The following is a 144,179-nucleotide window of genomic DNA, read 5'->3' on the forward strand; positions in this document are numbered from 1 at the left end:
GCAGTAGGGGCGGTAGTGGTGCTCACAAGAGAATAGGAGGAATAAGTGGTGGTGGTGGCAGTAGGGGCAGTAGTGGTGCTTGATATGTGCATAAGAGAATAGGAGGAATATGTGGAACAAGAAAGGAGGTCGCCTGAAAAAGCTTGCTTAAATGCTCACTCGAAAAGCTCGCTTCTTGCCCTTCCCTGAACAGATCACTGGAAGGGACTTTAAAGACCATGTCAACAAGATCATGCTTCATATATAAGTTTGCCTCCATTAACATTTTCTCAACTATTTCCTCTTTCCAAGAACTAGGCACAATACAATGAGAAGATAAGTGTCAATAAACAATGGCAGTTTTATTAGCAACCAAGCCTCATTCTTTAGGATACCCTAGCTTGAGCCCCACCAACCACTTCATCATTACTTCTTCAATGTCGACTGGATTATCCACATTAAGAGCCTTCTTAGGTCTCTCGATCTTGTCACATTCTTCTCACCGAGGCTAAAATGCCCTTCTATACTATATTGTATTAAAAAAAAACAAAAAATGAAAAAATGAAGAGAGAAAAGTATGCACACACAAACACAACATTGCATCTAGGGATCCTTAAGCTAGGTATACTTGATGGGGCCTTGTGGCTCCATCCCTAAACCCCTAGCCCCACTTCCTATTTTCCCTTCTAAGCTTAGGGCACATCAAGGGTGGACACACTTAGGGAACCTCGACTCACCTATGGTTAGGTGTATCTCCCATAGTTACTTGCATAAGTTATTCCAATCATTTCCAATCTCTCATGAATATAGTGACAATACAAGAAGCACGACAACAAGCAAGTTATTCGGGCATCACTCAATGCTGCAATCCTATTGAGCATTGTATAATCTCTATTCATTTAAAAGAATCATTGTCAATATCCATGAATGTGAGCCCCATTAGCCACATAGTACTTCGAGGTTTCTCTCATGATGTCTCATTGACTTCTAACACTTCCCATCACCTACCCATCAACAATTGGTGCTCTACTTCATTGACAATCAACAAAGTGAAAGCCATCATATTGTTTTCTAACTATGTAATAACCTATGTAAGCATGTGCATTCACATAATAATTGCACCATAACCTATACACGGATTGGGTCCTCAAGTGCGAAACAACAATCTAGCTTTTGCCTTGAGTTTGACATACCTCTCAATCCATACATACATCTTGTGTACATAAACAAACTAGCACTCCCTAGAGAGAGAGCGCGAGAAGTTTTTCCTTGTAGGTACAAGCAAATGGAGTGGCTTGCAACTTCTACCTCAAGCCAACATCCTTTGTGGTGTCTAACTTCAACTAGTCCAAATAGCCACCAACCAAGAGATCCTAAATTCATGACTTGCATTCATTCCATACTACCACTTTTTGCTTGGCATCCAAAGCGCAAGTTAACTTCAATTCCCATAATGATCTTCTAAAACCTTCAACATCCAAATCAAGCTATAGCGACAACCACTACTCTTCTCATAATGATTCCATAGTCGTCTCTAATATTCTTTATTTCTAGTGCAAGCTAAAGCATGCTACTTCCGAGTGCCATAGGATTGACACTCATCTAGGAGGGGGTTAATGTTAAATGTAGGATGGAAGGTAGCTAGATAACAAAACAACTAAAGGCATGGGATAGTTAAGCAAATAAGCAAAACCAAAAAAATAAAAGAGATGTGCAAATCAAGCGAATATTGTGAGGTATATAATTTCTATCAAAGCACACAATTATATAATTAATTGTAATATTATTTTAAAATGTGGTGTAGCACCTGTGCAAGTTGTAATATTTTTCATCGGTAGAAAGATCCATAGCTTGGCAAGGGTATGGGCACTAGCTTTCATTCACTTTCATAATTGTTGGTGTAATCTAATATGTATGTGTAAACTAAGGAAGACCAGGCAAGAGCCAAATAGGAGAGATGGGCACCCAAAACTCCAAACCCTATTTATAAAACCAAAAAGTGAATGGATAAACTTATTATTGTGGTGTGTAACCTTGAGAGCATGCTTCTTCTTCTTGATTTTAGTATATCCACTTGTGCTCCATCTTGAGAGTGAGGGACTTGAGAGGTGAAGCTCATTCCTTGTGCGTGGTCTTCTCTTCTTCCCCTTCTCGGGTGAGAGCTGAATTGGAGGAGAGGTTGGATTGCTTCTGTTTTTCTTTGCATTTGCTCTTATGGATTGGGTGCTTGTGGATTAGGTTGGAAGCTATGGAGTAGCGGATGCGAATTAGGTACCATTGCATGGATTGTGGAGCCACCGTCAAGCCTTCGCTTCATCGCGTTAGGGAGAAGGTAAGGTGGTGAGTTCACTACACTCTCTTCGGCTTGTTCATTCTTGCTTTCATGTGGTTTGGGAAAAAAATGGATAAATTGATGAGTTTGGAGGATGTGTAGGCTATGTGAGAGGTAGCCATTGCCAAATTGGACAAAGTCCTTGAAACAATGTGTTTGGCCAATTGAATGAAGTGCTTGAAATAATGCGTTTCGACAAGTTAGGTGGGCAAGCTTGTGAAAGTTGTGACAATCCCTTGTAATGTTACATAGCACCTCCCAATCAAGCGATGCTTTCTTCCACCATCTAAGAAAGGTGATTTGTGGGAGATCCATGAGCAAAGCTTTTGATGATTTTTCCTTCATTGCATTTTGTCCTCCTTCTCGCCCCTCATTGTCATGCTATTTTTTAATGAAGGATCCCTCCTTCACAAGCCAGTAATCAAGCTGAGAAAAATTTTTCAGTTTATGACTTTGGAATGCTCGGCTAGGCATTAGAAAGGGAGATGGCTCGTCTTAGAGTTTTGCCAACATGGGTGGATTACGGTGACGCTTTACTGATGCTTACCTCCTACTTTTTGGGGCTGCCCAAAAGACCTGGGCACGCTTCTAGACTTTGCTTTTAGGTTTTACTTCCGATCAAATGCTCAGATGAGACTGGGCCCGTTCGTTGCTGAGCAACAGCTGCCATGGCGTCCCACGCAGGTCTACAAAGCAACGCGGGCGAAGACATGGTGTCATTGCACGTTACGCACTCCAACCTCAAGCACCATTCTGGCCAACTCCGCTTCAGCCTTCACGTATGCGTTCGTCTCTTCGTCCCAGAAAGTAATGACAGTGAAAATAAGCACCGATTAGAAAACATTCGTTGACATAGAGCCTGAAACGAGCATTGTTGAATTACTAACTTCTCATCATAGCAAAAGATGCTTTGTTATCACCATCACGAAGAGCTGGCGAATGCTTTAGAAGGGGGGACGGGGAAGAGGCATTTTATTGTTCAACTATGTGAGACTTGTGGTCCTGCCACATCTCATTACAAAAAGATGCGTAATTATCGTCATCGCAAAGAGCTGACGAATGCTTTAGAAAGGGTGGGGGATTTTAGAAACATTTCTCTGCTCGACTACGTCTGACTGGTGATCCTGGTACATGTTAGGATTGATTGATTGCAGATTGAGATAGTTGATACTGGAATTTCATTCCTGGCAGTTTTTTCCCTACAAAAAAGAGGTTACTATTTGAAACAATGACAATGAGAGAGGACTCTAATCCATTTGAAATAACGAGAATGAGAGAACTTTAATCAAGTGTACGGACCTCTGGGCCTGCAGAGACATTTGTATATTTTGCATATGAGGGCCCAAATCGATGCATCCCTTGCTTCAAGCATCTAAACCTTCTAGATGCACCTAACTACAATCCCTGCAGTGATCTCGTTTGTGATACTAGCAGTCTCAGAAACCATCATCCATTGGGATGTTGGCAGTCTCAGAAAAGAACGACCCTACATGTAAAGAGCAATTTCACAAGCTTTGATGCTTGTAAATTGAGTCACATGCTGAGTAATGCTGGTCTCCAAGGCTGGAGGGAAAGGACTGCCGACTGTGTTAGCATTAGTGCGTTTCATCTGTTTTATGGTTTCTATTTGGGCGTTTGGAAGGGGCTGGCTCAGTTGTCTCGGGTCTTGTTCCTTGGCCCAATTATAGTTGTCTTCCCTCCCCTCTCCAATGTTCGTTGCACATCTACATCTTGCGGGGGGCAGGCCAGAGAGAGAGAGAGAGAGCTAGCTTTTGTATCTCTTTCTCATGTGGTATAAAAACGACCAAGCACTTGGTTTTGGTGCACGTGTTTCTGCTGTTCCCGCTGTCTCTGATTTGTTACAGGCTGTGTTTACTGGACTTGGGGCTGAGAAAATCTGTGCTTAGCTGCTGGCCATCGTCATGGGTGCTGGGCGACCTTGCTGTACATGACATATTAATCTGCTGTTTGCTACAAACAGTCATCTCACTGCTCCAAGACCTGTGTTCTTCAGCTCCATCTGCCGTTTTTCTTACCTACAGCACGTTCACCCTTGTGTTTGCCTTTTCCAGCTGTCACAAGCTCTTCCACAGCCATTGTCTCTTGCTTCTTACATGTCAACCTGGGTCTTCAGCTGCCTTTTGACTTTGACATTTCATCCTTGCTCGACTTGCATTTCTCAGCCTGTGATATTCTTGATCATAATATATTTGTTTAAGAGAGGGTTCATGTGTTGGTATTCACTACACCTCTCTTTGCTTTATTTGTATCTCTCGACTGTGTGGATCTCTTTGCTTAAAATATTGAACCTTTGATTTAATTCAGCTTATTGACCATAAGTGCCCTATGTACTCTCTCATACCCTTTTTTAGTTCTCTTTTCCTTTCATCATTCAATGGCTCTTACATATTCCAACGCTGATGGTAAGCTCAATGGCCTAGCTAACTTACTTGGAGTGGCGTTATGAAAGCCTAGTTCGCGCAATAGCAGCGATGGTACCTTGTTTTGAGATCAACTCATTTCCTCAACAACCATCTTATCTTCCATTTGTTTGGGACAAAGACAATTTTCAAGAAGTCGGATAGAGATGATGCCAAAGCATATTGACTGTACCTTGAAGAAAGTCCTATTGGTGGGCACCTCTTGTGGCACATGTTTTGAGGTATGTGCAAAGCTTTAACTTATAAGGGTCCATTGACCGTGTGGGCTACTAGCCTTTATGGTTAGCTTGAGACCATGTGGTTCAAGTTAGTCGACACCATTCAATAATTCATCTTTGAGTGACCCAAATTCATCATATGATTTGCAACATGCAATGAGTTCTACTTGAAGCTCATTTGGTGGGAATTGTTCTCTGCAAGCTATCTCTTAAGTACAATTGTGTGGCAAATATCTTACAATTTCAGATGTCATGTTTTGACTCTTGAGTCAGTTTCTAGTATATGATCTCAATATTATTAGAGCATGAGTCTATACTCATGCTTCAAGGGAGCTGACCATTTGGTTTGGCAGCATCCATGATCAAGTATTCATAGTTTTAGAGGGGAGTGACAAGAAGAAGAAGAAGAAGAAGAAGAAGGGGTGATGATGTAAGAGTGTACAACAAAAGAGAATCATGAACACAAAGAGGAAAGAGAAGAGAGAGAAAAAGAGAGAAGAGAATGAAGCGATAAACCTACATTAAAAGGTTGAATCCAATGGTAGACTAATTAGTCCTTGCATGCAGCCCAAGGTGTTAGTGAGGGCATTGGATTAGGCTTATGACAATGATAGCACAAGAGACTAAGGAGGATTGAAGATAGAGTGTGCCAAACTTGCAAGAAGATAATGTTATTTGCCACATATGGGAGGAGGCTATAAATAGCCAACTAATGCCAAAATTGACCAAATGAAAATCAGATGGCCCTAAAAGTAATGCAATCAGCTTGTAAAAAATTGGCTGATTAATTGCTATAGATCACAAAAATGCTAGCACAAATGTTTGGCAAGTCAACCCCAACTCTAGTCTCTGGTCAATAAATAGGTTGTGTAGCCATTGAAAAAGAAACGTAGCACGTTTGGGACCAATGTGATAACACCCTAAACATGTTGTAAAATAGATGCACATTGAAATAATGGGCTGAAACAGTTAGAGCTCATATGTCGCTATCAAACTTTGATGGAGCTCATAACTAGGAGATGACAAATTGACTAAATGTAGAGATGACAAATTGACAAAATATAGGCTAACAAAGGCTACTTCTTTAGTTAGAAGGGTATCCTCGGAAGGACTGCAAGAAGCTATCTCCCGAGTATGACGGTGTGGTGAATGCCTTACAATCTTAGATGTGATTGACTTGACAATCGAGTCAATCTCTAGCATATGACCTCAATGTTATTGGAGCATAACTCTATACTTAGTTGAGAAGGAAGGTTGCCATCTAAGTTTGTCAATATCCATGATTGAGCATTCTTTGTTTTAGAGAGCAATGATATGAAGAAGTAGAAGGGGAAATGTAGCTTCTTTGGTAAGAAGAGGTATCTACGAAAGGATTGTAAGAAGCTGGTGACATTGCAAAAGTAAAAGCAAATGAAGGTCAAGCACCCTTTGATTTTGATTGTTTGGCCAAGGGCGCAATGACCATAGAATGGGTCTTTTCACCCTAGTTAGTGCTGTTATCCTTAAGAAACTCTAGTCTAAAGAGTGAACCTTGGAACCAATCTTTCTCCTTAGATAGAATGGTAAATAACCTGATTAAGCACTAATTACAAGGATAAAATTCACATAAACTAAAAATACACACTTTACCACTTTAATCTTGGACATTGGACACCTTATTGGCCCCAAAATTGGCGTCCCTTGTGGTATTTCTTTATTTTATATTGCAAATGCAAAAAGTATAATCGAGATCCATTGACTTCCTCCACTAATCCAAGTGCTACTTGCTCTAAAAATTAACTAGCAAGCCTCCAAACCAATTTGCCCCTTGGTTTAGTCTTCATCTTGCTCCTTGAATAACAAATTCAGTCCCAAATTTGATATTGGTTGGTTGGTCTCTTGTATCTTCTTGAAATTCCTCAATTTCAGTTGTTGGAATTTAAGTCCTAGCCCCTCAATTTTGAGCATGCATCCCGAAGTGGTTGTTAGACTCTAATTTCTGTTGTAAATTAGGGTTTACAATGGAGATTTTCAAATATCTTCACTTTTGATGACTCAAATGGTTGGATTTGGTGGGATAACTTGAGAGATGACTGGGGGATGAGATAGAATGTTGTAGAGAGAAAGATTATAGAGTTTCTTTGTGAGAGATGTTGAAAAAACTGCTGCCACCTTGTTCAAACAGCCATGGAAGTTGTCACTTACAACTTAGGACCACTAGAAAGATAATTGTTCCCTTTTGTATGTTGTCCCTTGCACTAGAAGAACCTTGGGCTATTGTCACTTGCTTTTGGAGGGCTCCAAACTGCTGTCACATGCTGTAGGACCGATCCCTGGTGGCTACAAATCACATTAGTAGTCTCTCCTTACTCTTTAATAGTCTCCTCCTCTCTCACAATGGCTAGAATATACTTCCACTAGTTCTTGAAAACGTTTTTTCCACTTGTATGGGCAAGTTTTACCAAGTGGCAGTCTTCTAATCTCATTTTTCAGCATTATCTAGTTAATTAAATTATTTTTTAAAATATTAATTCTGAAAATTAATTTAATAATGATAAAAAATTAGTTCCAATAGCTAATTTTAGTACTTATTGACCTTTAGATTGGCACTAATTAATTTATTAATGCCTAGTTTCTAATGCCACTACTAACATTAGTGACCAATAAATTGGTCTAGGCCTAAATCTGACATTGGGTACCACCTAGTACTTTTGAGACATAATTTATTACAACTTTTGCTTTGCGCACCGATTGATATCTCGAGGTCTTGGGTCCCACATCGTGAAACAATTAACTTGCACCTCGCATGTGTAAGTCACATGAACACATTTGATTAACTTTTAATCAAATGCTAGGCAAAGCAATAAAATTTCATGTCCTTGTGACAAATGTGGTGGGTGGTGGAGGTGGAGCTTATGATCTCATTCATATTTAGATGTGGTGGACCTAGAGTGTGACCTTCTATATGTATCAATGCAGTTTGATAGTTTAGCCTTTGAGTTGGTTTGCCTTTGAGATTCATGATGAGTGGCTAAATAGAGAGTAATGTTTGTCCCTGGTTTCATCTTGTATGAGAGGATCCCTTTTACGGTTTGATGGAAGGCGGGGTATCCATGGCCATGATGCATTTTCCATGGAGTTGGTTTATGATAGGTATTGTGATTTAGCTATTTTTACTCTTTGTGATTAGAGCTTGTTACGATCATCATTTGACATGAGTTGTTTTTTTGAGGCACCTTAGTGGTGGCTTGATTACCCACTGCTTGGGTATTCATGGCTTCTTCCATGTGTCATTATCTATGTACAATGCTGGATATGGTACATGTCTTTGATAGATCATTGCTTTGATATGGGGGTCCAAGCTGAAAGCTAACTTAAAAGGGATCATTTAAGTAGCAACTTTGTAGGTCTTTTGATATAAGTGCAAGAGGCGGATGGCAACTTCGTATCCTAGTTTTTTCTATGGGTTTCTAGTAGCTTGGTCAAAATTCTAAAAGGGTTTTGTTGGTAGATTGTGCAAAACCATTTTGTTGAGAGATAATTGTTGTGGATTTGTCAGTTCATGTGTGAGTTTGTGCTTGTATTTGTGGGTTTGCTTGTATTTTTCCAGATGTGATGTGGCTATTAACAGCCATGTTTGCTACGCACTGTTATCTCTTGCTTGTGAGGCACAGTTTGAGTCAAATAGGGACATTAGGAGCTCTGATATGTGCTTTGATGAAGGAGGTAGCTTATTCTAGAGCAATGCATATCTTCTTCTAGTCGAGTTTTGTGTGCATTTCTTACATTTCCAGTTAGTTTCCAGCTCTTGCTAGTGCTTGCCTGCTTGCCATTGGACAACCTAGGATGCCATGCCATTGTTTGCGGAATTTTTCTATGCAGTCAGACTGCATTTATTGCAGCGCCAACATATTATTCAGCAGGTTGGCCATATTTAGAGCTATTTATGGTAGGTCGGCTAGATTTGGAGGCATTCAACTATTTTATAGCTGACCCTCCTCACTTTGACACTAATCTTTTGCCAGGTGCTTTGTTGGTTTCTGCAGTTTCCTCCATCTTCGGCATGGACAACAGTTTGGATGATCTCCGTTTTTTGTCTCCGTCACCGTCTCCACCATAGTCAGGGTCACCATCACTGTCGCCGATGTTATTGCTATCATCATTTCAGCTTGATTCGATACCCTCACTGATGCATTGTGCTATGTGCAGGGATTGATCAATCCTTTTCTTTGTATTCAACATTTTATTTAGTTAGTGCAGAATTTTTTCTTCATCTCTTGTTGTCTCTCTCTCTTTTTCTCTCCGAGTTCATGGTTCTTTTGTTGCGCACTCTCACATGGTATCAGAGCTCCTAATATCCTCGTTTGACTCAAACTAAGACTCACAGGCAAGACATGACCACACATGACACACATGATTTCTAATACCCTCTCTTAGATATTGGATGTGGTGGAAGGCCAAAGAAGATGCGGATCCAAGGAAGGTAGGAGTCTATTGCTACACCCATTCCCACTTGAAGGACAGATATGGCCGACATGTATATTGTGGGGGATCATGTGGTTTGTGATGATTCAAACACCACCATCTTGTCTCTCTTTCCTGCTATATGCTTTTGGGGTTTCCAATACCCGATTGGCATTGATGGCATCTCTTGAGTAGGTGCAAGTCCAACCCTCTCTATCGGCATCCGATAAGTTGGATAGGATGAATTATTCTCTATGGTCATGCTGCATAGAGTGTGTTCGCGACGATTGTGACCTTTGGGATTTTGTTATTTTCCATATATCTTGACCTACTGTCACGATGATGTGATTGCGGATTCGACAGGTTAATGGGATTGGTCGAATGCCAAAGCCCGCTCTTTTCTCTTTTTGAGTTGTAGAGATTTTATGCTCGTGCATGTTGGACATATCCACACCATTGTAGAGCTTTGAAGGAGATTGGCATCTCTATTTTGGGTCTAGACATTTGGGCATCAATTATCAATTCTCTCTTCAGTTGAAGCTACGACAGCTTTGTGTTGCTGATTCCCCTATGCTGAGGGATCACATGTATGGGGTAGAGGAGCTTTGGGATGAGCTTTCATTCCTTGGTACAACCATTTCGAGAGGGCCTAGCTGTGACACTTCTCTCACATCTTTCGTCATCGACCTATGATGTGCTCTACACTAGTCTTCTCACTTCTTGTAGCCGGGAGACTCACTTGGGAGGAGCTAGTCCCATTGGTGCTTGAGCAAGATGTGCATCACAGTGAGAGTTTCTTGCAGACCCTTTGCATGTGGTTGTGCCTTATCTCTAGGTAGAGGACATGCCAAGTAGAAGATAGGGAAGAGGAAGAAGTTGGAGTCATCTTCCGACTTTGATATAGATTTTATGGGGAAGTGTAGAGGATATTCCATGTGTCTTCATTGTAGGAAGGCCTCACACCCTGAGAAGTGTTGGAAGAAGCACCCTCACCTTTGTCCAGGAGTGAAGGATGGAACATCACTCGGGCCTTCTTCTATCTCTACACCAGTTGTTACCCATGAGTCTGTGCTCCTTCATAAACATGTCTTGGAGGAGCCGTCTTTAGTGGTCGACTTGTCTTTAGAGCACCCTTGACTCATAGATAGTGATGCTTCGAGCCATATGACTCCTCAAGGTTCTATGCTATAGGATCTTCGTCCATGTAAGGGTTTAGATACTCTTGGTGATGTTTGTTTGTTTCCTATTACTAGTGTTGACACTTTGTCGTTATTGCCCAATTGTTCCTCTAGCTCCATCTTGGGAGTCCTCCATGTTTCAGATTTGGGCTTTTCCACTCCTCTTTGTTTATGGCATGTGAAACTAGCCTTCCTCCTTAGATAGGGTGGTAAATAACCTAATTTAGCACTAATAACAAGCAACATAAAATTTACATAAACTGAAAATGCACACTTTATCACTTTAATTTGGGACATTGGACACCCTATCCGAGGAGGAAGGTTGGTTTCATGTTTACATTGCTAGGGTTATTAAGGTAAATTGTGCATTTCAATTTATGTTTATTTGCTGTAATTAAGTGCTTAATCAGGGAATTACCACCCTTTCCAAGAAGGAAGGCTGGTTTCATGGTTCCATTGTTAGGATACCATCAATTTCCTCGAATTGGTGGGCTTGAGGCACTTGATTGAAGGTTAGAAGCTTTGTTCTAGTGCTGAAATTGTATTCAGCTAAGCATTACAGCAAGAAGGTCTTTAAATAGTGAGATGGGATAAAGCAGGGATGCTGCCTGTGAATCTGAAAATGCACAAAGTGTTGGGGAAAATGTAATCCCTAATCTTGGACAAGGCGTGCAGCATGGACAACAAGCTGATAATGTTGGTTTATACCAAAATATGGGCCCTTTTAGGCCTTCAGAAGTTGATGACCAGCAAGAGCAAGAGGAATTTGATGACCATTTTAAAGATCAGTTGATGACAGCAGCTAAAATGTTCATGTAATTGGCAAATTATCCTCACTTCATGCACTTTTTTGTTAAAAGATGACGTACCAGTGAGACAATAGGGTTGGCGGGGAGGAACACGGAGTGAACTTGGCAAACATGGAGAAGATGGAGTGAATGTGATACAAGGGACCAAGGGTGCCATAGCACAAGGAAGATGATGAGAACAGCCACGAACCATGAACCGCAATGTCCTCCTGAAGGGGTGTGAGGGTAGTGGAAAGACTGGAGAGAAGAGGCGACGGACTGAATGAATCAGCTGTGAGTAATAAATGAGAGAGTGCCCTATAAATAGGCACAGTTTGTCTAGGATGGCGCCCCTTTTTGGAACTGCAAACCCTAAACGCAAAATGCAAAAACGCAAAAACGCAAATTGCGGATGAAGGGTGAAGGGTTTCTCAACATATAGTAAAGGTAAGAAGAGGAAATCGTCTTCAAGGGGTTTAGGATAGCAAGATGCATCGAAGAAAGAGCCATTTCAGCACCATGACGTTCCAAACGTGGGTAGTGAGCATAAGCAAATGATGCTAGTGGCGCAATTGATGCATAGCAAGGCCAACTTGGAAGTGACAATTCAATGCTTTTTGGACAGTAGGGCATGCACGCAATGATGGGGCAGCCATGATACTTTGGTGGTGGCACTAGTGTCCATGCTATGGTGGGTTAGGGACCACATATGAAGATGTGTTACACAACTTTATATGATATGTAGCAACCAATGCGTGGTGTGGAAGGCCCAATGTATCCGGGTATGGATGGTAATATGCATAAACCCATGTGTAACAATGTTGGCATGATCCTGGGGCACAAAGTGGCAAGTTTGGCGATGCATATATGCGGCCCGTTGTGTTTGGGACTCATGTTATTAATGTTGTTCTTGAAATGCTTTGTATAGTGTTGGTCATGAGGAAAAATGCTACTAGTAATGCATGCAATGTATGGAAAAATATATCTTGGTATGATTGGTAGTTGCAATGGTCCAAACTATGCAAACAAGAATGTTTCCTAATGCATCTGGTGCTCCTAGCATGTTAGGTACACATGAGGGGCTAGTCCACTGGATGCAATGTTGCATATTAGTTAAGTTGGAATTGCAGCAATGTGAAAGTATAAAGCATCACAATTCTTAAGGGGAAGAAAGGCCTACAACCTAGTGGAGGCTTGAGGCAAGTAAAGCTAGAGGTAAAGCTTCCACATGCTTCTTGGTGAAGCTTCAGCATTGTTTCACTAATTGATGCAAAATGGATGGAAGAGGATGACTTGGCAAACCATCCTAAGTTGTTGTAGCTTTACCTAGATGTCTATTTGTTAGAGCCACTCATTTAGGTTTAGCAGAGCAGAGTTTCGGAGTATTGCCGTGATGCTCAAGGGGGAGGTAGCACTTCCACTCCACTAGTTGTGAATAACTCTTGTATATAGTGGATCTCGGATGTATTCAATATGCTTCCAAGGTATTGTATTAATAGTATGTTTGCCATGAGGTCACTACTCAGTGTACTAGTCACTATGAGATGTATACAGATGGGTACAAGTTTCTCGGGCACTAAAACTATACTTTTGCATCAGTTTATGATAAGTTTAGCATGAGTTTTAACCTTAGTTTTGAGACAATTTTAAAAAAAAGTTTCAACTTAATTTTTAATCAATTTGAGAACCGTTTATGGTCACTTTTGGGAGTGTTTTTGCAACCAGTTTGTGATCAGTTTGGGATCACATTTGCAGTAGTCTATGATAAGTTCTCAAATCAAGAAGCGATCAACTTATGATAAGATTATGCTCGGTTTTCAATGGTTTACAGCTGGCTCCATGGATAGTAACATGTGAATAAATGCCATTGAGAGTTTTGGATTGTGTTGAAAATATTCTTTTCTATGGTTGATAGTCAAAACAGTTGAGAAACATGAGTTATGGATGCATCCAATGAGTTTCTAACAACAGTTTTGGATAGATTTTCAGTTTTATGTTATGTATATACTAGCTGGAAATTTTCTATAGATTTGGAGCATGTGACATGGTTGGACAATAGTGGCTAATGTTGTGACTATGATGCCTTATGGAAATTCTAGTGTAGTATGCTTTTCTTTTGGCACAATGCAGTGCAAGTAAGAACAATTGTAGGGATTTCAAGGGGGAAGGAGGTTTGCTATGGGGATTCATCCCCCCTCCCAAACTTGCAACAAAAGCTTTGGTGGAGGTGGATCCACTTGCAACCTCTTTGGCGTGCTCGTCATGCTCCAAAACAAGCGGCGCAAGCTCCTCCCATAGAAGCTTCTCATGGATCCTTGATGTAAGAAGGCTGGTGTAGAAAATATCAAAGTGGGGAGATGGCAACTGAGTTAAAAGAATCATAGTTATATTCTCTGAAGAGATCAGCTTGTCTCCAACGTGTTGATATGATCCTTCATGGAAAGAGAATCATTAGCAGCGAGTATCCATAATTTCTTCTAGAGAGTAGTCCGGTGGGCAAATGTCTTCTAATGGTACAAAGACGCAAGCTTTTTTCACACATTTGCTGCTTCTTGCAACCTATGCACATGCAGGATAGAATCCTATAAGCTCATAAAGAGGGGCAAGCTCCTCCCATAAAAGCTTCTCATGGGTCCTCGATATAAGAAGGTTGGTGTAGAAGATATCAAACTGGGGAGATGGCAACTAAGTCAAAAGAATCATAGTCACATTCTTTGAAGAGATTAGCTTGTCTCCAATGTGTTGATATGATCCTTCATGGAAAGAGAATCATCAGTAGTGAGCATCCGTAATTTCTTCTAGAGAGTAATCCGGTGAGCAAATGCCTTCTAATGGTACAAAGAAGCAAGCTTTTTCCACACTTATGCTACTTCTTGCAACCTATGCACATGCACTAGGGTAGAATCCTGTAAGCTCATAAAGAGGAAAGATTGGGCTCTAGAGTTGAGCCGATTCCATAAGGCTGCATGATTCATTGATGATCCAATGGTGGGATCCTTCAATGGACGGGGAATAGGATGAGTAACAAACTCCCAAAGATAGAAGATATCGAGGATACACTCCATCTCACACGACCAAAGCGAGCAGTTTGAACCATCAAGCTGGTCCTCTTTGGGTAAAGAAGGGAGTACAGGCACTTCAATAGAGGGTGCTAAGATCTTTGGGTAAAGAAATTTGCGTTTTGGTGGTAGAGTCCTAAAACAGGAGGAAATCCGCTATAGGATGCTAAGATCTTGATGTAGAAGGTCCGCTTGAGGGTGAAAAGCTGTTGTTGGTGTTAGCAGTCATGTTTGTCATGCCTTGTCATCTCCTGCCTGTGAGCCTCAGTCTGAGTCAGACGAGGACATTAGGAGCTCTGACATGTCTGTCATGTGTTATGATGGGGGAGGCTAGTCACTCTTGATTGGCTGTCTTAGGATGTGTATTTCTTTTTGGCCTCTTTTAGTGGGCAGGCATTGGCTGCCCGGCCACTTTTTGGTCACTATTGTGGGGCGCCCATTTTAGGGCATTTTTAGGGTTTGCGCCCATTTTAGGGTTTACGCCCATTTTAGGGTTAGGGTTAGGGTTTGCCCTTTTGCCTATTTATTGGCAGCCCCCCTCCCCACTTGGTCACTTGTCTTCTTGCAGATTCCAACACTCCTTCTCCCCCGTGGTGGTGCTGCCATCATCATCAGCCTGATCTGGTGCCCTCACTGACGCTGTGGGCTGCGTGCAGGGACTGATCAGTCCATTTCAGTGTATTCAGCGTTCATTTCAGTCAGTGCAGATTTCTCTTTTTTATTTTCTGCTTTCTCTCTCTCTCTCCCTCCGTGTTCGTATTTCCTCTTCCGCAGTGCACTCTCACTTGGTATCAGAGCCGAAGGAGAGTACACGGAGCTGAGTTTTACGCAGGAGAACACCCACAACCTTGCGTTTGCTGGTCAAGACGTCTCCAACAGCTGAGGCGTCACCTTGTGCACCATCTCCTTGATCAAGGCGGCCTGTTTTGGTGTCACATATTTGCGTTTGCTGCTGGCGCCTTCTCCAGTGGCTGCCACGTCATCACCCACCTCTTCCTGCTTGCGTTTTCAGCCTGGGCGGCCCTCCTCTAGTTGGGCGACACTCTTTCAGCCTGCGCCTTGCTGTTCTGGCTGTTGTTCCATCTTCAGGTGGCTCTTTTCCTGCTGGCGACCTATTCCCAGGCTGCGTTTTGAGGCAGGAGGCTGTTTTTCTGTGGTGATTGCATCGTTAGCATTTGCGTTTGACATCATCCTTGCGTTCTGTGCAAGGCGGCCAGCTCAGGAGCCTCTGGTGTTTGTGTTTCGGCACCGGCAACCTTCCCTTGTTGTGTTTTGGTGTTTGCAGATATCGAAGATGTCTTCTCATCAGTTTACGGGCTTTGATGACTCAGATGACGAGCTTTTGTCTCGACACTCATCTGAACGGAGGCGTGATTTCTATCACGAGGACCGTCATCCGGAGTCTATTCCTCTTTCCTGTCCCCCTTCTATTCATGTATCTCGGCGATCCCCTTCCAGTGGGCCGAAGATGCAGCCTTTGGTACCCCCTATACAGGTACCCGTACTTCCTCAGCTACCCAAAGAGGACCGGTTGGATGGCTCCAACTTTTCTCTATGGTCCTGCACGATGGAGTGTATCTTGGACTCCTTTGATCTTTGGGAGCTTGTTTCTGTTCCTATTCCCCGGCCTCAGGTGGATCCCGCAGATGGGACATCTACGGATCGTGCAGCCTTATGGGATCGGCTTAGTTCTAGAGCCAGATCTTTCCTCTTTCTGAGTTTGCAAGATTCTGTCCTTGTTCATGTTCACAGGTTGAAAACTGCAGCAGACGTGTGGAGAAAGCTCGCGTCTCTCTATCAATAGAAGACGTTTGCCCACCGGATATCTCTCGAAAAGAAGTTGCGGATGCTCGCTATTGATGATAGTCCTTCCATGAAGGACCACATCAACAGATTACAGGATATGAGGGATGAGCTTGCATCCCTCGGTCGGACGATATCTTCTGAAAACATGGCTATGATTCTTTTGACTCAGTTGCCATCGCCTCGGTTTGATGTCTTCTACACCAGCCTTCTTACATCGAGGACCCGTGAGAAGCTTCTATGGGAGGAGCTATCCCCGCTTATCTTGGAGCATGACGAGCGACTCAGAAAGGTCAGTGCTAGTGGATCCGACTCCACTAGAGCCTTTGTTGCAGGTTCGGGAGGACAGAAGAAGAAGAAGACGAAGTCAAAGGCTAAGAGGAAGGACAGTTCTTCAGGCTCTGACTCAGATTCAGAGAGACCGAAGTGCCCACACTGTGGGAAAGGGACACATCCCGAGGAGAAATGCTGGAAGAAGTACCCTCACCTTCGTCCGGGAGCGAAAGGTGGATCTACATCGGAGCCTTCTTCTACCTCTACACCAGCTGTTACCCATGAGTCAGTGTTCCTTCATATCCATGCTTTGGAGGAGGATCCTTCTTCCGTGGCTGCAGTGTCTTCTGCGCAGCCTTGGTTAGTGGACAGTGGTGCTTCGAGTCATATGACTCCCAGAGGTGATTTGTTACAGGATCTCCGTCCATCAGAGGGTTCAGTCACTGTTGGTGACATTTTATCGGTGCCTATTAGTGGTGTTGGCACATTGCCTTTGTTTACCAACCGACCTTCGAGCTCCTTTTCCCAAGCCCTACATGTTCCGGATTTGGGCCTTCCCCTCCTCTCAGTTTATGGCCTTACGAGGCTTGGCACACGAGTGATCTTCACCGAGCATGCCATTGTTATTGAGGATTCTTTTACAGGAGCTGTCTTATCTACAGGTTGGCAGGAGAGCGGGCTTTACAGGCTCCATTCCCCTTCTTTGATGCAAGGTCCTCCGAGGCAGTCTATTGCTACACCCGTTTCCGCTTGTGCACCTTCTATTCCACAGGTTCCTTCCCATCCCCCACCTTCTCCTCCGGTGGTTCCCTCGTACCCCCCATCCCTTTCAGAGGGGGACGATCTCGGTGATGCGGCTGTGGATTCCCTGGCCCCTAGTGTTTTAGAGGGGGATTCCCAGGATCGTGAGGAGCTCCTTCAGCAGCAGTCTACATCGACGGACTTCATCGACATTGGCATTCCTCTTGCCACCCCAGGATCTATTTCTTCCTTGGCCTTCAGCCACATCCAGGATCTGAGAGGGGGTGTTAGCAGTCATGTTTGTCATGCCTTGTCATCTCTTGCCTGTGAGCCTCAGTCTGAGTCAGACGAGGACATTAGGAGCTCTGACATGTCTGTCATGTGTTATGATGGGGGAGGCTAGTCACTCTTGATTGGCTGTCTTAGGATGTGTATTTCTTTTTGGCCTCTTTTAGTGGGCAGCCACTGGCTGCCCGGCCACTTTTTGGTCACTGTTGTGGGGCGCCCATTTTAGGGCATTTTTAGGGTTTGCGCCCATTTTAGGGTTTGCGCCCATTTTAGGGTTAGGGTTAGGGTTTGCCCTTTTGCCTATTTATTGGCAGTCCCCCTCCCCACTTGGTCACTTGTCTTCTTGCAGATTCCGACACTCCTCCCCCGTGGTGGTGCTGCCATCATCATCAGCCTGATCTGGTGCCCTCACTGACGCTGTGGGCTGCGTGCAGGGACTGATCAGTCCATTTCAGTGTATTCAGCATTCATTTCAGTCAGTGCAGATTTCTCTTCCTTATTTTCTGCTTTCTCTATCTCTCTCCCTCCGTGTTCGTATTTCCTCTTCCGCAGCGCACTCTCACTGTTGGCGCATAGAAGGATGCAAAAAGCACAAAACACTGATCAAGTTGTTGTTGCCTACTTTAGAAAGGTTGCGTTTGATAGGAGAATGATTGTCGCTTGTCTAGGAAAGTGTTGTTAAGTAGGGGTTGATTAAGACAGATTGATGGAAATGAGAGACAAGATGATTGAGAAGCAGAAAGTGTTGTTCTTTATTCATGCTATGTGCCTTATATGGGCTCTATGCAAAGCATATGCTTAAAAGAGATGCTCCACCTGGAATATCTTCAACTGTCCCAGCACTTCTCAAGCATCTTTGGCTTCACTCACCACATCAAGGTATATTATGCTAAAATGTAGCCAGTCCTGCATATGTGCTTACATGGAAACTGTATGGGTAAATGGCTTTAACTAATAGCCATTAACTAGCCTCTCATTCCTACAGAGATAATTGCTCATGTAGCTGTGACAACTAAAGCTCTAAATGGCATATTGAGAGCTGTACGCCAAATATGACAAGCATGGGATTGTGTTTAGGCTGGCCTGTTGCATTCTGTGTTTGTACCATAGGCAGGACAGCTTTTCTATATGTTTGGCAGATCAGTGTACTGACTACTTGTTTATCTTTTGTGTTGATATGACAGTTTTTGAAGAACAGTCTATGTAGAGATTGATAGTAATATCTCATCGAAACGATACTGACTTGTGTTTGTTGCATCTTGGGGAACAGAGCTCAATAGAAGCAGTGAAGGAGAAACTGAGCAGGAACTCTGGTACAGCAGTGGGAGCAATGCTACTACAACTCTATGATGAAGGTGATCAGAAAATCTGTGATATGACAGACAACAGCAGACCTCTGGGCTTCTATTCCCCTGTGGATGGGTATAATTGATTTTCCCTAAGATGTTCCTCCATGAAGTTTCTACCATATGATTTTTCTCAATGATGTGTGGGCACTTTGAGATTTTGATTCTGATACCAAATATATTGAACTGAGTACTTTCCAGGTTTCGAATTCACATAGTGGATCTTGACCCTGCATCATTTACTGCAAGTGGTTGGCTAGAAGATACTTCTCTTGTTGAAAAGTATACAATAACTGATGAAGATTATGACAAGCGAACTGGTAGGTAGTCATGTATTCTTTTAGTAATGCATGAAGGTAACAAAATGGTGCTTTTCTTATTCTGGGCTAAAATCTTACATGAATAAATGTGCTGATGCTTAAATGGATATTCCACTTTCTATGGTCAGTTTTTGGCCTGTAAGGCCAAAATATCAACAGAAAACTGAAACGACAAACGTGAAGTCAATTGTGCACTTTTCATGTATCAAATGAAAAATGTTGATCGAGTTCCTCACTCACGAATGCATTGATGCAATTGAGAATACTATTATGATGCTCTTAAAATTAAGCAAACTTGATTTGTCCATGCAATTTTAGACATAAACATGCCAACCTAAAACAATCCACCCTCCATAGTGACTTATTACAAAGAGCCCCTGGTTAATTCATGAAGTGGCAGAATATTGTTACTAAAACATGTGATGACAAGTGCGAGGTCAATTGTGCACTTTTTATGTATCCAGTGAGAAAAGCTGATTGAGTTTCTTTAGAATATCTATTTGCCTCACTTACAAATGCGTTGATGCATTTGAGAATACTGTTGTAATGCTCTTAAAATTAAACAAACTTGATTCCTGTATGCAACTTTACATTAAACATGTGAGCCTAAAACAATCCATCTGCCATAGTGACTTATTACAAAGAGTCCCTCATTAATTGATGAAGTGGCAGAATATTGTTACTAGAACATGTGAACACTTGAGTTTTTGTATTAAGTGGAAAGAGAATATCTAATATATGGATAATAGAAAAAGTAAATGAACTTGGGTGTGTAATGGGGTGGTATAGTCCTCTTGTGACATCGTACTTTTGAAAACAAGTTTATTTCTTGAAGAACTATATGTCTGATATTTATAAAATAAAATAGAGGATAGTGATATTGATGGCCCTTTAAGTATAGAAGATAGTGATATTGATGGTCCATTAAGTATAGAAGAATGTATAGTTAATTGTTAAATATACTTCGATAATCTAGCTTTTGTCAGAGATCATAGCCTGTCTGGTAGGGCAGTACCAGCTACAGCAGTCGGACCAGCAGCAGTCGGACCTGCTGCACAGTCGGACTGCCACGTGGCAGTCCGACTGCCTGCAGCCGATTTATTCAGGCTGCGCCCTATTTTCTGGCGCCCCATTCCAGGCAGTTTTTCGACTATTTATAGTCGACGTTTCCAGCAGTCTGGCCACTATTCTCTGTCGCAGATTACAGACCGGTGCCGTGCAGATCTCTGTCTCTGTTCACAGATTTCAGACAGCAGACAGTGCAGACTGCAGCAGACTTCGAGGTGGACAGCAGGTCGCATCGTCGAGGTGGAGACACGCAGTCCAGCGCATTGCGCCCGTGTATATCTTTGTATTCAGCATTCTTTATACAGCAGATCTTCAGTGTACACTGTCTCTTTCTCTCCCCTCTCTCTCTGCGTTCTCTCTCTCTCAGTCCTACGCTTCCGCACCGCTGCACTCTGACATGGTATCAGAGCAGTGTTTGAGGGCTGACTGAGCGCAGAATCAACCTGAAGAGGAATTTCCATCGCGACACAAATTTGCGTTTTTTTGCGTTTAAGGGCAGACAGGAGGGCTGCGCCTTGGAACAAGGCTGAAACGAGTGTGGGCGCACAGGAAAGGAGTACAGGTGGTGGATTTGCTGCTGTTTTCTGCTGTTTGACGCGGAGAAAGTTTGAGTTTTCGACCTAAAAGTGCAGGTTTTGCTTTTTCATCGCCTCCGGCGGGTGAAGGAGCTTTGGGACGCGGAAGAGCCTTAGCAGGCTGAGTTTACTCAGTCAGAGGGGGCTGCTTTTGCGTTTGAGAAGGCATTGCAGGTGAAGATGTCTACAGAGATGGACTTGGAGTTCCAGGCGATTATGGACCGGAAGGTGCCTGTCCTACCGGCTCTTCCTACAGATCAGAAGCTCGACGGCGACAACTACCGCATATGGCGCGTTATGATGTTGGCCATTCTGGAGTCCTATGATTTGGCGGAGTTGGTACAGGAAGATATTGACCGGCCTTCGGTAAGAGATGAGTCCAAACTCTCTTCCGATGCTCGTGCGGAGTTGGCCAGGGCCCAGTCTCATTGGGACAAACTGAATGCCAAGATTCGATCATTTCTCTTTCTATCATGCACTACAGCCGTGATCGCTCACATCGAGCACTTGACGGTGGCTCGTGAGATATGGCTGGAGCTTGATCAAATGTACAATCGGATGACCCTGATGAAGAGGGTTTCTTTGGAGGTACAGATGCGGACCTTGTCCGTCAATAAGTCTTCTTCGCTAAGGGAACACATTAACAAGCTAAGGCAGCTACAGATGCAGGTTCAGAATGCGGGGAAGCCAATTTCCTCCGAAGACATGGCGATCACACTTTTGTCCCAGTTGCCGCCACGATTCGGTACATTTTACTCTGCCCTTATTGCTTCGGGGCGAGAGTCTACTCTTCGGTGGGAGGAGTTGGTTCCTATGGTCTTGGACCAAGAGGAACAGCTAAAGGGACAGAATGCTTCCAAGACGGAGGCGTTGACATGTCGAGCCTCTCAGAAGAAGGGGAAGGACCAAAAGAAGAAGAAGGGGGATAACAAGTCCAAGAAGGACAAGGAGAAGGACAAGGACAAAGACTCCACATGCCATATTTGTGGAAAGACTGGCCATTGGAAGAAGGATTGCCCTGACAAAGACTCGAAGGACACCAAGAAGAAGGAAACCAAGGATTCTGGAGCGGTGGCTGCACCCTCATCAGCTGCATTTCTACATTTAGTTGTCATTGAGGACGCTTCACCGAATGCTTCTGATGCTGCGATGGCGGCTTCCCAATCTCGAGAGTGGATTATTGATAGTGGTGCCTCACGGCACATGACTCCTTCATCAGATGGTGTTGCCCAGCTGCGACCTTCGCGTGGGCAGGTTCTCATTGGAGACAGCTCTTCAGTTTCTATTGCAGGTCGGGGTAAGATGTAGCTTATTCCGGATGGACGAGGTGGCACCCATACCTCAGAGGTTTTGCATGTACCAGGATTGGGGTACCATCTCCTTTCAGTCCATAAGATTTGCTTCCTTGGTCTTTTGGTGGAGTTTGACAGTTCTACTGTGCGAGTCCTTGATCGTGAATCGAGGAAGGTTCTATCATCTGGATATGAGGAGAACGGCATTTACAAACTGAAGTCTTCCACTGCCCTCTCTACTCTTCTTCTTACCTCACAGTCACAGTCTGAATTATGGCATGCTAGGTTTGGACACCTGAACTATGACTATCTTCGGAGGGCGTCACGCGGACAGCTTGTTCGAGGGTTGCCGGATATAGTGGTGAGCCAGCAGCCATGTGTCTCCTGCATACGGGGGAAGCAGCATAGAGATGCCATTCCCCACACCGCTTCGCGGCGGTCTACTTCACCGATGGAGTTAGTATCTACGGATCTATGTGGCCCTATGAGGAATGAGTCCCTGCGTGGGAGCTCGTACTTCATGCTGATCGTGGATGACTATAGCAGGATGACATGGGCCTACTTTTTGGCACTAAAATCAGAAGCTTTCTCGCACTTCAAGGATTGGCTTCTCTTTGAGGAGAACCGATCAGGCCGGAAGTTGAAGACCTTGCGATCCGACAAGGGAGGTGAATTTGTCTCTAATGAATTTTCTCGGTTTTGTGCAGATAGAGGAATTCACCAGGAGTTTGCCAATACGAATACTCCACAAGAAAATGGTATTCTCGAACGGAAGAACCGCAGTGTGATCGAGATGGCGCGCACCATGATGGAGCACCGACAGACCCCCCAGGTTCTGTGGGCCGAGGCTGTGGCTACTGCAGTCCACATCCTTAACTGATCTCCTACTTCGGCCGTGGAAGGGATGACTCCATTTGAGGCGTATTTTGGGTCGAAGCCAGATGTTTCTTACTTTCGGGTCTTTGGGTGTGATGCCTATGTTCACATTTCCAAAGCTCACCGTGACAAATTCGAAGCGGCTTCCCGCAAACAGGTATTTGTTGGCTACAGCTCCCAGTCCCAAGGCTACCGACTGTATGATCCCGTCAAGCGGGATGTATATACTAGCCGTGATGTGCGGTTTGTGGAGGTTCCGGGTTCTTCAACGGGCGAGGAGCATCCCGTTCTTGGAGATCCAGGGGAGAGTTTGGCTCCTTCTACAGTTCCACTGGAGCCTGTGCCGTTTGATTATGATTTTGTTTCTGACACAGAGTCTACTATTCCACCGGATCCTTCTGAGGAGTTACCACCGGTGGACATTTCAGAGTCTTCTACTGATGGAGAACGACGAGGGGAGGTTCGGCCTCCTCCTCGCTGGGCCCGTGACACACTCCGTGATTCAGGGATCGAGGGGGTTCCTGAGGAGTGGGGACCGCAGGATGGTCCGCGGCGGTCACGGAGGCACCAGGCGCATTCTTCGGAGCTTGTTTGCTCCAATTATTGTTTGATGTCCCGAGTTATGCAGGATCGAGAGCCCACCTCTGTGAAGGAGGCTTTACAGTCCGCCCCATGGAAGAAAGCTATGGAAGCTGAGTTGGAGGCTATTGAGAGGAATGGCACTTGGTCACTTGTGCCACGCCCCCCGAAGAAGAAGGTGATTGGAGTCAAGTGGGTCTTCAAGACCAAATATCTCAGTGATGGTACTTTGGATAAGCACAAGGCTCGCCTTGTTGCTAAGGGTTTTGCCCAGCGCCCAGGGATTGACTGTCATGACACCTTTGCCCCTATAGCTCGTATGGCAACCATTAGAGCTGTTCTTGCTTTGGCTGGCCATAGGAGATGGCCTGTTTATCAGCTGGATGTGAAGTCGGCCTTCTTGAATGGTGATTTGAAGGAGGAGATCTACGTTGAGCAGCCTCCTGGTTTTGGTTCTTCAGATGGGAAAGTCTACAGGTTGAAGAAGGTCCTGTATGGCCTCAAGCAGGCCCCGCGAGCTTGGAACGAGAAGATTGATTCGTTCCTCCAAACTCAGTTGGGATATCGGCGGTCCAAGGCCGATCCGCAGCTGTATGTTCACACTTCCGGGGAAGGTTGTGTGCTGTTTGTATTATATGTTGATGATTTGATTGTCACAGGTGATGATGCACAGCAGGTCCAGGAGACAAAGTCAGCTTTACATCGGACGTTCGAGATGACGGATTTGGGGCTACTCCATTTCTTTTTAGGACATGAGATTTATCAGTCTCAGAGGGGGATCTTTCTCTCCCAACAGAGATATGTACAGGAGCTCTTGGTGACTTTTGAGATGGAAGATTGTCGTGCCCTCTCTACTCCTATGGATCCGAACTGGAAGGCCACTTCCCACTCAGCTTCTCCTTTGGCGGATGCTTCCCGCTATCGACAGTTGATAGGGTCTTTGATTTGGCTTCTCAACACCAGGGTTGATCTATGTTTTGCTGTTGGGCTCTTGGCAGGGTTCATGAGTGAACCTAAGACGGTGCATTGGCAGGCTGCTCAGAGGATACTTCGGTATCTGAGGGGGACGTCTGATTTGGGGATTCATTACCCCGCAGGGACAGATGGGTCAGATCTTGTACTTGCAGGTTGGAGCGACTCGGATTGGGCTGGTGACGTGGACCATAGGCGGTCTACAACAGGTTACTGCTTTACTTTGGGTGCAGGTGTTATTTCATGGAGTAGCAAGAAGCAGCCCACGGTAGCCCTTTCGTCTACGGAGGCGGAGTATCGGGCCGCGTCTTCCACCACATGCGAGGTTGTGTGGCTTCGGAGATTGTTGGAGGAGCTTGGGTGCCCCCAGACTCGTCCTACATTGTTGCGATGTGACAATGAGAGTTGCATTGCCTTGGCGAGGAACCCTGTTTTTCATGCCCGGATGAAGCACATTGAGATCCAGTACCACTTCATCCGAGAAAAGCTTTTGGATGAGACCATCACTGTGGAGTATTGCAAGACGGAGGATAATCTTGCGGATTTGTTTACGAAGGCGCTTCCTCAGGCTCTACTTCGGCAACATTCCAGATCCCTCAGGCTTCTGCCTTGTCCAGGCTCTGAGAGGGGGTGTCAGAGATCATAGCCTGTCTGGTAGGACAGTACCAGCTACAGCAGTCGGACCAGCAGCAGTCGGACCTGCTGCACAGTCGGACTGTGCAGTCGGACTGCCACGTGGCAGTCCGACTGCCTGCAGCCGATTTATTCAGGCTGCGCCCTATTTTCTGGCGCCCCATTCCAGGCAGTTTTTCGACTATTTATAGTCGACGTTTCCAGCAGTCTGGCCACTATTCTCTGTCGCAGATTACAGACCGGTGCCGTGCAGATCTCTGTCTCTGTTCACAGATTTCAGACAGCAGACAGTGCAGACTGCAGCAGACTTCGAGGTGGACAGCAGGTCGCATCGTTGAGGTGGAGACACGCAGTCCAGCACATTGCGCCCGTGTATATCTTTGTATTCAGCATTCTTTATACAGCAGATCTTCAGTGTACACTGTCTCTTTCTTTTTTTTCGTAAACACTGTCTCTTTCTCTCCCTTCTCTCTCTGCGTTCTCTCTCTCTCAGTCCTACGCTTCCGCACCGCTGCACTCTGACAGCTTTATGATTCTTTCATGTTGTTTATGTAGAGACACGAAGGCAAAAAGACATTGTATCATTATCATCAATTCGTTCTTTGAGTTTTGGAGTTCATTCATTGCTATGGTTTGTTGTTTATTCATTTAAATCCATCGCAAACCTTATCATTTCGTTATATGGTATCAAAGTAGAGAATATAGGTTGCGGGACAAACAAGACTATGTCAACTCAAATTCCTTCATTCTACTCCGTCGTGACACTCAAGATTCTTCCCCTCCTACCATCCATTGAAGTTGGCCACATTTCGATGCTATGGTTTCTTCCCCGCAAGTTGTAGCACAGACCATTGGGTGCACTTATTGCAGAAAGACAAGTCATTCTGCCTTATATTATCATTATTGGCCATTCCTCCCCATACTATTGAAGTATGTCTTCTCAATAGCCCTTGTGTCAATTCACCATTTTGGGTGGCAATGGTCATTTTGCATGGGCTATTAGAGTGGTATGCTCAAGGCAATAGGATGCCTACAATGCGCACTAAGTGCTTTAGAGCACCCAAAGTCCATGAGGCCTCACAAGGCAATAAGTCTTGCTTGACCCCCCACAAAACCTATTTTCATGTTCAGTGGCTTCCATGCCCTCAACTTTGTAGTTTGCTCCATGGAGTAGCAGTGATTGCTTTGTAGTAGCATGGGATGGCCATTTTTTGGCTTCTTGTCCTAGTCCCATCCCGTCCTTACGTTCTTCTAGTTCGATCCCCATGTTAATCCCCTCTCATGGTGACAAGGATGACAATTCATGTCCCCAAGACCCATTCCATGTCACTATGGGACTGTTTGCTACCTTTAGCTTTTTAATGTGCTCCATCAAAAGACAAAGGTTGTTGTCTACTTGTGATTGCGTAGGAGTTGCATAATCCCACTTCCCCATATGATTCCATGGGTATAGATTCCACCAAGTGCATTGAGGAGATCATATGTGATACCTCTCCCTTTTCTATTCAGCATTGGAAGGCCACCTATAGTACTTGCTCGGAGGATTGTGCTTTACTCCTTGCATAGCTGCACTTCTCATGGATGCCTTCTTTGTCTCTCTTGCTAGATATTCCTTCTTCTATCATTCATGAGTTTCTGGATCCCCTATCTCCTTTCAAGGGGGATTTAGAGAGAGATTCTAGCAAGGTCACGATCCATTGCAGTCATTCATTGGAGGATTGCTATCCCCTTTGCTCCCTCCACATGTGGACATCTGCATGCTTTGGTGAAGAGCCTAAGCCTTCTTCATCTATCCTTTTCTACATCGACACTTAGGATTTACAAGTTCTTGTGAAGAAAATACCCTAACACAGAAACACAAGTAACACCGTACGACAAAGCACAGACTGATAGAAGAACACAGTTAGGGTTAGGGTAACTCAGAGACAATGAGCACAGAGAGTGAATGAAATGATATGACTATTGAATATACAATGCTCATGCAATAAACACACTATGCAATGAATGAACAGTGTTCCTTGAACTCGTGTATTGCAATGATCAGGGTAGGGGTAATGAGCTAGAGAGTGTGTCGTACTCCGAACGGATCCCGAATCGTAGCAAGGCAGCCTTTGGATGTCAAACACTAGCAAACGCAGCCAAGGAAGGTTGGATCTGATGTAGATGGCAGTGCAAGAGAGAGAACGACTAAAAACGCAAGTGAGGAGAGAGAAAATAGTGAATGTAGATGGAAGGAGAGAGAAAACAACAAATGTAGGCTAGGAGGAGAGAGAAAACAGCAGTGATAGGCTGAGGAGATGAAGGCAACAGTTGGAGGAGAGAGAAAATTTGCAGGGCGGTAGAGTTGGGGTCTGTAAATGCAGCAGTATGTTGATGTGGCAGCTTGTACGAGAGTTGGATGATAGATAGCAGCAGTTGCCTGGCTGGAGGAAGCAGCAAACTCATGATGGAGAGCTGGAAACAAGCTCCAAACGAGTGAAGATTGCAATGGATAGCTTGGACTGCGATGTCCTTTGCGAACGAGGTGTGGGCAGGAGCTGAAAACACCTAAAACTTGCAAAAACGAGATTAGGGCTGAATGGAGGGCATCATACATATTTATAGAAAGTTTGGGTCTTCCCAAGTGGGTTTGTGCTTATGGGATACAGACACTCTCTAGGAACGCATCTTTAAAAAAAAAAAACAAGGTTCTGTCTTAATTTAGCATGTTTTGTGGCTGTTTAAGTGAAGCTAATGCATTTTTAGCTCAACACCCCCTCTCAGACCCAACAACGTTGCCATGAGAAGTAGGCCAACCAAGCCCTTTTTAAAAAAATCTTTTATCCCAAGGCGTCCCATCCCAAAGCAGCCAGAGTAAGGGAGCACAAGTGATCATCGTAGAGAGGCTAGGGCATCGATCAAAGGGTACATATTGGTTGCCTAGTGGCCTACCAAGTCGTACAAAGGCGGATGGAATCAGCTACGGACCTTTTTTTTAGGGCTTTGTAGTTTTGATAGATTGAACATTAAATGAGGGTTTCAAATTAGTTTTCGTCCTATTGAGTATCCCTGTCCCAAACGTGAGAGTGATAAGGGATGGTTAAATCCAATACCTTTACAAAACAAGCAGACTATCTCTACAATTACTAGGCGTTGATGAAGAAGAAAAATGGCTAGGGTGTGGGTGACACAAATATAGCAAAGATGTGAAGCAATCAAGATAAGCAAAGCAAGCAAGCAAGCTAGGGAGAATTGCCTTGGAGACTGCCATGTGTAATGCCACGAATATGGTGGATTCAAAGTCGACTACTTCAAAAGACCAAAAACAGATAAATATGCACAGACACATGTTTACATGAACAGAATGTCAATGTATGGGGTAATCCAAAGGGAGATGCAAGATGTTATGCTCACACAAAATGCAATGCAACGGTGCCACTTGGACAGTGCCCTTGCAAGGGAATTGTTTATTTGCCCAAGTGCCCTTTTACAATCATGTCATCCTGACAGTGCAGATGAAGTTACAAATGTCTATAAATACAATACAAAAGAATAAATGAATGAGTGAATGTCTAAAAATAGTAAGCATCATCATTGTTACTATCAAGAGAAGTAGCCGTCCCCTGTCAAACTGGAATGGAAAGCAAGAGCGAAGCACCCTCTCTCTATCAATGTGAAGTAGGGGATGGTGTACCCAAGCTGATTCTGGGTAGAAGATATTGAAGAACTGACCGGTTGACCGCTTTGGTCAAAATGTTTGTAGAATTATCTGATGAAGGCACAAACTCTAGACAGATAGTGCTAGCTCAACTTGCTCTTTGGAAAAGTGAAAGTGGACTCCCATACGTTGCGTCTATGGTATGATGATCGGATTGCCTGTAAGGGCAATGGCGCTTTGGTTGTCACAATCGACAATGGTGGGAGAGTCACAAGGGAAGTGACACATTGCCAGTAAGCTCCTCAGGTAGATGACCTCGATGGTGCCTTCGAAGAAAGCCCTATACTCAGCCTCGGCCGTGGAAGCCGCCATCGTCTCTTGCTTATGACAGCTAGACCAAGAAATGGGAGCTATGCCTAAGGTGAAGAGAGCCACAATGGGAACGCCGGGTGTCAGGATCTCTTGCCCAATCAAAATCAGTGTATCCTTGTAAACATAAACCAAAACCATAAGTGAGGGCATAAGAAAAAGTATACTGTATATAACACAACACATAAAGACATGCAATCTAATGTGACATCTTAGGTGTTGTGAAATATTGAGTGAGAATGCTGATCGAGTAAGCTAAGTCTGGCCTAGTATGAATTAACAAAAAAGTTACCCTACAATAGATCTATAGGTATGCGCATCAAAGGGCTGACCTAGGGTATGCTTGGACAAGTGGACAATAGGATTGAGAGGCGTGGCCACTGGCCACGTCTAATCCATAGTGAAGTGTTCCATGAGCTGAAGTTCACACTTTTGTCGTGACATGAAAATACATCCCCTAGGTTGAACTACCTCCATTCCCAAGAAGTAAGACAATAAACGAGGTTTGTCATCTCAAGGCTCCTAACGATCACCTTGTTCGTTTGAGAATCGAGTCGAACAAACAGTAGGCTTTCGCTTTGGAGCAATATCTGACAAAGATAAGGAGATCAGCTCGAGGAGTGAGCTTTTCTATTTTATCATCAGGCGTGTGTGTATGCACGACACCCGAATACCTTGAAGTGGACTATGATAGGTTGAACTTCAGAGAAGGCCTTGTATGACATCTTTTGAGGAAGAGCCGCAGTTAGGCACCGGTTGAGGATGTACATGGTAGTTTTAGTAGCCTCAACCCAAAGGTGCTCAGGGAGATTTACTTTGAACAGCATAGAGTGCGCCATTTCTATGACTATCCGGTTCCTACACCCTACGACTCCATTCTGAGAGGGGGAGTTGGTGGAGGTGAGCTGGTGAGAGATGCATGCTGCTATAGAAGTTCGGAAAACTCGTGCGAGGTGAATTCACCACCGCTATTACTCCTCATGTAACCAACAGGATGACCCGTTTGGTTATGAACCAGTAGCACCCAAGTAGAGAAATATGTGAAATCATTGGACTTATGTTTGAGCAAGTACACCCACATTTATCTCGAATGATCATCCACTATCAAAAAGAAATATAGCGCGCCGTTCAAGGTGGTAATGGATGTTGACCCATAAAGATCAACGGGAATCAATCTAAGAGGTGTCTCAGCTCTATGTGTAGATTGTTGAGAAAATGGGATATAGTGTTGCTTCCCGAGTTGACATGCTTTACAGACATCTCGAGCTAGCTTCAGGCAAGAAAGGCCCTCAACCATATCATTGCGAGACAACTCATAAAGAGAGTCATAACCAAGATGCCCTAGGTGAAAATGCCAAAGACGCTCATTGTTTGTAGACTCCCGAGACATGGCTAATGCCTGGAAGTGATGTAACATGGAGTCCTCGGCTGTCGGATCGGAAAGAAAATGGGTCATGTGGTATAGGCCATTAGGCTGTGCCTCACTGCAAGCAATCACTAAACCGGTCTGAGAGTCAAGGACCTTAACTATAGCTGTTGTAAAGAAAACTGCTCGCCCCAACCGGCAAAGCTACTTAACAGATAATAAGCTCACCCCAAGCTGAGAGACATGGTATACATTGTCCAACAAAGCTAGATGCAGACCTTTGTTAGTGGCAAAACTGATGCAACCTTGTGTTTGGATCTTGACCGACCTTCCCTTGTTGCCCCTTATGAGAATGAGCAACAAGAGCTCCCTTTGAGGGATTATTCATATGAAACTGATCGAACAACCATGCATAGCGCAATAGTTGACACCTAAATTCATAGAATGTGGGTAAATTAGGCAGAGAAACTACTTGTTGCACAATATTGAAGTATTTATGCGGTAGCTTGTTAAGGAACAATGTGACATGATTGTCTGAAGACTTAGGTGTCCTTGTAGTGGAGAATTCGGCAATGAGACGCTGATACTCAACCAACTTGACTTTTAGGTCGTCCTGGTCAGAGATTTTGAAGTTCTGAAGCTCATGGTTAAGATTTATTCGATGGGTTCTATCTCGAGCTGCATAGCGGTCAGTTAAGTGTGCCCATCGCTCTGATGCTAATGGGGATGATATTATCTATGCATTGCCTTACATTTTCAAAGTTAATAAGAGTCAGTCAAGTGTGCCCATCGCTCTGACGCTAATGGGGATGATATTATCTATGCATTGCCTTACATTTTCAAAGTTAATAAGAGCGTGGAGTAATGCCTCTCTCTCCATCTTGAGAGGCAAGCAATAGGTCAGTTGTGACCAAGTGAGGCAGGTGATAGGTCGTTTTGACTAGGCTGACCAGTCAAGGTAGTCAATAGGTCAGTTTTTGACTAGGCAAACCAAATGTGAGCAGGCAATAGGTCAAGCGTGAGCGGGCGACAACTTTTTTGGCCTGCGACAGTCAATTGCAGGAAGGTGATGGCCTGGTGGAGACCACATGATAGCACACAAAATGCACGGCAGGTCAACAACTTCATGTTTCGGCAGGTTTTTTTTTGTTAGATCTTTTATTGATTTCTGCAACATGCAGTTCCCCTTCTCACTGATGGGGGTGCGCACGTGTAAGCATAGCTCTCACATTTGTGCCCAAGAATTTGGGGGTTTTCCCAAATTTGATGCTGTTCATGCATAATAGTGACATTGGACCCAGAAATTGCAAACATTGTGCACATTGGCCTTAAAAATTTTGGGGCTTTTCATGTATCGGTGAAATTTTGCTCAGTTGAGCCGAATTTGCTAACATTGGTGCACATTTGGATCCGAGAAATTTCGGGCTTTTGCAAAATTTTACTAAATTTACTTGTTTTATACTCTCGAGAACATGTATTAATGCAATTGGGGCAGATTGGTCAGTGAAATTCTGGGGCTTTTGCTGAAATTTGTGAATTTTGGCAAAATTGATGTGTGAAATCACATTGGGACATTGTTGAGGCAATCTTGGTGCTGTAAGCTGTGAAATTCGAGTTCATAATCTCCCACTTGTGAGATTTTGAAGAAATTGCAGAGAATTTTGCTGTTTTTTGTGTATCAGAAGTGCTTTTGGGCACATATGTATGCAGTACACATGTTAGGCAGCTCCTATTAAGTTGATGTATATTCATGGTGCAGCAGTCTTAGTGATCATTTGCAGATTTGGGATTGTTGCAAATGTTTTTTTGGTGATATTGCTGAAGTGGGAGTCACCTTGCAGTGGTGTATGCATGGAATGTATGCTGAAATCTCAATTAGTTGATGAAAGTCATTCTTTCTACTGTTGTACATATATTTGGATCAAATCTGGCTCTTATTTCCTGAAATTTTGGGCTGAAATTAGCTGAATATTCAGCCTGTTATTTACTATCATAAAATACAGCATTGGTGCTTGGCACTTTGCTGAATAATGGCCACTGATGCTTCTAGTAGCAGTGACACTAAATCCCTTCTTGAAATCAAGAGATTTGATGGCATTGGCTTTGATGCGTCGAAGGACAGGATGCAAGGCATTTTGTTTCTCAAGGACTGTGATGATATTCTCTTGGAAACCAAGCCTACAACTATGATAGATGAGGATCGAGTTAGACTCAACAGGAAGGCCATTGCATACATTAAAATGGGTGTGTTTGATGATGTACTTACAGACATTAAGCGTCTTGATACGGCTTATGCCATATGGAAAAAGTTAATGGAAACTTATGAAAACACAAAACTAGTGAATCAAGTGCATCTCATGTGCAAGCTTGTGAACATGGAGTTGGATGAGTCTAAGCTAGCATCTAAGCATTCGAGTGGTTTCACAGGGATTTTGAGTCAGTTGTAGAACTCTCGTTTGTAGTCCTTCAATGATAAATTGAAGGGTATTTTGTTGTTTATGACTTTGCCTAATAGTTAGGAGTCTTTGGTTGTTTCACTAAGCAACAACCCTGCTTTAACCTTTGATGGTGTTAGGGGCTCTATTCTTAATGAGGAGATCAGAAGAAAGTCCAATGGAGAATGTAGTGGTTCAGCCTATCATCTTAGAGGCAGGTCAGAAAAGGGGGGTAATGCAAGAAATAAAGGAAAAAGCAGGAGTAAAAGCAAGGGTAAACAATAGGATGTTACTTGCTATTAGTGTGGGCGTAAAGGGCATAAAAAGCCTGATTGTCAGTACTACAAGAAAGAAAGAAATAGTAAGAAAAGAAAAAGAAGGATGATAAGAAAGATGATGACAGCCTTTAAATGAAGTTGCAAAGGAAAATGTTGCATCTAGTGTGGTCATTGAAGAGCTCTTTGACACTGGAGAAATACTTGCTATAACCTCATGCAATAATGTAGATGTTATGGTAGCAGCAAGTGATATGCACATCACCAAAAGGGAGGTGATTGATGCCTTAGTCTCAGCTCATGATGGGTTGTCCTAATCATGGATAGTGGACAACGGTGCCTCTTTTCATGTTACTCCCTCTTTGGAGTCATTTTTTGAATACATTGCAGGTTGCCTAGGTAAGGTTTACTTGGGCAACAATTATGCATGTGAGATAGAGGGTATAGGTACCATTCACTTGGCCCTTGAAAACGGCCAGGAGTTGATTTTACAAGATGTCAAATATGTACCTGGCATAAAGAAAAGCCTATTGTCAGTTGGATAGCTTGATGCAAGAGGATGTTTTACTACCTTTGGTGGTGGATCTTGAAAGGTCCACAAGGGTTCTATGCTGATTGTTACTCGGTAAGTTTTTGGTTGTGGTTGAAGTTCATTCACACATGGAACTTTGGCACAAAAGACTTGGCCATAGGAGGCAAAAAGGCTTTCAGGTTCTCTCCTCTTTAGGAAGATTTGATGTAAAAGGCTCTGGTCTTGACTTTTGTAATGATCGCATATATGGAAAGCATGTGAAGTCTCCTTATTACTTTGGTGCTGTTAAGAAGTTCAGTGCTCTTGATTTAGTACACTCTGATGTGTGCACTATGCCTATTAATTCACATGGGGGTGCACGGTACTTTGTCACTTTTATTGATGATTTCAGTAGAAAGTCATGGGTGTATGTGTTAAAGAGGAAATGTTGGATGCCTTTAAATGGTTTCATGCTTTTGTTACTACACAGAAAGGGCTTAAGTTAAAAGCTATCAGAATGGATAATGAGGGCAAGTACGTTTTTAATGAGTTTAAAAGTTTTGTGAGATGCATGGCATTAAGAGGGAGTTGACAGCCCCTTATAATCCTGCATCAAATGGTGTGGCTGAAAGATATAATCACACACTTTGTGAGAGAGTCAGATGCATGCTGTCCATAGCTAATCTCCCGGAGTAGTTTTGGGGAGAGGCTCCTAAAACAACAGTTTATGTATGCAACCCCTCTTCCAATCGTGCATTGGAAAATGGTATTCTTGAAGAGGTTTGGTTTGGGAAACCTGCTTCATATGACCATTTGCGTGTCTTTGGTTGTGATGCCTCTGTGCATGTTCCTGTAAATCACATGACTAAACTAGACATGAAATCCATAAAGGGCATCTTCATGGGAGAGATGGGTTATAGAGTTTGGCTTCCTTAGGATAGGAAGATAGTACATAGCTGAGATGTAGTTTTTAATGAGGCAAAATTGCTGAAAAATGCTACACAGGGTGACCTTGACAAAAGAAGGTCAAATTTCAGCATGAACAGCCAGCCTTTCAGGAGTCATTAGCTGAATTTTTTGTTTTCTTTGATATTGAAAATGAGCAGCAACCTATTGTGCTACAGCCAAAGATAATGGACAACAAATAGATGCACAAAATGGAATAGGATAGCAAGGAGAACATGCTGAAGACAGGTTACAGTAGCAAGAAAATGCTGAAAATCAGCCACTAGGTGATGGTGTGCATATGCATGAGGATGTAGGCCCATTGCCTAACAATACAGATCATTGGGTAAGAAGGTCTACATGTGTTAGAAGGTAGCCACAGAGGTTTCAGCTATCTTTGGGTTGCATTTTATTGACTGATGAAGATGAGCCTCTGACATTTAGAGAGGTATAGACATACAAGAGAAAGTGGAAGCTTGCTATGCAGGAAGAGATGAAGTCTTTGTATGCGAATAATATATGGGAGCTTGTACCTTCGCCCAAGTATAGGAAAGCTATCCCTAACAAATGGGTTTACAAGGTGAAATGTATTAATGGGAAGCCCAAGTACAAGGCACGTTTGGTTGCTAAGGGCTATACACAAAAGGAAGACAAACTTCCAAGAAGTTTTTTCACTAGTGGTGAAGATGACTACGCTCTGCGTTCTGTTTGCTCTCATTGCATCCTTGGATTTAACGTTGGATTAGATGGATGTGAAGATTGCTTTTCTTCATGGTGACATGGATGAAGAGTTGTATATGAAACGACCCGAAGGTTTTGCTATTCCAGGGAAAGAGCATTTGGTTTGTAAGCTGAGACACATCTTATATTGGCTGAAACAAGCCCCTAGACAGTGGTATAAAAAGTTTGATACCTTCATACTCAGCCATGGATTTAAACGCAGTCATGCAGATAACTGCTTATACAATAAAAAGGCTAATGATGGAAGCCTTATTGTGTTGGTCTTATATGTGGATGACATGCTGATTGTAGGACAACATAAGAGTACTTTGAATGTTCTCAAAAGGCATCTAAGTTTAGCCTTCTCGATAAAAGACTTGGGGGCAGCTCAACACATTTGGGGCATGCCCATGAAAAAAGAAAGAGGGCAGCACTTGATGTTTCTCTCATAGGACAAGTTCATCAGCAAAGTACTTGATAGATTTAGTATGGCTGATGCTAAGCCTCTTGGTGTGCCCTTTACCGCCACATACAAAGTTTAGAAAAGCTGATTGCCCAAAGGATGATGCAAATGCTAGTGCTAGGAAGGACATACCTTGTGCATTAGCTTGTGGTTCTTTGATGTATGACATGGTTGCAACTCGCCTTGACATTGCTCATGCAGTGGGAGTTGCTAGTAGATTCATGTCTAACCCTGGTAAGCTACATTGGGAAGTAGTGAAATGTATTTTTAAGAAGTGTATATGCTATGGAAAGGGTACACTAGAGTTGCAGGGATTTTGTGACTCGGACATGGGAGAAGATCTTGACACTAGAAAATCTACTAGTGGGTATGTCTCTACTTTGGCTGGTGGGGTTATTTCTTGGTATTCAAGGTTGTAGAAAATTGTGGCATTGAGTACTAGAGAGACTGAATATATCTCAGCCATAGAATCTTCTAAGGAAGCTATTTGGCTTGGCTTTCTGGTCAATGATTTTGCTTTCTCTTCACGTACTCCAGTGCTTGGATGTGATAGCCATGGTGCTGTATGTTTGGCTAAGAATTGCATGTTTCATACACGTCCTAAACACAAAGATGTTCGGTGCCACTTCATTTGATAGGTCTTGGATGATGGTCTTGTCACATTGACTAGGTGAAAACCCAAGATAACTTTGCAGATGTTCTCAATAAGAGTCTTCCAAGAACTTACCATGAGCATTGCATTCGATTAGTGGGAGTTGGCTAGCTTAAATGTACCACTTTGGGCCTTTAAGTGGGAGGTTGTTGGGTGTAAAGTCCCTTCGAGTCTAAAGTCCCTTAATCTTTGTGTGTATAAACTTATACAGGTGTGGTCACACTCTTTTTTGTACCCTAACATATAAATACATTTTATTCTTTGTGTATCGTGACTTGTTGGTACACTCATTTTAGGATTCTCTCACTCTCACTCTCAACACTATTCCTGCTCCATTTTTGTCTCGCATTCCATTGCGCACTCACCCCAACACCATCAAAGTCAAGGCTTGCACTAACCTTTAATTTGTCATTCTTTAACACTAATTTTGCTCCTTAAAAACAACCCTAAAAAGCTTTCTTTATGTTAAATGGCTTTATTTGTGCATAGTAGGACAAATGCTGAAAATCCCTACAAAAGGACATGTTGTGGGCTTCCAACACACACTCGGATCACTTGTCTCCATCAGCCCTCCTTCTCTCAAGTGTCTAGTGGATGCTATCTATTGTAGCTATTGCTTATTGTGGAGCCGCTAGGAGTTGCCGTCCACATTGTTGGAGCCACAAGGAGTCTCCATCTCTTTAGGAGTCATTGTCACGAGGATGTGAAATTTTGATGCTTTGCCTAGCATTTGATTAAATATTAATCAAAAGTGCAAATGTAAGTGCACATGTGATGTGCTAGTTAATTTTCTTACAATGACTAGTCAAAGACCCTAAGAAGCGTGTGGGTGTCAAAGGCAACGGTTGTAACAAGTAACGTTCGTGAGGTACTGGGTGGTGCATGGTGACAGAGTTTGGTCTAATAGATTTTATTAGTGAGTAATGTTAGTGGTGACATTAGGAACTAGGTATTAATTAATTAATTAATTAATGCTAGTTCAAGGGCTAATAAACACTCAAGAATACTTGGATGAAAAATTGGCTAGGCCAATTTACCTTTTTTATTGTTGGTTGGTAAAATCATTTTTTTGAGGAAGAATTAATAATTAAATTAAATTTCAATATTCTTATAAGACTGCCACTTGGCAAAACTGGCCCACGCAAGTGAGAAAAACCTATTAGAGGCTATTGGAGCCTCATTCTAGAGTTGTGGATGTTGGGAGGGGAAGAGAGAGAGAGCTGTTGCTACAATTTTCCATTGGTGATCACCCTAGCCATTGGAGGCTATCAAACAGCTGCTCTTGGCTGATTAGGAGGCCATTGGAGGCAGCTGACAGCTCTTATAGGCTGTCTACAGGCAGATGACAGCAATTTTGGGGCCCACAAGGGCAAGCGTTGATGGTGGGCTGTAGTCAATCAGCCATTGACAGCAGGGCAGCATTGAATTTCAGCCGATTTTGGTGTTGACAAACTGAAATTTCTCTCTCTCCAGGTTCCTTTGCATTCTCTCAGCCAATTCATAGCTTCTCTCAAGATCTCAGCCAAATTCAATCCCAAGAGGGCGCAATTGATGAATTTCTGCTCCTAAACCTTATTCATAGCACAAATTAGGTTTTACTAGCTACCTTGGCAAGAGTACTCAAAATTTAGGGGATAGTACTTGAAATACGGCAGCTGAAATTCGGGTGTTTCAGAAAATTTCAGTTTGGGGCAGAATCTGTTATCCAAGGATCAGCCATTCTCAAGCAAACAAAGGGGCAAATTGGTTTGAAGGGTTGCTGGTTGCTAGGGAAGATTGAAGGAGATTAGGTTGGATCTCACTGTACTTTCACCTTTAGTGATACAAGTTGAAGAAATATTGCAAGGGTTGCTAGTTTTGGGGCCAATTGTGTGTCTAATGTTCGAGATTGATTGGTAACATTTGTAATTTAGTTCATATAAATTTATTGTTTGCTGTAATTAGTGTATAATCAGGTCATTACCACCCTTCCCCAAAAGCAAGGTGGGTTTCAGTCATAGTATGTGCTTTTGCTGTTGATGCTTGTGTTGGCTGACGCCCAACCCTTCTAGAGTAGGTGCATGTCTGCCTTTTGGTTTTGCTGCCTTGGGGGTCTCTTCTTCTTTATGAGCTGCTGCAGAGGACTTCGTTTCACTGCCTTTACTGCTATCACATTCATTGAGTATCTTCTTTGACATCCCCTTGCCTAGAGGACTGTGTTTGACTCTCTGCACAGATGCACGTTTTCAGAGGCGTTGCATCCTCTTTTAATTGGGGTTGTGCAATCATCTTGAGCCACTCCTTCAACAATAGAGTTCTTGGCTCTCCTGTGAGTTGCAGACTCCAGTCCTACAGATAGGGACACATGAGGCCATTGGATCATCATTTGATTTTCTTTCATCATCGATTCATTCTCTAAGTTTCAGCTAGTGGTTGGTATACACTATTGTCTCCATGTCAAATCCTACCATGTCTTTACCTTGCTTTTAATATTCAATAAAGTCTTCTTTTGTTGGGAAATGACACCCTGTCTTATGACCTGTGTGCTCGTTCTTTGGCTCAAATTGGCTTCAAATGGTATATTGACTTTATTTGTTTGATGTCGTCCTTTGCATTATTTTTCCTTTTCTTTTATTTCAGATCTTATCTATGCTTTCTCACTACCAGTGGTTATTGTTTTTGAGATCTTAATTTGTTCTTGTTTTATTGCTGTTTGCATTGTTACCAGATACATTTAGAAAGTTTAAAGAGAAGAAGTTTGCTGAAGATCCTCTCTGGAATCAACTTAAGGTTTGCTTCACAAGCTTGATTGAAACATCTCAGGTTCTAGGCAGATGAAGTGCAGCTGGACCAGGAATGTGACTAAATTTGGTCTATTTCCTAAAATTTAATTTGGTTTATTTCTTGAAATTTATGACTACTAACACACATCTTCAGATAACAGGAAGAATCTTAGGGCATTGGCTCATATCATGTTATAAAACGTAAAAGAGCGATGTTAGCTCATACAGAAAATAACTCACTTTGGAGGTCTACTTCCTTGTCTGAAAGGCCTACAAACTAGTTTATGCTTATCACGAGAAACTTTTTGTCAGCCCAAACTTACTGTGACATTGAAGGCTAGGAGTTTCTCTTGCTTCATTAACATCTGATTATATGCTTGTTTATCCCTGTTGCAGATATGATTTTATGTAGACAATTTGATCTTATTTGTAGGAACGGGTCTATTCATATTGCATGGAGACCTAGCTGTGCACGTTGGGCTTCAACTCTCCCTCTTCATATATTCTTAGCTCATGAGTATGTACCAGAATTTGTTAACACTCGTACTTCTTCAAAGAGCCTTTTCAAACCGACAAACATAGAGAATAAATCTTACTTTGAAAGTCAACGATGAACCATGTGAGCTACAAGATTTCTCTGCAATAGAGACAAGAATAGGGACAAAGCCTCACTGTTAGAGATCCAAAATGCCCTCATGCAACACAAAAATCCATTAGAACTGATCAAAAGCCAAGTGTGGATTTCTTTCAAGCTTGTACTTTGAATGATTGTAGAAATAGTAATCTTCTTGATCCAATTTTTCCTTTCTTTTCAACTTACATCTTCTCAAGAGGTATTCAATCCCCATATTATGTTTGTCTCCTCCCCCTTATGTTTTATCTATGTTTTGTTCTTTATTTCCTCATTGGTTGTGGGTTTGCTAGGCTTTCATGCTAGCTTACACCATACACTTATTGACACATAATTGTAAACTCTTAGCTCTTGATACAACTTTAAACCATGTATCATGGCTTTAGTCTAGCAAGTAATTAATACCATCTATCATGACTTTTATTTTCTCCTAGCCTATCACTCACCATATGGTTTTCTTGCATTGTATCACCCAACCCTTGGCTGATTGTTCATGATCATATAACAAAGCTGCTACAGTTGGTGGAAAATCTCTAGCAAAAGTAGGTTTTAGATTATATCCATTGATCCTATGTTCTAGTGGGACTTGGGTGCTCTAGAAGATTTGGCAATTGGTAGGTTCCTTTTGGAATGCTTGCACTACACTAAAAGGTGCCAACCGTTTTTGCTCAAACTTAGTTTAAAAGGTGCAATTGAATGTGGAACCATATTTTGTAACCAAGCTTTCTTTTGAATTGTTTCTCCAGCAAGTGACTATTGATCTTAGCTTTTCTGTTTTGGGGCTTGTAGGAGATAATGGTTACATGGTGTTTTCTTATCCAACATTAAGCTTTGTAACTCTTGGATTCTTTGTGTAAGCATATCTTAAGAAAAAATGTTTAACTCTTTCTTCTTTGCATTATGATTTTTGTTACATCTATTTCTTTGCACCGCAATTGTTGCTCTATGTATTGACCATGTCCATCTTCTTTTCGTGTCATTGCTCACCCTTCATATTATTTTGCATATATAATTGTTTACTAAATTTGTTTTCTTTGCACTTATTATATAAAACAAATTGCATTAGAGCTGGCTATTGATGAGTAGTCATAGGTTATGGTGGATCCACGCAGTAGGTTAAAGAAAAGAGAATATACGTTTTCATCTATGTGATTGCAACTGCCTATGACTAGACCTCAAGCATATCATGGTTCACTTATACACATAAAGGATTGATGCCTTGAAGTGTATACTAGATTCATGAGAATAAACAGTTACAATCAGCAAGATAGCATAATCATGAAATGTTTGTATAATATATATGCGTAGACAGAAAGCTTTAAATACACATATCTTTACATAGAAAACTTATATGAAGATTTTATGTTTTGTAATGTATTTGTAAAGAGCTTTCATATGACATTCATATTGGATAGGTTCCTAAATTTTAGGGGGATCTCTGCATTTTAGGAGTCTTGAATTGGTCTAAAAATGCTAGTTTTAAAAAATAGGGGTGTCATTAAATTTTTTTTTTGTGATAGTACTTACTAAATTTGGTTGTTTGTAATCTTAATAGTATTTAGCCCAAAAAGAGGCTATAGAGAAAAGACAAGTGTTAGGACACTTGTCACATGTTAGGACACTTGTCACACAAGCTTCCAAGTATCCTACCACTTGTCACACCTCATGACAGTGGTTGGACACTCGTCTTGTGCTGCTTCACTTTTCTTTTTTGCACAAGCTCTCTTCTTCTCTCTATAAAGGGAGTTCATTTTGCTTCATTCTACATTAATTTTCTTGGTTTTAAACTCTTGTACAACAATTGAAGGTAGTCTAAAGTTTAGCCCCATTCATTTATATTATCATTCTCCACTCCTACATGATCAAATACCCCTATATTCTCTCTTCTTTGGCTGTTGTTTTATAAGTCAAGAAACTTGTAAATTCATCATAGTCCTTTCTTCTTGAGCTCTTCTTTCATTTCAAGAATAAGAAGGAAGCTATATTGATGTATCATTGATTAATGTGATTGAGAAAGATTGATTTTCTCATTCTATTCACGTCTAGGGTGGTTTTGTACGTTTAGTACGATACGATTTATACGTGAACTAGTGCAATATAGAATATACACAAAAATTTCAGGAAAAAAATACATTGTTTTGTGCATTTATTAAAAATGCATATAAAATTATATATATGTATATATAATAATACATACAAAATGTGCAACTTAAAGATAGATAAATCATCACAAAGTTTCATGAATTAGAGACTAGTGTTAGAAAACAATTGCAATGCCATATAGGTACAAAGAGTGAAAACTAGAGTCATGAATAGACTAAAGAAGAGAGGAAGAGAAGGTGAGGGAAAGGGAGAGTAAGAGATAGAGGCCCGAGGAATAGGGATAGGAGAGGGAAAAAGACTCGAGGAAAAGTAGGTATTGGAGGTGTTTCAAGCTTGAGCCCAAGAGGGGAATATTGAAGGAGGAGTTTGATTTTTGGATGAAGAGGTAACAAGGGAGGGTTGCCCTTTATAGTGGGTTGAGATAAGGGAGAGAAGAGGAGAAGTTAGAAAGAGGAGAACTTTGAAAAGATCCAAAATGTCCATATCACATGAATCATTAGCCAAAGTGGCTAGAAAAATGGACAAAAATTCGAAAATTGTGTAATCTTTAATGGTCACATTCAGTTGGTGCTTGCTGCAATGCATGAAATCGTATGGAACATTTGTATGGTATGGTACCGCACAGAACGTTTCGTGCACATATGAAATGTAACTCTGCTCACATCTTGTAAAGAAATCTCTTGTTTCTATCGCATACTAAAGATACATGTGTGTATATATATGTGGGAGCTTTTGCTCAATTGCCAAGACCCACAGATCGCTTATTGCTTCACGCATCTCAAGCCAAGTGCAATGGCTAGCTCTCACATAGCCGTACGCGCTTTCATACCTACGAGTATAGTGAGCTTATCTCCATGCTCGATCGAGTTGCCTTTTTCCTCAAGCAGTCCGGTAGCTCCACGATCCAAGGTGCAAACTTAAGCAAGCTCGATCCTCAAGCTCTAAGCTCCATGCTCCATTGCCACGCGCAAGACAAGAGAAGAGAAGAGAAGAAGAAGAAGAGAGGAGAAGATAGAGAGCTTCTCCACCATGGTTCCTCACCCTCACACACTCACTTTCTGACTCCCTCACACTTCCTCTCTTAAGCATAAGCTTAAGCAAGCAAGAACAAAAAGAAATAGAGAAGAGGAGAGCTAGTTTTGGCCATATAGAAGAATGAGCTTCTTCATTCACTTTTTGCCTTTAATACAAAACCCTAACCCTAATCCCTTTTGGGCACCCATTCCTTTTTACATGACCGGCCATCTTAGCTTAGGTTATCTTTTCCTATTTCCTTCCTATTTGCATTGTGCCTTCACCCATGCCTGTCTACATTTACAATTGTACAGGAGTGAGCCTGGGGCTCTTTTACAAGGATTTAGAGTGCGCTTTTATATTTAAAATGTGCCTTTTCTCTTTTGCGCTTGCCTTGAACTTTTAAGGTTGTGCTTGCGCTTTTGGTATTTTTTCCTTCTATTTATTCAGCTTGGGCCGTCTTTTTCCGCTTTGCCCTGTGTCTTTTAAATTTTCTTTTTGCTTGCTTTGCAGTGGAGTTAACATTATCCCCCTCCTAGCCAAGTGCTAGTCCCATGGCACTTGCTGCACTTGTGGATGAGGGCTCGGGTGGTTGAAGGATTGCCCTGTGGATCGGTGATGGGACTCTATGGAGATTGGACGAGAAGAAGAAGCATCAAAATTGGATGATAGATTGCGAAGGCCAAGAATAGATTTAATTGGGTAGTGGAGTCTTCGATGTCGGTGGGGTTGATCGCAATTGTTGAGTGTACTTGAAAATGAAAAAGAAAGTGTATTACCTGGGGGTGTGTCTAACTCACTGTGCAATGCATGGTATCCATGCCAGTGAAAATGAGAGTTGGTCGAACCTCAAGGAAGCCTGTGGTGTTGTCCCACACTTGAGGATCTAGTTTATGTATAGGGGAGGTGTTGTGGGTGTGACTGCGAGCATAAACTCCCTAGGTGTGTTGCTCTTGATATGCCCTAAGTGTGAAGTGGGGGGATAGGAAGGGCTAGGGGGTTAGGCACGGAGCTGGCCGATTGAGGCCATCGGATGCATCTAACTTGAGAACCCTTAGGTGCAGTATTTGTGGCACTCTGATATTAGATGGGAAAGCTAGCCATTCCTTTCCTTCTGCTTTGTGTGGGTCTTTTCTTTGTTATCTCTTTTGTTTTTGTTTTTCTTTTTTTTTCTCTCTCTCTCTCTCTCTTTCTCTCTCTCTCTTTTTGGGAGATGCATTGGAAGGGAGCATGCTAGACATAATCTTGATGCTCTATAGTAGTTACATTTCGAGGGGGCCTAAGAGATTTGCCAAGGAATGCATGGCTTGGCATGTAGCCCTTTGCTCTTCTGAGTGTACTTGGTTCCCGCACTTATTCTTTCTTTTGTTGATCTGATTCAGAATCACGCCGTTCTTTCTAGACCAGCTCCGGTGGCTCCTGTTGAGGCGCTTGCATTTGTTGTTCTGGCTCCCCAAGCCCTAGCAAGGAGAGTTTCCGTGAGGTTCAGCCAATTGAGATTAGGGGAGCACGTTGCTCCTCTACTCCCAAGTTGGTGCTAGGCTTGGGTGTTGTGGCATGGAGTCCATGTTGCAGCACCCTCCTTGTTAGCTCTAGTTTTCTTTCTAGTTGTTCCAATGCCTCTTCTTCTCTTGGCTGTGTGTCATTCAATGCTGTGCTCAAGAATGCATGTTGTTGCTCCAGCATTCCTGTCTTGACAGCCCTGGCTTTGCTTTCCACCTTTGGAATGAGCCAGCTTGTAGGCTAAATCTTTGATTCCATTTTCGTTGGAGCAATTTCCTCCTCGTTGTGTTAGTTGTTCTTCCTCCTCTTCTGGCATTTTCGTGCACTCTTCTTCTAGTCTCGTCGATTTCTCCCCTACCCTTCGCAGCTCTTTGTTTCCCTTGGAGGTGGATCAAGTTCTTCTTATGGGGATTTTGAGAGTGATCTTTTCTTCTCCCCTGGGCTCGATAATTTTGAGACTTACTACTTGTTGATTGTCCTCTCGCTCTTGCTGTTGAGATGGTTGGTCATTCTCCTTTTCATTAGTAACTCTCTCCATGTTGTCTTGTTGTTCCTTGTGGACTTCATCTTCACCCTGTTCTCTTGCTAGTAGTGAGATGGTTGGGCTTGTTGGGGTGGAAGAGCGATGCTCCTCTCAGATTGGTGATGGCTCTAGAGTCTTCTCTACTACTTCTCTTTCCAGCTTCCCTAAAGCTTCTCGAATGATAGCAATTAATACTCCTCCAAAGCTACAGTTGAAGCCTTGGAGGCAGGTTGTTTCCTCTCAGACTTTGCTATGGTAGCCAAAGGCTCCTTTTTTGCCACCCTTGGTGTTGTGGCTAGTACCTTTGCCGATGCCTGTATTGTTTTCCAGACGTAGACGTTCCGATATTTATGCATCTGCTGTGGTCGATTTCTAGCCAACCTTCTCCATGTATTTGTGGGGATTGCACTAGTCGATAATTTTTTGTCTCACCGTGCCTTCCTTGCTCACCAACTCTCTCAAATTGCTAACGCTGTGGTACTTTAGCTAGTTGTAGACTTGTGTTTCAGTGGCCAATCGGTACCTGTTGTGCTCTTCCTTTAAGGATGGAAGTTAGCCTACCATCTTGAGTTCTTGTTATGGCCCTATAGCTTACAATTAGCTCCTTTGAGAGTACTTTTTGCAAAAAAGAAAAAAGTTTAAGATCGAACATTATGGAATGGTGCGATTGTTTTAGTAGGAAATGCAAACTTTTTATACTTCAAGCACTTCACACATTCCAAGCACGAATTTCATAAAATATTTTCTTGAAGTACAAGTTTCCTTTATTTATTCCTTTTTTTTTGCTTTTGAACATTTTTTTTTTTGCTTTTGAAATTCAGTTTGAAGTTTTGAAGTTCAAGTTATGTTTTCTGTTTTATCTTATCCCCTCCCCCTCGGGAATGATGAAAATCCTTTCTAGGATTGAAGGATGAAGGGTTAAGGGCATTTAAGCCCATGTTGTAAAAGTTTGGATTATACTCTAAGCGGGCGTGATAGTCCATGTCATGAGGTCTAATGCCTACGTGTGTAATGTAGGTTAGAACATCAGTGAGGAAGTCACCGGAGTTCATCTTGCTAGCAATATGTAGTTTTTCCTCGGTTAGGATTCGATCAAAATAGGGGTGGGCCATGATATATTCTTCTAAAGGTTGTTTATATGTGATGGCCAGGACTCTGAACAAGGTAGAAGCCACATAGGTAGGGTCGTACTCAGTAGTTTTGATTACACGTCTCTGCTCAACATTGGCCATGATTTAGCAGGCCTCTTGTTTCCATTTGAGGTGAAAAGCATACCATTTTCACAAAAAGGAAGAGTCAAAGTCGGCTAGCTTTGTCAGCTCTTCTAGCGCTTGGTCTATTGCAGAGACTTTACTCCTGCAAATATGATGTGATCAACCATTGTGTGCAAGCTTGCTCTCGAGAGATCTCATTGTCAATCAATTCTTGGACTACCTCGAGAATCTTGACAAACACGAACTCGTAGTCTCCCAAGTGTATGGCAAGAAGCGCACTTCCATTGCAAATGTCTCATCGAGGAGGTCTAAGTCGAGCCATTCATAGTTCCTGGCTAGCATGGTGAATGTGGCGTCCAAGCATCTGATGCAGGCGACTAAGTTGTCCCCCGTGTTGGTGGCTAGGTTCATGGCCAATGTAAGGATAGATTTACGCTTATAGGAGGATCTAAGGCCTATGAGAGGTTGGGGTTTGGTTGAGCTGGATAGCTCAACTACTGATGCTTGTCTTCTGGGTTGTTCAATGGGGTGTCTGTTGGCCTCTTGTGCGATGGATTGGTCCTACAGCTCGGTTGATGTATTGCTCTCGGCATGTGGAGCAGTTGGGACACTGGAAGTGTTGAATTGAGATGGCTTAGGCTTGGTTGGTTGCGGCTTTGGTCGATAGACTCGTTGAGGTTTTATGGATTTGGTGCTTTTTGATTCAATGAATTTCTCATTCCTAGCTAGCTCATTGCTTCGTAGACATGATATTCTGTGGCCACGGGTTTGTGAGAGTTGACTTTTAGGCGGCTGTGGTTGTTGTTTGGGCACCCATTTGAGCTCCTGCTTAGTGGTCTTGGATGTGTCACCTTTAGGTTGCAACCAACTTACCTTGGCAAGGTGGGACAAGTTACGACCCCCCTCCTTAGACCTTGCATTAGGTTCCTCCATCAGCGGCATTGCAAGCTTTGATGGAGCTGTGTTCCCCTTGTTGAAAGTCGTCACTATCCGAACATTGCCAATTGTAAGGTGAATGCGCTGCGAGTCATAGTGGACATTGCAGTGTGCTTGTTTCTTGAATGCGCGTCCTAGCAGCGATTCCTTACCAGTGGGCTTGGTGTTAGGCATCACATAGAAGATCATAGGCAGGCTTTTAGTCTTGATAGAGATTGCTATTTTGCACTTTCCTAGCAATGAGTAGGACTGTCCTCCAAATGGGTTAACTGTTGGTAGGTTGTAGTTGGGGCTAACCAATGAGGGTCCAATGATCGTGCGTAAGGATGTTATATTTAGCTTCCTTATCAATGAGTGTATCAAAGACGTGTCTTCCGGGTAGTCATTGATATGCATAGGTAGGTAGGTGCCTCTACTTCCTCACCCTCTTCCTCAATCTTAGTGATGTTGACTACTCTTACATTTACAGGGGGTTCTAGCATTGGAGGCTCGTGTGGTAGGTGCATTGGTACTGGTCGATTACTAGAGCTCCTGGCCATCATGCAGAGTGGTACTGATGGTAGGATCCTATTCTTCGGTAGTAGCTAAGATGATGTGACTTTTTGGGACTCACCGACTTCCATGGCAGCCTATTTATAATCCTCCTCTTCATTCGAGAACGGCAGATCGATGGTGGCTAGCACATGCATCCAATCCCACTCGTCTCGGGGCAAGGGATATACTTTGTTAGTGGCCCATAGGATTTGCTGACTTTTGAGTCACCTTTTAACATAGCAGAGATGGCATCTAGGTTGAGCGGAGTGGTCTTCCAAGTTTTCATCTCGATCCTTACAGTCTCCGATCTATTGCCTAAGAATATGAGACCCTTGCCTCAATCTTCTATCACTCGTTCATTTCGTATCCAAGGTCGGCCTAGCAGGACGTCGTAGTCCACTTCCTTCATGTCTATGAAGTTCACTAAGAATTGGACTCACGCTATCCTCAAGGGCCAGTCTTTTAGCACTCCAAACGGTTAGACCTTCATTTTGTTAGCCAATGTGACATTAAACCTTGCAGTCACCACAGGTGGGTTATCCCAAGCTTGTAGGACTGCATGGCTGAGAATATCGACTCCTGCTCCTATGTCTATAATTCCCTTCTTGTAGCATCTCCTAATGCGTTGATAGGCAAGATTACATGCATCTCTGTGCCTTCCCAAAAAGCATTCACGTGCAAAGACCTAGGCACTGAGTTCAAGGTTAAGCTTGGTATGCGCGTTACTGCATCATGGTCACAGGTAAGTCCGTCATGCCAAGCTCGTTATGTCGTTCTACCCATTGCTTCAACCCTTGCCATAGCATGAGCAGCTCTCCCAGAGGTAGGGTCACAGGGGCTGATATCAATGTCGTGAGCAAGTTGCCAACTACTTGCTTTTTGTTAGGCTCTACACTCTTTTGCCAATGATCTTGGGCAGTCTGCCCACCTGTGGTATCTAGTCTCTGTCTATGTGGTGTTATGTGGGGTGTGGATGTGTCTCTTGATTTGAACCGAGTGGGCGAGATTGGTATGCTGATGTTAGAGAGCTCATCGATCTCGTCTTTCATGATTGGTTCCGTATCTTTTAGATGCTCTTGGGCTTCTCTCACCCACTCCTTGACATTATCAATCACTTCTAATTGGTGCCTCGGATCAGGATATTCTCCAACCTTAGCATTTCTCTTTTCTGTTGTCTTAGGAGCAGATGTCTCTGCTTCTATGTCCATGACTTGCTTCCCCTCTAGTAACGTGGTGGCACTATCTATCTTAAGCGTAATCCTCGTCTCATCCCGCTTTTTCCTTCTTCTACGGCTTCTCTTCCCTATTGAAGCTGCATCGAGGTTGGTAGGTCCTGGCAATGAAATACCAGCCTGCTTTGCTTGTGCTCGGGTCATGACATTCGGCGGAATTGGTGCAGCTTCGCCGTTAAGTGTTTCAACTCCAAACAATCCCAATGATACTGAAGGAATCGATTAGGCACGGAGATAGAGATAGACAGACCTTACGCTCAGTGAGGGAGACAGAGAGTGTGAGTGAGCAGAGTAGAGAGTGAATACGTTTTTTAGGTACAATGACGAGTATTCCACTTTAGGTTTTTAGATAGATATATATATATATGAAAGTACAATGTGCTAAGGGTGTGTTCACACCCGTGCATATATAAAAGGCACGATGGCCCTTTATTCCCAACAACCTCCCACGTAAAGGCAATGTGCCTTAAGAGGAAAAAAGAATCAGCTAAGTCTAGGTATGTACAAAGCTGAAATAAATATATCTATCCAACTCCCATCATCTGTCGGCAATGAGCAAACCGCTCTGCTGGAAGACCCTTCGTGAGGTCTGCAGGGTTATCATCTGTATGCACTTTGACAAGCTCAATGCTCTTGCTGTCAAGTACATCTCTAATGAAGTGGTACTTCACCTATATGTGCTTTGTCTTTGCATGAAAGATAGGATTCCATGCTAGCATGATAGTACTCTGACTATCACAATGGAGAACAGGTAACTCTGAGATGCCAAGCTCTCCCACCAGACGTGAAAGCCATAAAGCCTCCTTGCATGCCTTAGTGGCAGCCACATATTCTGTCTATGTAGTAGACAATGCAACACACTTTTGTAGCTTGGAGATCCAAGAGACCGCTACGGAGATAGAGGTAGACAGACCTTACGCTCAGTGAGGGAGATAGAGAGTGCGAGTGAGCAGAGTAGAGAGTGAACACGTTTTTTAGGTACAATGACGAGTGTTCCACTTTAGGTTTTTAGATAGATATATATATGAAAGTACAATGTGCTAAGGGTGTGTTCATACCCGTGCACATATAAAAGGCACGATGGCCCTTTATTCCCAACAACCTCCCACCTAAAGGCAATGTGCCTTAAGAGGAAAAAAGAATCAGCTAAGTCTAGGTATGTACAAAGCTGAAATAAATATATCTATCCAACTCCCATCATCTGTCGGCAATGAGCAAACCGCTCTGCTGGAAGACTCTTCGTGAGAAGGTCTGCAGGGTTATCATCTGTATGCTCTTTGACAAGCTCAATGCTCTTGCTGTCAAGTACATCTCTAATGAAGTGGTACTTCACCTATATGTGCTTTGTCTTTGCATGAAAGACAGGATTTCGTGCTAGCATGATAGCACTCTGACTATCTCAATGGAAAACAGGTAACTCTGAGATGCCAAGCTCTCTCACCAGGCGTGAAAGCTATAAAGCCTCCTTGCATGCCTCAGTGGCAGCCACATACTCTGCCTCTGTAGTAGACAATGCAACACACTTTTGTAGCCTGGTGATCCAAGAGACCGCTCCTCTTGTGAAAGTAAACACATACCCAGTAGTGGACTTCCTGCAGTCCACATGACCAGCATAGTCTGCATCCGTAAAGCCAACAACAGATGCTTTCTGCTTTCCAAAGCAGATGCACAACTCCTTAGTGCCTTTGAGGTATCTCATAATACCTTTCACTGCATCCCAATGCTTCTTGCCAGGGGTTGCCATGTATCTGCTAACCACTCCCATTGCAAAAGCAATGTTAGGACGTGTAGCAACCATAGCATACATCAAACTGCCAATAGCTGAAGCATATGGTATCTTGGCCATTTCAGCCTTCTCATCATCAGATGTAGGGCTGTCCTTTGCACTGAATTTCACATATGGAGGCAATGGAATCCCAAGGGCTGTCCTCTGCACTGAGTTTCACATATGGAGGCAATGGAATCCCAATTGTTTCCCCCCCTCCATATTGAAACGCTACAAAACTTTGGAGATATACTCCTGCTGAGATAGATAGAGTAAACCTTTAGATCTATCTTTGAGTATTCGCATGCCAAGAATGTGATTTGCATCACCCAGATCCTTCATGTTAAAGCTGCCATGAAGACTTTGCTTCAATGAATCCAAGGCATGAGCATCCCTGCCAGCAATCAGCATGTCATCAACATACAAAACCAAGATAATCGGGCTGCCATCTGCTGCCTTCTTGGTGTACAAGTAGTGATCCACTTGACTTCTATGAAAGCCTTGAGATTGCATGAATGTATCAAACTTATGATACCATTCCATTTGTAGAAGTCACGTTTAAAGTGACCCTTCTTGCCACAATGATGGCATTCAACATCTTTGGCATGTGATTTACTGTGTCCCTTGCTATCATATTTGCCCTTTTGCTATGATCTGCCCCTAGTATGCAAAGCACTGGAAGACTTACTGGATGCATTGTTCTACCGATTCATCTCTTCCATAAGTAGAGCACTCTCTACATCAGCATACAAAAGGATCACATTAGAATTGCTCATAGCAGTCTTGAATGTATCCCAACTCTCTGGTAGAGTGCAAAGCAAGAAAGTAGCCTTAAATTCCTCATCAATCATGAACTTCAAGGCAACCAGCTGGCTGAAAATGGAGTTAAACTCACTCAAGTGAGTAGACATTGCTATACCTTCTTTCATACGCAAATCCATAAGCTTTTTCAGCCAATACACTTTACTTGCAGCGCTCTTCTGTGCATACAGTTCTTCTAGTCTATTCCATATAGCATATGCAGAATCCAAACCTTCAATGTTGAAGAGCAAGGCATTAGAAATCGATAGCTCTATGAGTGAGTGTGCAAGCTCATTCAACTCATCCCAATCATCCTGATCCATGCCCGCAGGCTTTGCCCCTTTAGTTTTGATCGGCTTTGCCTGCTTCTTTTGTAACAGGATATTGTAGCACTGTTTTTGCCACACTGCAAAATTATGTGCGCCTTCAAGCTTCGTTATATGCATCAAATTACTGCTGTCATTGCTGCCAGCCATGGTTTTCAGCTCAAAAGTGACCAAAAAACGAGTAAATGCAGGCCCAAATTGTCACCCAAGTGACAAAGGTACAAACAAGTACCAATCAGCAATAAATGACCACGCAGAAGTACAGATTTTATATCTGTAATTCAGTTTTCAGAAGCACCAAACCAAGTGCTACAGCATTATCCAACTGATTACAGCTGTTCCAAGGGGCATGTGCATCACATTACATGAGAAATCCCAAAATTTCAGCTATAATTTTTGTTGTACGTGTACCCACGGGCATAAAATTTGACACGAACGGTTTAAAAAAGCCCCAAAATTTTGTGCTCAAAAGCGTCAAACACACATCTGCATTTCCTCTGTCATGCATAGGACTGTCCAATTTTGCCAAAACAAAGTAATTTCAGCAAAACCCCCAAATTTCACCAAGTGTTGATGTCCAAATTGCGTGGAATTCAACCTGCATGTACATAAAATGATCAAATGCTGCACAAATTTTGCCCAAATCGCAAAAGCCCCAATTTGCACGGGGTCCAATGTGCCTCAATGTCGAGAAATTGAGTGAATTTCAGCCCAAATTGCACATGTACATTAAAAGCCCCAAATGTCGGGGACAAAATGTCACAAATTCCTGCAATTTCTGAGACAGATTTGCTTATCCTGCATCGAATTTCCCAAATCTGGGAAAAGCCCCAAATTTCTGGCCAAGATTTGCCTTCTGTGCTTGTGCGCACGAACACCCGGTAATGGGAAGTAATTCAGACTGAAATTTTCTGATTTGAATTATTTAAAAAAAAAAGGCGATGACTGCCCGTGGTCCGTGTGGCTGCGTGACGTTCGTCACTTGTGCCCCCCCCCCCCCCCCCCCCCGTTCGCGTGGTCGCCGTGCAACACGCCTTCAATCCTATCAACTGTAATCTCGTTAGGCGCCGGCTGCGTCACACATTGATGGTTGTGCTGGCCTGGTTGCAACTGCTGGTCGTCAGTCCGCCACTCTGCGATATTGCAGACCTGCTCGACTGGTTGTCGCCCGTCACTCCACACTGGGGGCTACACAGCTATAGTTCCCGCCACTCCATGATGGGGGCCAAGTGCACACTCTCCACGCTGGAGTCTTCTGTAGGTTACGACCTATTGCGTGCGACAGAATGCTGCCTAATTCAGGCTACAGCTCTCATCAATCGCCTCACGACCTGCTCGCCTATCCTGCTCGAACTTCGAGAGGTACAAATGCCTCAACCGCAGCTCATGCTTGATGTCTCGAGAAGTGTGCAGAACCTGATGGCTGTGATACCAGTTTGAAGGAATCGATTAGGCACGGAGACAGAGGTAGACAGACCTTACGCTCAATGAGGGAGACAAAGAGAGTGCGAGTGAGCAGAGTAGAGAGTGAACACGTTTTTTAGGTACAATGACAAGTGTTTCACTTTAGGTTTTTAGATAGATATATATATGAAAGTACAATGTGCTAAGGGTGTGTTCACACTCGTGCACATATAAAAGGCACGATGGCCCTTTATTCCCAACAGATACAGATGACACGATAGCCAAACTAGTAGATGATTTTCACCTAGGGCACTCGACATACAAGTGTGTGATTCCACACTCAGGGCATCTCAGGTCAGCCTTGTCTTGATTAGCGTGCTCCCTTTCGGGACATCAATATGAGATGTGTTTTGGGTGACTGCAAGTACAACATGTGATGGGTTCTTGGTTTTGTCCTCTTGGATCTCTATCTCTTCCCTTGCCCAATGCTACCATTGGCACTGATCTGAAATCCATCAAGATGAGATTACCCTTGTCGTCATATGAGACGTAAGGGTTTACATATGCTTCGTCCTTGTTCTGCTCCTCTACGTAATGTATTGGAGTATCGCTCGTCGGTGGGTGGGTTGCGATGGGTCTAGGTGGTCTAGGGATCCCTGTGGGATTGATATCCATCCTAGGGATAGCTGGCTTTGAATCATTGGGTGCTGGAAGAGCTAGTGGAGCTTCCTTTCCGTAATGTGGCGGTCTACTCCCTAGGTAGTAAGGCTGATGGTATGGGTGTGGGTATGGCAACCACCTTGCTAATCGGCAATGCATTGCATCATGGCCAAACCTACCGCAATTGGCAAAGGTTTTGGATCTACGATCCATGCACTCGATCGGAAGGTGATTTCCTCCGTAATGCACGCATTGCACGTGAGGTCGTGCGGGCCTTTTCATGATCTTTTGTAGCTTAGCCAACTCTAGCTTCACGTCTGCCAACTCTTGGCTCTGATCGACATTCTTTTTCTTGTCTTGGGTCTTTTGGCTAGATCTTTCACTAGTGGTCGGAGCTCTTTCTGAGGTTCTAGAGACAGTGATGTCTCGGGTTATGGGTCTTAAGCTCCTCTCTTTAAGTAGATCATCCACTTGTATGGCTTTTTTGAAGACCCTAGCTAGCACATCCCTTTGCAGGTTTGAGTTGCTCACCAAGGCTTTGTAAAGCTCTTTGCTTCGGATTCCACTTATGAACACGGTGGAGACCACTCGTTCGCTAGGTCGCTCTGTGGTTGTGGGATTCTCTTAAAGAGACTCCACATGTGGGTGATGTAGTCTTGGATATCTTTCTTAACCTTTTGAGTGACGTTCATCAATCTAATGATGAGGTTATCAGAGTATCTTCCCTCGAAGAATCTCTTGATGAAGAGACTCTTGAGGGTATTAAAGTTGTTGCATTCGGCATTGTCTAAACTAGTGTACCACGTCCGTTGTCCTTTGTCTCCTAGGCAAAGTCCGAAAGCTTATGTGCGTTGAGCAAGGTCTGTGAGGCCGTTTGCCTTGCATACTTGCTCAAACTGCTTCACAAAGCTGTATGGGGCATTGTTGCGTTGATACTTGTTGAGTTGCTTAGCAACCACATGTATCTTGGTATGGCTCCTAGAGTTTAGGGTGATTCTTAGTTCTGCCAGCAACGTAGTTGCTAGAGCTGCTCCGCTCTGCTCTGCAGCTGTGCTATCTAAGAGTCACTTCGTGAGAAGCTCACTTAGCGTAAGATCAATCTCTAAGTCTCTCTCCTTCTCAACATTCGGTCCTGTCCTAGCTCTACTCAGTCTTGTCCTAGCTCTCTAAGTCTCTCAATCTTTGATGATTGGGGTCGTTGGCTACTGTTCAATGTCTGGGTTCTCCTCCTACTAGTGGGTTCATTCAGTTTATCTTATCTTGGGTGAGTTCCTTGTTATTTAAAGCAATCCTCAATGTTACAGGCACTCAAATACTAGCTAGTGGTGTGCTCTTCAAGATGCATTGTGCGAAGTTAGGCTTTTAGCTTTTTTTGTGCACGTCAAATGTTTAATTGATGCAGTGTGCGAATCCAATGATAACAATAAAGTGTAGCATACACTTTTCTGATTCTTTCGTGTGTTTAAGAACCACTCTAGCTGGTTTGTTTTGGTCTCTATAGCGTCCTAGACATATGGTCTGAGGGGTAGCATGTTTGGCCGATTAGTCCGGGTCTCTATCGAGATACAAGACTGAGGGTCAGTGTTGTAGTCATTTTCTGGACTGTGGATCTTAGCTCTCGAGTTAATTGGCTTTATTGTCATGTTCACTCACCTGGGGATTCAATGGGGTCCTATGGCTAGGGCTTGGCCTCTACAGGATTCAATGAGGTCGGAGTTTGTCAAAATTTGATGTTCTGTTTCCTGTCCGATTTGTAGGTTTTTCCATTTGATTCCCAAAATAGGCTGTCCGATTTTGATTGTCCAATTTTGGCTATCTAATTCTGGTTGTCCAATTCGGGCTGTTTGATTTTGGGTTGTCCAATTCAGGTTGTCCGATTTTGGCTTGTCCAAATTTGGAAATCGGACCATCCGACTACAACGGAGAAAACGTATACAAACTCCACGAAAATTCGATTATGACACTCCATGCTTCCTTCTAGTCTTTGGCAAGCTCCAGAATCAAACAACAAGGTGTCAACAATCAAAACAACTCACCTATAGTCTCCAAATGCGCTCGGTCATAGGAATCGAAGCTCTCCTTGCCTTGTTTTTTCCTTGTTTTGGGCTTGCTATTACAACAGACACCATGTTGTGTATTTCTCATTTTTTTAAAATTTTTTCCTTACCTAAATGCATTCAAATCACAAGTAACAACTTACACTACTCCAATTTACTTCCTTAAATTCAAAAAACCAGAAAAAGTTACTTGCAAAGAAGATTGAATACCTCTTCAACTCCCTTGCTTCTTGCCTATCTCAAGCACCGGTTGGGGGCAAACCCTACTTCAATGCTTGATTCGGAGTGTGCAAGCACTCAAAGCTTGAATCCGTTAGTCTCGGCAACAAATCCAAAATGTGGGAGCTTTCACTCAATCGCAAAGACCCATGGACCGCTTATTGCTTTAAGCGTTTCAAGCCAAGTGTATGGCTACCTCTCATATAGCTATACGCGCTTTCACACCTACGAGTGTAGTCAGCTTACCTCCATGCTCGATTGAGTTGTCTGCTCCCTCAAGCACTCCGGTAGCTCCACGATCCAAGGTGCAAGCTCAATCAAGCTCGATCCTCAAGCTCCAAGCTCCATGCTTCATTGCTACGCACGAGACAAGAGAAGAAAAGAGAAGCAAAAGAAGAGAGGAGAAGATGGAGAGCTTCTCCACCATGGTCTCTCACCCTCACACACTCACTTCCTCACTCTCTCACACACTCTCTTTCAAGCATAAGCTCAAACAAGTAAGAACAAGAAGAAGAAGAGAAGAAGAGAGCTAGTTTTGGCCACATACAAGAATGAGCTTATTCATTCACTTTTTGCCTTTTTACACAAAACCCTAACCCTAATCCCCTTTGGGAACCCATCTCTTTTTACTTGACCGGCTATTTTAGCCTAGGTCTTTTTTTCCTATTTCCTTCCTATTTGCATTGTGCCTTCACCTAGGCCCATCTACATTTACAAATTGCACATGAGGGAGCTTGGCACTCTTTTACAAGGATTTAGAGTGTGCTTTTATATTTAAAATGTTTATTTTCTCTTTTGCGCTTGCCTTGAACTTTTAAGGTTCTCCTTGTGCTTTTGGCATTTTTTTTCTTCTATTTCTTTAGCTGGGGCCGCCTTTTTCCGCTTTGCCTTGCGTCTTTTAAATTCTCTTTTTGCTTGCTTTACACTGGGGTTAACAATATATCTTTACATTATCTTGTGAGAGTGAAAACTACTACTTCTCACTCTTAGGTTGATTATAGCTCAGCTCTTCCTTAAGGAGCTTGGATTGAGTAGAAATACATTCCATCGATGGTGGGGAGAGGGGGTTTTGCCCATCTTCAACCCTCAATCTTGTCTCCATTACTTTTAGATTTCCATGGTTGTAAATTGTCGTATTTAGCTTTAAATATTAGTTTTTTCCATTTCTTGAAATATTGAAACTTGAAAAAAACAAGCACTATAATTGTTGAGAGTACTACGTGGTTTGGGACATTAACATCCATCATCATTGTTACTTGCTCAATATGCTCTTCTCTTCCTTACTAGCTTTGCCCCATAGCAAGACTTGACCTCTTTGTGCTTTCTCCTCCTCCTTGTTTGCCACCTTGTGTCTTCGCATGTATCCTTCTGCTCGCCCTTTATTCCAAACGCCTTCCTTGCTCTCCTATTCCCTTTGTCTTACTCTTCCTTTGCATGTAGCTAGTCTTTCATTGCTTTCTCTCCCATAGCAAGTGTCACATAAATTAAATCGACATGAGGGAAACACTAGAAAGCCATGACCATTCGTGTATATATAATATAATTATACATGTACAAGGTTTAGGGGACTTGTCTATTATGTACATGTAAGTTATGTATGTGAATACGGACTAAAACAATGACGGGCTTTAAGCCAATTAATGTGTATGAATATGGGCTAAGGTTAAGAAAGTTGGTAATGCGTGTTAGGCATATGCTAATTTACCAAGGATTAAGACACCATGAATAAAATATTAGTAATGGGAGGTCATGGATGTGATTCTAGACGGCTTTCACTCACCTTTCTTTTGTTTGAATATCTCACTAAATCTTAAATTTTGTGAAAAATAGACTTGATATACTTTTTTTTTGCTTTAGAAATAGCTAAAGAATGTTTTAAATCTTGCAGGTGTAGTACTTAAAATGAGTTTACTGAATCACTAGATGAATTTAAAGATACATTTCCAGTTGATGGTTATCTCATGGGTTGGACTCCATAGATTTAGTTAGAGAAACATAACCGATTTCTAAACTTGCCTAGCTCTTATAGTCTTAATGAACTTAGCGCCAAGAAGTAGAAAGGCAGATCAAGGAGTATTTAGAGAAGGGGATCATTAAACCCAAGAACCATGGGTATCACCTATTTTATTGGTGAAGAAAAAAGATGTCTCCATGTGACATTTTGTTGACTAGGATACGAAGTACAATTAGGATAGAAATAAGTTTTCTATGCCCTATATAGAGGATTTATTTGATCAATGAAAAAGGGTTTCGTTTTTTTACAAAGATGGATTTATCATCAGGTTAGGATTAAGGTTGATGATATTTCGAAAATGGCATTTGGGACTAAGTATTGCATTATGAGCTTTTTTTAATGGTGTTTGATCTTACACCATTCACATTCATGAGACTCATGAATAGTGTCCTATCACCTTATTTGGGTCACATCGTTATAATGTTAGTTGATGATATCCTTATCTTGAAAGACTAAGGGAGAACATTTGGAACGTCTAAGAAAAGTGGTAGAAATGTAAAGAGACCATTCCCTTTTTTTGAACGAATCCAAGTGTGAATTGTTTGCAGAAGAGGTAAGTTGTCTTCGGCATATTGTCTCAAAAGAAAGAATCATGATGGATCCAAGAAAAGGACCTACTATATTAGGATGATTGCCTTGAAGAGCTGTAGATCTTCTTAGGTTGGTTTGGATTCTATGGATGATTTTCTTCAAGATCATGCTAAGATAGTTGTTCCCATGATTGTGTGACGGTGACCATTGGTAATGGTTGCTTACTCTATAAGGATAGAATATGCAATCAAATGAACATTCTAGATTATGTAATCAAATGTAGTAAATCCCAAGTCAATAAGGTGAAAGGTTAAAGATGAGAGGACTTCTCCACCTTTTAGACATTCCTTTGGAAAAATGAGAGTATCTCCAAGGATCTCCTTGTTGGATTACTTAGGATATAGAGTAGGCATGACTCAGTGTGGACAATTGTGAATTGGTTAACCAAATTAAATTGATTTGATGTTAAAACTTTGGAATTGAGTAGATTGTTCATAGAGAACATATATTGATTATATTACCTATTGGCAAATATTGTTTTGTACTGGGATAGAAAGTTCGATAGTCACTTTTTGAGAGTTGTGTTTAGGAGAATGGTGTTAGTAGTCTAGTCAGCTCATGTGTGAGTCTGGATTGAGCCAGATATTCTAGTGATATTTAGGCATTTTATGGTGGTTACACTAGTGATTATTTAGGCATTTTATGTTGGTCAACCAGGATTAAATGCTGGCTGACCTGATGCATTATTTGTATTTTTTTTGTCCTATTTATCTAGGCTCCTCCTCCACATTTAGTCATTCATCACCTGAGGTTCTATTGGAGAGAAGGGCCGGTGCTAGTGCCCATGCTGGTAGTGACTCATTGTTGTACGTGATTGTGTCATGTCTGATATATGGATTTCAATTCCCGAGCATTCCTCTAATTTCTCTTCTTTGCGGTGGTCTTCTTCGTTTTCTCTTTTGTCTCGTGTTCAACAGTTTATTTCAGCATTGGTTTATGCTTCCATTGTTGCATCCACTTTTGACATGGTATTAGATTTCAGGATGTATGCTCTTGCTGCTATGTTCTATTGATCACAGGTCCTCCACTACTCTTCGCTGATCAGGTGACCTGTTCTTGCTGCAAATCGTGTTGTTTCCAGCCCTCAAGATTTGTATTTTTTGCATTTAATGCAGTGCCAGCCTGCGTTTTGACCTTCTTTGTGTTTGTAGTCTACTTTTCTCATGTTGCTCCAGGCGGCTCTTGAATTGTTGGCTACTGCTGTCCTTTACTCAGCATACTTGCGTTTTTGGCATCTGTTGTTGGTACGTGGGCGACGATCAGCAACACTACGTGTGAACTCTGATTAGTGCAGTCTTTGTTGTTGGTTTGGCTGTGTTCTCTCTCCTCTCCTCTTCTTTACTTTATTTTCTCTTCCTCTCCTCTCCTCTTCTTTCCTCTATTTTCTTTTCCTCTCCTCTCCAAATAGCTCCCTCTTGTTGTTCCAGTGATGACAAATTACATGGTCCTGGCTACCTAACATGGAGTGTCGTTATGAAAGCATGGTTTGGGAAAAAGTCATTATGGTATATTGTATTTGGAGCTTGTGAGTGTCCTATCGCTCTTCCAGTTGATTTTGACAAGGACAACTATGAGGAAGTTGTGCTCACATGGGATATGGTGCCATGCATATTTTGCTCTATTTCATTACATCTTCAAAGAAGTTCTTTCGACAGTCATCTCTTGGAGGACTTCTCTTGCGATTCGAGTGAAGCTTCAGATGTTGTATGAGGCTCCTTTACCTATGCATGCTATCACTATTTATGGACTGGTCCAATAGATGAAGTTCAAGGTGAAGAATACTACTCTATTTTTCTTACTTTGTATCACACACGTATAGGATCAACTTCGGCACATGTAGTCCTCTCTTCTAGAGGCTCATCTTGTGGGGACTGTGCTCTGCAAGCTCCCTCTGGAGTTGGAGGAGTGACCAATGCTTTGCGGGCCCAAACATCACCTATGTAGTGAGCTTTACCCATTTGTCCTCCATGTTGCTTAAGCATGAGGCGTCTTTGTGGTTACAGGGGAGGCTTCCATCCTAGTTTGATGCCTCCAATGAGGCGTTTATAGCTTTAGAGAGAGGTGGCAAGAAGTAGTTGAAGGACCAATGTTATGATTGTGGTGAGAAGGGACATTTGTGGAGGGATTGCAAATAGTTAGTGGCTTCGAGAAAGGAGAAGAAGCAGCATGATACAAACTCCTCCAATGAGTCATCTGTCTTCTTCGGCTCCAAATCCTCCTACCAAGGCCAAGACCAAGGCCAAGGTGCATAAAGGATCATCTAATGCAGACTGACAAAAGGACTTGGCAGCGCTTCTGCTTTCTAGTGCAGGTGATGTGGTCATCCCTTACGACTCTTCAATTGACAAAGATGGAGTGTGAGAGGGTGGTAAGGTGGGGTTGGTGAGCCTTGTCTATACACGTATACAGGTGCACAGGTTCCAAAGAGGAACTTCCTTGACGCATAGATCGAAGTTTAGGAGGTTTTGAAATCTTGGAGCTAAGATTGATTTCTATGTTTATGATGGGTTGTTACTTGACAAGGAGCAGGATTGGCTCCTAGTCCAAGCTCACATGAGGGGACACTTTGACGGTCTTGGCTAAAGGTGGAGAATCCATGTTTACGTATGCTTAGAGGCATTTTTGATAGGATGGTCATGTATGCTCTTGTGAGGCATCGATGACAGACATAGAGAAGTGCTATGATTCTTCTCTATTTTTAGGTTTTGGTATGATGGACATTGACATTAGGTTTTCTTCAAGGCACCTTGGTGGTGGCTTGATCACCCATTGCTGGGGTATTTGTGGTCCTATTTTGACGGTCTTTGTTGTATGGACTGTGGTGTGTCATTATCATTGTATCCTTGTATGGTATCGGATCACCCATGATTAGCAATCTAGTCCGCTCATGTGTGAGTCTGGGCTAAGCCATGTATTCTAGTGATATCTAGGTGTTTTATGGTGATCACATTAGTGATTATCTAGGCATTTAGTGTTGGCAGATCTAATGCATTATTTGCCTTCTTTTGGCCTATTTATTAGAGATTGTTATCTTTGAAAAAGATGGGGGGGTACAACGAAACCACAAGAGGAGATGGTGGGAAATGGGGTTTTTCATGTGCATTGGGGGATGCATAGATGGGAACAAGTGCTGCAATGGCAAGATGCCACAGAGGGTCCTTAACCTAGGTCCTAGGAAGGGGTATGGAGATATAGCCCTCCCCTACCAACTCATCGCAAGGATGGCTCATGATGTAGAGTCTTTAGCAAATACAACCTGCTTGGTGAAGTTGGTGAAGACAACTTGGGGATCAAGCCTCATAAGGCCACAAATATCGAGGAGATGAAAGCTAGGTCTGGAACATGAAGGACTTCCTATACTGATCTCTGAGATGGATATTTTGAGAACTAGGGCAAAGTGCCAAAACCACAAATAGGCGCCAATGAGAGGTCAGGGTGAGTGCATCCTCTTGAGTACAGAGACTATAGAGCCAATCTTCCCAAGGAGTTATATGACTTGAAGCACTATTGTTGATAAGCTAAGGCCTCTGTGAAGATGAGATAGCTGAAGAAGACTTCTCCTATTGATGAATGTGAAGGAAGATTGACTCAGTTGTGGTGGACTATGGTGGCAATAGAGGTATATATAGATGGAGGCTTTATCACTCCTTGCTTTGGTTTTGGACGAAGGAGGGGGCATTTCTTCTAGCACTTCTCCCTAAGATGTGAGGTCTTCCTGTTAGTAGATTAGTCAATGTGTGAGTCTATGCATGTGAGAGTGGGCTGGGCATTATTTTGCACTTGTTGGTGGCCAACCAACTTGACTATGGCCAGCTTTTTACTGATGTTGACCTTTTTATTGGCCATTGCTCGTCCTTCCTCCATGGTCATCATCATTGTCAGCATACTCAAACATCCACAAGTCCGGTTGGACAGAGGGATCTAGTGCTAGTGCCCACTCAGCTGGTGACTGATTGTTGGCTTGTAGTCTTTTAACTTGGTATATGGATTCCATTTCTTGAGCATGCATTTTTTTGAATTCTTTTGCAGCGTTTATCTTGTCATCTTAGTCTTTCTTCTTTCTTGTCTTGTGCACTCTGTTACGACAGATTCTCACGCTTCCATTGCTGCACCTGTTTGGGATCAGACATGTTCAGCCTTATTAGGTCTGCTGCAGGCTGGGTGACCAATTCCTGATCAGAAATGGCCTATTTCCAGTCTTCTGCTACTTGCGTTTTAACTATAGCAGCCTGCATTTTTGAGTTCCTGATCATTGCAGTACAGTTGTCACAACTCTATAGAAACAGAATTTGTATCCTTTTTCATTAATTTGTCTATATAATGATTTATTAAATTTATTTCCTTTGCACTAATTAGATATAAAGAAAAAGTGCATTGGAGCTGGCCACTGATGAGTGGTCACAGGTTATGGTGGACCCACACGGTGGGTTAGAGAAAAAATAGTTCACACTTCCACCTATATGACCCGATTGGGCGCCTGTGACTAGAACTCACGCATATCAGGGTTAGACTCGCACACAGAAATGATTGATGCCTTGAAGTGTGGGCTAGATCCACCAGAACAGACAGTTACAATCAACAAGATGGCATGATCATGAAATGCTTGTATAATGTGCATGTGTGGGCTGAAAGCTTGAAATGCACATTTCTTTGCATAGGAAAGTCACATGAAGATTCGGATACCATTTTTGCGATGTATACGGAAAAAGCTTTCATATGATACCCATATTGGGGGGGTCCCTAAATTTTAGGAGATCCCTAAATTTTAGGAGGTCCCTAAATTTTAGGAGCCTCGAATTAGCCTAAAAATGCTAGTCCTAAAAAATAGGGATGTCATTCTAAAAATAGTAAGTTCTGTACTCTGACTGTGCTTACTAAATTTGGTTGTTTCTATTCTTGACAGTATTCAACCCAAAAAAGGAAGGCCATAGAGAAGAGACAAGTGTCAAGACACTTGTCACACAAGTTTCCAAGTGTCCCACCACTTGTCACATCTCATGACATGTGGCTGGACACTTGTCTTGTGCTACTCCACTTTCCCCTTTTGTACTAGCTCTCCCCTCTCCTATAAATAAGAGCTCGTTTTTCTTCATTGATCATCATTTTTCTTTGCTATAAACTCATGAACAGCACCCATAGATAGCCAGAAACTGGCCCCATCCATCCCCATCATCATCCCCCACTTCTCCATTATCAAATTCCTCCATATTCCCTCTTCTATCACTGTTGTTTTACAAGACAGCAAGCCAGTAAATTCATTACAGCACCTCCTTCTTGAGCTCTTTCTTCCATTTTAGCTACAAGAAGCAAGCCCTATCCATGTACTGCTGATCCACGATGGAGAAAGGCTGAATTTCCCTTTTTCTTCTCTCATACTGTAAAGAAATCAGTTCTTATCATTGCATAATAGATAATGCATGTGTGTTTGTACATCTTTGCATGATCTTGTGAGAGTGAGAATTACTTCTTTTTACTCTCAGGTTGATTGTAACTGAGCTCTTCCCTAAGGGACTTGGGTTGAGCAGAAATATATTCCTTCGGGGGGGGTTGCCCATCTTCAACCCTCAATCTTGTCTCCATTACTTTTACATTTTCATGGCTGTAATTTTGTGAGTAATTTTCATTTTTAGCTTTACGTGTTCATTCTCTTTTATATTAAATCTCGAAAACAAGCGAATATCATAATTGTTAAGCATACTACGTTGTTCGGGGCGTTTACAGTGGTATCAGAGCTTTGGCTCGGTCCTCACCCCCAACACTGGTAGTGCTTACAACTATAAGTTTGTTTGTTTTCAGCCCTTGCATTGAGTGCTTGAGCATTTTTTTTTTCTTTAGTCTCAATGGATCAATCGAGTGCTATCCTTCAAGCCATTCAAAGTCTTAGAGAGGAGAATCAGCAAATTCGTGAGCAACTTCTCAAATTAGAAAAAGTTGAGAATCCCAAAGAATTCAAGGAAAGAAGCCCATCTACTTCAAGGAAACAAAGCCATACCAATGAAAGGAGCCGATCAAGAAGTCCAACTACTTCTAAGAGGCAGTCCCATTCTACTTCAAGAAAGAGATCGCGTCGAAGCTCATCCTCTTTTTCAAAGTCATCTGGCGCCTATTCTGATGGATCCTCTTCTAGTAATGAAGAGTCACACCCTTCTCGTGGAAGACCTCATCATCGTCAAAGGCGTCGACATTCTTCACCCTCGTCTCCATCTTCATCCCCATCAAGCACTTCATCATCTTCAACCTCAATATCCGAGCATGGACGAAGGCATAAGAAGAAGAAGAAGACTAAGTCACTATCTCAACTTGAAAAGAAGATCAAGTTCAGTATGTATGATGGTTCCCGAAATCCTGATCTTCTTCTGAAGTTTATTCGTCAATTTCAAATTTTGTATGGTCGTGACAAGTATAAAGAAAAAGAAAAGATTAAGTTTGCAGCTTTACATTTAACCGACTTAGCCCATACTTGGTGGACGGGGTTGGAATATGATCATGCTGCCCCAAAATCATGGCGGTCCTTTGTTCGCCTGATACAAAGCCAATTTCTTCCTGTTCATTTCAAAAGAGATGTAAAAATGGAATGGGATCGGCTTTGGCAAAGGAAAAATGGGTCACTTGGTGACTATACCAAGAGATTTTGGGAGCTACTTTTGAAGGTCCAACATTTCAAGAAGATCAGCAGTTCGGAAAAGCTTAGGAAGTTTCAAGGAGGTTTGCATTTTAAACTTCGTACTGCTCTTAATCATTATCATTGTTCTAGTCTCAGGGAACTCATTGACCATGCTGAGACATGGGAAATGGAGCACAATGGCAACAAATCATTCCAAAAGAATGATAAGAAGAGAGTAGCTGATGATGAGGAGTATTCAGCCCCAAATGAAGGACAAAAACAGTGGCAAAAGCAGCCATCAAATCAAAAGAAGATGAAGCCCTATGCACCTCCTAATGCTCCTCAATTTCGCTCCAATCTATACTCACAAGCAAAGCAATTTTCCGAAGAAGAAAAGCAACGCTTCATGAAAGAAGGGAAGTGCTTTAAATGTGGACAAACAGGCCACATAGCGAAGCAATGTCCAAACAAGGGACAAAGCAAGGTTTCTGACAACAAGCCTAAGTCGCCAGTGAAAATCAATGCTATCAGTGATGTAGTTGCAAACACAACTCACACTCGAGAGACGTGCAAATTATTAAAAGCTTGGGGACAATTGCAAGGTAAGCAAGCACTATTCTTGATAGATCTTGGGGCGAATGAAAATATTATTTCCTTGCAATTAGCTAAAGAGCTTGGATTAAAGAATGAAGAGATGGACACTCCGGTAGAAGTTCGCCAAGCTTTAAATGTTGATGAAGGTGACACAATGAAGACTGTGATACCCTACATTGGCAAGCTCAAGTTTCAAATTCAAGGCTACAGTGACGAAGATACCTTCTGTATCGGAGACCTTGATGGTTGCGATGTGATTCTTGGTATGCCCTGGAATCATAGAATAGATTCAACCATCTTCTCTCAGAAAAAGAAGGTAGAACTCACCAACAAAGGCAAGAAGTACGAGATCCAAGCTGGAGTTTCTGGAGACACCATACCTATGGTAAGCCATATGCAAGTCTCTAGAGCAATTAAGGATTGTGTTCAATGTTGTCTGCTTTATGTCACTGATGTAAAAGATAATATGAATGCTGAAAACCAAGAGCAACTTCAGCTCTTGGAAAAGTATAAAGATTGTTTTTTGGAAGATCTTCCATATCAGCTTCCCCCAGAAAGGCCAGAAGACCATCATATTGATATTATTCCGGGCAGTTCTCCTCCTAATATAGCACCATACCGTGTGAGCCGTCCTCAACAAGAAGAAATCAGAAAGTAAGTCCAAGACCTACTCAACCGTGGGCTAATTAGGCCAAGTAGCTCACCATTTTGTTCACCGGTTCTTCTTGTTCAAAAGAAAGATGGCACATTTAGGATGTGCATTGATTATCGAGCCCTCAACAAAATCACCGTGAAGAATCGGTTTCCTATTCCCAGAATTGACGACATTTTGGATCGTCTAGGGGGCTCAAAGGTTTTCAGCCGCATTGATCTAAAGAGTGGTTATCATCAAATTAGGGTAATACCACAAGATGTACACAAAACTGCTTTCCGCACTTCATACGGTCTTTATGAATTCTTGGTGGTTCCTTTCGGATTAACCAATGCACCAGCCATCTTTAATCGAATGATGGAGCGCATCTTTAGAGAGCATCGACAATATGTCGGTACTTTCTTTGATGATATTCTTGTCTTTAGCAAGAATGAAGAGGAGCATCATCAACACTTGGAAATTGTTCTACAATTACTACAACAAAATCAACTCTTGGTAAATGGTAAAAAGAGTGAATTTTTCATGCATAAAATAAATTACCTTGGGCATGTCATCTCTTTTGAAGGGATTCAGATGGATCCTGAAAAGATCAGGATAATCCAAGAATGGCCTCATCTTCGTGATGTACATGAGGTGCGATCGTTTCTTGGCTTATGTTCTTATTACCGCCGCTTCATCAAGCATTTTGCACATATGGCTTCTCCACTTCATGACCTTACAAAGAAGAAGATCTCTTTCCAATGGAAGGAAAAAGAGAAGGCAGCCTTCACAAGGCTGAAAACAGCTCTTACTTCTGGACCTGTTCTTATCATTCCAGATCTGGTAAAACCATTTGTGGTGGAAGCAGATGCTTGCGGTGATTGTATTGGTGCAGTGCTAAATCAAGAAGGCCATGCCGTAGCCTTTGAAAGCCGCCGTCTAAATGATGTGGAGAAAAGGTATGACATTTATGAAAAGGAGCTCTTAGCAGTGGTTCATGCTTTAAAGATATGGAAACATTATCTTTTAGGCAATGAATTCCTTATTAAAACCGATCATCAAAGCTTGAAGTATTTCAAGACTCAAAAGCATTTGCAGGAGAAACATGCAAGATGGGAAAATTTCTTGTCTATGTTTCATTTTCAAATTATGTACACTCCAGGGAAACAAAATGTAGTTGCTGATGCACTTTCTAGAGTGCCTCGCATTGCAACTATTACAGTGGCTCATCATGAAGATTTTCAAACGATGAAGAATACTTATGATGAAGATACTGATTTTGCAGCAATTTGGTCAAATTTACAGCAAGGAGGTTCTCATCCAGATTATTCCATCAAAGACGGTTACCTTCTCATGAACAATCGCCTTTGTGTCACTCTTCCTGTTCGACAAAAGGTGCTTAAAGAAAGTCATGAACCCCCTTATGCAGGGCATAGAGGGAGGGCAGCCACTCTAAGTGCAATTGAGCGCTACTTTTATTGGCCAACATTACGAAAAGATACATATAACTTCATCGAGACTTGTCTGGTATGCCAAAAATCCAAATATGATAGGCAGAAGATTCCAGGATTGTTGCAACCTCTTCCAATGCCCAAAGATCCATGGGAATCTATCACAATGGATTTCATCTCAGGTATTCCAAGAACACCTCAAGGTCATGATATGATTTGGGTCATAATTGATAGATTTAGCAAACAATCACATTTTATTCCATGTCATAAAACATTGAAATCCGCACAAGCTACAAGACTTTTCATTCAACATATCTTCAGATTACATGGTATGCCTTCTGAGATCATTTCAGATAGAGACTCCAAATTCACAAGTAACTTTTGGCGTGCTTTATTTGAGAATTTGGGAATCACTTTAAAGTTCTCCTCAGCTTTTCATCCTCAAACTGACGGCCAAACAGAGGTGATGAATCTCACTCTTTTGGATATGTTGAAAGCTTATGTTAGTGAACATAAGTCACAATGGGAGAAATATCTTCCATTATTGGAGTTTGCTTACAACAATACAGTGCACTCATCCACAGGGAAAGCTCCAAATGAAATAGTACAGGGTAAAGTGATTCCTCCTCCAATTATTCGCACTAAAGATAAGATTTTTGCTGCTGATGAGTTTGCTTCAGATTTAAAAACAACAATGGATCAAGTTCGAGCCACTATCAAAGTTGCGCAAGAGCGACAAAAGAAGCAAGCAGATAAACGAAGAAGACCTTTTGCTTTTGAAAAAGGTCAATATGTCTTGCTAAAGTTTGATAAAAGCAAGCTCAAACAAGGTTCTGGTCAAAATTCATCTTTTCCAAAGCTCTCCAGTAGATACTTTGGACCCTTCAAAGTGATTGAGAAAATAAATGAAGTTTCTTATCGACTTGAGCTTCCTGCTCATTGGAAAATACACAATGCTTTTCATGTAAGTTTGCTAAAACCTTACATAGGACCAGAACCAAAGGAACCCATTACTGAAGATCCCCCAGAAGTTGAAGAAACAGAGCAACTCTTGGAACCTGAAAAGATTTTGTTTCTCAAGGATCGAACCACGAGAAGTGGCCTTGTGACACGAAAATTCTTGCTAAAATTCAAGAGTCTACCCACAACAGATGCACAGTGGGTAGATGAAAAATTCATGAAGGATTACCCAAATATTCTACAGCAATATCAAGAAGCTTTTCAGCTGAGGACAGCTGAATAAAAGCCAGAGGGCTGTCACAACTCTATAGAAACAGAATTTGTATCCTTTTTCATTAATTTGTCTATATAATGATTTATTAAATTTATTTCCTTTGCACTAATTAGATATAAAGAAAAAGTGCATTGGAGCTGGCCACTGATGAGTGGTCACAGGTTATGGTGGACCCACATGGTGGGTTAGAGAAAAAATAGTTCACACTTCCACCTATATGACCCGATTGGGCGCCTGTGACTAGAACTCACGCATATCAGGGTTAGACTCGCGCACAGAAATGATTGATGCCTTGAAGTGTGGGCTAGATCCACCAGAACAGATAGTTACAATCAACAAGATGGCATGATCATGAAATGCTTGTATAATGTGCATGTGTGGGCTGAAAGCTTGAAATGCACATTTCTTTGCATAGGAAAGTCACATGAAGATTCGGATACCATTTTTGCGATGTACACGGAAAAAGCTTTCATATGATACCCATATTGGGGGGGTCCCTAAATTTTAGGAGATCCCTAAATTTTAGGAGGTCCCTAAATTTTAGGAGCCTCGAATTAGCCTAAAAATGCTAGTCCTAAAAAATAGGGATGTCATTCTAAAAATAGTAAGTTCTGTACTCTGACTGTGCTTACTAAATTTGGTTGTTTCTATTCTTGACAGTATTCAACCCAAAAAAGGAAGGCCATAGAGAAGAGACAAGTGTCAAGACACTTGTCACACAAGTTTCCAAGTGTCCCACCACTTGTCACATCTCATGACATGTGGCTGGACACTTGTCTTGTGCTACTCCACTTTCCCCTTTTGTACTAGCTCTCCCCTCTCCTATAAATAAGAGCTCGTTTTTCTTCATTGATCATCATTTTTCTTTGCTATAAACTCATGAACAGCACCCATAGATAGCCAGAAACTGGCCCCATCCATCCCCATCATCATCCCCCACTTCTCCATTATCAAATTCCTCCATATTCCCTCTTCTATCACTGTTGTTTTACAAGACAGCAAGCCAGTAAATTCATTACAGCACCTCCTTCTTGAGTTCTTTCTTCCATTTTAGCTACAAGAAGCAAGCCCTATCCATGTACTGCTGATCCACGATGGAGAAAGGCTGAATTTCCCTTTTTCTTCTCTCATACTGTAAAGAAATCAGTTCTTATCATTGCATAATAGATAATGCATGTGTGTTTGTACATCTTTGCATGATCTTGTGAGAGTGAGAATTACTTCTTCTCACTCTCAGGTTGATTGTAACTGAGCTCTTCCCTAAGGGACTTGGGTTGAGCAGAAATATATTCCTTCGGGGGGGGTTGCCCATCTTCAACCCTCAATCTTGTCTCCATTACTTTTATATTTTCATGGCTGTAATTTTGTGAGTAATTTTCATTTTTAGCTTTACGTGTTCATTCTCTTTTATATTAAATCTCGAAAACAAGCGAATATCATAATTGTTAAGCATACTACGTTGTTCGGGGCGTTTACAACAGTTCGGCTGCCTTTAATGCTTGATGAGGACGAGCAGAAGCAGAAAGAGCACGCACATCAATCGAGGTGCTGAACAGTGAGAGAGTGAGGCGATCGATAGGTGTGTACCAGTGTGGTACACACAAAGAATAAAAGAATGTATTTATACTTAGGGTACGGTACACTTACACCCGCTAGGGTGAGTTCACGTGTGTGAAGTAATATATACATGGGAGATTATACCCAACAACCTCCCGCTTAAAGGTCCTAAGCGAACCTTTAACCGATTCCCACAAGTCTAATGCAATGCTCATGTTGAGCCTTTGCAAGACTTTTAGTGAGAACATATGCAGGGTTATCCTGTGATTTGATCTTAGTCAGGGTGACTAGACCATCATCCAAAACCTGTCTGATAAAATGATACCGAACTTCAATATGTTTGGTACGTGCATGAAACATGGCATTCTTAGCCATGCATATAGCGCTTTGGCTATCACATCCAAGTATATGTGTTTTGGTGGGCATCCCAAAATCCTTGACCAGACGACCAAGCCAAACTGTTTCCTTTGAAGCTTTAGTGGCTTTCAGCCTCAGTGGTAGAGAGTGCTACTATCTTTTGTAATCTAGAGCACCAAGAGACTATCCCACCGGTCAAGGTAAAGATGTACCTGCTAGTAGATTTGCGAGTATCCAAGTCACTTGCTATGTCTGGATCACAATACCCCTGCAGATCTAACGTACCCTTGCCATAGCAAATACATTTTCTTTGTGCGCCCCTAAGGTACCGTAAGATACATTTCACTACTTCTCAATGTCCTTTGCCAAGATTTGACATAAACCTGCTCACAACTTCCGCTGCATAAGCAATGTCAGGTCTAGTGGCAACCATAGCATACATGAGTGAACCACAAGCTGAACCATAAGGAATACCTTTCATAGAGTTGGCTGCCTTATCATCATTTGGGCAATCTGCCTTGCTAAGCTTAAGATAAGGTGGAAAAGGTACACCAAGAGGCTTAGCATTAGCCATAGAAAAACTATCAAGTACTTTGTTGATGTACTTTTTTTGTGAGAGAAATAAGAGCTGCTGCTCTCTATCTCGTGTCACACGCATGCCCAAAATATGTTCAGCTACACCTAAATCTTTCATGGAAAAGGCTGAATTTAGCTGTCTTTTCAATGCATTGATCTAGCTTTTATGCTTACTAGCAATAAGCATATCATCCACATAAAGTACAAGTATAATAAGGCTTCCATTATCAGCCTTCTTAATATATAAGCAGTGATCTGCACTACTTTTAAATCCATGTGAGAGTATGAAGGCATCAAAATTTTTATAGCATTGTCTAGGAGTGTGTTTCAAACCATACAAGCTTCTCTTAAGCTTACATACCAAATGCTCCTTTCCTTGTATAACAAAGCCTTTGGGTTGTTTCATGTACAGCTCTTCTTCCAGATCACCACGTAGGAATGCAGTTCTAACATCCATCTAATCAAGTGCAAGATCCATAGATGCTACAATGGCAAATAACACTCGAAGTGTAGTCATTTTGACAATAGGAGAAAACACTTCCTGAAAATCAATGCCCTCCTTTTGTATATAGCCCTTATGGCATAGTAACATGGAATGGGGAACGGGAACGGAGATGGGGACAAGGTCGGGTATAGGGGACGGCTAAAAGCAAGGAATGGCGACGGTGGGTGGGACGTAGGAGGGAACGACATACATAAATAGCATTTGAAAGTGTATGCATGTGATGTGGTGGATGGATGTGTGGGCATAGTAATAGGGGATGCCCATTTTGTAGCTTCCTGTCCAAGTCCCATCCCCATGTTAGAGCCTCCTTTCATGGTAACAGGGGATGGCAATTTATTATTCTTGTCCCCATGGGCCCGTCCCTATTCCTATCCCTACCCCAAAACCGGTCCCATGTTACTGTGTGTGTGGGTGAACATATACTACCAAAGAACATACAAAAAAACCACCCCCTTAAAGACACCCACTCCCAAAAAAAAAAAAAACACTATAAAAAACGTCCCCTAACAAGGGATGGCCGGGACGGGGGGACAGCTGTTGGGGACAGGACAAGGGACGTCCCCATCCCATTTTGGCGTCCCCATTCAGTCCATCCTTTTGGGACGGCGTTCTGGGGCCTGGGGATGGCTATTCCCTGTTACCATGGGCTGAATGCTTTCAACCAATAGCAAGATTCCAGAATTGTAACAGCAAGTACACACTCTTGTACTTCCAAGCTGTCCAAGAAGCAGATGTTTAGCTGCAATTTCAGTCTCAAGTTCTGATTATAGCATATACATGAATCAAATCTGATATACTTGCATTAAAGACAGCTCCCACTTCAGTAATACATCACCATAATGCCCAAATGCAATGACCTAAATGCTGTATTTACCACTGTTTCACTGCATAGTGAATATTCAGCAATACATATACCAAGAGAATCTGCCCTTTTTCAACATTTGAAGCATCCAAAGCTCAAAAAAACTCCCATTCAGCAGTGAATGTGCTACAAATTTCACTGTCCAGTCTCAAATAAACTCAAAATACATCACCGATGTGAAAAGCCCCAAAATTTTTACAGTAAAACTATCCCAATTGCATCAATTCATGTTCCTGAGCATCATTGTGTTGCAGAAATTTCACGAATTCTGCTAAAGCCCCAAATTTCAGGGTCCAAAAGTGCACAAATTTCTAAGAAATTGGCACAACCAAGCACAAAATTTCACTTGCATCTGAAAATCCCCAAAATTTTTGAGGCCTATGCTCTCAATGTCTGCAATTTATGGTTCGGAGCTCATTGAAACATGTGATTGGCACCAAATCTGGAAAAAACCCCAAATTTTGGGGAGCAGATTTGAACAGATTTGTGTTCTGTGCTTACAATGCGAGCACCTGGAAGAGAAGGAAATAAAAAGATTGAAAATTTCTGATTTATTAAAAAAGGGGGCCGTTGACCTGCTTGTCTGCCCTTTGTCAGTCCGTCCAACCCTGTCAGTCCGCCGTCCAGCCCTATGTCACGTGCCAATCGTGCGACCTTCAGTTCATAAAAGGATCTACTTTTACAATCATAGTGAGCATTCTGCTTGCTGTTCTTCCCACTTCACAAAAGGATCTACTTTTGCAATCTTGCTTTTACCAAGTATACCCAAGTTGGCAAACACAAAAGCTAAATCTTTTGCCTTTTGTGTGCCAAGGCAATTTCTTTTTTTTGATGCTATATGGTTTAGGAGCTACACAACTGCTCTAGGCAAGATGAACTAACTGCCTAACTAAGTACATGAATGACCAACTCTTGTAGCTCAGTCCCGTCAACACCAAAATCCTCCTACCATAATGCTGCCCCAATCTTAAAATGATCCAAAAGTGCATTTGGACAACCAAAAGAGCCCTCTTGCTCTCTATATTGAGCTAGTTGATTTCTACTTTTCTTTCTTGTATCAATATCAGGCACCATTTTCTTGTATCAATGCATGGTTGGATACTACCCACAAGCGTCAACAAATGCATGGTTGCCTGTACCATAGCATCAATGTGCTTCACATCTTTCCAAAATACAAGATCAAATATTCAATTGTCCTATTTGTCCTATTCAAACGGAGTTGATAATGCAATAGAAAAGCAATTAGTTGACCCTTTTTCTAATTGATGATTTATCTTGATTTGTCAGTCATGTTAGTTTGTCACTTTATTGGTCACATTATCTGTCACTCACAGGGTTGGCCATCAGACCTCGCATCTTGCCCTGTGACTTTGTGACACAACATTCAAAAGTGATGCATCTTGTCATGGAATTGTCTCAGGCATAGTGTTCCAACATCGTAGAAGTCCGTCTTGCCCGTTACTTGTGACTATGTTATGAAAGCTTGGTTTGTGCGGAAGCACCTTTGGTACGTGGTTTCAGGGGCTACTGTGTGTTGCCATATTCCAGACCCTATGGTGCAAACCACACAAGTGATGGCACGTAGAGGTTCCAACAATACCTCCAGTCTTCCTCTCTTCAAGTCAAAGTAATCCAGAATTGGAGTATATATAGACTGCCTAGCTGCCCTTACAAGTGCCCAATGACAGCCTAATAAATCTGCTTAACACCCATAGAGGGTATATTACTAAGACTGTCTACTTTGCTTTATGGGTTGTTTGATGAGTTGGGTGACATGCTCTCTTTGGACTCCCCCTTATGGAAGTTGGTGATGTTGTGGCTATAGAACCATCCAACTAGCCTTCAGTGAAACAAAGGGCAATGATGTTTAACTTGCAAGCACTTAATCTTAAAGACAAAAATTTAGTATTTGAAAAGCAAATCAAATTGTTGAGCTAGAATGTTCTTGTACACAGAAGCAAGGAAAGATTGGTCCCAAAGCTTGAGGTCTGTTGTTGTATTTCTTTGTCATTACTGGATTGCTGGTACAGTTGTTATTGGTAAAAAAGTGTTGCTTATTTGGCTTTCCAGAATCCAAACTCTATCCTTAGCAGGCCAATCCGATATTCTTAATTCTTCACGAATTGGCTGTGCTCTTGCTCAGACAAGACCAGTCTCACCAGCCAAGACCAGAAGTGTCAGCTATGAACCAAATCTGTTGAAATTCCATGAAGGGCACAAGATGACCACTTTGCCTAACAGTGGATCTCACTAGAAAATCTCATCTGACTAAATTTGTTGTGAATTTCTCAAGAAAGGCCTCAAATCTCAGCAAATCTGCATGAAATAGCTCCATAACCACTCAAACTCTACCAGAACAACATTCAGCCAGCCTAGTACAAAATGCTTGCACTAGAATAGCCATTGCTACCTTGCTACTATGATTGTCTATAGTGGAATGGCTTTGCTGAGTTAAAAACAGCATTGCCACCATCAAAACAACATCACTTGCATGGTAGACAGCGCGAGCTGATGGATCTAGGCGCGGTCTGCCTAGATAAAGGGTCTCTTGATCAAGGAAAGCTGCGTTCCACCCCTTACCTTCCCTTTTCCAGCTTTTTGCAATGTTTAACTAGTTTTTCAAATAATAATTAAGATAAATGTTGAAGTCTTATTGTTTAGTCTTTTGCCATTAAATTTAAGTGTCCTAGCCCAAAACTTTGGCCTTTGCTCAAATTTAATAAATTGAATGAAACTTTTATTAAGATCCATTCAAATTAAAATAGTTAATGTGTGCACAAAACTCACATATTGCTTAATTTTCTTTTACTCACAAAGCCTTGATTACTGATGGACCTACCCATAACCAGCACAACTCATGCAATGTTTTGGACCCATTAAAGAGAGTTCTAAAGATAAAATCATGTTTATGTGATACCTGACTTTAATAAATTCAACAGACCTTCTACTAAGGCTCATCCAATTGAATTAAGTAATGTGTGTACAAAACTTACACATTTGTTGATTTCGTTTTTACCCACACAAGCTTAATTACTGATGGACCTATCCATATCTTGCACAACTTATGCAACATCTTGGACCCACCAAAGAGAGTTCAAAGATAAATCAGATCCCGGTGAAAGTGGCAGCCGTTATGATTTTAAGGAATTGCCATTGATAAAATTGATCATGATTAACATGGTCAATCTAGAAACATCGGATAATGCCTCAATTGGTCCTTGTAGATAATGTCTCATGCATTGAATTTTTGACTTATCACAGAAAGATACTAACAAATGTGTCTTGTGGCAGGTAGATGATGATTTTATGAAAGATTTGGCTGTGCTTATTCACGTGCGTATATCCCACACTATCAGTTAAGCTAATACTCGAGCATGAATTCGAACTCACCTTCATTCTTTACTACTGTAATTAGTAACTAGTGAATGTGTTCACTTTCATTTGTGCATACATTCTTCCCTCAATAGATGGTCATGGATTCAATCTTCAATTTTTATGTCATTTCGTAAACAGTGAGCCAATCTTATGTCCGGCCTGAAAGCCAGGTGTTGGACCTTACTATATTATGCATATTTCATCATTCTCAATCAAGGTTTAATTATTATCAGTTATTCTCTCTCATAATTTCTATTACAAAGCATTACTTATATCAGTTGGATCAATCAGAGGGGTTTAAAACTTGCTGATGCTGGTCATTTCCAATATGCTTTGTACTAGTAATTTGTGGGAGAGAATAAACCGATGATAGTTATATCTTTAATGGGAGTAAGAATTTTGAGAGAGAGAGAGAGACAGAGAGAGAGATTTTACGAAAAAAAAAAGACAGAGAGAGAGACAGAGAGAGAGAGAGAGTGTGTGTGTGTGTGTGTGTGTTTTATGAAAAAAAAAAAAGAGTGTGTGTGTGTGTGTTGTGATGTCTCTTTGGAGTCATCTGATAAAATTGGAATGATACAAAGAAGATTAGCCTGGCGCCTGCACAATGATGATATGCACGAATTGAGAGAGAGTTCCTTGTGATCTGACTTTTGTATCTTTCCCTGTGATCTGATTTTTGTACTCCTGTGATTTGATATGATATAATACAAATACTCATTACGAAAAGAGAGAGAGAGAGAGAGAGAGAGTCTTGTGGCAGGTAGATGATGATTTTATGAAAGACTTGGCTTCATGTGTGTATATCCTACACCATCAGCTAAGCTAATGCTTGAGCATGGATTTGAACTCTCTTTTGTTCTTTACCACTATACTTATTAACTAGTGAATGTGTTCGCTTTCATTTGTGCATATGTTCTTCCCTTGACAGATGGCCGTGGTTTCAATCTTCAATTCTTACTTCATTTTGTAAATAGTGAGCTTGCCTAAAAGCTAGGTGTTGGCCCTTACTATGTTACGCCTCTCATATCATTCTCAATCAAGGTTTAATTATTATCGGTTTATTCTCTCTCATAATTTCTATTACAAAGCATTACTTATATCAATGGATCAATTGGAGGGGATCGACCACAAAACTTGCTGATGCTGGTCATTTTCAATATGCTTTGTACTAGTAATTTGTGGGAGAGAATAAAGTGATAATAATTAAATATTCAAGTGGAGTAAGAATTGCACAGAGAGAGAGAGAGAGAGAGAGAGAGAGAGAGAGAGAGAGAGAGTGAAGCAGGTGTGTTAGGAGCTGCAGGGCACAACCTGCAGTAGTCAATGCGCAGGCAGGAGTGCAATCAGTGATCTACAGACATGCAGCGACTATTAAACAGCCTGCAGGGACATGCCAGCATGCAGGGACAGGCATGTGGGGTTAGCAGGCAGTGGCCTGCACACAGGCATGCAGTGCATGCAGGTAGACAGACTTACAGACGTGATCGGCAGCGACAAAGTGTCTGCATGGCAAGGCTTGCACTGCAGACAGACCTGCATACCAGAAGCTAGTGGGGACACCCCAACAGGTGTGCAGGGCCCAGGCATGTCAGATGGGTAAGGCTGCAACTGAGATCAGTGGTAGCAGAGCAGCTGCGTGGTGAGACCAGCAGGTGTAATCTGCTGAGCTGACATGTTGACTGTCTCACACACTGCAGACAGACCTGCATACCGGAAGCTATGGGGGTACCCAACAGGTGTGCAGGTGTGTAAGATGGGTAAGGCTGCAACTGAGACCAGTGGTAGCAGAGCAGCTGCCTGGTGAGACCAGCAGGTGTAATCTGCTGAGCTGATGTGTTGATTGTCTCACAGGAAGCAGTGTGACAGAAAGACAGGGTTGGGTAGGTTGACCTGGTTGATGGTACACTTGAACATGCCTTTTATTGACCATGCTGTGGCAGCTTGGGTTCACACTCGGAAGAGGAAGAGATGGTGCCATGTACGGATTCAGAGGCAGTAGTCAAACACACCATGCACTGCAGATATGTGCATGGTATTGACAGCTCATCTTTGCACATGCCTCAGGTGTGATCTTATGCTCAAGCTGCCAGTTAGGAGGATGATGCGCAGGAGTTGGATTGGGAACATTTATTGGATTTTGCAAATACTCTACTTTGAGAATATGTGAAGCATAACTAGCACGATCTTCTGGACTTCGATATGCTCCTTTCCCTCTTTCCATGAACAAGGTGTCATTGTGTTCTTCATTGCTAGAATCCCCGTGCTCTCTTGGCTTTGTCGATGGCTTGCGGCCATTTTACAAAAGGATTGTGGAAGAAAAGCTTTGTGGATTGTCAAGGCTTTTATGGAGTGATGTTATAATCATCTCATAACAGTGACATTCTCTTGAGCAAGCCACCTCTGTTCTTTGATAGGCAATTGGCCCATGTTGTTCCTTGGTTGTATATGGCTGATTTTCAACATTTTCTTAAGCAAGAATGCCCCATTTGGGTGGGAGATTCAAGGCTGCCTAGCTGTTTGTTGGTCCCTATTGAAAGATGCCATGGCTTCAATTGGAAAGGTTTTGGTCCCTCCAAGTATTCAGGCAGCTAAGACAAATTGATTCTTCACCCTATATTAGTAATTCAAAGGTGGAATTGGTCCTAACGGTATATAAAGCTCTTGAATGTATAACCCCAACTTGCATGCATGCTCTCATGTACATATGCAAACAATGAATACAATAAGACCAACCAAGTGTTCAATGAATATGTAACTTCTGGAAAATAAATGAATGTTTGGACAAATAAGATGAGAATGGAAGAATCGATACATGAAACAAGCAAGATATCAGATACAATGAATCAACATGGGGTGGTGGCAGGACTAGTGCCAATTGCTGATTTTAAATTGAACTAGAGGTGAAGGGTCAAAGTTGAGGGTAGAGCATACGGAGTAGGGACACTTGAAGCGTGCACAAAGCGGAACAGTCCTGGATGTGCCACGGATAACATGAGCAGTGTGCACCATGACTTGCATGGATCCTGACTGTAAGTAGACAACTTGCACTTGATGTTAAAACTTCAAAAATTTTGATGCCAAATAGTAGTTAGGTAGTGGCAGAAATGATGACATGGCACGTTGTTTGATGCAAAAGCCAGTCAAGTGGCTTTCTAGGATAGTAGAACAAGATACTTTGATTGTGCTGCATTAGGATGGACTTTTGGAGTAGCTGGTGCAACCACCAAGAGCCAACAATGGGCTGCTAGAGCTTGCATTTATAATTGGACACAATGTGAAGTAGTACAAGAGGATGCTAGGGGAGCAGAGCAATTTAGATTGATGGACTTATAGAGATGATGACTGGGCATTGAAGATGATGGCATGGAGGAATGAAAGTTGGAACTTTGAGATGAAAGTGGTTGTTTCCCTTAGTCCATAAGTTGTGTGGAACTTTCATTGTACCAAAAAGCAAATAAAAGAAATTATTTAAATTTAAGGGCAATGGAGCCTATCAATATTGCTCATTGAAGAAGTATTACGGTAGCAACTGTGTTCATGCTAAGGCTTCCCAAGTGGGTTTTCAACCAGCCGAGCATCCAAGTCACATGATTCAATTTTGCGAAGGGAGTATGCTATGCATTAGGTTTTCACAAGTAGCTCCCTCATTGGGCTCCTCACTAGGATGCTCTCTTATAGGAATGCAAGGGGTAAAAGATTTTAAGTACAAAAGGGAAAGAAGTTGATGCTGATGAAAAAAAAAAGACAATCTTTATGCGTAAAGAGGAAAGTAACCCCCTCTCACAATAAGGTCAATATCAAAGGAGGGTGAGTAGGCCCATGCTATCTCAGAGTTGTTCACTTATAGAGTTAGTTCTAGTGATAGGGATGATTGCCTGATGAAGAGTGGACACAACAACAATCTCCAACTTCGGACTATACCAAAAAGTTACCAGAAATACCTCAAAACTCCCCCTTTTTGCTATTTCAACATTTCCATTTTTATTTCATCTTCAATGCCCAGTCATCATCTCTATAAGCCCATCAATCTAAAATGCTTTGCTCCCCTAGCATCTCTTGTACTACTGCACGTTGTGTTCAATTATAAAAAGCAAGCTCTAGCAGCCCATTGCTGGCTCTTAGTGGTTGCACCAACTACTCCAAATGTCCATCCTAATGTAGCACAATCAAAGTATCTTGTTCTATTGTCCTAGAAAGCCACTTAGCTGGTTTTTGCATCAAAACAACATGCCATGTCATCATTTCTGCCACTACCTAACTACTATTTGGCATAAAAAATTTTGCAGTTTTAACATCAAGTGCAAGTTGTCTACTTACATTTAGGACCCATGCAAGTCATGGTGCACATTGCTCATGCTATCTGTGGCACATCTAGGACTGTTCCGCTTTGTGCACGCTTCAAGTGTGTGTCCCTACTCCGTATGCTCTACCCTCAACTTTGAGCCTTCACCTCTAGTTCAATTTAAAATCAACAATTGACACTAGTCCTGCCACCCCATGTTGATTCACTGTATCTCATATCTTGCTTGTTTCATGTATTGATTCTTCCATTCTTATCTTATTTGTCCAAACATTCATTTATTTTCCAGAAGTTACATATTCGTTGAACACTTGGTTGGTCTTATTGTATTCATTGTTTGCCTATGTACATGAGAGCATGCATGCAAGTTGGGGTTATACATTTAAGAGATTTTCATTCTCTCTCGATCCTTGCACAATTGCCATCAGATGTAGTATTTAATGAGGCGAAGTTGCTGAAATATGCTACACAAGGTGACCTTGACAAAAAGGTCGTCAAATTCCAGCATGAACAACCAGCCATTAGCTAAATATTTTGTTCCTTTTGATGCTGAAAGTGAGCAACAATCCATTGTGCTACAGCCAGAAGATAATGAATAGCAAATAGATGCACAAGATGGAATAGGACATCAAGAAGAACATGCTGAAAACAAGTTACAATAACATGAAAATGCTGAAAATCAGCAACTTGGTGATGATGTGCATATACTAGAGGATGTAGGTGCCAAAAGATAATGTACTAGCGAAATAGTAGGGTTTGTGGGGAGGAACACAGAGTGAACTCGGCAAACATGGAGAAAAGAAGAGAAGAAGAAACTCTGATGAGTGGAATAATGAAGTTTTGAATCATCGAGTGAATGTGATACAAGGGAACAAGGGTGCCGCAAAACAAGGAAGATGATGAAGATAGCCACGAACCACGAACTGCAAAGTCCTCTTGAAGGGGAGTGAGGGTAGTGGAGAGGCTGGAGAAAAGAGGTGATGGATTGAATGAATCAGCTGTGAAGAATGAGTGACAGAGGCAGTCTATAAATAGACAAGAGATTGTCAAGGGTGGCACCCGGAGGGAGGGTGCCGACAGTCTAGAGTGGTGCCCCACTGTGGGCACCCAGCCTCTTTTTGGGGTTATCCACTGTGAAATCCTAAACGCAAAACGTGAAACCCTAAACGCAAAATGCAGAGCGCAAACTGCAGGTGAAGGATTTCTCAACAGTAGGCCCATTGCCTAACAATACGGATCATTGGGTTAAAAGGTCTACACGTGTCAAAAGGCAACTATAGAGGTTTCAATCATCTTTGGATTGCATTTTTTTGATTGATGGGTGTGAGCCTTTGACATTTAGAGGCACAGTCATGTGAAAACAAGAGAAAGTAGGAGCTTGCTATGCAATAAGAGATGAAGTCTCTGTACGCAAATAACACATGGGTGCTTGTACCTTTGCCCAAGGATAGGAAAGCTATCCCTAATAAATGGGTTTACAAATTGAAATGTATAGGTGGGAAGCCCAAGTACAAGGCATGGTTGGTTGCTAAGGGCTATACACAGAAGGAAGGCACATACTTCCAAGTCTTTTCACCAGTGGTGAAGATGACTATGCTCCGTATTTTGTTTGCTCTCACTGCATCCTCAGATTTAGAAGTAGGTCAAATAGATATGAAGATTGCTTTTCTTCATAGTGACTTGGATGAAGAGCTGTACATGAAATGGCTAGAAGGTTTTGCTATTCCAGGTAAAGAGCATTTGGTTTGCAAGCTAAAGTGTAGCTTATATGGGCTGAAACAAGCCCCTAGACAATGGTACAAAAGGTTTGATATCTTCATGCTCAACCATGGATTTAAACGCAATAATGCAGACCACTGCTTATATACTAAAAAGGCTGATGATGGAAGTCTTATTGTGTTGGTCTTATATGTGGATGACATGCTGATTGTAGAAAAGCATAAGAGTACTTAAAAGGCAGCTGAATTTAAGCTTCTTAATGAAAGATTTGGGGGTAGTTGAACACATTTTGGGCATGCGCATTAAAAGAGATAGAGGGCAGTACTTGTTGTCTCTCACAAGACAAGTACATCAGCAAAGTATTTGACAGGTTTAATATGGTTGATACTAAGCCTCTTGGTGTGCCTTTACCACCACATACAAAGCTGATTGCCCAAAGGATGATGCAGTTGCTTATGCTGTAAAGGGCATACCTTATGCATCAGCTGGTGGATCCTTGATGTACACTATGGTTGCAACTCGCCCTGTCATTGCTCATGTAGTGAGAGTTGTTCGTAAAGATTCATGTCTAACCTTGGCAAGCCACATTGGGAAGCAATGAAATGTATTTTCCGATACTTAAAAGGTACACAAGAAAATTGTATATGTCATGGAAAGGGTACACCAGAGTTGCAGGGATTTTGTGATTTGGACATTGGAGGAGATCTTGACACTAGGAAATCTACCAATGGGTATGTCTTTACTTTGGTTGGTGGGGCTACCTCTTGGTGTTCTAAGGTTGTAGAAAATTGTGGCACTGAGTACTATAGAGGTTGAATATGTTTCAGCCACCAAGGCTTCTAAGGAAGCTATTTGGCTTCGTTGTTTGATCAAAGATTTTGGTCTTTCTTCACGTATTCCAATGCTTTGATGTGATAGCCAAAGTGTAGTATGTTTGGCTAAGAATGCCATGCTCAAACACATAGATGTTTAGTACCACTTCATTCCATAGGTTTTGGATGATGGTCTTGTCAAACTGACTAAGATCAAAACCCAAGATAACTCTGTAGATGTTCTCACAAAGAGTCTTGCAAGGGCTCAGCATAAGCATTACATCCAAATAGTGGGAGTTGGTTAGCTTAAAGGTACCACTTCAGGCCTTTAAGTGGGAGGTTGTTGGGTGCAAAGTCCCTCATCTCCATGTAAAGTTATAAGTTACACCTGGGGAGTTGGTTAGCTTAAAGGTACCACTTCGGGCCTTTAAGTGGGAGGTTGTTGGGTGCTAAGTCCCTCATCTCCATGTAAAGTTATAAGTTATACAGGTGTGAACACACCCTTATTTGTGCTCTAATGTATAAATACATTTTTTATTCTTTGTGTACCATCACAATCAGGTACACTCATCTTTGCGTTCACTCTCTCTCACTCTTAGCACTGCTGCTCCACTTCTGACTCACACTCCCATTGTGCATTCTTGCCTTCACCATATGATTGCCTAGCCTTGCATTCGTCATGAAATGGCTATGGTTCTGCCAATGAGTGCATAAATGTTGGTTGCATGCTCACATTTGGGATCTATGCGGGTGATGGCATGCTCTACTTTTGTGTTCATGAGGTCAATGATCCTGCTTTGACTTTGCATAGCTAGGTTCACTTCTTTGAGTGTCATTGACCCATGTAGCCTGTCCTTTGCTTCAAACTTGAGTGCATGAATGTTGGCAGCCTGCTTACATGGGGGATCTGTATCAGCGACGATACACTCTACATTGCTGTTTGTGGGGTTGCTTTGAGCTTTGTATAGCCTGAACCACTTCTGAGTGTCCTTGACCCTTGTGCTCTATCCCTTGCGTCAAACCTTCACCTTGGTTCTGCTTATTCACCAATTGGCACCGCTTCCTGCACTCAGTGCTGATTCATTGTACATCATAGCTTGCTTGTGAAATGATTCTCGTATTCATTTGTTCATTTTCATTTTGTACATCAGCAGGAGAGATGACCAAGGTAGTAGTGCAGTTGTGGACTAATGAGACCGGAAGTGCTGATGGCTGGGTAGTAAAGATGATGGCATTGGACACAACGGAGGTTGGAATAGTGATGTCATGGGGATGAAAATGGGCAGCTTTAATTTGATTCGCAAAGATCCAAAGAAATATACACGAACATTCATTGCATTGCACCTAGTTCTTAAGTTAGAGATGCTTGGTGGCCTTGATTGTCGTGCTTCGTGTCTAACTCCTTAGCCCCCTCTCCATAACCCCACACATACTCAAAGGCACATCAAGGGCATGATATTCATAAAAAGCTCTTGCTTGCCTAGTGTTAGGCTTGATCCCCAGAGTTACTCATACCCCCTCCTCCAATGACTACATTTACCTACCCTTGTGCCAAAAGAATGGAACCGCAATGGCAAGGCAGAAAATGCACTCTACCACCAAAATCTCACCTTTAGCAACTACATCTCAATTGATGGTTGAGTCACCATGGGAGTTTCTTTGGAAATTAATACAGGATGTGGTGAAATTCGTATTTGAAGGGAATTGGGATGTTCTTTGAATTGTCGATCATAACAATATAGGTTCACACACAGCACATACATTTATTCATAAGGATTATACCATCTTCATAGCGGTTCTGTTTCTTATAAACAGCAGGTTATGTTTGCCATCCCACCATCATGGCAACGGTCACCCTTCTTTCATTAGAGAACATGCCAATGGTAGATTTCTCATTGTGAAAATCATGTTTGGGAACGAGTTATTCTGGTTAGTGAGTGTTGATGCTCCTAATTCTGCAGGGAAGGATGGCTAATTATGGGTTGGTCTTAAATGTTTTTCTTTGGCTTGTTTAGGTGTGGCTTTGGAAAGTTCAATATATGTGAACTTTCAGCTCCTTTTCTTGGTCGTGCAACAGCCAAAGGAGCATGTGCTGTCCCTCAGCAAATTTTCGGCAGTAAATGCCGAAATTGTGTGCCAAAACATTATTAAGAATATTAATTGACTGTGCAATTTTGAAGACCAAACTTGTCTCACAGCTAGAAATTAGGCAGCTTTCTTATGTCCATTTGTTTTCCATAAAACCTTGCTTGGCCTTACACTCCATGATGCGAGGATGGGAAAACTGTCAACAATTGAGCATGCAATATTGTGTGACAGTCTCTCTTTGTTGTTAAGAACTGCATGAGTTTTCTTGCTTTTCCTTGTCAACTTAGGAATCCTTCTATCTGAAAAAAGTAAATGGTGAGCCTGTTGGTATATTACCATCTTCATAGTAGCATTTTTTGTTGGAAGGTGAAAGTTTTAGGTTGAGTTTTTTTAACATTTACTTTAAAGGGGTTGAATCTCATTTCTGTCTCTGTTTGTTCATCTTTGAACAGACAGGGGATCGGTGTGAGATCAATCCAGGAGGCAAGAGAGGGGTTGTAAAGTTTGTTGGAAAGGCGGACACTTTGGCACCAGGCTATTGGATTGGTGTTGAATACGATGAACCAGTAGGCAAGCATGATGGCACGTAATAATTCTTACCGAGGTTATTCCTAACATGTTTGTTCAAATATTGCTCTCTTTCTAAAATGTGTTTTGTACTTTTAGTTGGTAGTTAAAGTTTTGCATGTCAAGTTGATATTGTCTAAATCAAAAACTGTGCACGAAGAACTGACCCATGAGACCCAAACCTGACCTGCATTGATTGATAGATACTTGGAAAATCTGTGCTGGAATAACCAGATGATTCGCACAATCCAAACTGTTCGTATCAATAATTAATTCATTGCAGTATATCCAAGCAGGGTGTCGGAGTCGTAAAGCAATGCCTATAACTATCTCCAGAGCTTGAACTTGTATCACCCCCTTAAGATGAGCTCTCACATCAGAGGTGTCTGATGCCTCCAGTGTGGTTAAGTGTTTTTCATTGAATTCTTTCACTCACACCTCCTTCCGTGCTGGGTAGGGCGAAGGGCAAGAAATACTTCAACTGTCCTGCTGGCCATGGGGCTATGGTTCGACCAGACAAAGTGAAGGTATCTTAAGAGCGAACCAGATGTGAATCTTTGTTAGTGTTACTAGTGAGTTCTTGACTCCATTGTTTGTCGTTCTTTTTGTATTCAGGTGGGAGATTTTCCAGAGCTTGACCCCTTTGATGAGGAGGAAATCTGAAGCATCGATGTATCCTAATGTTTCTTAACAAATTGGATCAATGCCTGCTCCTAGCTGAGAGTAAAACAGGTAGAAATGAATACAACTGGGCAACCCTTGGATCCATAGGACACTAGTGCAATGGGAATTCTCTACCCCATTTATTTCTCTTTTGCGGTGTGGTTTGGCCATTCTTCTATTTTATGTATTTTGCAAATTAGTATTACCATGACCAACAATGACTGTCTAGTAAGGACATGTTCAAACACACAAACAAGAGGAGTCAGTAGATTTGCTTCTTTTAAGAGTGAGGAAGATGAACTCCACTTGCATTGACAAGCTAACGGAGTGATGTTGAAGATTGATGATGGTACATAATTGGTCAAAAGTTAGTGTTTGAATGCAAAAATAACTAAAGTCAAACTAGAACAGCTACAAATCAAAACAAGGTGATATAATCACTAGGGCCTTGCCAAGAGAAAAATAGAAGCTGCCTTCAAATGCTCATTGAAGGTGAAGGAATGATAGTTCTTCAATCCTGTGGAGTCCATAATGTAGACACGATTTTGATGGTAAGTTGCAAGTAAACATCTCAACCATATCTTTGGGATAAGAGGCATTTGGAACAACAAAACAATACCCTGAGATTTCAGATGGAGGTTAAAAACGAGTTTCTTGAACAATGAAAGGGTAATTTCCTTGCCACTGTGAGACATATATTGGGAAAACTAAAATGGTATCTAAGAATGTCCTATATATATTGGGTCCCATGAAGCCAATCAAGAACGAGACATGTAATTACATGCAGTCTGAGTAATGGGTGTATGATTATTTGTGGTTATTAATGAATGTGCCAACTATTAGTTATTTATGTGATACTTATCTATATACCTGTAGCCTCATTGTATGCATGAACATATTTGTTGATGAAAAAAGTCAACTTATTTACACACACCCCCAATATTTTTTTAAAAAAAATGCGTTGTATTGATTTTGGCATCATTCTAGCTATGTGCTAATAAACTTGTAACCTTTCCTTGTACACATTCAAAGGGTGATTAATAGGTATTGGAATGTTCTAAATTATAGCCAAACATAAAAGAGATTACATATCAACAGATTTTGTTACAGGTAGAACAATGAGAGAGAGAGAGAGAGAGAGAGAGAGAGAGAGAGAGAGAGAGAGAGATTATCGTCTTATGTAGGTAATACTCTCAAAAGGTCTATTCTAACATGCAATTCATAAAAAGGGGAAAAACAGCTTGACATAACACACACACACACACAGTGCATGCCATGTGACTCATGCAAACAGCCCTCATTGGTTGCTGGTTGCTTTTAAGCTAGCCACAAAGAGCAACACTTCAACAAGCCTGATAATTCTGTCTAAAGTTGGAACCTCGGATTTAGGTTGGAGTCTTTTGAAGAGTGACATTAGAGAGGTCCTATTCAGATACGCTGGGCGAAACACATTGGATGGCAAGGCTTCTCACTACTCAACTAACACCAGAAAATGATTAGGCCCACGATTGCTTGTCAACAAAGTAACATCCACCCTATCCCAACCCTTGTGAAATGAGAAACCCAATCACTCACAAAGATGTTATAGGTCTTGTAGACCAATATGGTCTTTTGTATGTCATATCGGTATGACAAGCATGAATAAAAATATCCTTCCTTTGTAAAACACACACACACACACACACATTCTCTCTCTCTCTCTCTCTCTCTCATTCATCTCAAAGACGTTAGAAAGTATGTTAGTACTTCATTTTTTTCTTCCTTTCCCTCGCAGTTGTGGCTTGCTTTTCATGATACAAGCTTCACGCACATAAGTGTAGAATGTTTGATCTTCATGTTATATTAAAAGCTAAAAGCTCCCTTTCAACTAGAAAGCACTTGACCAATCTCTTTCTAAAAATTGAACCCCAGTTCTATCATAGTCATGAAAAATGTATATATGACCCTCTTTAAGGCTATGTTTTGTGGCGTAAATACTTTAGTAATGGGTGTATGTGACTTGTTTTTCTTCTTGATTTGGCTTCTTGCAAATCAACTTGCCCACATTTCTTGATGTGAGCCATGGCCTTGATCTTTTGAAGGGGCGACTATCAACGTGTCAGCCACCCCCAAAATGAAACAAATAGTCCTCCCAAGTATTGACGTGTTTAGCTTGCCTGCAATGTACAATAGGAAGGTAGAGCCTTTGTTGCCTGAATCCATCATCTCTTCGATCCTACACTTTGTTGTACGAATCAATCCTCATAATCAATTCACTATGAAATGACAAGGAACATGCGAGTTTAACGTGTAAGCACGTGAAACTGTCTAACTCTATATAAAAGCCACGATCTACATGTCATCGTTCATTGTTGACAATCGTTTATCACAGTGAATATCAAATAATGAGAGGATGGAGAAATATAGGGTAAGAAAATTGTAAAACGGTCAACATGTACATGTGCTCAGCTGCTGTGGATTTTGTAGCTTGGAGCAGCAATATGGCTTGATGGGAGTCGAGGTAGATATGCATCTCTACATCCTCTGTTTTGGGTGTGTAGAAGGAGAAAGGAGTTTGCAAAAGCAAAGGAGAGAGAAACCAATGCTTAAGCGGAAGTCAGTCGACGCCGTCCTTGGCAACAACAAAAGATCTCGCTCTGAGATGCCACCTAATTCAACAACATTGCCGCATCTCTGAGATGCACGTATTGCAGAAGGGAAGGGCAGAGAAGAGATCAGCTAATCAGGCAGGGCAATGTTCTCAGATAGGAGAGGATGGGCAAAGCAGAGAGTAGAAGATCGAAAGGAAGAGAATGGAAGTTGACCACGCTGAAGCACACTGCGCGCTCCGTAGGTCGATGGGGAGCAGACGGAACGAGAGCCTGCACCAGTTCTCGCTTAAGTTTGTCGGTAGGGTTTTGTTTTTTTGGGTGCTCTCTTCGTCCACATCGTTCTCTGCTACACAGTATCTGCAATCCACAAATCTTTATAAATCGTCGTGTGCAACTCCAAGCTTTTTGCTATCCAGAATGGTAACTTGAAACCATACAAAGCTACAGTTCTACTGTGGTGAGCTGCACTCCATCTGATTGTCTAGTTCATCTCTCTCATGGCGGCATGACTTAGGATCGCTGGCTTAAATAGTATACCGAAGGAAAGAAACAGCTTCCTCGAGGCAGTGTGATCTGCGCTTGCTGCTGTCTTGCTTCTACTATCCTGCCAATTTTCCAGATCAATCTTAATCAGTGACACTGGTACAGTACGCAACTCCAAACTTTTCGTATCTAGAATGTAAGTCCAAAAGGACGACCAGGCTCACAAGCAACAGAGGCGTCAGGAGAAGCATGTGCAGAGCAAGGCTGCAACAACCCACCGCAAAGAAAATCTCTCAAACCCCTCCCCAGGGCAGAAGACAAATCTTAAGAAACTGGCCAGGAAGTGCCTTATTGAGAAGAAAATCTTCGCGGTCTTGGAACATGTGAGGACTTTGCTCCATCAGAAAGTAACATGTGTGCTTCGAGCTCCTCCAAACATGCATGCCAGGCATTCTATCGCTACATGAGACCCAAGTGGGCGAGGATGACGCCACAGTTTCCATGGCTATGTACGCTACTTCTCATAAAATCAGATCTTTCTTCTCCCAGAGGAGTAGTCTGTAGATATTGCTTCATCATTATAATTACCCCATTTAATATATTTACTTTCTCGCATTTAAAAAAAAACTCAAGTGTTTGACTAACCTTTTTTTTTACTCATATATATCAAAGAATTATCTTTGCCAATCAAAACCCATTAACATATAAAAGATGTGGTATTGGCTAGGTAAGGTATGTGTTTGCCTTCCATGTGATATGAGGAAGGAGTCTCACAATAAAAAAATAGTTACTTAAGGAAACAACACAAGGTAAATTAAAATGTTGCATTTAAATAACAAGTTTGTGACCAAGGATGCATTAACATATAGTGATTAGAAATGCGAGGTACAATATGAAGGATTCTAGTTTTGATCACTATATGAACGCTACAACGAATAACCAACCCACCAATTTCTTTTCAATTTTTGCGTGGCAAAAGCAATTTCTTAGCTTCCTTGAGTCTTTTTTGTGATGCCTATTTAACCAATGGCCTATTAGGAGAGATTTTCTAACACATTTGAACTCTGGTGGCACTTCTATTGGTTGCCATATCTTGAAAGTTGTTATTTGCAATCTTAATCTATAAGGAACTATTTGATAATGGGTAGAGGTTCTTAAATGCACATTTTGATACCGAGCTTACTAGCTTACTGCAAAACAATATATTTTCTATACATTGATCCACTTGGCTTTGACCAATGTTTATGTACTATGCATATATGAATGTGTTATTATGTATGAGTACTAGGCATATGTTTGCATGTAGTTATTGATGAATGTGCTAACTAATAGTTTTTTAAAAAATATAATGTGAAAATATGTATGAATGAAGTAGTATTTACATCAACCCTCTAAAGAGGGTGGGATGAAGCATAACTTGGCAAAAGGCCCTAGATGTATTTGCTCAAAGCCTTATAAGAAGCCCTAAGAGGGCAATTCTCTTTTTCCAAAACTTTCAAGGCAACTATTGCTTACATTTGAAGCTATCAAGTGAGTAAAACCTGATTCTTTAAAAAATTCTACTATTTCTCAATCGGCATACGTACCTTATGGTCCTTCTTCTCAAAACATTATAGATAGCTAATAACCCTTCCTTTAATTTCCCCAAGTCACTAATTAGGATTTTCATGGTCATAATGTCTCCACGAAATCCAGGTGCATCTACCCACTCCCAAATGCTAGCCCAACATTGCTAATGGACCTCGATGTAGCTCCACAAGAGATAGTAGGTTGTTTCTTCCACTCGGTTACATAGGACACATGTTGGTGAGATGCTCCTTGCTTTGGCCAAATCATTCTAGGGTTGAGAATTTGTTCATGAGAGCTATTCACAAAACAAAATTCAATCTCCTCAAAGGCGTGCTTTTTCATAGTCTTCTCACCTTTCTTTTGTTGGAGGTAAAGGCGCCTCCGCCCCTAGCCACCCGTGTATGACAGTACCGGCCACTGCACACTGCAGGTGGCAAGCGCCCATCACAGTCACTTATTCTTTATTCTTTTAGTAACAGTTTGAATAAAGGAAGCCTAGACCACACATTGTGGTTGTTGGAGTTCCCACTTTGAGTTTCACTCTCTCTCTTGCTCTTGCTCTCCATCCGCTATAGCTCTCACCGCCAAGCTTCTTCCTCTTGGGCTCCACTTCCCTTTCAATTGGTATCAGAGCAAAGGCATTGGAACTTGCCTGACATTCTCTTCAGTCCAGATTTGAAGAGCTTCAACCCGAGCTAAAATGGTAGCCATGGCACCTTCATTTGCAAGTATGTTTTGATCTCCCACCTCCTTCCCGAGCTTCCAGCCTTCCATTGGTACCTTGCAGGGCTGTATCGGAGCCCCCTCAACATTACCAAGTGCTCCAGAGCACTGCTGAAGATCCCCCAACTCCCACGAGTAGCCAGCACAAAATGCGTCACATTTTTAGGGGGCTGGCTGATCTCCTTATGGCACTTTCAACTTCCCAGCACTGTTGGCAACCTTCTCGATTATTGTTGGACTCCTCGGCATTAGTTCTTGGCTCTCGACGATCGATTCAAGTGCTTCCACCTTCAACCATTGTTGTATACACAGTCCCAGGATTGTTAAAACAGGGTAACACTTGACATTTACTGTTTGATGCTTCTTGGCATTGCTCATTTGATGCCTATTGATGCTCGGTGATGCCCGGATGTTATAGGATGCTATGTCTATGCTTTGGAACTAATTTGGAGCAGATTTGGGCACCGATTGAGCTTCATTTAATAGTAAATATGCTGCTATAATACAGTGGTCTGAAGCTCATTTACTTGGTGTATGCATTGGTTCTTGGATCGAGGTGCTTACCGGAGATTTAAATGATCATATCGATGTATTTGGAGATTATCAAATACTTTTTTTTTGTTATGGAATGCTTTTGAGCTTGGATTAGGCTCTGCCTTGGTCATCATTCACTGGTATATATGACTTCAGTTGGCATGCTTTGGACCAGTTTATGCCTATTATCACTGCTTGACATTTAGGCTTCCTGCATTTATGCTTTGGTTAGATATGGATGCCACTTGGTTTGTCCATGCTTGACAGCCACTTGGAGCTTCGTCTTCAGATGTATTTGAGCATTTTGGACCTACTAGGCATTACATTTGGTTGTCAGTTACATGCTATTTGAATGCTTTCAGGCTTATACTTTACGGGTTTGAGGTAGCTTGGGATTTATGCTCCGGATGTACCCTACTAGGATTTGGCATGTCTGATGCTATGTACTCAATGTATTTGAGCGTTGCTTGCTCTATTTGCATCTGACTTTACTTCCAGTGGGAGTCTCTTGGCATATTTGGATGTACACACAGAGTCTTATTTACACTTGAGCTTGAGCTTGTGGGACAGTTACATGCATTTGCTCTCTTGCGAGCTTTATGTCTGCAGTTAGTCTGTAGTGAGCTGATTTGATATGCATATTAGGATAGGCACCTATCTCTGTCACAGGTTTGTCAGTTTTGTATGCATCTTGGATGGTTATGCATTGAGCTTTCTGCTCTATCAGTTGCGCTTGTGCTTGGTCTCTTCTCTTACCCCGAGACTCATTACATGCATGATTTCTAGATCTATGAGATGTCTCTTGCCTGATAGGTTATTGGTTTGACAGTTCTTGGTACTTTCTTGTCCCTTAACACTCATTGTTGGATGTATCTTGCTACCTGGCAGTTGTAGTGACATATGTATCAGTGATTGCTTCACTTTGGGACAGTTTTACATATTGTTGTCATTTATTCAAGCAAGCTAAAATCTACAGATTTCAAGCACTTCTATGAGGGTAATGCTTACTATTTGATGTTATCTTGGTCATATTTGGTGAACATGTGCTTCTGTTAGTGATATCCACTTTTTCAGTCAGCTTTAGTAGTGGTTTTAGTGCATTTTTTACTAATTACAACATGTAATTTTACATTTTTGCTTTGATTTGGAACAGTATGGCTGGTCATCTGAAAGACACAGCTCTTTTTAATATTACCAAGTTGGATGGTACCAACTATGGGTATTGGAAGTTCCAAATATTGCAGGTTTTGGTACAAAAGTTGTAGATTAAACCCTTGTGTTTGAAGGATGTTAAACTTGAGGATATGGATAATGATGTTTGGAATGGAAGTTGATGAGTGTGGGAGCCTTAGCTCAACCGCCAAGACCCACGGACCGCTTATTGTTTCAAGCGTTCCAAGCGAGCTCTAATGGCTATCTCTCACCTAGCCAATGCGCCGTCGATCCTATGAGTGTAGTGAGCTTACCTTGATGCTTGATCGAGTACCTTCCTTTCCCTTGCACTCCGGTAGCTCCATGATTCTTGATGCTAGCTCAAGCATCCTCAAGCCTCCTCCATCTCCAAGCTCCATCCTCCATAGCCGCGCGCGCAAGAGAAGAGAAGAGAAGAGAAGAGAAGAAGAGAAGAGGAGATGGTGAAGAGCTTCACCCTCTTGATCCCTCACTCCCACACACACTCACTCCCTCACACTCTCACACTCCCTCTCTCAAGAGTACACACAAGCAAGAAGGAGAGAAGAAGAGAGGAAGAAGAAGACTCTTTTTGCCACACACCAAAGAATGAGCTTCTCATTCACTTTTCAACTTTATATACAAAGCCCTAAATCCTTTTTGGGCGGTCATTCCCTTTTCTCTCTTTTACATGGCCGGCCGTAGCCTAGGCCCTTTTTCCCATTTCCCACCATTCTAATTTATCCTATTCCTAACTAATGCGTATACTTTGCACAGGAGCGAGCCTGGCACTCTTTTACAAAGATTCGGGGGCGCTCCCACATTTTAATGGTGTGCCCTTTTACTCTTTTGTTGTCTCGGGGCGACACCGAGGCTTTCTGAGGGTTGTGCCCGAACATTTAAATTTTTCGGGGTCTGGTTACCGATCAAGGCGCATTTTTCTGCTTTTATCCTGCGCCTTTTTTGCTATTTCCTTTTTTTCTTTCCATTTTCCGCTCCTCTGTACTGCGGGAAACACGGTAACAATGAGCTATGCAAGTCTATCATTATCTTGTCACTCTCAGAAGAGGTCCATCATAATGTTGAAGATGAGAACCAGAGTACATGGGATTTATGGGAAAAGATTCAGGAGCTTTATGCGCAGTAGAGTCTTGCATCACAGATGTATTGGCTAAAGCAGTTAATAGGCCTTCACATGAAGGAGAGAACATCCCTATCATCTCATTTCAGTCAATTTTATGCTATCATGAAGAATCTATTGTCACAGGGCATTGAGTTCAAAGACAACTTGCACTTGTTGTTTCTAGTTGACACCTTGCCTGAATCATGGGATGTCTTCCGTATTGCCATATGCACGAATAAGCTTGATGGGCTAAAAATCAAAGATGTTGAGAGTACTTTATTGACTGAGGAAATCAACAGAAGAAACAATGATGCTTCCCGCTCTTCACATGCATTGACTGTTAGAGGTGGCAGACATGGCAGGCATGATAATGATCATAAGGGCAGGGACTCTCAAAAGTCCAGGTTCAAGTCACGTGGTCGCAATAAGTCCCGTGAACGGAAGTCTGATCTTACATGTCATTATTGTGGGAAAGTATGACATATTAGGCCGCAGTGCAATAAGATGCGCGATGATAAGCGCAAGAAAAAGGGAAAAGAGAAAGTGCAAGAAAAGTCTTCTGAGTGCATTATTGTACCTGCAAAGTCCAGCGTGAAGATAGAAGAGGTTAATGTCATGCAGGTTACTAATTCAGATGAAGATTACATACTTGCAGTTTCTTTATGCAATGCCTTACGGGCTTTTGAGATATATTCTATGTATGTGCAGTGCTGGCTTTTGGATTCAAGTGCGTCATTTCATGTGGTACCCTGTAGAGATTGGTTTCATACCTATTGTACCATCTCTGGTTCTGTGCGTCTTGGTGATGATAGGTCTCTTGACATCGTGGGCATTGGAGATGTTAGGCTGCAATTTCCTTTTGGCAATCCTTTTGTTTTGCATGATGTGCGTCATGTCCCTACGTTAACTCACAGCCTTATGTCAGTTGGACAGCTTGATAATGCAGGGTATTTTGTGTCTTTTGGAGACTCTGCATGGAAGATTACTCGTGACAAGCTTGTGCTTGCAAGAGGTGCCAAGTCTAGCAGCCTCTATCCCTTACTTGTATCTGGAGCTACCTTGGATCATGTTTTGTCTGTGGGTTCTATCCCCCATGTATTCCTCTGGCATGCTCGTTTAGGGTATATGTCCCTTAAAGGAATGAAAATGCTCAGTGCTTTGCAGTATCTTCTGCATTTTGACTCTTTGTATTTTGATTCTTGTGATCATTGTTTGTATAACAGGCAGACTAGAAATACGTATAAAAAGTCTGCTAAGAAACGCATGGGTGAGCCCTTGGCTCTTGTACATTCAGATGTATGTGGGCCCATGCTCTGTCAATCACTCGGTGGGGCAAAGTACTTTGTTACTTTGACCGCGCCGGGAACGTGGACCAAACCCGCCGCGAGAGGTCTTTACGTTGAGTTCTACTTGGAGCAGGAGGATGCTTGGGTGCCAGGGGGGGCTCTGGCCGTAAATCCCTCGCCTTCCGGGTCCTGCACAAGAGGCTAACGTGACTCGGGATTGGATCTCGAGGCCCGCATACTAGTTGACGGGCGGAAGCTTGGAATAGTGATCCCTGGAGATTACTGGATAGCCTTCGGGCAGATTATGGACAAGCCTACGGGCGGAACTCCTTGTATTTCAAAGATAAAATGATGAAATGTTAAAGAACTTGCTTGATATTGTTTTTCTATGTCACGTGATAAGATTACGTGAAAGAACCAGTGCTTAAAGGGATTAGTTAAAGAAGCTGACTGTTATATGTCAAATTAATGTGTTAGATAATTACATAACTAAAACAAATTGAGGAAAGTGTGGAGGATGGGTCATGGGCCCGTCCTACGGTTGGGGTGGTCCCGGTTAGCCGGGAACTTTTCTCAAAAATCTCAAAGAACAGCGGAATGATCATCATCATCAAAACGAATAACGAGAATGATGACCTAAAGTTACGTCTTACCTGATTTACGCTATTTTAGGGGAACGGAATGGGACTATGCCTTATAGCAGAGAGGTTGAGCTTGCATCCCTCTCGTTTCCCATTCTCCTTGAACCAAGTGCAGCGTGAATCCGCTTCGGACCTGGCGTTTCTGCGTAAATTAGTTCGCTCGGGTCTGACGCTAATTGCTGTTAGCTAATGACCCATCAGGAAAACCCTAATTCCGGTCGATCCTAAGTGGGAACGGCCAGGATACTTCCGGTACGTGGCAGACGTGGAAAGACCTAGATCGTAAAACCCGTAACATTCCACGGAAGTGTCGGGCGGAGCTTTCTAGACATCCTTTCCGATGGACTGCTAAGACGTGTCTTGGATGATACTAGGGGACACTTGTACTGTAAACGCCCCGAACAACGTAGTATGCTTAACAATTATGATATTCGCTTGTTTTTTAGATTTAATATAAAAGAGAATGAACACTTAAAGCTGAAAATGAAAATTACTCACACAATTACAGCCATGAAAATGTAAAAGTAATGGAGACAAGATTGAGGGTTGAAGATGGGCAACCCCCCCCCCCCCCCCCCCCCCCCCCCCGAAGGAATGTATTTCTGCTCAACCCAAGTCCCTTAGGGAAGAGCTCAGTTACAATCAACATGAGAGTGAGAAGAAGTAATTCTCACTCTCACAAGATCATGCAAAGATGTACAAACACACATGCATTATCTATTATGCAATGATAAGAACTGATTTCTTTACAGTATGAGAGAAGAAAAAGGGGAATTCAGCCTTTCTCCATCGTTGATCAGCAGTACATGGATAGGGCTTGCTTCTTGTAGCTAAAATGGAAGAAAGAGCTCAAGAAGGAGGTGCTGTAATGAATTTACAGGCTTGCTGTCCTGTAAAATAGCAGTGATAGAAGAGGGAATATTGAGGAATTTGATAATGGAGAAGTGGGGGATGATGATGGGGATGGATGGGGCCAATTTCTAGCTATCTGTGGGTGCTGTACATGAGTTTACAGCAAAGAAAAATGATGTTGAATGAAGAAAAACGAGCTCTTATTTATAGGAGAGGGGAGAGCTAGTACAAAAGGGGAAAGTGGAGTAGCACAAGACAAGTGTCCAGCCACATGTCATGAGATGTGACAAGTGGTGGGACACTTGGAAACTTGTGTGACAAGTGTCTTGACACTTGTCTCTTCTCTATGGCCTTGCTTTTTGGGTTGAATACTGTCAAGAATAGAAACAACCAAATTTAGTAAGCACAGTCAGAGTACAGAACTTACTATTTTTAGAATGACATCCCTATTTTTTAGGACTAGCATTTTTAGGCTAATTCGAGGCTCCTAAATTTTAGGGACCTCCTAATTTAATATAAAAGAGAATGAACACTTAAAGTTGAAAATGAAAATTACTCACAAAATTACAGTCATGAAAATGTAAAAGTAATGGAGACAAGATTGAGGGTTGAAGATGGGCAACCCCCCCCCGAAGGAATGTATTTCTGCTCAACCCAAGTCCCTTAGGGAAGAGCTCAGTTACAATCAACCTGAGAGTGAGAAGAAGTAATTCTCACTCTCACAAGATCATGCAAAGATGTACAAACACACATGCATTATCTATTATGCAATGATAAGAACTGATTTCTTTACAGTATGAGAGAAGAAAAGGGAAAATCAGCCTTCTCCATTGTTGAACAGTAGTACATGGATAGGGCTTGCTTCTTGTTGCTAAAATGGAAGAAAGAGCTTGAAAAGGAGGTGCTGTAATGAATTTACAGGCTTGCTGTCCTGTAAAACAACAGTGATAGAAGAGGGAATATGGAGGAATTTGATAATGGAGAAGTGGGGGATGATGATGGGGACGGATGGGGCCAGTTTCTAGCTATCTGTGGGTGTTGTACATGAGTTTACAGCAAAGAAAAATGATGTTGAATGAAGAAAAACGAGCTCTTATTTATAGGAGAGGAGAGAGCTAGTACAAAAGGGGAAAGTGGAGTAGCACAAGACAAGTGTCCAGCCACATGTCATGAGATGTGACAAGTGGTGAGACACTTGGAAACTTGTGTGACAAGTGTCTTGACACTTGTCTCTTCTCTATGGCCTTCCTTTTTGGGTTGAATACTGTCAAGAATAGAAACAACCAAATTTAGTAAGCATAGTCAAAGTACAGAACTTACTATTTTTAGAATGACATCCCTATTTTTTAGAACTAGCATTTTTAGGCTAATTCGAGGCTCCTAAAATTTAGGGACCTCTTAAATTTTAGGGATCTCCTAAAATTTAGGGACCCCCCCAATATGGGTGTCATATGAAAGCTTTTTCCGTGTACATTGCAAAAATGGTATCCGAAACTTCATGTGACTTTCCTATGCAAAGAAATGTGCATTTCAAGCTTTCAGCCCACACATGCACATTATACAAGCATTTCATGATCATGCCATCTTGTTGATTGTAACTGTCTGTTCTGGTGGATCTAGCCCACACTTCAAGGCATCAATCATTTCTGTGTGCGAGTCTAACCCTGATATGCGTGAGTTCTAGTCACAAGCGCCCAATCGGGCCATATAGGTGGAAGTGTGAACTATCTTTTCTCTAACCCACCGCGTGGATCCACCATAACCTGTGACCACTCATCAGTGGCCAGCTCCAATGCACTTTTCTTTATATCTAATTAGTGCAAAGGAAATAAATTTATTAAATCATTATATAAATAAATTAATGAAAAAGGATACAAATTCTGTTTCTATAGAGTTGTGACAGCCCTCTGGCTTTTATTCAGCTGTCCTCAGCTGAAAAGCTTCTTGATATTGCTGTAGAATATTTGGGTAATCCTTCATGAATTTTTCATCTACCCACTGTGCATCTGTTGTGGGTAGATTCTTGAATTTTAGTAAGAATTTTCGGGTCACAAGGCCACTTCTCGTGGTTCGATCCTTGAGAAACAAAATCTTTTCAGGTTCCAAGAGTTGCTCTGTTTCTTCAACTTCTGGGGGATCTTCAGTAATGGGTTCCTTTGGTTCTGGTCCTATGTAAGGTTTTTGCAAACTTACATGAAAAGTATTGTGTATTTTCCAATGAGTAGGAAGCTCAAGTCGATAAGAAACTTCATTTATTTTCTCAATCACTTTGAAGGGTCCAAAGTATCTACTGGAGAGTTTTGGAAAAGATGAATTTTGACCAGAACCTTGTTTGAGCCTGCTTTTATCAAACTTTAGCAAGACATATTGACCTTTTTCAAAAGCAAAAGGTCTTCTTCGTTTATCTGCTTACTTCTTTTGTCGCTCTTGGGAAACTTTGATAGTGGCTCGAACATGATCCATTGCGGTTTTTAAATCTGAAGCAAACTCATCAGCAGCAAAAATCTTATCTTTAGTGCGAATAATTGGAGGAGGAATCACTTTACCCTGTACTATTTCATTTGGAGCTTTCCCTATGGATGAGTGCACTGTATTGTTGTAAGCAAACTCCAATAATGGAAGATATTTCTCCCATTGTGACTTATATTCACTAACATAAGCTTTCAACATATCCAAAAGAGTGAGATTCATCACCTCTGTTTGGCCGTCAGTTTGAGGATGAAAAGCTGAGGAGAACTTTAAAGTGGTTCCCAAATTCTCAAATAAAGCACGCCAAAAGTTACTTGTGAATTTGGAGTCTCTATCTGAAATGATCTCAGAAGGCATACCATGTAATCTGAAGATATGTTGAATGAAAAGTCTTGCAGCTTGTGCGGATTTCAATGTTTTATGACATGGAATAAAATATGATTGTTTGTTGAATCTATCAATTATGACCCAAAACATATCATGACCTTGAGGTGTTCTTGGAATACCTGAGATGAAATCCATTGTGATAGATTCCCATGGATCTTTGGGCACTGGAAGAGGTTGCAACAATCCTGGAATCTTCTGCCTATCATATTTGGATTTTTGGCATACCAGACAAGCCTCAATGAAGTTATGTGTATCTTTTCGTAATGTTGGCCAATAAAAGTAGCGCTCAATTGCACTTAGAGTGGCTGCCCTCCCTCTATGCCCTACATAAGGGGGTTCATGACTTTCTTTAAGCACCTTTTGTCGAACAGGAAGAGTGACACAAAGGCGATTGTTCATGAGAAGGTAACCGTCTTTGATGGAATAATCTGGATGAGAACCTCCTTGCTGTAAATTTGACCAAATTGCTGCAAAATTAGTATCTTCATCATAAGTATTCTTCATCGTTTGAAAATCTTCATGATGAGCCACTGTAATAGTTGCAATGCGAGGCACTCTAGAAAGTGCATCAGCAACTACATTTTGTTTCCCTGGAGTGTACATAATTTGAAAATGAAACATAGATAAGAAATTTTTCCATCTTGCATGTTTCTCCTACAAATGCTTTTGAGTCTTGAAATACTTCAAGCTTTGATGATCGGTTTTAATAAGGAATTCATTGCCTAAAAGATAATGTTTCCATATCTTTAAAGCATGAACCACTGCTAAGAGCTCCTTTTCATAAATGTCATACCTTTTCTCCACATCATTTAGACGGCGGCTTTCAAAGGCTACGGCATGGCCTTCTTGATTTAGCACTGCACCAATACAATCACCGCAAGCATCTGCTTCCACCACAAATGGTTTTACAAGATCTGGAATGATAAGAACAGGTCCAGAAGTAAGAGCTGTTTTCAGCCTTGTGAAGGCTGCCTTCTCTTTTTCCTTCCATTGGAAAGAGATCTTCTTCTTTGTAAGGTCATGAAGTGGAGAAGCCATATGTGCAAAATGCTTGATGAAGCGTCGGTAATAAGAGCATAAGCCAAGAAACGATCGCACCTCATGTACATCATGAAGATGAGGCCATTCTTGGATTATCCTGATCTTTTCAGGATCCATCTGAATCCCTTCAGAAGAGATGACATGCCCAAGGTAATTTATTTTGTGCATGAAAAATTCACTCCTTTTACCATTTACCAAGAGTTGATTTTGTTGTAGTAATTGTAGAACAATTTCCAAGTGTTGTTGATGCTCCTCTTCATTCTTGCTAAAGACAAGAATATCATCAAAGAAAGTACCGACATATTGTCAATGCTCTCTAAAGATGCGCTCCATCATTCGATTAAAGGTGGCTGGTGCATTGGTTAATCCGAAAGGAACCACCAAGAATTCATAAAGACCGTATGAAGTGCGGAAAGCAGTTTTGTGTACATCTTGTGGTATTACCCTAATTTGATGATAACCACTCTTTAGATCAATGCGGTTGAAAACCTTTGAGCCTCCTAGACGATCCAAAATGTCGTCAATTTTGGGAATAGGAAACCGATTCTTCACAGTGATTTTGTTGAGGGCTCGATAATCAATGCACATCCTGAATGTGCCATCTTTCTTTTGAACAAGAAGAACCGGTGAACAAAATGGTGAGCTACTTGGCCTAATTAGCCCACGGTTGAGTAGGTCTTTGACTTGCTTTCTGATTTCTTCTTGTTGAGGACGGCTCATACGGTATGGTGCTATATTAGGAGGAGAACTGCCCGGAATAATATCAATATGATGGTCTTCTGGCCTTTCTGGGGGAAGCTGATAAGGAAGATCTTCGGAAAAACAATCTTTATACTTTTCCAAGAGCTAAAGTTGCTCTTGGTTTTCAGCATTCATATTATCTTTTACATCAGTGACATAAAGCAGACAACATTGAACACAATCCTTAATTGCTCTAGAGACTTGCATATGGCTTACCATAGGTATGGTGTCTCCAGAAACTCCAGCTTGGATCTCGTACTTCTTGCCTTTGTTGGTGAGTTCTACCTTCTTTTTCTGAGAGAAGATGGTTGAATCTACTCTATGATTCCAGGGCATGCCAAGAATCACATCACAACCATCAAGGTCTCCGATACAGAAGGTATCTTCGTCACTGTAGCCTTGAATTTGAAACTTGAGCTTGCGAATGTAGGGTATCACAGTCTTCACTGTGTCACCTTCATCAGCATTTAAAGCTTGGCAAACTTCTGCCGGAGTGTCCATCTCTTCATTCTTTAATCCAAGCTCTTTAGCTAATTGCAAGGAAATGATATTTTCATTCGCCCCAAGATCTATCAAGAATAGTACTTGCTTACCTTGCAACTGTCCCCAAGCTTTTAATAATTTGCGCGTCTCTGGAGTGTGAGTTGTGTTTGCAACTACATCACTGATAGCATTGATTTTCATTGGCGACTTAGGCTTGTTGTCAGAAACCTTGCTTTGTCCCTTGTTTGGACATTGCTTCGCTATGTGGCCTGTTTGTCCACATTTAAAGTACTTCCCTTCTTTCATGAAGCATTGCTTTTCTTCTTCGGAAAGTTGCTTTGCTTGTGGGTATAGATTGGAGCGAAATTGAGGAGCATTAGGAGGTGCATAGGGCTTAATCTTCTTTTGATTTGATGGCTGCTTTTGCCGCTATTTTTGTCCTTCATTTGGGGCTGAATACTCCTCATCGTCAGCTACTCTCTTGTTATCATTCTTTTGGAATGATTTGTTGCCATTGTGCTCCATTTCCCATGTCTCAGCATGGTCAATGAGTTCCCTGAGACTAGAATAATGATAATGATTAAGAGCAGTACGAAGTTTAAAATGCAAACCTCCTTGAAACTTCCTAAGCTTTTCCGAACTGCTGATCTTCTTGAAATGTTGGACCTTCAAAAGTAGCTCCCAAAATCTCTTGGTATAGTCACCAAGTGACTCATTTTTTCTTTGCCAAAGCCGATCCCATTCCATTTTAACATCTCTTTTGAAATGAACAGGAAGAAATTGGCTTTGTATCATGCGAACAAAGAACCGTCATGATTTTGGGGCAGCATGATCATATTCCAACCCCGTCCACCAAGTATGGGCTAAGTCGGTTAAATGTAAAGCTGCAAACTTAATCTTTTCTTTTTCTTTATACTTGTCACGACCACACAAAATTTGAAATTGACGAATAAACTTCAGAAGAAGATCTGGATTTCGGGAACCATCATACATACTGAACTTGATCTTCTTTTCAAGTTGAGATAGTGACTTAGTCTTCTTCTTCTTCTTATGCCTTCGTACATGCTCGGATCTTGAGGTTGAAGATGATGAAGTGCTTGATGGGGATGAAGATGGAGACGAGGGTGAAGAATGTCGATGCCTTTGACGATGATGAGGTCTTCCCGAGAAGGGTGTGACTCTTCATTACTAGAAGAGGATCCATCAGAATAGGCGCCAGATGACTTTGAAGAAGAGGATGAGCTTCGACGCGATCTCTTTCTTTGTCTTGAAGTAGAATGGGACTGCCTCTTATAAGTAGTTGGACTTCTTGATCAGCTCCTTTCATTGGTATGGCTTTGTCTCCTTGAAGTAGATGGGCTTCTTTCCTTGAATTCTTTGGGATTCTCAACTTTTTCTAGTTTGAGAAGTTGCTCACGAATTTGCTGATTCTCCTCTCTAAGACTTTGAATGGCTTGAAGGATAGCACTCGATTGATCCATTGAGACTAAAGAAAAAAAATATGCTCAAGCACTCAATGCAAGGGCTGAAAACAAACAAACTTATAATTGTAAGCACTACCAGTATTGGGGGTGAGGACCGAGCCAAAGCTCTGATACCACTGTAAACGCCCCAAACAACGTAGTATGCTTAACAATTATGATATTCACTTGTTTTCAAGATTTAATATAAAAGAGAATGAACACTTAAAGCTGAAAATGAAAATTACTCACAAAATTACAGCCATGAAAATGTAAAAGTAATGGAGACAAGATTGAGGGTTGAAGATGGGCAACCCCCCCTTGAAGGAATGTATTTCTGCTCAACCCAAGTCCCTTAGGGAAGAGCTCAGTTACAATCAACATGAGAGTGAGAAGAAGTAATTCTCACTCTCACAAGATCATGCAAAGATGTACAAACACACATGCATTATCTATTATGCAATGATAAGAACTGATTTCTTTACAGTATGAGAGAAGAAAAGGGAAAATCAGCCTTCTCTATCGTTGAACAGTAGTACATGGATAGGGCTTGCTTCTTGTTGCTAAAATGGAAGAAAGAGCTTGAAAAGGAGGTGCTATAATGAATTTACAGGCTTGTTGTCCTGTAAAACAGCAGTGTGATAGAAGAGGGAATATTGAGGAATTTGATAATGGAGAAGTGGGGGATGATGATGGGGATGGATGGGGCCAGTTTCTAGCTATCTGTGGGTGCTGTACATGAGTTTACAGCAAAGAAAAATGATGTTGAATGAAGAAAAACGAGCTCTTATTTATAGGAGAGGGGAGAGCTAGTACAAAAGGGGAAAGTGGAATAGCACAAGACAAGTGTCCAGCCACATGTCATGAGATGTGACAAGTGGTGGGACACTTGGAAACTTATGTGACAAGTGTCTTGACACTTGTCTCTTCTCTATGGCCTTCCTTTTTGGGTTGAATACTGTCAAGAATAAAAACAACCAAATTTAGTAAGCACAATCAGAGTACAGAACTTACTATTTTTAGAATGACATCCCTATTTTTTAGGACTAGCATTTTTAGGCTAATTCGAGGCTCCTAAAATTTAGGAACCTCCTAAATTTTAGGGATCTCCTAAAATTTAGGGACCCTCCCAATATGGGTGTCATATGAAAGCTTTTTCCGTGTACATTGCAAAAATGGTATCCGAAACTTCATGTGACTTTCCTATGCAAAGAAATGTGCATGTCAAGCTTTCAGCCCACACATGCACATTATACAAGCATTTCATGATCATGCCATCTTGTTGATTGTAACTGTCTGTTCTGGTGGATCTAGCCCACACTTCAAGGCATCAATCCTTTCTGTGTGCGAGTCTAACCCTGATATGCGTGAGTTCTAGTCACAGGCGCCCAATCGATCCATATAGGTGGACGTGTGAACTATCTTTTCTCTAACCCACTGCGTGGGTCCACCATAACCTGTGACCACTCATCAGTGTGGCCAGCTCCAATGCACTTTTCTTTATATCTAATTAGTGCAAAGGAAATAAATTTATTAAATCATTATATAAACAAATTAATAAAAAAGGATACAAATTCTGTTTCTATAGAGTTGTGACACTTTCATAGATGATTACTCACGTAAGGTTTGGGCTTATCCCATAAAGAGAAAATCCGATGTCTTAGACACATTTCAGCGTTGGCTTGCATTAGCAGAGAACCAGTCTGGAAAAATGCTAAAATATCTAGGGTCAGATAATGGGGGTGAGTATGTATCACGTGCTTTTGAGCAGTTTTGTGGTGAGCGGGGTATTAAGCGTCAGTTGACCGCCCTTTACATCCCACCCCAGAATGGTATGGTTGAACGCATAAATAGGACCATTTAGGAAAGGGTTCGTAGCATACTTAGCCAAATTGGCTTACCGCATCACTTTTGGACTGAGGCAATTACTACTGCTGTGCATCTCATTAATAGGTCGCCTAGCAGTGACATTGACTTTTAGGTTGCAGAGGAGGTCTGGACAGACAAGTTCCCCCTCTTATGATCATTTGCGTGTCTTTGGATGTGAGGTATTCTCCCATGTGTTCAAGGACAAACGCAATAAGCTGAATCCTAAAAGTGTCAAATGTATTTTCATTGGCTATGGAGATGTAGGAGAGATGGGTTACCGTCTATGGGATCCACATGTGGTGTGAAGAGCATAAGCAACCTCAGTCTTTGAAAATGGGCCACTAATTTGCACCATGGTCTCCTTAAGAGCGATCCTAGCAAAACCATAAAAAATGTTCTCCAGCTTGTCATCACAATTAGGGGGATGGAGAGGTCCCAAACTAGCAATGGATGATAAATGTCTATGAAAGGCACTCATGATTTCTTCATTCCGAATTACTTTCCACAGGATGCAATCCTTTCTCTCACCTTTGAGAGCGCCCACTGTAGCAGCTCAAGGACACATAGAACCTTCTCAAGAAGGCCAAGCTGAGAGATATTCCACACCAGACATTCAATTCATGTTGAAGAACAATTGCATAAGCGAATGCTGCATTGCATGGTAGAGTAAATACCGAATCTCCTGTTGAAAATCTACAGAACGCTGCTTGATACGATGCGATGTTAGTTTGGAGGACTGCAACTTGACTAACAAGAGGTTGCTCTTTGATTGATGTAGATTCGTACACAACAACCCCATGGCTAATCCTTGCAACCTACATCTTCCATCACATGAACATTGCTTTAATCCCTTGAAGACTACGGGCAATTCCAATTCCCTTCAATCGCAAAGATCCTCCCAATCATGCTCTAGAGGCAGTAGACGATCCTCTACGCACTATCGACAAAAGAACTTTGGGTCTCGGATGTTCTCTAGTTCTTCACAAGGGACAAACTCCAACTACAATACTTCTCATAGCTTGAGACGTAAGGATGTTAGTTTGGAGGACTGCAACTTGACTAACAAGAGGTTGCTCTTTGATTGATGTAGATTCGTACACAGCAACCCCATGGCTAATCCTTGCAACCTACATCTTCCATCACATGCCTTTGAAGATGTCACCTTTGCATGGAAGTTCCTTCCACCCTTGCACTCCTTTTTGTATCAACCTCGTGATACCTTTACTAATTCCCATACATCATGAAACTTTCGTCTCTATAATAGTGCATCTTTTTTAAGGAACACACTCATGTTGGCACCACAAATTTGGATATCATTTCCAATATTGTGCTTTGGCTCTAGGGGCCTGAATCATATTCCATCATGATCGTTTGATCTTGAAGAGGCAAAGAATGCCCTTTGTCATGGTTTCACCTCTTTTTCAAATGTGATTAAGCTAGACACTCAATCCCTTGTATCGAAGTTTGATTGTTACATGATTAACACACTCAATATGGCCTTGAATCATAAAAGGATGGGGTGTATTGATTTCCCCCATCATGATGGTTTCACTTCTTTATTCAATGACTTTTATTGGTGGTGTAGATAAGGCACCTAATAACCCTTGTTCTTTCCATGGCTTGTGGCATATTTAATGGCTTGGATTTTGAGCATATACATATAAGTCAGGATAGCATTTTAGCCCAAATGGATAGTTTTCTACCAATTTCCCATCGTATCTCCTCATGCACCTTACCCTATCTTATGGGCATCTTTAAGGCTCATAAGTAAGAATTTTGATGGCTTACCAATGCCTCCAAGTGTGTTTATATGGAATATTCTTGTATTCTCACGCTAATTCTCGATGCTTGTAAGCATGTTATAATGGAAATGGCTATTGAACTTAATAACATGGTGTCTCTTACATCGGTGATTGAGCTGCAATTTTGTGCAATAAGTCTTTATAAAACTTCCATTTACCATTTTTAGTGCGTGCTCAACAAGTATCAAGAAGCCATATAAACCCATCCCACACTAGGGTGAGTATGGATTAATCACTATCGTGAGGCATATCATTAGTTGGGCTTTCATTTTTAAGAAATGCAAATTCTTTTACTTTAAAAAATCACAAATTGTATGGACTTAACTCCTCTGAGGATTCCTACAACAATCTCGCCTTAGAAGAATGTTTTCTGCTTAATAGTTGGCTCATAGAAAACACTGTCATCAAATTAGTACATGCAAAAGGCAATGCTTAGGCATTCCTATGGGGGTTTCATGTTCCCGTATTTGTTGTAATATATATCTCTTCTACTTTGAATATTGCTTTTGTAGAAATCTTCCCTCTTGCAATTGTTATGACATATTAAGGCACTTCACCCACACCTTTTACTTCTACGATGATTTACTCCTTATCAATGTCCCTAACTACACTATATTTCTTACTCAAAGTATTGTTCCTATCTTTTCCATCTACCTTGTGCCCTATGGAATTTGATCTTAATGGAAATTCCTTCTTCTTCTGTGATTCCGGACATTTCGTCTCCCATAACATGAAATTTCTCAACATCAAATTTCTATGTGAAAGTGAACCCTTTGTGGTATGATCCTTTTATTTAAAAAAGATTATTTGTCTTTCAAATGTATTAGATAAATTCAACATGGTGGTAACCGCCTTAGTTTTTGAACACACAAAGTCATTCTCACACAAAATGTAGTGATCTTGTATTCCAAGAATGATGCTTCCCTTGCAATAGCTCGCATCCGACTTCTCATGAAGAGGTTTACAAATCATGATTTTGAAAGAATCCAATTATGGAGACTTGTTTAGGAATTCCTTGAGAGAGACCATTAACTCCTAAAGTTGGACCTACTAGAGCTTTGATCCTTGTTGAAATTATAAAAATGGTGTGAACCTCGAAACCCCTTTGTTTGAATGGGTGGTGGTGCCTGGGATACTACCACTCTGTGAATTCTCCCAAGCGTATGGGATAGTGGCAAGGTTTTTACACATGTTTATACTTTCTCACCATGTAGTCATTTTATCCCTATAATCACAATAACATATTATATTAAACAAGTAGCAATAAGGGCCATTGGACCAAAAAGTGGTACCCCTTCTTTCCTTTGTCTTGGCCCCCCTCAATACTAGGGTTTCTTTCTCTTTAAATAAGGGGCTCATTACATACTTTTTCCTTTTTACACTGAGTATGGCCATTTCTCCATATGATGATTATGTTTGGGGGTTAATGCTACCTATGCTACTGCTCAATCCCTCCCCCAAATTTGTGCTCCGTTTGCCTCCAACATGTTCTCAGGATTCGCACAACCTCTTGTCATGCATGGGTCCAAGCCTAGCCCTAGCTTTTTAGGTCAGTTAATAACTTAGTCTCCCTTTGCTCTGCACAACAACATACCTTGTGCTAGAGATCCATGTTTGATTGTTGGTGTACAATAGCATTGTAATCTGGTTTCTCTTCCCTTATTTACAAGCACTCTTACTAACCGTATTCCCACAAGCTACTTGTGTCAACCCTTTCTTTTATTGCATTAATCATATTCATTATAATGTAACATACATCCCCCTACTTTTTGCAATATTAATGGTAGTTCCACGCAGCACATTTACTCAAATTGAGACTGGTTTAAGTTTGGCTATTGTTCTAGAGTTCTTGTAAAACCAGGGATGTTCATTGTAGTTTTACTGCATGTAGTTGAATCAATTTGAGGTTCCTATGGAATCAATGTATTGTGTAGTAGTTGAAATCTCTTTTCAATTAAGAATATCTATTTCTTTAAAAACCCCTATGCCATCCATCCTCTGGAAGAGATAAATCCATCATGGAAAGCTTCATGTAGAAGGCCAACTTCTGTAATTGGTAGTGGACAAAGAAAGAATGGTCTGGTGGAACATATTCATGAAACTGCTCAAATGTAGACCATAGCAAATCCATTCTGGATTGCAATCTTTCCACTTTATCTTGGAAGAGAGGACACAAGGTAGCCTGTCTCTGAATAGCAGCCAAGTCCTGCTATGAGAGAGAAGGGATCAAGGGAACATGAGGGCTTGGAGGAACAGACTGTGACTTTGCCAGTTGATCTTGCAACTGCTTGATTTGGGAAGCTTCGGATTCCACTATGTCATTAGCAGCCTGTAAGGCTGAAAGTTTGACATCTAAAAGAGTTTGGAACTCCTGCGCTTCGTTGGACATCCTCTCCTTCTCCTCTGAAAGGCTAGTAACCTCTGATTGAGCCTCTGTTAACTGAATCTTCAAAGAAGATATCTCATCTCTTTGGGTTGCAACCAGTTGGGTTTGTTGCTCCATCTGCTTAAACAAATCTGCTAGGGTATCCTTAGTAGAGGCTAACTCGGATGTTGCCTTATGCAACTGGTCCTTAGACTGCATCAGCTCTTCATAAAAGGAAGTGTACAGCTGTTGAACACAAGCTGTCACTAACAATTCAACGGAACTCTGAATGTCTTTACATAGGAAAGGAATTGCATCTCCCGAGACTAGACTGTGTAGTGAGAGAACTTATATATCCAACGAACCTTCTTGAAAATTTACTCATTGGCACATTAGGTGACTGACCTAGAGGATATGTTAGTGATTCTATAATTGGACTACATCCATATAGTCCACTCTTGGTTATGGCACATTCATTGTGCTACCTCATCTATCCCTAGTAGGTTTACACTTAGTGATTGCATGTATATATATCCTAGTACTTTCACATTTGTCTTCTATCATGTTGTGGACTAAGTTATTTTCATGTGGAAGAAGAAGAAAAAGATTTCAACCCTACTTCTTTGTGTGCTCGATTCTCCATTGTATTATGTGCTCTTGGTTACTTTACCTCTCTTTCCTCTTGTCTGTGTACGTGGTATCAAAACTATCCCATGATTGCACGGAGCACAATCAAAGGCTAAGGTGAAGGGGGTGAGGCATGCAAGCAAGCAAAATATAAGAATCTCATCCATTTTATTTGATTTGCCTTGGAATATAGCCACAAGATGCTCTCAAGGCTAGTAGGGCTATGGTCTTCAATAGTAGCGGAACTTGGTGAGGTCAAAGAGCAGTTATATGTTATAGATAAAACCTTTATGGCTTTTCCATAGTGATTTTGTGATTTGAGGCCGTTTTGGCTTCAGTTTTGGCCTTGCAAGTTGGTCAAAAGTAGTTTTTGGTATATTGCAAATCTGATCGTATTTGCCATTTACGAGTGCAAAGGTTACATATTTTGGATCTATAAGGTTTGAGGTTCAAGTTTTTGGTATACTACGGATTTAATCGTATTTTCCATTTACAAGTGCAAAGGTTACATATTTTGGATTTATAAGGTTTGAGGTATTTTAGATCTATAAGGTTTGAGGTATTTTTCAAGTTGTGGACATAGAGAATATTTGCACACATATTGTATATTGTAGTCATTATTGTGCAATTAGTGAAAAAGATTGTGTGTTTTGGCTGTAGTGTACCTAGTATTGACTTGTTTGTAGATTGTAGATTTGCAAGGTTGCATGTTTTTTCAAAATGTCTAACAATTTTAATCAAATTCTTAGTGAGAAGCTTGAAAAGAATACTTTTCTTGCATCAAAGTTCAGGATGACAAAATTCTTGAAGGGCAAAGGCATTTTGAACTACATTGAAGGAGACATGGCAGTGGCACTCAAAGTCCCTTAGCCAATGCTGCTACAAAACAGATAATGGCTTAAAAATACTTAGAGTAGGCATAAAGTAATGTATTGACTATTTATGAGTATTACAGATAATATGATGGGCTATTTACAAGAATCTAAATCCCCCACTTTTTCTTGGAAGAATTTGGTGAGGTTGTTTGAGGTAAACATAAAGATCAAAAAGCTACAACTCAAGTTAAAGCTAAATTAAGTCTATCTATCAATGACTATACATTAAAGATCAAGAGTGTTGTGGAAGTTCTTAGATCTATCAAAAAGCTACAACTCAAGTTAGAGCTAAATTAAGTCTATCTATCAATGACTATACATTAAAGATCAAGAGTGTTGTGGAAGTTCTTAGATCTATCGGTGTAGCAGTTGATGATGATGATGATATAGTGTGAGTATGTTTAGATGGACTTGCAGATGAGTACAAGAGCTTCAGGTCATGTAATACAAATGATGATATCCCTGACTTTGTAGAACTGATTTTTATATATTAAACACTTGAGGAGAAGAAACTTGGCTTAGATTTCTCTTCTTCTAAAAGTAAAAGCAAGTACAAATAGGTATTTTACTCTACTAGTAGAGGTAGAGGTCGTCGAGACTGAGGCAAAGGTGGTGGTCATGGTCAAAGTTAATGGTGCACAACAAAATAGGGGAGGATAGTCTCGGAGGAAGGGGGAGCCAAAGAGAGCAAGTTGTAGGTTTTAATTGATAATAGTGGAATTTTGGTGATAACAGAGAATGTTGGCATTGTGGTCACAAAGGTCATATTTTTAGTAATTTTTTAAAAAAGAAGGTTGAAATTTAAATTGGGAAAAACAAGCAAGGTAATTATGTTTCTTCCACTACTAGCAAAAACAATGATGAACAAGTTAGCAACTCTTTATCATGCAATATTTTATTAATATTATGGTTGTTGCTGATGGCTCATTTAAGAATGATATATGTCATATAGACTTAAATCCCTCTAATCACATGGCTTCTCATGGAGAGTGGTTTAGAGAGATGCACAGTCAAGAGTCTCAAGGCTATGTAGAGATGGAATGATACAACCCATCCCATTACTCACATTAGAAATGTTCCATTGAGTATGCATGATGGTAAAATAAAGTACTTGGCTGATGTGCTATATATACCAAACACAACTAAGAACCTAGTTTTTGTTGGTCATAATGGCAGAACAAGGATTGCATGTTCAATTTGCATTTTAAATTTATTATATAAAGGACTGTGAAAATAACTATAGGTTAATTGCAAAAGATAAGTGTACTAGCAAATTGTTTTCTCTTGATGTAGGTCTCCATGAAATGGATGGTGCTATGTTTACACAAGGTTCAAGTATTGTGGCTAACATTGAAATTTGGTATAAACGGATTGGTCATGTAAATGTGTAGTGTTTAAAAATATATATAGTCAAAGCAAATTGCGGATGGCTTACTAAAATTCAGAGTTGATGGGATACATAAGATGTGCAACATGTCAATTTCAAAAGCAGGTAATGTATGCATTTTTACATGAAAAGCATATATGCAAGAACCCACTTGAGTTTATACTTTTTGATATTTGGGATCCTACAAAGACTACAACTATGAGTGGTTGCAAGTATTATGTCTCCTTCATTGATAATCATACTAAAAACATATGGGTTTATTTTATGCATGAGAAAAGTGAGGTGTGCACTCACTTTAAAAGCTTTAAAGCTTTGGTTGAGGGGAAGACATGGTTGCATATTAGATACCTAAGGTTAGATGGAGAGGTACTTCTCAAATGAATTTTTCAAATTTTTACAAAAAATGGTATTCAGATGTGACTTACATGTAGGTATACTCCGTATCAAAATGGAGTTGCCAAAGCAAGAAAATAGATATATCACATAGATGGCTCAAGCATTAATATCTAAAAGAGATTTGCCTCATTACTATTGGGCTAAAGCAGTTTCTACTGTTGTATACATTATGAACATGATACCTACAACTATTGGACATAGTATGACACCTAAGGAGAAGTATAGAGGTAAAAATCCAAATTTGTCACATCTAAAAGTATTTGGATATATTCCTTATATGTATATTCCTAAGTTATGCAAAAAATTAGACCCCAAAGTAGAATAATATGTATTTGTGAATATTTTCTTGCCAAAGGGTTTGTGTAGACTCTTGGTATTGATTATGAGAATAATTTTGCTTTAGTAGCTAAAATGGCTAATGTGAGGGCTATTATAGCAATGGCTACATCAAGGGGTTGGATCATGCATTAGATGGACACTAGAAATGCCTTCTTGCTTGCATGGGGAGTTGCAAGAAGAGGTTTATGTTGAGTAGCCACCTAGTTATATGGTTGACAACTATCCTAATTATTTATGTAGGCTTCACAAGGCCGTATATGGTTTGAAGCAAGTACCTAGGGCATGACATGAGAGGATTCCAAAATATCTTGTTAGCATAATTTGGATTTCGTAGACCACATGTTGATCACTCACTTTGTGTATGTGAGAGTAATGTGGGTATTTTGGTCATTCCTAAATATGTAGATAACTTGATTATCATGGGTGATAGTGAGATATAGATTGACATGTGAAGAGTTTTCTCAAGGTTACTTGAGGCTGATGCCCTATTCTCCTTGGGTCACTCTATGCTCAGTTCTCTCCTTCTTATACGCTCAAGTATGGAAACCTTGAAAGGAAAGCATATTGAAAGAAAAAATGAAAGATTTGGGAGAGTTACACTATTTTCTTAATGTATGGAAATCATTAGGACTCTAGAGGGTATATGGGTATCATAGAGACAATATGCTTTGAATACGTTGAAAAAGTATGGTATGGACAATTGCAAGAAGCTAATCTCTATACCTTTTGATGTCAATGCTAAGCTTAGTATACATGAGAGTGATGTGATTAAGGATGCCACTGTGTATGGAAAGATTGTGGAAAGACTTATTTATATGATGATCACTAGGCCAAATCTAAACTACATACTTGGTTTGGAGAGTCAGTTCATATAGTTTCCACAAAACCTACATTTGGATATCGTGTGACACACATTGCACGATGTGACATCTACACGACTATGCCTTATTTTATGCATCATGTGTACCATTGGACTTGTATGGTTACACGGATGTAGATTGGGGTTGATACTATTTCAGACACAAGATCTACTAGTGGAATTTTTTAAAAAAAAGTGGTGCTATTACTTGGAGAATTAGGAAGCAGCCTAAATTGCATTATCCAAACTCAAATAGAGTACAAGAGTGTTGCAATTGTAGCATGTGAGTTAACTTGGTTATGCAAGCTACTTGGTGAGTTAACTTGGTTATGCAAGCTACTTGGTGAGTTAGGGCTATAGGTGAACAAGAAGGTTATCATCTCTTGTAATAACCTTAGTACCATTCAACTAGCCAAGAACCTAAATAACTAATTGGGTAAATAATTATTGAGTCAGAAAATAAGTGAATAAATTAACTACTAGCTAAATCAACAAATTAACTATTAAGCACTTAATTAAAATTTAACCAAAATCACTTATTAATCAATCTATTAATTAATTAAGTAACTAATAAAAAGTAATCAATAACTTTTTTGAATAATTAATTAATTCATTAATTTTTAAAGTTACTTATTTAATAAGTAAACAATTAATTAACCAATTAATTAATATATCAATTAATAATTAATTATCTAATTAAAAACCAAGCAACTAATTAAGTAACCATTCAAACAATCAATAAATTACTTATTACTTAATAAATAATAGTATATTTTATATTAGTTACTTAGTTAAATAATTAATTACATAAATTAATAAATAATAAATAATAAATTTTTATATTAACTATTAATAATTACTTAGCCAATAAAAGTATATATTGATCGATTAGTTGAAATTAATAACTACAAACTAAAAAACAATTAGTAATAACCAATAAGTAGTTACTTAAAATTTGTAAATTATTTATTAAAAATAGTAACTAATAAATAATAATTAGTTATAAATTACTTAAATATCTTTAGTTAGTTATTAATTAGTTTTGAACAACCAATAAATATCTTTTATTCAAGTAGTAATTATTAAATGTAATATTATGTATTTATTTTATTTAAAATATTAAATAATTTTATCACATAGTTTTTTAGTAATTAAAACTATTTTTACTCAATTAATTAATATTAATCTATTAATTAATTTTTATTTATTTAATATAAATCAAATAATATTTAAGAAGATGGTATCGATTAGTTCATTGATTAGATATTTAGTGTATTGGTCAAACTATATCAATTAAATTATTAATTAATTTTTTAATTGATAATAGTTAGCTTGTTTTATAATTCATGTATATCAACTAGCTTATTGATTAATTAGTTACTATAGTAATCAATTAGTATGAAGTGAACCATCGGTATATTAATATTACTTAACTTGTTTATTAATTTATATATTAATATTAATCATTTCATATAAATCAATGTATTGTAATAATAATACTAATTAATCAGTTAATATGATTGTACATTAATACGTTACTTGTATGGGATTTTTTTTTTAGGGAATGAAGAGAGAGTGCAAGTGCATGTGGATTAGGATCGTTTTGCTTGTTGAGAAAGGAGTCATCAGCGTGCCTGCATCATCTATCTTAGTTATTTGGATTTAGGGTCCAAGGTATGAGAGAGAGTGTGTATGTGGGCTAGGATGCCAGATGAGAGAGTGTGTGTGTGGATTGGGATCATTTTGTTGCCAAAGAAGGGGTCGCCGGTGGCCCAATATTTGGTGTAGAAAAATATGACTAGCACCCCCCTCCCCCCTTCTTACATCTCTCTCTTCGTGTGGCACATATCTCTCAGTCTCCTCTCTCTCTCTCTCTCTCTCTCTCTCTCTCTCTCTCTCTCTCTCTCTCTCTCTCTCTCTCTCTCTCTCTCTCTCTCTCTCTCTCTCTCTCTCTCTCTCTCTCATATGCATTTAATGCCCCACTATGTCAAAGTGGTTATATAAGGCCACACACCCCCTATGACACAACGCCTCCCCCTCCGTCAAGTTGTGGATTATTTTCTTAATCTCACAAGTATGTACACATCTCCCCCCTCTCTCTCTCTCCTCCTCCTCCTCCTCCTCCTCCTCCTCCTCCTCCTCTTCACTCTATCCATCACCCTCGGTCTCTCTCCCTATCTCCCTCTTAGTGCTCTCCAAACCCCCCTCCCTCTCTCTCTCTCTCTCCGTGGCACCCACATCCACTCACACACACACTCTCTCTCTCTCTCTATCTCCCTCTTTTGCTCTCTCCTTCTCACACAAATCTTTATATCCTCTCTCTCTCTCCCTCACACACACACACACACACACACTCACTCACTCACTCACTCACTCACTCACTCATATCTGGCACTCGTATCCATACACACACACTCTCTCTCTCTAAACCCTAAACCCTAAATCCCAAACCTCTGTGTGTGTGTGTGTGTGTGTGTGTGTGTGTGTGGCACCCACATCCACTCACACACATACTCACTCTCTATCTCCCTATTTTGCTCTCTCCCTCCCACACAAATCTTTATATCCATATACACACACACACACACACACACACACACATACACACACTCTCATATTTGGCACATGTATCCATACGCAGACACACACACATACATACACACTCTCTCATGCCAAATACTTTATATATATAGCACTCACATGGACACACATGCATATACACTCCCTATCTCCCTCACACACACACACACACACACACACACACATGCATACACTTTATATATCCTCCTCTCTCTCTCTCCCTCTCTTGTATATGGCATACACCCCCACACAGTCTTTCAATGACACCCATATATTACATGAGTATTCGTACATGTGTAGATAACTTTGGAAATGGATCCAACATCCAATGCTATGCCAAATACCGAGGTCCGTATATATGTATCGTCCCTCTCTGCCAAACATATTATGCACTACACAAGTAGTCGCTTCTTGATGTTGAAGAAGGAAGACATTTGCAATGGCAATGGCTACCGTGTTCTTGCTATCACCCATGCAAATGGCCAAATACAAAGCACGTCGATCCATTGTAGCAATGACCATGAGGCTATCCAGGTATATGTTTTGGATACCTTAGTCTCACAAGACTATCTTGTCGAACAAGGAAATGGGCCTATATTGCAGCCTTCCCCCACCATAAACCTCACCCAGAGCCCTTGTAGCATTAAGAAAACAACGATCACCGTGGAAGCCTCACCACCCCCCTTGGACATTGAGAAAAACAAAACCATCCCTATCACTCTTGATGTGGAAGAGGAGGGGTTGCGACAATTCTCCTATACTATAAGTGTGGTTGAGTACATAATGTCTTCAAGGAGTTGACATCGAGTCTTACGTCATTTGCTTTATAATACGAGTGCTATAGAGAGAGTGGAGGAGATCCTAGTTTTCTATGATGGCAATGTGGTTTACGAGCTTCCACCAGTAGTAGACAATATGCGTCCAATGGAGGTTATGGAGCAAAAGTACGATGGCCATTACTGGACAAAGCCCACATCAACATCGATGGCATTCCTCGGTACTGTTCGTCGAAGCAAATGTATCGGAGAGCTAGAGTGTCCCAATAGAGATTGTACAGGTAGGTAAATTTTTAGCTCCCCAAACAAGGTGGCATGGATAGGTGCAAGATTCTTCATTCACTTCACCATCATTAAAGTGATTGTATAGTCACATGATATGGTTCTAGTACCCTATCGCAAGTAAATCACACTAATCAAGTCCAAATACATGCCATGCAGGTAAACTCGATACCACCATAGTGACTGTTGGAATGTCAGATGTTGGTCTCGGAAGCCTTGGATGCTTCTATTGTAAGAACCCCCCCCCCCCCCCCCCCCGGGCCCAACCTGCTCTCCAAGTGCGAGTGTGTATTGTATTGTGTGATGTCAGCAAGGCCAATGTCAAGACTATTTATTCATCAAGGTACACATGACCATGAGGTGCAAAGAGGCACATGTAGAGCTAATGTCAAAGAGGTGCAAAAGACTGTAGAGGAAATGGTAAAAGACTTTAGTGCAGCTGGTCCTTGACAATTGCAAATGACTATGGCTTAGAAGGCTAGTGATGGGTGCATTGGTTCGTGAGCAAGGTGTCTCCATGTCCGACACTGAACTCTCAATGATGCTCGAGGAACTCCAATTGCTCATTCAGAGGAACTGTAACATATTATTTCATTCACAAAACATTTCAAAATATCTTTAAAAGGCCATGCATATGAAGATCAATATTTTGTGCATGCAGGTTCAAACACATGGTCCATGTAGCACGCACTGAGAGTGATTAGGGAATGGAATCTCATCTTCTAAAGTTAAAACAACGTGGTGCATACAGATTTTTCCATGGTAGCCTATTTCCTAGGCAAGCCGTTGACAATGACAATAAGTGCTTTATATTCAAAATGTCAACAAGTGGGCCAGCCTCAAGGGTTGACTTAGTGAATTGTATGCGAAGGAATGGCACTGGGGACCTACTCAATAGCTGGCTATGCTTTGACCACGTGTATCGCATTAATTATTGGACCACCATGGCAGCACATGTGTATGACCCAAGGTAGTTTTTCTTACCTGATTCTAACATCACAACACAAACTTAAGCAACATAATTCTCCTTACTCTCCCATTCCTTTCTTGTGTTTCTGTAGACAAGAGTTGATGACTTTGGCAATATGTGAGATGAAGGAAGAGGATACAGATGCATAAGCTCTTTTTTGGACAAAGATGAATGAGGTGATAGAGAAGTGTAGACATCCGAGCGTTGATTTTCGAGGATGCATGGTAGATGATACAATTGCCAATTGGAGGGCTATCTGCACAATGTTCAATGGTGGTCTGGACAACGTAATGCAAGGAAGGGAGAGATCTTCCTTATTTCATTGGGAACAAAGTCTCCAAATACACACATCACAGTATATGTGCACAAAAGTTTTCAAGATGAGCATAAGCGCTTGTGCCGTATATGTGGAGGTGTGTAGTCATGAAAGATGATGCAATAATGCAATATCAATTCATTTGGGCTTGGTGGGCCTCAGGGAAAGTTGCGGATTGCAATATACAAGCAATGGATTGTTGGCTTAGTTAGTGGTATATTAGATATCCACGTTGGAGGTGGCACTTTTTTGGGGTAAGAGTAGTTCGTAATAGTAGGATGTAACGTGTGGTGCATTTGTTTTCTCATGCTCCATACCTTCTCATGCTATATTTTTGTCCAAATGGTGGAGGACATTGCTCATATGCCAACCACGATCTTGACAGAGCCAATGCATGCAAGTTGGTTGGTAACAGAGGGATTCAAGGGACCTATCAACTTGTACGATGCATGTGTCAGTGATTTGGCCAATGCTCTACTACAAAGTACGAAATGACATGCATTCATTGGTGGAAAGTTCCATGGTACAAGACCTAGTGCACAGAAGCTTTTGAGTCAACTACAACAAGGAATTAGCCCCACACCTCAAGCAATGGTAAGTATGGTTGAGGAGGTGGCAAGAGGAACTGAATTGCATAAACATCCTAATTTTCGAGGGGACAATGTGACTGTAGTAAGAAAACACAAGGTTGATGGGAAAGTGGGATCCGAGGAAACCAACGCCTCTGACAGGCCTGAGTATGTGACCAAAAGCATACCTATAAGAAAGGGTACAGGAAAACTAAACTTTGAGGACCCTTTGCCTTCCGACCAATCAAGGGCAGTATCATCAAATTGTTTGGAGAAAATGGTGGTGGAGACAGTCCTTCATGACACCGTTTGGCCTATAAGAAGAATTCTAGCTTGCAATTGTGTACAATGTCAAGAATGGTTGGGAGCTAGAGAGGGAAAATGAAAAAAACCCTAATAAAAATATGTCGCATGGGGTGCCTGCAGCTTCATTTTGGGGCATCATGGAGTGGTCTAGCTCATGAGGAGAAGCTAGAAATCAACATGGAATGTGGTGCCAATTCATGTGGTTTTATAATAATAGTGTGGACTATACATGGAACATTTGCTCTTCCATTCAACACACACCGCCCAAGGTTCCACAAGTATGGCCAGTGGCACGAGTCACTAATTTGACCATAGAAGAAATTCACATGTTGGAGAGTGGTGGGTTTGTTTTAGAAAAGGCGGCGCAAGAGGTGGATGTTAACAAGGGCTTGTGTAGATATCGAAGAGGTGTCTCACAGGCTGCAAGAAAAAGGATAGACTCAGCATTGGCTCTAGATACAACTGTGAGAAGGGCCACACAGTGGTGAAGGCCTTGAAGCATGAGGTTTTCAAACTAGAGACAACTAACTCAAGTGTCATGCAAATGCCAACATGTTTATACACCAACCCACACTCACTGAAGAAAACTGCAGAAGAACTTTTCCAACACCACCTATATAGTGACCAGCAATGCAATGCCAACACTACCTCTTAGCACAACTGCAATTTATTTTGTTGAGAAGTCACCATTATACAATCAATTTGGATGGCAAGCCTTTGATGAACTTTCTCTCTTAATTTGACAAGCAAAAGCACGTTTCCAAGAGTTAATACAATATAAATGTACATTTGTATTGCTTGTATGAATTGTCTTGTATCATATTTGTTGGGGAGAGGAGGAGAAGGGAGAGAGAGGGGGAGGGGAGGGAGATATCAATACATTGAAATTAAAGTTCTAAAAACACTAAGTGGCTACCCAAGCATTCACATTATGAGAGAGAGAGAGAGAGAGAGAGAGAGAGAGAGAGAGAGAGAGAGAGAGAGAGAGAGAGAGAGAGAGAGAGAGAGAGAGAGAGAGGAATTTAGGATTTAAGAGAAGCGTTTGTTAGAACATCTTGTGACTTGAGTTGCAATTTTGAATAGGAAGAAATAAGGGAAATTGAGTGGATAAGAATGGATAAGAAGAGGCACATACACTTTAGAAGAAGGCGAATATATTATTGTTGCAAGCTTTTCCTCCACCTATAGGAATAAGGGCTTACCCTTATCCACACAAAAAAAGAAAACAAGAAAGAAAGAATAGCAAAGCAATGTTGTTTCTTTAAGAAGGTGCATGGAATATCATCTCCTTCTTCATCAACAACATGTTCTTCTCCATTGTCATCATCATCACCTTCACCTTATGCAATAGTGGCCATTCAGGTAGAGCATCACTTGCCATCACCATCACTACTCCTAGCATAACTGCCATGCTATAGCACCCCACACTACTATGTCACCCACCTTGGAGCTTACTGCCTTGAAGCTCTCCTCCCCCTCCCCACTACCTTGAACAACCACTCTACCAATAACCTTGTGACACCACCCTGCTTTGTTACCTACCTTGCCGTTGGAGTCTGCTGTAGTGCTTGGAGTAGTTATAACACCTACATGCCATCTCTTTCTTTGTCTATTTTCATTGCACGCGTTGTAACACTTCATTACACTAGATGCCTCTCCCTTCACTACATCATAATGCTGGTCTCTCCTTGGCATGACCTCGATACTACCTTGTCGTATTGCAATGGCCTACCTCACCTTGATACCACCTTACCATGTCACACTCTACCTATAAAGGTGAGCTCAAGCTCAACCACCAATACCCATAGACCGCTTATTCCTACAAGCATTTCAAGCGAGCACTAATGGCTACCTCTCACATGGCTGACGCGCTATCCCTCTCTATGAGTGTAGTGAGCTTACCTTGATGCCCGATTGAGTTGTTTCCTCTCTCAAGCACTCCGATAACTCCACTATTTGTGATGCAAGCTCAAGCATCCTCAAGCCTCCTCCTCCAAGCTCCATCCTCCATAGCCACACGTGAGACGAGAGAAGAGAAGAGAAGAAGAAGAGAGGAGATGGTGGAGGGCTTCATCTCCAAGATCCCTCACCCCCACACACTCACTCCCTTACTCACTCATACTCCCTCCCTCAAGCACTCACAAGCAAGCAAGCAAGAGAAGAGAAGAAGGGAAAGAAGAGTCCACTTTGCCACACACCAAAGAATGAGCTCTCATTCACTTTTTGAACTTTATATACAAAACTGTAAATCCCTTTTGGGCAGTCATCAACTTATCCCCTTTTTTACATGATAGGCCATTGTGGCAAGGTTATTTTTCCCATTCCCTTCTACTTGGTCTATTTTATGCCCCGCCTACCCTTTTACAATTTTCACAAGAGGGAGCCTGGCGCTCCTTTTCAAAAATTGTGGGGCGCCTTCCACTTAAAAATGTATTTTTGCCTTTAGCTTGATTTTAGAGGCCATCCTTGCACCTTCACTTGTTCTCCATCCTGCTTCTTTCATTGCCTCTGTATTTTACTTCTTTTTCTTTCGTCTCGAGTTGGGGTTAACATTACCCCCTCCTAGTATAGTGCCAACCCCATGGCACTAATGCAGAGTGGTTGGGAGGGGTGATGGGTGTAGCCAGATGGCTTTTTGAGTTTGTATACAAGCCCTTACGGGGGATGGTGTTGGATGGACGGCTCTTGAAATTGAAGATGTAGTTGGGTCGGTTCCTTTTTTGTTGCTAGTGTTGAGGGGATTCATCCTTTGAAATTGAAGATAAAGTTGGACGGATCCCTGTGTGGAGAGAGGCAGATCCATTTTTTAAATTGAAGATAAAGTTGGATGAATCCCTGCGTGGAGAGAGGCAGCTGTGCACATCCATCTTTGTAATTGAAGATAAAGTTGGACATGGATCCCTGCATGGAGAGAGACGGATATACGGATCCATCTTTGAAAGTGAAGATAAAGTTGGACGGATCCATCGTTTGGCCCTCTGTGGGCTGCCTTCTCTTGTGCTGTTCCAAATGAGCTTCTTCATTCACTTTTTGACTGGGGTTGCCTCGATTTGCTACTACCTTGGTTTGCCTTCATGGGAACGTTGTCGCATAAAATGGCCCCTCTCTTAGGTGGTTGCTAGTCGTGAGTCATTGCGGTTTTGAGATGATAAGGGTTCGATGAGAAAGGGATGTGGACGTGTGAGTCAATGATTACGGGGTTGCAGAGGAATTGAGCTTGAGAAGAAACAAATCACCCGGTTAAGGTGGTGGGGACGGGGGGCGAATTGCATGGACGATGGGGCCACCGAAATCGGTGGTGGTTGATGAGGCCCTTTGTTTGTACCTAGAAAGAAAAGAAAATGCACTAGTTGGGGGTGTCTCTACCTTACCGTGGAGTGCGTGGTGCACGTGCTTGTGGACTGGGAGATGGATCTTACCCAAGCCCTCGGTGTTGTCCTACACTTGAGGACCCAGTTTATACATAAGGGAGGTGCGGTGTAGGGAGCTTAGGGTGACAGGTCTAACCATAGGCAAGAGTTATCTTCCTAAGTATGTCTTGCCCTTGATGTGCCCTAAGCATGTGTGGTGAGGGATCAAAAGGGCTAGGGGGTTAGACATGGAGCTAGCAGGTTGAGTTCCCGCCGCCGCGGATGCACCTAACTTGAGAACCCCTAGGTACAATGACTGTGATCTATATTTAGCTTGATGTGTCAGTCCATGCATTGTAGGTTAGAATGAAAATTTCCACTCCTTTGTTAATGAGAGCATCAACAACAAGCTCTTTCATTACAATAAGTTTGACCCTTAGATAAGTAGGAGGTATAATCTCATTGTCTTCATGGTCTAGATCTATAATGCTGACCTTTTGAATGTAGATCCTTGAACTCCTAGGTTGCACTATCGAGAGTGGATTGCATATTAGAATTATGGATCTTTTGTGCAATGCTACTCTTATCACATTCAAGGTTAGAGTTGTTGAATTAATTCATCTTCATGTTGACCTTCTGATGGTGTTGCATTCTATTCAAATTGAGTGCAATTTGAATATAAAATGCAAGTATTCCTACATGGCTTAGTTTCCCTTGATGGCTAGTATGACCCATTAGAGTGTTATGGTCTTTGTTTTTCTTTTGTTTGAGTATGGGTTTCCCTTGCTTCTATTTTTGTGACTTTGTTAAGTTATTGAGGTTTATTGCTTGGGTTCAGTTGCTCATCTTGGCCTTGCTTACAGATTCTCAGTTTGGTTTGTCCCCTTTTGACAAGGTTTAGTGGCTTATTAGTCTCTCTTTTGTCCTTGTTTATGTGGTTCCCTTATTCCCTTGTCACTATTTTGCAAGTGCGGTTCTTGTGCTTTGTCATACATCTTGTTTGAAGCAGGCTTATTTTGTATTCTTGTGTGCTTGTGTTGTTTCTCTTATGAGATATGTGGTGTTCACTATTATTTTCCTTTGATTCTTATGATAAATGAGTATGTGTGTACAACCAAGCTTTCGCTTGTCTGAATTTATCTTTTGAGTTAGAGTTCAAGGTGCTAGTTGCAACTCATGATGCTCAATCAGGCTTTCCACTGTTTCAATCAACTTTGTGTTAAGATGAAATAAATTTCTAATACTTTGTCATGTGGTTTTTGTCCTCAATTCCAAACCTATTTTTTCTCTTAGTTGAGTGTGATCTCCTTGGCCATCTTTAGGCCTGTCTTCAAAGCAGTGCAATCCCTCTCCGTTGTGGCATGTCACTAAATCAATATTGCATGTACTTTGGAGGTGGGTTTCTAGTCTAGAATTTTGGATTACTTTGTTGATCAAGTGGATGTTGTGTATTTAGCAAACCTTCCTTGAGAAGTCTAACTTCAAGTGTGGTTTGAGATGTGTCATAAAGGTTTTCTTCCTATGGACCAATTCTTCTAGTCAATTCCAATAGTTCTGGTGACTCTGGAGATTCCCTCTTAGTCGATTATGTGAGTCCAATGAGTTTCCTTTCCTTAGGGCTCTTGCTAAGCTCTAGATTGTGCAATCGTCTCTAGGTGATGATGCTTTCAATTGTCTCTGCTAGCTCAAGTGTGGGTTGGTTTGCAATATTACTCACAAAGGCCATGCCCTAAAATGAGACACTATGTCAGCACTACCACAGTCTTAGCTCCAAGGGTTCTCACAAGATGTTAAATAAGTATGGCTTCTTAGGACTGAGATAATGTATCAAAGAATTAACTAGCTAGGCATCTTAGAGTTTCTATTCAAGAGTTGGATCAAGTTGATGTTTTGATTGGTGGAAGCAACACAAGCTACTGTTAGTGCCTTTAATCCAACCAATCTTGTTGATGTTTTGATTGGTGGCAGCAAGACAAGCTACTGTTAGTGCCTTTAATCCAACCAATCTCTTGAAGCTTGGAGAAGTTGGGATGCTTAACCCCTTTCCTATAGTCTTGAGGATACAAACTCAAGGGCACTTAGCCTCTCTTACTTCCATGTATCTAGCTCCACAAAGCACTTCTTGCACAAGTTTCTACAAGTTTCCTTAGAAACATTTCATGTGACTTTATTTCAAGCATCGGTGTCTCTTTTGTGGAAAAGGCTCAAGGTTTGATGTGCTTGGCTCATATGCAAGCTATTCCACTAGCATCTGGGTCTAGAAGAATTGTGAGTTTTAGATGTAGACTATTGATGTGATGATGCCCATTGACTAAGCCTAATGGCTTGGGAAGGTTGTTCCCTTTCCTTTAGACCTAGTAGCACTAGTTTTGAAATGATGGCATGATTTATGCTTGTTCTCAAGTTAGTGTTTGTATTAGCACTCCTAAGGCTTCTTTACCAAGCTACAATAGACTTCTTGTTGAGCCTAGGATAGTAAATTGAGCATTCTTTGTCTCCAACCAAGGTGAATATGAGGTGAAATTGCGGGATCCGTAAGCACCAATCTCAATTTACTTTACAATGACAAAACATAACCAAGAGAGTCAATTTTATTCTCATTGTCTTGTTTCTCCCAGGCCCTAGCAAGTCATAAAGCTCTCTTACTTGGTGCATCATGAACTAGTAATGGCGATCCCAAGTGCAAGGTCTTTGATGAGTGAAAATATTAATCAATCCATGTCTCAATGAATTGTCTATCTCAATTGGACATATCTTAATGAGAATTGAGTTCCCTTGATTGTCCATGAGTGGCAAGGCAACTAGGGTAGCTCTCTTGCATGCTCCTAAAAGGATTCAATGGCGTGCAACTTGAGGCATCTAGCCTAAGGCACACATTAGACTCAAGCTGGTGCTATTGCAATTTGAGGTAGCATTTTCTAATGCATTAAATCGAGCTTCCAATCCTTTATAATTACCCCTAATGAGCGACCACCATTTTCAACATATATGTGTAGCAATTATCCTCTAGGTGGCCCAAGTGTCTTGACCCCAAAATGGCAATAAAGATTTCTAAAGGTGGTGGGTAGATTCTTTTCCCACACAATGGAGCTGAGATGCTTCTTCCTTTTATGGAATTTACCTACAAGTGGCTTGGTGGATAACTCTAGTTAACAATTTTGCTCCGCTTTGAGTAATTGCATTATTGTTGCCTTGAGTGACTTGAGATTAGAATGATCTTATTCGACCATGTATACTTCTTTTCACTCCTTCATTGGGTGTGATCAACTCAAGGAATTATGTTTGTGTCCAATTGAACTCACCTAGGAGAACTACACAAAGTCATTGAGACACTTCTCATCATTATGCCACTTGCTTGGGCTCTAACTCATGATACTTCTTGTTATGCTCAAACCAATGACTCTAGGACTAGGTAAGGAGCTTGATGAAGGCTCTAGAGCAACTTGAGGTGTGTCATGGCTCAAGTTGGCCCAAGTTTGTGGTCCTTAAGAGATTGGGTTCCTTAGTTGGGTTATTAGCATTCAGACATACACATATTGTAATGTCCCCATTACTTAGTTTATTTTAATGAACAATGTGCATATAAATTCCAAAGAAAATTGATTTATGTTGCACATCCACACATGGAAAAAAAAAACCGTAGAATCTCTATAGGATTTACAGGAAGCAAGACTGGTTTACTAGAATAGTCTGAAATCTCTAGTATCATGTTTAGATGACTTAATTTCCACTTTAGATGGATCCAAATATATATTGTGACTTATTTTGAAGGGGATAAGTTGTCCAAGACAAAAGATCGATAAAAATAATGCGATTTACAAAAACCATTATTTTTTCATATTTTCAATGGATTTTTGCAATTCTGCCCATGATGACTTGTCGAACAGATGCGTTTCGATCGTTTTAAGTACACAAACATCTATATTTGGAGTTCATACGACGAAGTTATGATCCAAACAAGTTGCAAGGCAGAAATAAACGAAAATCTTTGTCATCAATGATGTCATCAAAAACACCAAAAAGCAAGCACCCTCTCTTTACCCACCTCCCTCTCACTACTATATAAACAGGGATAGAGCATCACGTCATAGACACATACACATAAATGCACAACAACCCATGCAGAAGTCTCTTTGTTGCTATTGACGTGACGAAGCTCTGCTGCAATCAGTCAAGTCTCTCTTTCTCTCTCTCTCCAACTCTACGCGGAAGCGCTGCCCAAAACCATCAACTTCTTCCATGGCTCCCAAGAGACGTCAAGATGCTGAGCAAGATCATGCTCAGAGAGCTCTCCAACGCGAGGAAATGGCCGTTGCTACTGAGGAAATTCAACACGATGCTGAAGCGCAAGTGGAGGTTGACCCTGAACCCATCCAAACTGAAGAACCAGCCATCCCACAACAAATTGAGGTTGGGGCCATAAATCATAATCATGATGGATGGCCAAATGGAGATAATCAAGTATTCTACAATTTCCTAATAAAGAATAAGTTAGTCTGTTACATAGATTATGATCAGTTTAGAAGGTACTTAAACTTACAAAAGAAACATGTTGGTATTATCAAATGATTCTTAGGAAGGAACAAGGAAATTGATGGAGGGGATAGATTCTATGTATCGCATTGACAACCGTGTTAAAATGTCTTATGGCTATGACTGCTTTTGGATTTGTGAATGATGAATTATGGCTATTATGATTCCGGGCTTGCACAGCCGAACGAATTATGGATTAGGGTGGTTTGGGACATTGGGGTCCCCAACCCAACTCTCCCTTACACTCTGTGGAGTGTGAAAAAACTCACCTGCCGGTGGGGGTCCTAGGCTCCTGAGGGAGGTAGGTGTTTTTTATTTTGATCACTCGAGCACCTGAGAGGGCAAAGGGCCGAGTGGTAAGTGCCCTTGTTATGTAGGACAGCTCCTAAGGCTCAGGGAAGCTTAGAGGGGGCTCTGAGCCAGTAAATTTCCCTGTTGATCATGGATGGAGTGTGATCACATACAGCCCAATCTCGAGGGATTGGAAGGTCCTATCCTAGACTGGACGGTGTCTTTCTGTGGAAAGATGGTTTTGTAACACTCTGCGGAGTGATGGCTATGGATGTTATTATGAAATAAAGTATATGATTTTCCGAATTGTTTGTCCAAACAGTATGGTAGTATGCTTTGCTAATTAGAAAACTAAGCAAACCCATCGAGGAAAGTGGGAGGCTTCGATCTTGACGATTGGATGCCTGTGGCTGGGTGGACCCGATAAGTCGGATAACTCTCCAACATTAGATATAGCTGATTAAATCGTGACGCTCCCAATATCGGTAGGATTAGTTATCAGGTTTAACACCATTTTAGGGAATCAGTGCTCAAATTTTACCTTATGGGTAGGGGGATTGAGTTACACTCTCCCCCGTCTCTCACTCTCTTTGAACCAAGTGTGGTGTTAACCTCACTCCTATCTTTGATTGATTACAAAGTGGTCTTTCTTAGGTGGGCGTTAGATTGCTGTTAGAGATGGCTTGTCCACGCTTCCCGTGTGAAGTAGAACTGAGATTCCCATGTTCAACTAAGTCCAAGGATTCCCATGGGGAGATGGGATGGTGATGTTCATGGATATGAATTTCAGTCGACTACTAGAGGACTCCTCCAGGTCTGTTGGAGGAGGAACTTCACACGTGGTTTCAGAGCCTAGGTTTCAAAAGAGCTTTTAGTGTAAAGTTAAGTAGTGAACATATGAAAGGAATTAATAAAATAACCACACTTGTTTGAAGAAAACTGTTGTTGAATATCTTGCACTAACACTAGTATACATATTGTGCTCATCAGGAACTTAGTGATGAGGAAGCTACACGTTTGCGGGATATTTTTCCCATCATGTATCAAGTAGCCTTAGGGTCGAATAAATTCTCATACCGCGAGGCTATATTTGAGATAATGGAGATTATCTTTATTCCTCCAACTGTATTGCAACCTCCTTCTAACTCATGGTATGTGAGAGATTTATGGCCAAGGAAAAGGTCACATATGGAGATATATTATGTGTCAAGAATCATGTGGTGGGGAGACTTGCTTGAGCTGATGTACCAAACACACACTGTATACACAAGAGAAAGCTCACTCAAGAACATAAGAAGAGAGATGGAGCCCAAAAACATTTTCTTGCTGGTTTTTTACTTCTTCTTCCACACACTATACAATGTATACAAAGTATAGATAAGATACAACATAAAGGAAAGTGGCCTACTAAGTCAAACAATGCATAATCGCAACCACACTAATCGACTGGCGCTATGTCTTTGCCAGCTGTAGATAGGTGTAACAAATTAAATATAATAAGTGATAAGTCAGTGGCCATGTGAGTATCATAATGACCACCAACATGCTAAGTGTAGACGTGCCGACTCATCTTGCCAGGCGGTCCATCATCAATGTCCACACGTGTTGAGCTTGCCATGTCAACACTTTCCCTCAAGCTCAATTCTATCTCTGCAACTCCAAGTAAGCTTCGAAAGTTTCGAAGCTTCTCTACATCCAATGCCTTTGTGAAAATGTCAACTATCTGATCCTGTTTTGCCACAATAATGGCAAACAATAGCAGAATTTCTAGAACCTCTATTCTACCATCCACCTCTTCCTCTAGAGCTCCCCCTTCCTCTAAAGTTTCCTCTACCTCCAGAAACCTGCATTTCACCAAACTGTTGAGTGAACTTGTTTTGCTGGTTATCGCCAGCATGTCCCATACCACAGCCTCTCGAAGAGGATCTACCATGTCCCCTTCTTGAACTCGAGTAAAATGCTTGGACATGTTCACCATTTCTTTCAGACGAATCACCCTGCATATTGATCTCTTCAGTCATCATGAGAGAGATCAGCTCATAAAAATTTGAAAATGGCTTCCGTACATATACTGAAGTAACAAATGATTTCCATGCCTTCTCATTGTTAAGGCCACTCAGAGTGGATGAAACCAAATCATCATCATCCGGCATTGCATCAATCCCTGCTAAAGCATCTGCAATGCTCCTCACCTTCAACACATACTCATTGACAGAAATTTTCCCTTTCTTCAAGGCATTCAACTCTTGCTTGAGTTGAATCTTTCATGCCTTTGTATTTACTGAAAACATACTCTAAAAATTTGTCCAAGCTGAAGTTTCTGCATTCCTGATATGTCCTAGAATAGTATTATCAATTACTGTAGATAGCCAGTACATCACTTTTTTGTCTTTCGCATTCCACTCTTTCCATGCTTTTAACTCATCTGCAGTCGGAGGGATACGCAGTTGTGGCTCCTTTTCTTCACGTGAGACAAACTCATAAAGGCCCTTTCCAATGAGGAAGTTCGTCACACGGAACTTCCATGAAGGGTAGTTGTTCTTATCGAGCTTCTCAATAATGGGATTTCCACTGTTCTCTGTCATTATCACAAACAAGGATATAACACAGCAAGCTAGTCTTCTGCAATCTTCCACAACACATGCACAGTAATACACCAAGCAACCTTTTTCACTGATTGCTCAACAGTACATGTAATCTGCAACCTGTTTGCAGATAAACCTTATGTTTTCTTCCTGCAAACACCTCAAAAATTACAGATTTGCAATCTGTAACCTGCGCACCCACTTTCGATCAATACAACCGAAATCACAGTGTACCCTGAAACTGCTGTATCCACAACCTTGCAGCTCTAAAATGGGGCCTGAAACGGGCTCAGACGCCCAAAATAACTGCGGAAAAGCCCTAAAGGACCAATTTGCAAAATATACAGTGATTTGCTTGCACACAAAATCTCACAGCAATCTGAGATTTTTGCTTAACCATGCTTCTGGTGCCTCCACAGGTACTATCCAAGAGAGAGAGTGGAAGAATGGGAGAGCTTCTTACGTGTTGCTTGCTTGCTCGAACCTTGCTTCTTCTCTTTCACTTCAGCCTTCGAAATCAGCCTCTCTCAGTGGTGCGGCTCTGATACCATGTCAAGAATCAAGTGGTGGGGAGACTTGCTTGAGCTGCTGCACTAAACACACACTGTATATACAAGAGGAAGCTCACTCAAGAACACAAGAAGAGAGATGGAGGCCAAAACGTTTTCTTCTGGTTTTTTACTTCTTCTTCCACACACTATACAATGTACACAAAGTATAGATAAGACACAACATAAAGGAAAGTGGCCTACTAAATCAAACAGTGCATAACCGCAACTACACTAATCGACTGGCGCTATGTCTTTGCTAGTTGTAGGTAGGTGTAACAAACTAAATATAATAAGTGATAAGTCAGTGGCCATGTGAGTATCATAATGACCACCAATGTGCTAAGTATAGACGTGCAGACTCATCTAGCTAGGCGGTCCATCATCAATGTTCGCACGTGTTAAGCTTGCCATCTCAACATTATGGGCATAACATTCTTCTTCATTATGAACTATGGAGGATTCGATGGGTTGAATAACTAAGGATAGTTAAGATATATCTTTTGTTCAGTGCCTTTGCTGAATGGTTACTAGACATTGGGGATGAGCTTGTATCTGAAACCTTGTGGGTATACGAGAAAGTGTTACAAATAGTACCACTCGAGAGAGTTGTTGTAATGCCAAGAAGGCCTTATTTTGGTATGGGATGTTTTGGTTATCCCTAGGAACCACCACATTATGTTGTTTGCCATGTATATGAGAATCACCCAAGATATGACGTTGTGGGAGCCTTCGCTCAACCGCCAAGATCCACGAACTGCTTATTGTTTCAAAAAGTGTTCCAAGTCGAGCTCTCACATAGCCGACGCGCCATCCATATCTATGGGTGTAGTGAGCTTACCTCCATGCTGATCGAGTTACCTCCTCTCCCGCACACTCCGGTAGCTCCATGATCCAAGTGCAAGCTTCAAGCAAGCTCCATTCTCAAGCTCCATGCTCCAAGCTCCATAGCCGCGAGCAAAACAAGAGAAGAGAAGAAGAGAGGAGAAGATGGAGAGCTTCTCCTCCCCGGTCCCTCACCCTCACACACTCATTCCCTCACACTTTCACACTCCCTCTCTCAAGCACAAGCTCAAGCAAGTAAGCAAGAAGAAGAAGAAGAAGAAGACGAAGAAGAAGAAGAAGAAGAAGAAGAAGAAGAAGAAGAAGAAGAGGAGGAGGAGGAGGAGAGCCACTTTTGGCCACACACAAGAATGAGCTTCTCATTCACTTTTCAACTTTATATACAAAACCCTAAATCCCTTTTGGATGGTCATCCCCTTATCCCCTTTTTTACATGGCCGGCCATGGCCTAGGCCCTTTTTCCCATTGTCCTCCTATCTTTCTAGCTTCCTTCTTACCGCCCATCTACCTTTACAAATTGCACGGGTGAGAGCCCAATGCTCCTTAAATTAAATCATGATGCGCTTGCGCTCTTTTACAAAAGTATTGACTTGCGCTTTTCCTTGTGTGCCTTTGTCTTTCATTTCACTTTGCCTTGGCCTTTTTCTTCTACTTTAGCTTTTTTAGATTTTTCACCTTGTTCGTCTACCGGTTAACATTACCCCCTCCTAGATGAGTGCCAGTTCTATGGCACTCACTGTCGTAGGTAGCAGGTTTTAGCATGCACTGAAGACGTGGGTGGAAGGGACAGCGCGGTGGTTGCCATGGAGAGTGTTGGTGGTGGTGTGGAGGAAGGTCATTGATTGGGGGCACGTTGGTGGCCTAGGGGGCTGGTGGTAGGGTTGTTGGAGTTGGTGGGAGGGTTGTTCTTTGTTGGGGATTGCATTGATGGCCAGCACGTGTTGGTTTGTTGGGGATTTTGCACATGACGATTCTTGGCGGGCTTGCAGGATGATAAAGGATAAGAATTTAGAGTTGGGTGTTGATGAAGAGCGAACGACACTTTTGTTGGAGTCTTCAATACCTGCAATTGAAAACCTCTCATAGGTGGTCTCTCCCTAGGGGTAGTGCTAGTCTTCTCTATCGTGCACGAGACATAGTTCAATTAGTTTGGAAGACAGGTCGAACTCTAAGCAAGCTGAGAGTATTGTCCTGCACTTGAGGAACCAAATTGTGTATATGTTTCGGTGCAGATATTATGTGAGTGCTCGTGCATACTTAGATATTACGTAGTTAGAAGACCACGGGCTGGTTTCTCGTAACAATGTGTGGATGAAGCAAAGTTGTCCATGTTGAGAAGAAGTATACGTGAAGGTGTACGAGACATCCTTTGCATTGTGACTGCACGACGCAACATAATTGTACATAGGGACACCGCACTTTCGATAGCTGGGAGCTATTGGACTTGCTTGATGGAGACGGTGTACTTTTCATGGCCATTTGTGCGACGCTTACCACAATTGATTGCGATGGTATTAAGGCAAAGTGCAAGAGGGAATCGTGTGAATGGGTCAGGGTGACAGGTCTAACCATAGGCGAGACAAGCTCCCTAGGTATGTCCTGCCCTTGATGTGCCCTGAACAATTGTGGGTGATGCTAAAGGGCTAGGGGACTAGGGACGGAGCCAGCCAACCAAGGTCACTGGGCGTACCTAATTTGAGGACCCCTAGGTGCTATGCTGTGTGATCGTGGGTGGTTCGTATCTTTTCGTTCTTTTCTTTGCTTTTTTCCTTTTCTGTTTTCTTTTTCATTTCCTTTTCTTGTTCTTTTTTCTTTCCTCCTTTTTCTTTTTTCTTTTTTTGGACTTGCATGAGTGCAACCATTGCAATATGTTGAGGCTATTAGCCTTTCAATGGGTTGGGAAATGTCAAGCTTCGAAGGCTCAGGAAATGGATATTATAGTGATGATTGTGCCCTAGCCTCGTTGTTAGAGAAGCAGTCGTTGAGATGGGGAGATGCACTTGAGATATTGCAACCCTCTTTGGAACGTGCAATGTTGGTACTATTGGGGTAACGGCTGCCGTGAGTGTCCGGCGCAGAGTGTAACCCAGAAAGAGAAAGTGATTAAGATCATGCTTTGGGCCATGCGACGTGGGCACTCGCATGGGTGATTTTTTCTTTCGGCAGCGTGGCTTTGTCGCGGCACTTTGTGGGGTTGGTGGTCTTGCGGTGACTTGGGCATTGAACACTTTTGCACAAAGACCTGTGTCATCCTGCATCCACTTGTCACTTCATGAGAGTACATGCACGGCATATGCTGCAACTATAATAAACCAGTGCAACGCAAGGAGACATCACTTATCTGAATTCCATGGTGTTGGCTTAGATACTTATCACCTGCACTTAATTAGCTTTTTCTTTTGCTAAAGACGTGAAATATATTAAACGCAAATATGAAAAGTTTGTACAATTGGGGAACATGTCACGGCTTAACCATTTAAAGACAAAAAGTCATGGTCAAGTAGCATTTGATAAGCCTTTTATACAACATGGGGCTACTCTATTTGTATGAGGCGGGGCAAGTCTAGGTGGTCGGGCAACTGAGGCTGTGCTGGTGAGGGGCTCTTATGAGGCTGGGGGGGAAAATGCCGACCGGGACCTGAATGGTGTAGTCCTTGGCCGCAATTGTTTCCAGAATGCTTTTAAACAATGCATCAAATTCCTGCTTGTCTCGAGCTGCCCTCTCCTCTTTTGAGCACCTGGTGCCCGAGCGTCTGGTGGGAGCCTGCACGACCGGTGTTGCCATGCCCCATGTACTCCCTTGAGCTTCTATTCCCCTGGCCTGGGGATTTTTTGGACTACGTCCAGGGCAGTGTTGCTTGGGGCCTCGTTTCTTTGCATACCTTTTAAGGGTAGGTACCTAGCATTCTGGTGGAGGAGCTTATGCTACATGCTCCCTTCAATGTCGGATAGCGTCCTTGCAAGCCAGCTGCATTGGGTGCTCCATGATTGCTACCGTAGGGGGACCTGCAAAATTCGAACCAAGGATTAGGGCCTGAGGCAGGATAAAACTATTCGCATGGAAGGGATTATACAGTGGGTTATCAAAGCGCATATGACGAGGAGGGTAGAGGTGAGGCATGAAGTGTTTGTTGTAGAGGGGTGGCCCCCATGATGATGCTCATGCTAAGTTGCACAGAGTGGATGTCATGGAGTGGAGCAGGGCTCATCCTCGGAAGGATAGACCGAAAAGGGGGAAAGGTGTATAGAAAGGGACGGTACCCCGTCTACACCATCAAAGATGTTGGTCAGGGCTTCCTATGGCGGTAATGAGGGTTGCATGCCCTCCACCTGGAGGTGGGAATGGTCACACAACTTCTAAATGTGTGGTGAGAGGAGGACCTGAGGAGCTTAGCCTATCAAACCCAACTCTTCTCCCTACGCTTAACTATCATTGCTTGTGTGTGTTGATCTTATCTATACAAGGTCACAAAATTCATTGTTTATTTATGTACATGTTTATGAATCCATGTCACTTCACGAGGATAAAAACCAATTGTAGAACTCAGGATTGTACTGGACTGTGGCACATGCATCCAATACTCATGGCAGCCTTCTTAATAACATCAGGTATTTTGCAACATCAAGTATTATGGTACCTTGTTGAGTCTACTTGCAACATGTAGCTCCTCCTCAGTGAGAACCTTATGAGCCAAAGAGTTCTCTTGGCTAGTTCTAGCTAAGTTCGTACCTCGAATGTCAGTTAGCACTCGAAAGGAAGTTGGTGCCACATAGGTTGGGTCTCTTTGAGACCACCATTTGGCCAATCGCTCCTCTGAGACTGGGCTCCTAGTTCATCCATTGCAATACGCCTTTCAAACCAACGTTTCTCAAATTGACTTTGACCCTCCGATTGTCGCTTTAGTTGCTCTATCTCTAAGATATTTGGTTGGTAGAGCATGTGAAATATGCGGGATCTAGAGCATGGAAGATGCGGAAGCTATGGAGGTTGAAAGAGGAAAAAGAAACTCATGAAGACATTGACCCTGACTAGGAAAAATTGTTACACAAGTGAATTAGGTTCCAAGATTGAGACTTGGACGCATAAACACAATCTTGTGTATTGACAGTGACATGACACTTTACTGGAAAGAAAAGAGTCCTATCATTGCATTAGAAAAAGAGTGCAAGTAGAATGTTACAGTTAAGCATAGTTCATCGACTTCCTTGTCAGAGATGAGTCGCATGCATTCATGCAAGAGCCTGTCATAGTGCTCGTTAAGATGTTCTTGCTCTTCCCAGGAAAGAGAAAATGGCACGTATTCTCCAAGCTGCTCCTTAGGGAATGTGCCCATGTTCACAAGGACATAGACACATGTGAACACCTTGAGCTTAGCATCCAATTCAGTTAAGCATTCTACGACACTTCTATGTTCAACAAGGGCTTGCTCGGTTGCTACTCATGCAAGGTTCTAGGAGTTTGCCTAGGCTTTAGCATAGCTGGGGGCTCAAGCCTAAATGAGCATGATTGGTCAACGCTAGGATTTCTTATGCTCTCGGGGTTTCCATGTTTCTCCTGAGGCTTTGTTATTGTGTCATGGTTCTCCTTGGATGTGACCGGTATAAATTTGTCACCCTGTTGTGACAGCGTTGTATCCACTCTTGATTGGTCAATGTGAGTTCTATTGTCGGTGGATTGAGTGTTGAAAGCAACCATTGATGGTAATGACTGCTTTGATTTTTCAGAGCACACGGATGTGTCTGGGGTTTCACCGCTATTAGGAGAGACATCAATGGGTTCCTTGGTGGATGGTCTTGATGCTTTATTTCTTAGCTCTTCGGCACTCTTGGTTTCAATCTTCTTGGGGTCTACAGCCACTTGCAATTGCCGTTGTTGTTTTCTTTCTTTTCTCTTCTTTTTCTTAGGAAATCAAGGTGTATCTCTTGAAGACTCGGGACCTTGAACTAGGTCAGTCATTGATGTGCTTAGCTAGGCCTCAGCATTCTCTTTCTCTAGTGTGTCCTCATGGGGCATAGTCGTGGCCTGCTGAATAGCCTCGCTAGGTTGTGAGGGTACAACTGCCTCTCTTTTTGGAGAGTCTAGTTCTTTAGTCAATTCCCTTCTGTTTAACTCCTCCAGCTTAAGCTTAAAGCACTTTGGAAGTGCTAGAGTTGTCAAGGATGCTGGTTGCGGCACCTCCTCCTTAGGCGAATCACTAAGGACACGTTCTGCAAGGAGCGTTGTCACGGCCAAGGGTTGTGACTGCTATGATCCCTAATTGGAAGTAGTAGCGGCTAGTCCAGTGGGTTGGCTACTCTTGGTGGATTGCGGTGTCAAGTCCCTAGGGCGATCGGAAGTGGTCGTGTCTTTTGTTGCCCTTTGAGCATTCACCTGTGTAGATCGAGCATGAGTTGACCTAGTCACATTAGGTTGCACAGGCATCTCCTTGGGCCGAGAGCTACGGCTGGTGTCATGTCCCACCTCTTGGACATTTGAAAGCTTAGATGGAGATAGAGATTGGGATTGAGCAGCCGCCCTTGACGACTACTGTTGTGTTTCCTGTGTCCGTTTGGGAAAAGAGGATATAGAAGATCTAGGACTCTTACTTAGTAAATAAGATACTTTTCTTGTACTTTTGAGCTCTCTTCTCCCTTTTGTGCACACATTCCAATGCTACAACTCTGCTTTCTCACAATCTCATCCTAAGGAGGAGTGCACCCTTTGCGGCTAGTTAGAACAGTTCATGGGCGTGCGATGGATGGAGTGCCTAAGCCAATCCACCACTTGGAAGGTACTACCCAATCTATACCATCAATACTAGAGGAGACATGCAGCCTCCCAGAAATTTTTACAATCTTGGAGCATGAGATGGAGGCAATAATCGATGCATTGATGCCCATGGATGTCGAGACATCTGATTCACTTAGAGAGGAAGCATCCATACCATTATATGATGTGTGTCGAGTATCTCACTTGAAGACACTACTTGCACTCCTAAGTGTGCAACCAAAATATGGGTGGAGCGATGTGAGTGTGATCGAGTTGTTCAAGTACCTTCTATGTACGCTTCGTTGATTTCTTTTCGGCACCATCATAAAAAACAATTGTGCTTTTTCAAGGTGTTTTATGATTTTTTTTTCAAGTTACTAAAATATCATATATTACCACTTACAAATACCATGCCTGAGTCTCGTAATGATGCATGACATGTTTTACGAAAGGTGTACTGTTTTGAGGAGAATACGAGACTATGGAGATATGTCCAAAGTGTGGTGCTCATAGATATTGATAGGACTTGCAAGGGCAAACCATCCCTCAAAAATTTCTTAGACACTTTCCGCTTATCCCCCGTATACATCACATGTTTTGTATGTCCAACATGGTGAGCTTGACAACATGGCATCATGCATGCACAGAATAGATCCATAGATGGAGTCCAACGAATATCAACGGATTCACACGCACGAAGCCACATTGACTCTACCTTTTCAAGCTTTGCCCGGGAGCCAAGGAATCTTCCGCTCGGTCTTGCTATGGATGGTGTGAACCCATTTGGTCTATGGTCAACTTTTTACAGTGTGTGCCATGTAGTCCTTGTTAACTACAACATCCCTCCATGGCTTTCTACAAAGAAAAGACACCTCATCCTTAACTTGCTCGTTCCCGGCCGCTCCAAAGTCAAGAATATGGAGCTTATGATTTTGTGGGAGGAGGGGGTCGCCGTGGAAGATATGAGTAAGCGCGATGGTCAACTATCCACCAATATTTGAGCCATTCTCATGTGGACCATGCATGAATTTTCGAGATTCGGGGAGTGCTCAGGTAAGTAGGCTTCCGTTTCTATCATAGCTCATTCAAGTTTGTATTCACTGGATAGAGGTGTTGGGACATGTCTGATTACCTCAGGTTATCATGGATATCCATTGTGTGGACCATAGTTAGACTCCCAAAGGTCACGAATCATGAAGATGGTATATCAAGGACATGCCGCTTTCTTTTGAGAGGGTTATGAACTGAGGGAAAGTTTTCTTGGATGACCTCTAGCACGAATGAATGCCCAAAGCTGGTACGAGCAAAAATAGTGTACCATGCCTCCATGGAGATGTGGCTTGCTAGGTACGAGCAAGCCAAGAAAGATCGGGAAGAAACGCAATCTGAATTTCAACGTAGTACGCCATCAACCGATTCAATATCTCGAGGGCATGGAGGAGTTGCATGGAGCTTTAAGCGCAGCGTCTCGTGAGTCCAAAAAGGCCGAGGAGGAAAGAAGGAGAAAGCAAGAAGAGGAGGAGGAGGAGTTGAGAAGAAAGGAGGAGGAAGACATGGCCCTCGATACGCATAGGTCCATTGGACAACAATCCAAGCGGGATAAACCGAAATCCACAAGCCCACTTAAAGATGAAGGGTCGAGCTCAAGTGCCCACATGCTAGAGTTCGTGCCACCCGCGGTGCGAGAAGGCAAGGGCAAGGCCCCAATCACCCCCACTCTCACTCCCCTAGCGCCCACCACCACCATCACCATATCCAAACCCAGTTCTACGACCAAGGTGGACGGCAACAACTTAATGGCTTGGGTCCAATACTTCATGAATAAAGAAATGAGCCAAGGAGTTGGAGAAGGAACCCCCTAGTAGGAACCAAAAGGCCGGCAGTAGTAGCAGACACTGAGTCGAGGCATGATCCAAAGAGGCAAAAGGTGGCAGCCTCCACACCCTCCGCTCCCGCAACAGAAAGGCCACTTGGAGAATATGATGAATATGTCAAGAGCTTCTCTCTCAACTAGAGAAAGCCAAGGAGGAGAGAAAAATTATAGTAGAGATCTAGAAGCCGAAAAAGAGGCCATGGCTACATCCTAGTTGGAGAAAATACGCCAAATAGCCATGGCCCAAAGGAAAGTTAATGAGCTAAAGGAGAAACTACAAGCTAAAGAAGAGATAGAAGCGGAATGGCAGGTGCGATTGGATGAAGAAACCGAGGCCATATGATGCCTGCGACGACACAATGAAGAGATTGTGGGGCTCTACAAAGATCTGCAATCTGAAATAGAGAAAATCACTAAAGCCACAGAAGAATTGGAGGAGCTGAGGGAGGAAAGAGCTCGCATATACAAAAGAGAGGTGGAAAGATTAACCCAAGAGGTTGCCTCGGCACAGGAAGAGCAGCAGAAGCTAGGGGAAAATGGAAGATCAAGAACAATGGTTGACATTGCTAGCTCAAAGGCAAGGAGAAAGCCTCGAAGACATGAAAAGGAAAGCAGAAGAATGGGCCAACCAAAATGAAAAAAGAGTTAAAACCTTATCTAGCTTAAGTAGAGAAAGACAAAATACTTGCTAAAAGCAGAGTGGAGGCTACCCAAGTGAGCTTCCAAATGCAGCAACGCGCCTTCTTGAATACGCTATTGGACATCACCCAAGCAAAGGAGGGGGAGTCCATAGAGGCCATGAAAAAGAAACTGGGAATGGCTTGTAGAGTCGTGAGAGTGGGACTATATATGCCGCCACAACCTAGGAGAGTTGTGGAAGCATGGAAGAGCAATGCCACTATCTCCTATTGGTAAGCCTAACCCCACAAGAAGTGGACTCACTTGGATTCACCAAAGGGGAGCAACAGGAACCAAGGTAGGAGAGGGAGGTAGATGTGAACTTTGAAATAAGACCACATGAGGAAGAGCTTGTCCCACTGCCTCCTTCCCCACCGCCTGAAGAGTAGCAACACACAGACACCTCCGTAGAAAGAAAGGCGGCACTAAGGGAAAGGAGAAGACAAATGGTGGAGGAAACAAGAAGAAAATAGAATGCCAAGGGAGTGAGGGCGCCACAAGCACCTATCCCACCATATGCGGATGATACCCCAGCAAGCTTCCACACCAATCTTGTAATCTGGGAAAGGCAAGAAACAGCCAAGATTCCCTTTGACTTTAAATTTCAACTCCCCACCACCTTGCGTAGGGTTTTGCCCATCAAGATGGTGGAGGAGGTGATTAACATCGGAGGTAGGCTTGAACAAAAATGACTGGAGGAGAGAGAGCATTATGGGCCACTGAAGATGCTGAATTTTGGCAAAATAAAGTTTTTGAAGTGCCAAGGTCTGTGCCTGACTACGAATGCTAACCTACATGGAGAAAAAGGGTCAGTGACACCAACATGGACACTTAGATGGCCTTTTGCAAGTCTTCACATCAAAAAATTTGTATGATACCCTAATCCACTTCACCAATGAATTCTTTTCATGCCTTGACCTTGCCTTTATTACTACTTGTAATTACCTTAGGTTGCTTAGGATACTCCTTAGGCAAGACTCCACTCCACAGGAGTGGGGCCTCCCAGTCCTCCATTTTGATCCTAACCCTATAAATAGTTGCACGATGCTTGAATTATGATATGAGCTGCTCTACTACCTTCATTTTACTTAGCTCTTTTAGAGGATATGAATGATGGCCACTTCACCCGCTGCAATCATCCATTCCTCTCCACTGCCACCCTTCAAGGCCGTTTAAACCTCAAGGGATATCTCCAAAGCCACCAATTCCTTAACAAATCTATCAAGCCCCCTTCTCCACCTCACTCCAATGACAAAGACTAACTTCTATTATGACTATGTAACTTAACCCAAAAAAAAGAACAAGAAGAAGATGGAGATGAGAGATAAGGAAAAAGAAACAAAAAGATAAGGAGGCATAAAACAAAAAGGCAATCACAAAGAACAGAAATCAAAAAATTTTAAAGAGTGATACCAAGGATACAAGGTGGACTTAAAAAACTCATAGAAACCCACGAAAGAGACCCAAGGCTCATTAGCAAAGACATCAGTGGAGAGCTAGTACGTAGCAATGAGTTTGAAGATCTACCCTACTTGCTCAAGGGTACTATGTAGGAAATCATTGGTTGTGGCTATCCAAACCACCTGCATGACCACCTCCGTCACACCACATACAAGTGCCTCCTCAAATAATAAAAAATAAATCTAGACATAAAACCAAGCCTAATAAGAAACAATCAAGGGAGGCAATGCTAACTACGACCCCTAAGGACAAGACATCTACAATGGAGCATGATGAAGCCATAGAGATGGCAACTGAGCAATAACAATTGCATGTACCCATGATTAATGTGCATGAAGAAGAAGAGATAGTTGAAAGTTTCGACTCTTCAAAATGAGAGGAAATAGAATCACTGCAATCTAGCAATATTGTTCATGATGACCCAAGGAAGCCGCATGAGGAGAGAAAAGGAGAAGAGATCACTAATGAGTTGTCCAATAATACAATCATTGAGCCAAGTGAAGGCATAGGATCTCCTAAATCCGCACCTTCATTATCCAAGAGGAAGAAAAGGAGGCTAAAGAAATAACAACAGCAACAAGCAATTATAGAAGCCACAAAAGAGAAGTCCATAAAATCAAGTGAGAAGTTGATAGCGCTAACACATGACCAATCCATATCCCCATTCTCGCTTCTCCCAAAAGTGCTAAACATATGAATGCTTCTAGAAGTTCCAAGCATTTCAAGCAATAGGTGCTTCCAACTATTACAAATAGAACTTAATCCACTGATAATAAGGAACTTGATATCCAATCAAGTATAGAAATAGAACAGTTACAAGCATTAGTTATGACTACACCTATCACATATGATAAGAAATAGGATATGGTGGCCAAAGAGCCTTAGGATAAATAGAAAAATCCTGAAAGCATAGGCAATCTTACACTCCAATCTTTCTTCATCTTGACTCGAGCCTTGTGCCAAACTAAAGCCCAAAGAAAGGTTGAAGTTTCTCGCATACATCTACGTCCATGTTAACATGGGTGCATTACCTAAAGAACATGAGGAATACCTATCATATCCATTGACATGGGAGGAACAAGAACATCTTATTGAGTACCACGATGAAATTTTTGACAATCTTCTATGGCACATCTCTGAAAAAGAAGCAAAACAATATTGCTTAATAATTATATTCAACGAAATGTTTTGTCAACATGACATATTTGAGATTGAGGAGTTCAAACAACAAGCCAAGGGACAAAGCCAATTCAATAAATATTGGTTTACTAGTCAAGCTTTGATAGCGGCTGAACTCGAAGGCTAGCTAATGACTATCTCAAAGGAATGACAAGCCATATGGCAGTCTTAGGGAGACCCATCAACCTATGTATCCCCTACTTTCTTTAGCATACTAGCTACTATCTATGGTATGGCCTTAGCAAGACCCATCCTAGACCATGCCATGCTTGCTAAAATTTTAATGGAAGAGGAGCTACATTTTGGTAGCAGACTAGGCCAGTGAACAGTACTACTCGATACTGTACAATAATTATCATGTTGTCTAGTAAAGTTCCCACAACTCCTTGATGCTTTTGCTAGACTAAAGTATAATCCCGAGTTCTTCAACTAGCTTCTAACTTGGAGTAACATGGAT

At 41.7% G+C, this 144,179-nt stretch overlaps 1 protein-coding gene and 1 non-coding gene across 4 annotated transcripts; both read left to right on the top strand.

Moving 5' to 3' along the window:
- The first annotated feature begins 2,844 nt into the window (after positions 1 to 2,844).
- On the top strand, positions 2,845 to 87,105 carry EMB2804 (tubulin folding cofactor B). Of its 3 annotated transcripts, none has more exons than XR_015693197.1 (8): positions 2,845 to 3,090; positions 18,814 to 18,965; positions 19,091 to 19,209; positions 39,285 to 39,346; positions 76,529 to 76,570; positions 85,984 to 86,135; positions 86,556 to 86,625; positions 86,714 to 87,105. XR_015693197.1 is itself a non-coding variant. In XM_087693458.1 (8 exons), the coding sequence occupies exons 1-8, from the start codon at positions 2,980 to 2,982 to the stop codon at positions 86,759 to 86,761; spliced, it is 738 nt and encodes a 245-aa protein (XP_087549584.1). In that variant the 5' UTR covers positions 2,847 to 2,979; the 3' UTR covers positions 86,762 to 87,105. The 3 variants fall into 3 exon arrangements, 2 of the variants coding, with proteins under 2 accessions (XP_087549592.1, XP_087549584.1); XM_087693458.1 differs by having other exon boundaries at positions 2,847 to 3,090; positions 85,984 to 86,117; XM_087693466.1 differs by lacking the exon at positions 76,529 to 76,570 and having other exon boundaries at positions 85,984 to 86,117.
- On the top strand, positions 77,153 to 77,255 carry LOC148039727 (U6 spliceosomal RNA). Its single transcript, XR_015688737.1, has one exon. It is a non-coding gene; the product is annotated as a U6 spliceosomal RNA (small nuclear RNA).
- Positions 87,106 to 144,179: the final 57,074 nt, after the last annotated feature.

The sequence above is a fragment of the Lygodium microphyllum genome, chromosome 2 (assembly GCF_053477565.2).
Source record: "Lygodium microphyllum isolate KBCC chromosome 2, Lygodium_microphyllum_v1.1.10, whole genome shotgun sequence".
NCBI lineage: Eukaryota > Viridiplantae > Streptophyta > Polypodiopsida > Schizaeales > Lygodiaceae > Lygodium > Lygodium microphyllum.

Coding starts and splice junctions, on each gene's coding strand:
- EMB2804 (XM_087693458.1), top strand. CDS start 2,980: ATGGCGTCCCACGCAGGTCTACAAAGCAACGCGGGCGAAGACATGGTG. Junction 3,091..18,813: donor AACTCCGCTTCAGCCTTCAC/GTATGCGTTCGT, acceptor CTTGGGGAACAG/AGCTCAATAGAAGCAGTGAA. Junction 18,966..19,090: donor TTCTATTCCCCTGTGGATGG/GTATAATTGATT, acceptor AGTACTTTCCAG/GTTTCGAATTCACATAGTGG.